The sequence below is a fragment of the Talpa europaea genome (genome assembly GCF_964194135.1).
Source record: "Talpa europaea genome assembly, chromosome: 5".
NCBI classification, from domain to species: domain Eukaryota; kingdom Metazoa; phylum Chordata; class Mammalia; order Eulipotyphla; family Talpidae; genus Talpa; species Talpa europaea.
Window position 1 is genome coordinate 27,931,928 of NC_140071.1, and position 144,179 is coordinate 28,076,106.

Consider the following 144,179-nt stretch of genomic DNA (forward strand, 5'->3'; position numbering starts at 1 on the left):
TATTAGAGTTATAGGAATCTGTTTGTATTGGCTTAATTCTAGGAAGACAAGAGCATTTGAATTAAGTGTTTACTGGAAGAAATAACATCTGTGTTAAGCCATGTGATTACCATAACGTCTAACAATCCTAACTAGTTTAGCACAAATTATTGGTTGATGTGCACTTTCCACAAATGTTAACTGTAGTTCCACTTTACACACACACACACACACACTCACTCTGAACAAAGAACTTCAAAAGGAAGGTTTTGCCAAAGATATATCTATGAATTTTCTGTAACAGGAAAAATAATGATTTGGGAATTATGTATGTGGACTATAGGCTAGAGACACTTTGTATATAGGTCCTGCTCTGTGATTTATTAGTTCTGTGACTTTGGGCAAATAACTCCTTTCTCTGCTTTGGAATCCTTATCTGACCTTGGGAGTGATGGGGACATGGGTTGATGCAATGATACCAAGGTTATAATGCAAAATTATGATTTATTTGTGTGTAAATAAATATGTCTTTAGCAATGAGGGTAATATAAGTAGTAAAACAATAAACATTATTTTAGAAGGAAAAAACTTAACACCTGAAATTTTTGAAAGCTGGGCACAAGTTGGTGAACACCTAATATCTGATTTGATCAGTAAAATAATCACTGAGAATGAATCTACCCCAAATAAGCAACTTTATCTGGTAAAAGGACAACTGCCTGAAGAAGGTGGGAATGGGCAGTATATTACTCTTGCATAGATAACAAAAGATTCTGAAATCAAGTTGGGTGGAAAAGCCCAATTTTAGAAGAAATATATGTATATATGGTGGATATGTGTGCATGTAAGTGCAAGAAATGGGGAATGATGGCTTATTCCTTAAATGTAGATTATTTTTTAAATTACCTCTACCTCTTAGCTATCCACTCAGGGGGGCGCTGTATGGCATGTGGAAAAACATAATTTTCTCAGTGTTTTTCACTGTGAATTTCCAGCACAGTGGTCTAGTAGAAAACATGCAGCCTTGAAATGTAGTCCGCATGTGCGGAAAGCAGTAAATAATATGTAAACTTGAAGTACAGTTTGCATGCACAGACACATATTTTTGTAAACTAAGCTTAAACTTGGCCCTGTACTGGCTTTGTCTATAAATCATATAAAGGCTAATAGGCTTTTCCATAGGAGCCTCTCATGGGCCACTCACGAGGCCACTGCTGTGGTGTGAGCCCAGGGGGACTGCTGCTACTAGATGCTGTTACTTTTGGTACCTGTTTATCTCCTGCCTCATAGTAAAATCTGTTCTTGCTCCTCACATATGGGCTGCATGACCTGCTTTCTTATCTGCTGCCATCATGAACCAGGCAAGCTTGTAACTGAGGCCCCACACATGGGGACGAGGATGGGATGGCATGCAGATGAACAGGAGGCCCAACAAGGGGCATACTAGTATTCTTAAACAAATACTTAGGGCCTGAGCTTTGTTAGTGTGATAATATTTGGGAAAATTTGTAAATATTCCAATGCTCCCCTTTTTAGGCACATGGAAGGATTGCATTTCTCTACTCCCTTTTAAGTTAGGCATGTCCATGTGACTTGATTTGGCAAGTGAAATGTGAGCAGAAGTGATAAGACTCACCTCTCATTTCCCCTGTTTTGGTCACTTATGAAGTACAAAGCTGAAGTGGAATCTGTAACAGACAACTTTGCCAGCTGATGGTAGACATTACTGTAAATGAGAAAAAAAAAATTGTGTTAGCCAATGAGACTTTGAGTTTTATTATTGAAGCAGAGACAAGCCCATCTTAACTAATCTAAGCAGTGTAGGAACAGGTATCTATGTGTGGGTTTATAACAGAATGCATCTCTGGGTAAGGGGGAAAAGCATCACAGTGCAGTAGCCCTGGGAACGGGTGCCATTTTCCATGCCCCCACTTACATGAAGCCGCCTTGAACTCCAGCATGCCATGAGCCAGACTTTCTAACTGGGGAGCAGCTGGGAAGAAGGAAGGAGCAAAGCAGATCTATCTTGGAGGTAGAATGAAGGAGAAAGCAGACACACTTGGAGAAGAAGCACTGGGTGAGAACCATGGGAGGTTGCTGCTCCTGGGACTCTAGCCCTTTGGCAAGCAGGCAGGATGCTGGAAGTCATTATCTTGACCTTGTGTTGGATGAGAGAGTACATTTTGAATTTTGGCTCTCTCCTAATGCTAGCTCTCTGGGTCTGCCTCGCCCCTTTTGTGTAATTTCTGTGTGTTCTTAGGATTTGTTCTGGTGCTTTCAGGCCTCAGTTGTCTGATTTGGGGCCAAGCTATTTGGCCGGGCATCCACCCATTAGAAGATGGGTAATTTTCAGTGTGATTGGGAATCTATTCGAAATCATTTCTTCTCCTCCTCTTCCCCATCTTCTTCTTTTTTCTATTCTTCCTCCTCTTCTCCCTGTTCCTTTCTCTCCCTTCCTCCACTTAGCTTTCTCTCAGCCCTTTAAACTTTACTACCAATTAAAGACTTTTGAGCACACCGAGTATGCTTTCTTTGCTTTTGTGTGCATAGATGACCAAATCCTTAGAATGGGTATAATGAGCTTTTTCTCTTAACAGTTGCTGGTACTCCTGTGTTTTGCCTGGTTTCAAATGGAAATATATTCCGAAGGAGCCAGATGAAACAACTGAAGAGCCTAGATGATGATACTTATATAAAAGAATGCTTCTGCAAAGCAAGCAAAACAAACTGACAGAGAAAAAAGAAAACTTGAAAACTCTTCCATTTGCACCAAGATCCGCCCTCCAAGCTCCTGTCTAGATTATGAGTTTAAGCTTTCTCTTTTATAATCCCCGATTCAGACAACTATAGTTCAAATGAGATCATGGACTAATAAGCTCTTCCATTATCATTTCCTACATCCCTCAACCATGTCAACTCCCTCTCTGCCTTCCTACTTTCCTAAAAAAAAAAAAAAAAAAATTAAATGATTGCATGCTTATCATATGCCAGGCACTGTACAAGTTTCTAGAAGTTCAAAGAAAGACCTGTATTTGGCCTTTTTAAGAGCTTCTATTTAGTAAATGGCAGTCTGACCTCTCTAAACAAATAACACTCATGCAAAATGATAAATGTTATACTTAAGATATTTACAAAATAACACACAGGCTCAGGAATAACATACAGGCTCAGGAATAACAGGCTCATGGGATAACTATGATTTTATAATACTCAGTCTTTGAATTTAAATCAAGTCGATCAAATCACATGCATCTGAATAAGGAAATTTGAAGTTAGTAGTTTTTCAAGCTTTGCTAAGTCATAATTTGGGAATGTCTTGAGTAGGCAGAGAGCATTATTTTGAAACAAAAAGGAAGGATTAAATACACAGAGTATTTGAAGAATGTATGAGAAATGCCTATTCCATTCTATTAAGCCAAGATGTAGACCTTTCCAGCTCACACGATCTTCTTAATACTGAAACAATTAACTATATCTGAAAAAGACAATAGTTGGAAATAATCAAATATCAAAGAAGATGCATAAACACAGCCAAATAATTTGGGCAGTAGCCAGGAACTGACAATGTTAGGAAAATATTTTTCAGAAGATTATACATTTAAAAGCCATAAACTGACTGATTAAAGGATTTTGTTACTTTGATTTTAATTGTATCATCAGTCCAAGGTAGAATTACAATAAATGTGACAAACAAGTTTGGAATGTGCTCTTTTTGTTTTTATTCAGCAAAGCATACTTTTTTTAAACATGAAATCATTCACACACAAAAAAGTGAGCAAACATACCACTGAAAGCAAGCCAAACATAGCTATGTTTCCTTGCTGATAACATATTTTGACTTTTTATTTTGGCATGTAGAGGACACAGAACTCACAAACTTACAATATATACAAAAAGATTTTAAGTGCTTATTTGGGAAAAATCTTTATTTATGGAATAAAGAATTTGGGGTTATAAAATTGTGAATGGCTTATAGTATGCAATTTACTAAATTAGTCTTCTTACAAACTAGAATAATTTCATCCTTTGACAGTTGAAAATATATATAAACTCTATTTCTGCAATCAGTGATCCACAGTTAATTTTCATCATTGGCAGGACTGGCAGAGTTGTCACTCTCTTCAGCTGGTGTGCTGTGCCCCCGCTGGCTTGGAATAGCAGGAAGAACTCTGTTTGTCCGGAGAGGTTCTCCAGATAGAACTTGGAAGAAAGAATATAATGAGATACTATCAAGGTTTACTTCTCTAAAAGTCTAATGAGGAATGTTGGTAGGAGTACTGCTTTTTCTTAAGGGTTGGAATCATTCTAAGAAGCTTATCTTGGTAGAGCTAGACAGCAGAAGACTCTCTCTATACAAGTATATTTGTGTGTGTGTGTGTGTATAAGTATATATACACATATATGTATGTGTGTATGTATATACATGTGTTTACATACACACATCGTGTGTGTATTCAGGCTTACCCCACAAAGTGAGAAATATCAAATATGCACAAATACAAGCCTGGGCCAAATTTGATCAAATTAGGTTGTGCTGTGCGTGCCTGGCAGAGCTCTCTCTGCCTTGGGTGGAGTAGTTTTAATGGCCAAGTTAGCACAAGACTTTAAATTAGCCCCAAGACATTTGTACTGTGCTTTTATGTAAACCTCAAAAGGCTCTCAGGTTTCTTTTAGGAAAGCACTGTGTACCTTTCTATTGCTTTTTCATAGAGTTGAAGTTGATCAAAGATCCTTATTTTCTATTATCTCTTTAAATTTAACAGAAAAGCAAAGTTCCTGGGCTCTGTCAAAGAAAATTCTTTCTATGACCTCTCAATCCCTACCCACAGGGATTCAAGGCTGAGTGACCCTTTCCTTAACTAGTTTTCTTTGTAACTACATTTCTGCTTAAAAACAAGACCAGGGCCTCCCTGGTGGTGCAGCGGTTGAGCACTGGCTTGCGAAGCTGCCCACAGCCTCTGCAGCGCTGGTTCGATTCCCGGCCGCTGGGCGAGGGTCCCACATGGTGCGCAGACCTCTCCTGCGGCCCGCTGGTCCCCTCAGCAGTGTATTTCATCTGTCTGCCTGTTCTGCTCCCTCCTCTGGCTCTGGTGAATTCTCTCACCCTCCCATGCTTCTGACTGTACCCAGTGCTTGTACAAATAAATAAATAAATCTTAAAAAAAAAAAATTCATTCCAAAAAAAAAAAAATAAACAAGACCAGACTTAAATTTCATTTAATGATTGAATTCACACCCTTTCAAACACTTACTTCACACAAATCAGAAAAGGCAGAGGAAATGATCTGTCATGGAAGAGATCTTCATTTCTGCTATGAACTCCTTGTGTGACTTTGGGCTGTAAAAGTTGGGGTACTAAGACCCCCATGGTTTTTTACCTAAAATTTCTAAAATTTTTATTCATCCAAACTATAGCCTGGGGGAGAATAAACACCAGATATTGATTCTGTGTAAGCAGGTGCCAAGTGTTTTACAAATACTATATCATCTAATTTAAACCTTCCAACAATTTTATTGGGCTGGTGCTACTGTTACAGGCAGTAGCAAGGCTAAGGAACTTATCTGAAATAGTTGGTGCAGTTCCTAAATCATCTAATCATCTAATCTATGAGGATGTGGAGAGTGAGTGTGTGTGCATGTGTGCAGGCATTACAAATGGGTGAGGTGACATAGAAAGAAGAGAAGGAGATTAGAATCCAGTATTACTCGTTTTATGAGGCAGTTGACTCAGTACCCTGTAGTTACGCATCTGGCTCTCCTACTTATTACTTAAGTAATGTTGGGCAAATCATGTAACTTTTCTGAACTGTTTTCTCATTTGCACAGTGGGTATAATTGGTATATCTCAGAGAACAAATGTCAGGATACATAAATTGAGAACTTGGATGTGGGCCTCAGGAGTTTACTTCATAACAAGACACCCAGTAAATACTTAGGCACACTCAAACTTGAAGACCACTAGATGAAAAGAATATATCAGAATATACTGTATATTGTGAGAAATTTTTGTGTAAAATAGGTAAGGACTTCTTACAAACAGAAATGACATATCATTGTGTCTAGACATGTAAACACTTGCAAAGGAAACTGAGGAAAATTCAAAATACTTACATTTTTGGTCTGGTAGGGGAGCTAAGTTGTTCCGGGTGAATGGAAGATCCCTGCTTTTGAGTCTATTTGGGGAGAGATGCTGAAAATTTTGTCCTGGGGACAAATACACTTATATCAATCATTTGAGACTCAACCAAGAAAAAAAATGATATAATCTAATGGCCAAGAGAATCATAAAAGTCATTAAACATCACTAAATTGAAGAAGCTAACAACAATGAAAGCGAGACAGCCTAGGTAAAAGAAATTTCAAGCTGATAGGATGAGTTGCCCTGTCTAAGCAACTCAGCTCACTTCACTAACCATGAGGCACCAGGATAGGTAAAAAGCTTAGGTCCTGACTAATGATTATGTCACAATTTCCTGGAGAGAGAAAGCAGATAGCCCACATTTGCAGTTGGAAAATAACCCAGAACAAACTATGATGCTGCTCTTTTCCTCCCTGCCTCATGGACTGACCTTTTAAATATCTTACCCTTTAGACATGCAAACAAATCAAAACCACAATGAGCTACCTTACACCAGTGAGAATGGCACATATTAAAAAATCTGGCAACAACAAGTGTTGGCGAGATGTGGAGAAAAAGGAACTCTTCTACAGTGCTGGTGAGAATGCAAACTGGTCCAACCACTTTGGAAAACTGCGTGGAGTTTCCTCAAGCTACTAAAAATAGAGCTACTATATGACCCAGCAATTCCATTTGTGAGAATCCACCCAAAGGACACAAAAACACTATTTCAAAAGGATACCTGCACCCCTACGTTTATTGCAGCGCTATTTACAATAGGTAAGATATGGAAACAACCCAAATACCCAGAAATAGACAACTGGATCAAGGAGATGTGGTACATATACACAATGGAATACTATTCAGCAATCAAAAAAAGATAAACTCGTGCCATTTGCAGCAACATGGGTGGAGCTAGAAGGGATTATGGTCAGTGAAATAAGTCAGAAGGAAAGGAAAAATATCAGATGGTTTAACTTATAGGAGAAATATAGGGGAGCCAAATAAGGGATCAGGAAAAAAAAATAAACAAAACTAGCAGGCAACTATAAATCAGAGACATTAAGTGGTGGACGGGGAGGGAGAGGGATAAAACGGGATGGGAAGAGCACGAGGGACTATGGTGATCATTTACCAGTGAATTAGTGGTGGGAATTCTGGGGGGACTATACCTGAGAGGAGAAAACAAACGTTGTACAAAAATGAACAATGATGAAATATATATATATATATATAATATTATATATTTATTTTTAAATAAATATCTTACCCTTTAAACATCTCCTCTTAACTCCCTTTGGGGAGCCTGGTTATATTCTCTTTCCCAAACCGGCTCCCTCATGCATGAGTCCTTCTAATAAGCCTTGTTAGTTCAACTACAACTAGTGCTCTCTGGTGAGATCTTTCCCTAGGGGGCAAAAGACCCACTCTTTAGGGATGAGGCCCTATAACAAAAGCAATAATAATAATTATACTTTATTGAGCTTCTACTATGTGCCATTCTCTATTTAAATAAAAAGAAAAGATATCAGAAATCATGACTTAACTAACTAGTTTAAATAAAATTTTATAAATAAGCATATTTGGCTACCCCCTCTGTAAAACTTAAAAGTTTGAAAAAAATAGCCATAATTTATCAAATCTTTGATGAGTGAGTAGGATTTATTCTAGAACAGGGGTTTCTCAATCCTGGCTACACTTAGGAATTATCTGAGGAGTTAAAAAAATATTGCTTCTCTGGCCAAACCCCAGGTAAAGTAAATGAGAATCTCTGGGAGAGATTAGATTTTCCTCAAGTTCCAGGCAATTCTAACGTGCAGGTAGGATTGAGAACCACTGGTCTAGACGACAGGAGCTAGTAAGAGTGTGAGAGATCACTATAATCTAATTTAAGCTATAAACAGTGTTATATTGATGGTTAAATTTTCAGGAATTTTATGAATTGGTTGACCTCACACTGGTGGCTTAACGAGAACCATGGTGGAAGTATTTGCACCATAGAAATCAGCAAGCACTAGCTTTTCTTCCACAGAACCCGTGTTAAACTTTCATCCACATACTACTGATTAAAAGAGCTGTTCCAAATATCTAAAATAGAAGGGACAACACAAAAGATTAACCAGGAAAGCAAATATTAAGCATTTGACTTACTGGATGAATATTTAACAAACATTAGCAGTTGTAACAGTTTTAGTCTGTGGAGTGTTTAACAAAATCCTGGACACTGGGCATGTACTCATCTAATCTTTTACCCAGTGGTGTAGTAGAAACCAGAGTCACTACAGCAATGCTTGTGGGGTTTAAGTCTTCCTTTTGGTAAGGCAGTCTTTCGAATAACAGGAGAGTATAAAAAAGCACTAGCGATTCATCTTCCATCTGCTCAGCTGACTCCTCTAGCAGATTCATAGAGGCATCCATATGAGTAGAATTGTTTGATGAAGATTAATCAAAACTTCCAGCCTGGTGAATATTTTATCTTTGTATTTTAATTCCTTTGAATTCTAAATGTCAAACAACTTCAGGAACCATTATTTATAAAGATACATTACTGACTAGAATTATAGTAGAACTCTTATCAGCTCATACCCTATCTTGCCATTTACAATTGAGCAGAAATGGAGTAAAATGGAGAAATAAGATAATGATAATTAAGATAATGTTTGTGGTGCATTTGCTATTGTCAAGTTTGGGGTAAATGCTATGGGAATAATTGCATTTAATCCTAACATCACCTTCAATTGCAAATTTGATACTGTTATCATTCCCATTTTACAAATGAGGGCTGTGGCTTGCAGGAATTCTGAAAAGTACTCAAGGTCAGATAGTGGGAAGTGAGGGAGCTTGGATTCAGCTCTGTCTGACTCCAAAACCCACAGTAATGTCCTTCTTAGGAACAAAGGCAATATTCATAGGATGGGAGAAGTGGGCAGAGAACTCTGGCAGTGATTTGGGAATTGGAAGGAGAGTTAACTTCATTCCATGCTGGTGCTTTGCTCAGTTTTGAAGGGCAGTACACAGCCCAAAGTTTTCTTATTTGCGCTGCAGGCCCCCTCAGGAAGTATTCAGCTGGTGGGGACCACTGTCTTAGAATAAAAGAGCAGGAAAGGTTTTCACAGTTAAATGAAAGAACCAGAAGTGAATGAAGGACTAGTAATAACAAATCAGTTTAGCCATCACTGAGTGCATGGTCACCTAGTGCCAGAGTCCAGGGTGTAAAGAGAAAGCAAGGTGCCTCAGGAAGGGCTTACAGTTTATGTTGGAAGAGAGTAAATTATTGTAGTAACAAAATAGTGAGAAGTGCACTAGGATCACAGAAGAAGGGTCTGAGAGGTCAAGGAGTCTTGATTCCCATAGACCTTGCTTCAATATCTGCTCTACTACTTCTGCTTTGTGACCTTAGGCAGGTTGACTTCTCTGTGCCTCCATTTCTTCATCGCTAGAATGGGATAAAAACTTCTCTCCTGCAGTGTCGTTTAAGGGGAAAAGTGAAGTTCACTCTTTGCCTGTGAGGAGACTTAACCAGGTAGAGTTTTTTCTTTTATTATGAGCAGTAAGAGAGAACCACACTCTTACAGAGGTCAGGGCTACTTTCTAATAGGAGAGTTTGAGTTGGTTCTTAAAAGATTGTAGGAGTATAGCAAACACATAATGGAGAGAAAGCAAAAATAACATGGGCAAAGATGTCGCAGAGTGAAAAGGTAAGGAACTGCTAAAGATATTGAAGGAGCTATTCAAAGGAATAGGGGAAAAAGGACTGGAGGAGGTGCAGAGGCTTGAAACTGAGAAGTGATGCAAGAGCCTGCTGTGAGAATTTTGCCCACCAAAGTACCTGGCCTAGATTCTAGAGAGGTGCGAAGTCTCTGATGGGTTTAAACAGAGGGTCCCAAGATGAGGTCTACACAGGGAGAGTGAGCTGTTACTAGGATAGTCCAGCAAATTTTGGAGAAGAAAGTTCTCTCTAGAGAGAGAAAGGAACAAGAACTTTCTTACTTTCCTTGTGATGACTTGTAAATAACCAGGCTGGTAGCAAATACCACAGAGTTTTCAGTTCCATTTTATCTAAAAGCTACTTGCAATGGATTAAGCTGATGTGGTCCAAATTCCCTCACTAGGATAAGTGCCTCATCCCCTATCTCTCTCCATCCAGCCCACTGACAGGTCTCAATAAATGTTAAGTAATAATCATTACAGCTGAATGTTCAGTGTTGCTGATATAAGCACAGGAGACTGGATGCCAGGAATTCAAATAGCAGCATTGCTAGCCTATATTATTTCTACAAACCCAGGGCAGGAATGGAAAAAATCCAAAATTAAAGAGACTATCCAAGTTCAAGCCAGTGGTGCAGTGGTGTGATTTACATCATCCAATGACTTTACTATTGTAGGATTTCACGCCAGATATGGGAGCTCAATGCAGAAATCTGCTGAGTTTCAATCTGCCTGGACTAACAATTTCTATCACTTAAGTGAATCTCCCTACAGTTCAGAAGCTTCAGTAGCTCCAAAAATATTTCAAATTAGGTTAAAAATGTCCACAAAAATAAAATGCATGTGGCAGGGAAGTCTTTTTATTTGAGGAGGGCAATGACATTTCTAAGAAAATCAGGCTGTTAGTGTGGCCAAGGTTAAATGGTTAAATTGCTTTCAGTCCTTAAAGTGCACAAAAGAAAAAAAAAAAATCTAACTTTCTTTCTGAGGCTGTATTATTTGCAGATGTAGTAACAGCAACAATCTTAAACCGGACTCCAGGGCCTGATGGGAACCGAAAATACAGAGAAAGAGGGGGATACGCAGAGGTGGGGCTCCTAGGAAAAAAATGAAATTGTTACAGGGTGGTCCCAGGAAAGGGGGAGGTTCCAGGTTCCCTGCCCCACCTGAATGAAGGGTAGAGCTGAGCAGGGAGAGAAGAAGCTACAGAGACTGAGGAAGGAAGGAAGCAGGGTGGAGAGCCAGGAGGAGACCTGGAGGAGACACATGGAGCCGAGAGACATGTGAAGAAACTGCGCTTGCCTTTTGGTCGTGGACTGGGTGACACTGATGTGGGTGAGAGACCTGTGGGGAGGTGACAATGGCGGTTTTTGTCTTGATTTTGATTTTGCTCTTTTCCTTCCAGACTTGTTTGGTTGTTTGTGACCCTTTTCTGTGGGTCCCCATGGGAAGGTGCTTTAGACTTGTGGTAGGCTTTGGGGCCTTGCTTTGGGCCAATCCCATTTGGACGGAGTTTTACCTACGAGGGGACGGCTAACGGGTGCTTGATTTAGAAACTAGATTCTTTGCTTTTCCTGTAGTTTCCTAGTTGTATTAAAGTTCCTTCCCATTAAGGGATCATGCTCAGTGAAATAAGCCAAAAAGAAAAAGAAAAATACCGGATGGTCTCACTCATAGCAGGAATCTAGAAAACTTAAATAAGGGACCAGGAAAATGAATAACTATAAGAAAGTGAAAATCAAAATCAACAAAAACTATGAACCAGAGACACTTTTTGGGGGATGGGGTGTGGGAGGGGAGGGATTGGGGTCAGAATGGGGGGGTTGCAATTGTATGGGGAATATAAAAATAAAATTTATTATAAGAACATAAAAAAAAAAGATGTTAAGTGAGAGGAACCACAAAAAAAAAAAAAAAAAAAAAAAACCCAAGGAGGGGCGGTGGGAATTGTATGGGGACTATAGCCAAGATGAAAATGCATACATTGTGCAAAAATGAAAAATGATGTAAAAAATGTATAAAATAAAAGAAAAATTTAAAAAAATAAAAAAAAATAAAATGAGAGCGCTCCTGCTTTTAAAAAAAAAAATAAAGTTCCTTCCCATTAAAGTCTCACAGGTTTTGTGTTGATGTGGCGGATGGCAGAACCTATTTAGAGCAGGCAGGTTTGCGGGGTTTGGGCTGCCCCTCTCCCTGCCCTGTAACAAAACCTGGCATGGACCCTTGTTATAAAGTCTTTTCCAATTGGCTTTAATGAATGGAACACTTACTCAGCCCTCGGTCACTGTTACTGTGATAGGATAATTTCTTTTTATCTTTGGCCCTTTTCCCCCAAATTAGTTGCTTTTGTCTCCAAAAGAATGGACACATAGAAACTCCCAAATAATTGTCACTCAAGGGTAGAAACAATTGGGATTACAATTCAGTGACAACTTTGTGACAACCAGTCATGTCTCAGTTTAGTGAAGGAAAGATTGTGCTCCTTTATGGGCCCTTCAGCCTCCACCCTTGCTCAGCAGGTAGTAGTTGTAGAAGATGGGCGTTGGCCCATGGCTCCTCAAAAATGAGGAAGAGGATGCAGGCAGGAGGGAATTGCCACTGGTTTGGTAACCACAGCTCCTTGTCCTTGCCTTGTTCCTCCTTGGTCTGCTTGTGTTTATCTTACTGAGAAACCAGGTAAAACTGACTGAAACCAGATGGAAAGAGAAGTAAGACAGGAGTTAAGTGACAGCCTCATTTTCATAGCAAAAAGCAAGCCCACCAGCACCAGGACAGGTCCCTTAAGACTGAACCTACAAGCAGAAGGGGTGTGAGTGCCGCTAATGCAGCCTACTTCTCGGAAATCTTGATGATGCAGACCCTTTAGCCTCTCCCCTCCTTAGTACTTCCTCTTAGAAGTCCCTTCTCTCCAGTTTGGGGGAGGTGGCCTTTGTGTCATTAGTCTGCCATGTCTTCAGGTTTGCCAGCATTTGATTAAACCTGATTTCCTCCCCTCCAGCTCTTGTCTGTTGAGTTTTGGCTTATGAGTGGTGAGTAGCCAAACACCCAAAAAAAACTGTAGCATTGGTAGTTGATAAGCACTCTAACAAAATGGATTTCGAGATGGGAAGAGAGAAATAGATTGCCACAGTGAAAGCTTACCCTTTTTTGGAGACCTCTGTTTGAGTTCTGAATATGTTACTAATTAGTGGTAAGACTTGGAGTAAATTGCTTAAGTTTTCTAAGTCTTGTGAATTATAACAGCAAAGAACCCCACGAGATAAAATGGCCCTTGTCTCTATATCCAGAGGTTAAGGAAACTATGGCCCAGAGAGATGACATTTCTTGCTTTATCAATCAGGGTTCATCCAGGAAAACAGAGACATTTCTAGGTCTTTGAAATAATTTTCATATAGAAAAATGGTTACACTGATGATAGAAAAGCTAAAAGGCCAGAGAGAGGACAGGGTAGAAGTAACTATCCAGAGATTAGCCATAGAAATGCAGTGAACCTGCAATGAACCTGTAATGAAAATGCAATAAACCTCTAAGATGGAGGGATAAGGGAAAAGATAATATATTACCAAAGTCCAGAAGTTAGGGGAAGCTAGAACATCACAGAATGAAGTTCTATGTAGAGGGAGCTGGGAGGACAGGGGGTTACTGCTGGAAATTTTACTGAGGAATAGTGCCTAGAACTACACTGGATTCCTTCTTTTTCCTGTTCTTCTGCTGGCGCTTCCTGTTGGCCATAACTACCTGGAAGCAACTGCAAGGAAGCCTGGGAAGTGTAGTTCTTTGTGATACAGAGTAGCAGGAGAAGACTAGATCTGAGGGCTCAGAGATAGTAGACTAGCTCACTAACTTAAATTTTATCATCTTTAAAATAAAGGTCATCCCTACCTTGTCTCTAAGTCATGGTGATTAGTGTAGGGTCTGTCACATAGTTAAAAACAAACAAATGTATGTGTGTGTACACTTTACATGTATTAACTCATTTAATTTTAACAGCAATTCATAGTCTATATGTTAGGCATTTCCCCATTTTTCTGATGAAGAAACAAAGGTTCAGAGAAATTAAGTAATAGCAAGTAAGTGACAGAGGCAGAATTTGAACCCAGGCAGTGTGGCTTTAGAATCCTTTTTTTTTTTTTAACCATTGGAGATACTGCCTCTTGATAAATTAGGATGAAAGACACCAAATACTCATTTTGTAAATGAGTGGATGACTAAGGTTCTTTCCATTTAAAACCCCTATGAACTTATATCTAAATATGAGAAGAAAAGCGATTTAACATCAGTTGCATAATCAATCAGTTTAGCAAATCTGTATAATACAAAGTTCATTGACAGATTGAAGATTCTTGGAAGTCTTATCTTAATGACTCAGTTGCTTAGATGGTTCCAAGTTGTTATTAGCATTCAAAAATATTGGTTGAAAAAAGTGCTCTGATATAGGCACATGCAGTTCAGATTCCTCCAGAGAATTCTGTTTCTCTGTTTCTGCTATTCTGCCACCCCAGGATATTTCCCATTACTTCTTTGGGTACTGAGCAAATCCTGAAACAAAGTTTACTGAATTTCCTGTATTTCAAGTAACATAGAAAGTTTTAGATGATGCACATGACAGCATCTACCAGTTCTCTATCTAATATCTGTCTCTTCCATCATAGAACACAATCCAATTTTGGAGAACAACAGTCTACAATTCCTGTTCTCCCGTGCAGATAGACCTGGTGCTGTAACTAAAGTTCTGATCAATGTAAGCAGATGTGTGATGCTAATGGGAGATGACTTCTTAATGGGAGTTATTTCAGCTAGAGGACATCCATTATCCCCTTTTTTTCCTCCCTCCTGCTCTCTCAGCCATTACCGACTGTGAAATGACCCAAAGGTGGAAGCCCTAGGCTAGGCTGTGGCACACACAAATGTGGGTCTGCTAGACTTAAGTGGCTGCTAGACTTAGGTGACCTGTTCAGCCACCATTATGGTTATCTGTAGTTCTGCATTCCTCTACAACGGTCAGAACTGTCCTGTCAGTCATATGAGACAAACCTTACAAGGTGCCTTTCATATCAATCAAGAGCAGAAAGCTTGATCTCTCTGGGAAGAGTATGCATCAAGAGGTATGACTGGGAATGCCTGGGGGGGGCTGAGGATGGATGTATAAACTTACTCCCGACTCATACAGCATGAGGTATGACTGGGAACATCCGGGGGGTTGAGGACCGATGTATGACAAGGGACCCCAGCAGCTGATCAGTGGAATACCTTGTTGATAAGATTAGGACTGTGGCCTGGGGTCTAGTTTTGATGACAACACTTGGTCATCAAGCTGATAACATGGTGAGCAGACTCGTGACCCCTAAGCCCTAGATAACATTTCTGAGTTTCACCATCCCTTTCTACTTGTCCTCCTAATGCACGTAGCTAATGCTCTATGATTATTCTATCAATAAAAACAGCCAGGATCTTGTTCTCTGCAGCATCCTGCCTTGTGCAGCCTGCTCCATGACTTGTGTGTCTTTATCAGTGTGGTGTTGCTTGACTCAACATACAGATAGAAGGAGCCTGGTGATCATGTTGACATCAAGCCCTTAGGTACTACCTACTTCAGACTTCTTTCATATGAGGGCAGTAAAATTCTAGTTGTTCAAACCATTGTTAGTTTGGGTTTTTGTCATAGGTAACAGAACCCAATCCTAGTTGCTATAGAAGAAACAGCCAAGGTTGTTCTGGGAACAGAAAAAAAAAATAAGACTTTTGGGCCTCCCTGGTGGCTCTAGAGGTTGGGATGCAACCTATGAAATGCTCCACAGCCACTGCAGCACGAGTTTGATCCCCAGCCAGGGAGCTACCCACATGGCGTAGCAGACCTCTCCTGACTCACCTGCTGCTTCCCTCAGCAGTGTATTTCAGTCAATCTGCCTGTTCTATTTTCCACTCTGTCTCCAGTGAATCCTCTCACTTCCCACACCTCTGGCCTGTATCCCAGTTCTTGTATGCATAAATAAATAAATAAGTCTTTAAAAAAAAGAAAGAAAAAAATAAAAAATAAATAAATAAAATAAATAAGACTTTAACTCATTTCAGTAGATTTTTGAAAGATAAGGTGTTATCCAGGACAGGACTAACTCCAGAGAGCAGGCTGGGTCAAGGCCCTGGAGGTCACAGAGGTAGGAAAAGATGAAAGACCAATATTTTCCCTTCCTTACTTTTCCAGAAGACAAAAGCAAAAATATTACTCATGTCATCAGCCAAATGCTTTAGTGATTTGTTGATGAATCAAAGTCCTGAGGGGAGTTTTTCTCAGACACTAGGAAATAGCCTTCATGTGCTTATCCATATTTACCCTGTGCTTAAATACAAATATATATGTATGAGGAAGTCATCCTCTACCTTAAAGGCTTTAGGCACTAGCACATGTAAATGAACTAGGAGAGGCAGACTCACACTGAATATTAAACAGGAAGGAATATTCCTCATTTTCCAAAGAAATATGGCCCTCCTCCACTTCTTAGAAACACATAACACTTTGGGGCTTTTCTCCCCCTACTTTTGACAGAAATATGGGTTCAAGAAATAAAGCATTTTTTCACTTAACCTGATTATAAGTAAACAACAGCAGAAACTCATCAATAAAGGACAACAGACACTCCATGAAGATATAATAGAGTGGTATGGACTGGCTTGAACTGGGGACAGTGGGGCCCAGAGGAACAGTCAGATCTAGCAGATTATTACCAACTGGGAACTGGGTTTACCTTTGCCAGGTCTTTCAATTGCTCGGTAGAAGCTAGAATTTTCTGATTTTTATGTAGAAGCAATTAATTCATTTGAAAATAAAACAAAATCTGGTACTAATGACTGCTTTGGAAGCTATTTTGCAGCTTCTGCTTCAGAGCTGTAGTTCCCAGACTCTGGAGGGCACCAGAATCACTATGAGCCATTTTAAAAACTAAAGTAAAAAATTTTAGTGATACATTTTTTCAAAAAGGGAGGGATATATATATATATATATGTATGTGTGTGTCATATATATGAATTTAAAAATATAAATTTTTTAGTATGACACATTTTAAAGGGGAGAGATATATGTATATAAAATATCTCTAGAGGGATAGACAAACACCAATACTGGCAACTTTATATGAGAGGCACCAGATAAGGGGGAAGAGATAGGAGGGAGAATTGTCATGTAACCCCCTTTGGTACGTGTGGAGGCTTGAACCCCAAATGTGTGAATGTGGTCCCTTTCTATATGTACATATACAAGGAATTATCATTTCCCCTACTCCCTCACCAAGATTCAGTTTAGTAGGTCTGGAGTGACGATTGAATATCTAATACAAAATCAATCACACAGACAAATTGAACTCTTGTAGATGATTTTGCCACCTACCCCTGGCTAAGGATCCTTATTCCTGTTCTAATCTGCCACTCAGCATACATATTTACTGAGAAGACAAGAAGGCACATGATTTTGCTTGATGTTTGCTCTCAGTGTGGAAAGGCAGAAAGTTTACATAGAAATCTTGAATCCAGTGGTACTTCAGGAAAGAAAGGTGATAATTATCATTTAATTTGTTCTGACCCTACCCTTTCAGCTATTCTCACTTCAGTTTCTCACTCAGGCATTTCTTTCATAGAGCCTGCCAGGAAAGAGGAAGAAGGGAGCAGGAAGCAAGGCATTACCTGCCGAAGAATTCTGTAGAAGAGGAAGAGGTGGCAACCCCGAGACCTCCTGGTGACCAGATCTGCTGGTAAGCAATCTGTCTAACAGTTTATCAGAAGAAGATACAGTCCAAGCTTTGTAGAACACCTGGTTAGAATCACCTCTCCAAGGGTTATCTAGCAATGCCTGGCAGACAGTTCTGTTATTTAATAAATCCTGCTCACTTTGGCTTTTCTGAGATCGCTGGGCTGTGTGATGCATAGTAGAGCTCAGGCTAGCATGGGAAGTGGCCCCATGGGAGGCTGTCAGGAAGTTACTGCCCAGGGTGATGGGTGGGAGGCTCTGCGTTCTGATTGGTGGAAGCCCCTTACGTGCCAGAGGCTTCTTTTCTGGCAAGAGATATTTTGAATTCTCTGAGGTCCTCTTCTTAAAGTCAACCATAGCTACTTGATCACCAGCCTGTTCTTGGCAGTTGGTATCCACGATGCTGTCAAAGGAAGTGATGATGTCATCGACTTCCGACGTGTGCTCCCCTCTCTGTAGGTCCCTGCAGTGATCCTTCTGATAGGCTCTCTGCTCTTCTTTTTTGTTTTTGCAGAAGATTTGATTGAGCATGCTGAATCGTCCCTCCTTCCTCTGGGGTCTATTGTTCTGGGAAGGAATGAGTCGGGTAGGCTCTGTTCTAAGGGAATATAAAATAATAAGGATGCTATGTGCAGATAGGAAGTAAAAGACAACACCACTAGCCAAAAAAAAAAAAAAAAAGCACCCTTAATGTGCCATCTGCTTGAGCAGGTTATCTGAGATCTTTCAAAGCCCTCTCAAGTCAAAAGTGATGTGCAAGAACTCACAACACCCTTTGCGATCCTTTTCCTTGCCATGGTCCATTTTGTGCCCACTGAGAAGATATCTTTGATTCCTTTGCTCCCTCTGGAGCTATCCTTTAAAAATTTACCCAAAGATAATGGTTTTACCAAGGCATAAAACTAAGCTGGGAATAGCTTAAATTGTTACTATTCTTGCTTCTCAAAGTCAGTTAGCATGAGTGTAAGTTTTAAGTCAAAGAGATAAAGGCCAAGGTTTGAATTTGCATTCAACTAGTAGAGCTAGGATGGAGGTTGCCGAGGTGGGGGGAACGTGGTTTTCTCCGAAGGGTTCCCAGGAGATTTATTTATTTTTTTTAAGATTTATTTTTTATTTATACAAGAGCTGGGGTACAGGATAGATGTGTGGAAGGGTGAGAGGACCCACCAGAGACAGAGCGGGGAACAGAATAGGCAATGACAAAATACACTGCTGAGTGGAGCAGCGGGTGAGACAGGAGAGGTCTGCTTGCCATGTGGGTTGCTGCGAGGCAGGCGGGGATCGAACCAGCACTGCAGAGGCTGTGGACAGTTTCACAGCGCTGCTCTCAACTGCCTGCGCCACCAGGGAGGCCCTGGTTCCCAGGATGTTTAGACAGAGCTCCCACCCCACCTTACCCACTTCAGGACGCCTGCCCATCCTGAGTTGTTTGTGTGTCCTTTGTTTCTCTTTCAGTTTTTACCAAATTTCCTATTGAAAAATACTTTTCAAAGGAGTGTACTTAAGGAAAGAAGCTTTTGTTCAGGCACAGCTGCAGAAGAGGAAGTGTGTATGCCAGAGGCTGGGTGTGGCAGCAAAAGAAAAGTGAGCAATGCCCAATAGGCATTTTTTCTAAAGAAAAAAGGTTAACAATTGTGCGGCCGGTTCTTCTTATGTGGAGAGTTTCCTTGAGGTACTATTGTGTTTTTGTTCCTTGGAAAATTCTGTGTTATATTCTTTCAAGGCCACAATTGACTTAATGTTTTCTGTGGTGTGAGTTAACAATGAAACCTGACCCCTGTGTGTGCCCTAAAAGTCATTACTCTTATAGGACTGAGATATTGTAATCTGTAATTTGCAAAACATCACTACTTATTTTGGCTGCATATAATGAATATCTTTTGTAGAGGTCACACATTGCATGATAGGATCTTTATTCTCAAGATGTATTTTTTCTTCCTTCTTTCACCTTCTAGTAGACTTTTTGAAATATCGAACACAGCTTCTGAACTCCTAATATTATCAGAGAGGAAAAGACTTTCTATATCAGGAAGCTATCAACCTTACAGTGTACATTCTTTCAAGTCCCCTATACAAAATATGCCCCTGTGCTAATGAGTGCTACTTCTATCACAGGTTGTGATGTTGGCCAGGGGGTTGCAAAGTGTGGGTAACTGAATACTGGGGTTGAGTTGCCAGCTGAACACTTTTTCATGGAACACCATTTTTATGACTTACAGATTATGGTTATTTGGTGTCAGACATTTGCAGAAATTCTCTTAAAAATGAACAAAGTAAACCTATCATTTCAAGGTAAACAATTGGTAGAATTGTTGTGATAACAAAAGCCTAGCTTTCAAGCAAAAGTTGGTACCTTGGAAAACTGGCATGTACACTGTAAGTTTGATAGCTTCCTGATATAGAAAGTGTTTTCCAATAAAATTAGTGGTGAAATGAACAAATGTGATTTTTTGATATTGTGTAATGAAGTGTGCCATTTAGAAGATATTCATAACTAAATGAACAAAACTTTTTCAAATGACCATGCAAGGTATTATAAAATAAGGCAAGACTAATGAATTTTAATACTTTAGAATACAAAAAATTCATTGATGTGGGGACAAAGTCTATACTGCAGCTAATTTTTAGAAAACTGGTTTAGCAATTTTCGGTGTAGTATCAAAGTATCTACAATTATTCGAAAGGTTATTGAAATATTTCCTTTTCTAACTGCATATCTATATAAGGAATATTGTTTTCATATAATTCAATCAACATATTGCAACAGATTAAATGCAGAAGTAGATGTGGGAATTCAGCAGTAGTCTCTGAAGTTTCTATTAATATATCAAATAGATTTGCAAAACAATGAAGAGCAATGCTGCTATTCTCCATGCAATTGTTTTTTTTTGGAAAAGACTATTTTAAAGTAAAAATATGGTATTTATGTTGACATGGAAATATAATGGATTGATTTTACTTTAAATGAATAAATATTTTCTCAAAAATTCCTCAGTTTTAATTTCTAATGTCCTAAATATAGAGAGGTGTAACTCACATGGACAAAGTTTTTTGGATCTTTTATGACTTTTTTGAGTATTAAAGGGTCTTGAGAACAAAAAGTTTGAGGACTGCTGATTTAGGCAAAAAGATTAAGAAACTATGCCATAAAGGGAAAAGGAAAGAGAGAAAAAGGAAAGAAGAGATTAAAGTTCAGTGAATTAGGCTGACTGATGGACTTAGACTTGCTACTAATATTTTACCCCATAGAGTCAAGAACATATGGCAAACGAGCCTACGTTATAGTTGGGTTAGTACAACAGCAATTAAAAAATTGCCTCTTCTAGAAAAATTTAAAAAGAAAAAGTGAGTGGCTCCTGGTGTGCTCACCTGCTCTCTTGAGAGAGGAGTTTGACACAGGCTGTGTGGCCACAGTACAGGGCGTAGGCCAGGGGTGTGCTCTCATTAATGTCACGTAGGTTGCTGTCCATGCCCAGCTCCAGCAGGGACTGCACACATTCTGCCTTCCCTGCAGCTGCAGCCCAGTGTAGAGGTGTCCTGGGGAACCACATGGGAAAAACAGCATCTGAGCACGGAATGGTACAGATTGCTTAGCTGGAAAAATCAACAGTATGCATTATATGGGGCTTAAGGATGATAGCATACATGCATTGGGGCCTGTCCTCTAGCTGTAAGAATCCTCTGGCTTTCCATTTTTTCTGGGCTTTCTGAGAATTTCCTAGAAGAGGAAGTAGGTCAAAGGGTATGAATAATTTTAAGGCTTCTTTGTAAATTAGTGCCAAACTGCTTTTCAGGAAGAGCAACTCAATTAGTCCTCCTACCAGTTATGTTCCTACATCTTCCTAAACATTGAATATTATCAACATATTTAAAAATATTTGCCAGTTTGGTTAAGCAAAATGATACTTCAGTGTTGTTTTCTTTTGTATTTTTAAAATTAACAGTGAGGTTGAACTTTTGAAATAAATGTTGCTTTGCCATATATTTCCTCTTAAAATGACCTTTAATGCCCTTTGCCCATTTTTTCAATTTCTTACAAATTTACATGAGCCCTTTACAAATTAAAGGTATCAATCTTTTGTAGGTTATGTAAACATTTTGTTTATGTAACAAAATAAATATAATTTGTTACATCACTTTTTATATTTTAGTGATTTTCCATTAAAAAACTAAAAAAATACTTAATTACATGTGCATTCTTTCTTCCATAATTTTATTCTTAGAAAGCCCTCATTAGTCAGAAGATAAACAAATATTTATCAATATTTATGATCATTATTGAAGATAAAAACCCAGAGAATGGGAGAAAATTATTTGCAAGTCATATATCCAACAAAGGACTTATACTCAGAATGTATAAAACCTTTCAAAATTGAATAATAAAAAGCACAATCCAATCAAAATTAGCAAAAAATTAAAGCAAGTACTTTATCAAAGAATATGTTTGAATGGCAAATAAGCACATGAAAAAATGCCCAATGACATTTGTCCTTAGAGAAATGCAAATTAAAACTACAACAAGATACCACTCTCTACCTATTAAAATGGGTAAAATAAGAAAGGAAACAAAACAAAAATCCTGGCAAAATCAATTGCTGCTGAAGACGTGGAGCAATATTGCTGGTGGAAATGCAAAATTGAAACAGCCACTTTAAAATCCTTCATTAGTGACTCTAAGATTAAACACGCACTTACCAAATAATAAAACTATCTCACTTCTAGATATTTATCTAGAGAAATGAGATCTTACGTTCTCCCTGTTATGTGAATGTTTATAGTGACATTATTCATAACTGCCAAATGGGAAACAATCCAATGTCCTTGAACAGATGAATGGTTAAACAAAGTTGATTCATCCATACAATGGGATACCACTCAGTAATAAAAACAAACAGCCTGCTGACTTATAGAACAACACAGGTGAATTTCAAATGCATTCTGCTAAGTGAAATGTGAATCTCAATTTCAGATTACAAAATGTACATTCTGGAAAAGGCAAAGCCATAAAGACAGAGAACTAATCAGTGGTGCCAGATCTTAGAGAGGAGAGAGTACTGGATTACAAGCCTGAGTGGCAGAGTTGATGGAACTGTTCTCAGTCGTGTTTCTGGTGATAACATGAATCTATGCACATAATGAAAGTAAATTTTACTAAATGTGTATAAAAAGGAAATCATTATTTTCTTGTGGATTTACTTGGATTAAAAAAAAAAAAAAACAACAAACCTGCTTCTGTGGTATGTGAGGTGAGGGATGCAGCCAAACTGACAGTTTTTCTAATACTTAGCTAACTTTTCTCAACACCATTTATTGATGTGGCAGAATCATATTTTGAGATCCTAAAGTATGTGTGTATTTTCCTATCCTTTCTCTTTGCTCATTAAAGGAGATTGTTGACCTTGTGCTCAACCTCAGGGGAGGAATAGAAGGACATGCAAGAGAAATAATCAGTATCTTTCTGTTTCCAAAAGCCAAATCCAGAACTAAGAGAAGACTTGGAGCAAAGCCTTTTTCAATAGTAGAGAGTACCCCCCTTAGCTATCAAGGTGGGTATGATGAGAGGGTGGTAAGAGCGTAAAGGACTACTGGACCTAAGAGCAAACCAGAAACTGGCTTCCTTGGCATAGCTGCTGGGAAGTAGAGGATGTCTCTGTGTGGTATGCAGAGAATGAGACCACAGGAGGTAAGAAGAGACACAGGACAAGACAAGATGATAGTCTATTGAACAGAATTTCCCATAAAGAGAAAGGTTATTCTTCCTGTCCCTCTGAAAAGGAACAATTCCAGGGTGGGAATGGTGTATGTAGAAGGCTTTATCTCGGCTTTGTCCTGGGGTTTGAAACCTGGGCATAAGGCATTCTTTAGATAGCTCTCATGGAAGGCTGGGGGCTGGTAAGAAAAGTGCTCATTTGGGGCTTTCAGGAAAGGGGCTTGGGCCTTATTATTTGGAGAGTAACCATGTCCACAACATGGCCAGAGTCCCCATGTGTAGATTGTGTTCTCTGTACTCTCTTCTTGTTATGCCAGGGGCAGTAATTTGAGGACACTTAATAGGACCATATATTTTTTTCAATATAGTGATCAATCACACTGCTTATTTGAATATGTGACAAATATGATTTATTCCATTCTATATGAGAGACACCTCCAGCTAATATTTTTTATGAAACAAGATGAGGCCCCAGCCAGAATATGCCCTCCTGTTGAGAGAATATATTGCCAATAAATTAAGTAGATGGAGGGTTGAACATCAATCTAGTCAGGTTTACCAACACGTGAAAATTCACTCTGGAGCACTATGTAATATTCCTTAGTGACAATGGCTGAGATGTGAACTGTTAAAATTTTCTGACCATTGACATGGAAGAGGAAGTCAAAAAGAATGGGGGAAACTTAAACTTCTAACTAATTAACACATAGAGCTTTTGTGGGTAGTTTGTAGTATCCTATTTCAAGTTAACTAAGCCAAAGTTCCTTTGTCATCTTAAGTTTTAGGATAGTCCTGCAAACATAACAAACTGGTCTAACTTATCACAGTGAGGAGTGTTGGGACCTCATGATTCAGAAGAAAAGCGTCAGAAACAAGCAGAAGGCTAATGAGGTGGTCTCTGAAGGGCAGGAGGTGATGGTTACAAATGTGCAGTATTGGCTGAGGGAACAGTAGCCAAGGAATGACTTATGAAACATATAAATTTCCCTAGAAAATTCTCAGAAATATGTAGAGAGGAGAATGTGATAAAATACTGTCCTTCCTGAGGATAAGTAAATATTAAAGTGTGACCTCATAGACTGATAAAATTTGGAATCTTTATGTAAACAAGCTACTTCTGTATTCTGTGCTCTGTTATAAATGTCACAGATATATGATGTGTTTTAATTTCCAGGAGAATGAGTGCCACCATATTTCCCCTCTACCTTTTTTTTTGTAAAAATTGCCTTTTTTTTCCTAACATTTCCTCGAAAACTTTCTTTTCACTAGGAAAAAGAAGATGGAAAGGGAAGTCATCATTATTGCAATTGCCTAAAGTACTTAGCCCCCCAAATTGTGAAAATTTCTACTACTAATACAAACATCTAGTTTTAAACTGATAAGAAAACTTGATCTTAGCCAAAGACTGAGTGACAATAAAAACTTAGTTTTAATGTGAAGGCACAGGTATTTGGAGTGCAAAAAGTGTAAAATGAAATGGAGGGCAGAATTTAAATAGGCATGAGACACTTTGGTTGAGCACGTGAACAAGAATTAGACCTCCCCATGGAGATTTTGCTTCATTGCACTTTTTTTCTTTCCTTGGTTTTATTTTCTTCTCTGAGGCCTGGGAGCATGGGGTGGTAGATCTATTTTGCAAAGTGTTTAATAATGTAAAATGGGAAATAAATTTATTCATTGCTAGTTTTAGAAGTATTTTTCAGTAGCAGACTTTTCTCCAAACTGTCTTTCTTAAATTTGTCCTTTTCTTCTCTTCTCAGATCATTTACCATTTTTACTCATGTAACTAATATATGTCTACTTAGGATCAACATCTACTCGAGACAAAGGTCTACTTTTAAATTTTTAATTAAAGTCATTACCTTTACAGTATCCAGCTTTTGAGACTTAAATGAAACCCAAGAATTTCTTTCCCCTTGTGTTATAAGAATATCAGGTACCAGGTGGGGTATCTAAAAATCATGATAAATAAGAGGCTAATTTTATACTTCAACAAAAGAGGGTTAAAAAAATCCTTATTTTCAATAATCTTGCCTGTTGTAATATTGTTCTTATATTATTATAGAATCAATGCTTAACTAAATCAAAAGTTAGATGGCATTGCCATTGAAAAGCAAGAATAGGTGGTTATGGATGAATGGTATTGTAAGTGAAAAGCTCCAGTTTGGAAGACAAGGGTACAACTCGTGATAATTTTGTTGCTAACTACCTTTATGTCAGTACATCTTTACTGATTAGGAAGAAAGGTCATATAAAACTAGTTCTAAAGACAGAGCCTCTATCTATGCCATTAAGTAGATAAATGGATAACTAGAACTTGTTGACTTTATGGCATCCAGGAATGAAGAAAAAAAAAAAGACTTACTGTTAAGAACAAAAAGAAGCTGTTCTATAGCAAGCCTTCTGAGAATAGTGAGGACGTTTAGCAAAAACTGGAAAATCTGACAATACTGTAGAGTCACAGCTTTTTTCTCCATAACAATGATTTTTCCTGTCCTGACTAAAATAGAGTCATTTTTATTGTCACAAGTGCATGTGTAAATATTACTGGCAACAAGGTTATTATCCTTATAGGATAACTCCATAACTATGCTCTTTATTTTGAAATTAATATTTGGAGAAGATGACTGGTAGTTCCCAACACTTTCTGAGTTGCCATGGATACCTGTCATCCACATCCAGAGCCTGCAGGTTGCACTCAGGGACTCTTGCCAGTTCGCTTATGATGTCGCTGAAGCCTGCTGCTGCTGCGATATGCATGCAAGTCTTTCCACTCTCATCATCATAGTTGATTATGGATGGACCTTGGTGATGGCTCAGAATGATGGAACACAGAATTCGATTTCCACTCTGGAAAACGCAATCAAAGAAAGCTCATTATGTACAACCCAGAGCTCTTTTCTATGCATGTTAAGATAAAAACACAAACTAAACAAAAAAAGAAACAGATACTCTATCAAGCCCTCCTACAAATTTCCACTTGTCTCATGTCACTGCAGGGATTTTTATCTGCCAATTTGTCTTACATAATTAGTGATCCAAGGAGGACTGGAGTTAAATACAGGTATAAATTGGCTGACATTGGAGCTAGCACATGGATGGATCCCCTAACAATAATTTGTTCACTAACTCTGTTTTGTTTCCCCTTTTACTGTGGAGGTTGACTATGCAGGCAACATCTGAGTTATTTATTTATTTATTTATTTATTTATTTATTTATTTATTTATTTGCAATTGAGAAGAAAACGGTACATATCCTCTTTCTAAAAAATTAATTTATTTTTTACATCATTGTTCATTTTTAAACAATATTTGCTCCCCTCCCTGCAGAGTTAACTTAATGTTAACAAAATAACTATGATGAGTCTTGACTGGTGGTATAATGATGAAGAAAATGATCTAGTTACGGGTAAATTGCTATATGTTACATGAAATTTAATCATCAAAAATCCTTTGTGAAAGGAAGTGTATAATAAGTAGCTAATTAAGAAATAAACCAAGTATGAGAGTGAAAGAATTTTAGGTAACGTGTAAGTTGGGGCCATCTTTCTGTAGACCTTTCCTGAGGTTTTTGTCTCATCTTTGAAGGGAGACTATACTAAATTCTTTTCAGTCACTGTCTTAGCCTTAATAACCACCAAGTTTTCTTTTGGGGGTGTCCTAAGTCTCTTCAACTTAAAATGAACAAGTAAATGTCATGTGTATTGCTGGCATTGAATATTTTTCATTGAACTAAAAAAAAAAAAAAACACCATTGCATAAGCTTTTGTAATACAAGATGACAATAAACTTCAGTAGCCAGTAAAAGAAATTGTAGTTTTATATGATACCATGGAGAGTCTAATCTTTCAGATTTTTCCTGAGATCTATGGAAGATTAAAAAACAATTCAAATAATTCATTAGCATTTCAGTTTTAACCAGAAGGGGATCCTGTATCTTCATCAGAAAGACTCCACAGGGAGACCTTGTAACTGCGTACAAGAGCTTCTGAGAGAATGAAGGTCCCTGGGAGGCATGACGAACAGGTTCAGGAAATGGAAAAGTCATGCTGTGTTTCTAGAAGCCAGGAGCTAGGCTATGTGCCAGACTCAAGAACCCTGGGCAAGAAGAGAAAACTGAATTTTTTAAAAACTACAGTTCTGATAATAGTCTCAGTGTTGTTCAACAGCCACCTCATAATACATCTTCTCATGTAAAATTTCTTCTTGGTATTCTTCCCATTGTATTATCCCTGTTTATTTATCCCAGGGTTATTGTTTAGAACCTCTGAGTCTGTTTTCACAATTTTACTATGGAACAGCATTGTTGGGCTTTGCTGCTTCTCTTCTTTCTCTTCTCTTTCTGTTTGCACCTCCAGCTGTCTGGATGTTCCATTACTCATCTTGCTGCTGGCTTCACAATGAGCCATTACACAGACAGGATGCTTCCAATATCAGGGGACAGCAGCTGACACCAATTTTGAAACCAATTTCAGGACAAAGGACTGTGGAAACTCAAAGCTCTCAACTTGGAGCCCTAGAAGTATGCTGTGTGGGTGTTAAATGCTACAACTGGTGCCAGCTGCATAATTTGTGGTGTTCCCTGTTCAAATAGCAGGGGGAGAAAACTCATATCTTCCTTTCATGCTGTCTCTCTACCTATCATGGTGATTTTTATTTGCCATTTAGTGTCTCATTCCTTGGACTGGGGATTCTCACCACCAGTGTCCACAGGTACACCTTGCAGCTCAGCACTTGCTCCATCCTGACCCTCCCTGAGTCTCAGCCCAGACTCCTGCCAGGGGACTGAGAGCCTGCCCTGGGGAGGGAGGCAGGACTGAGTCAGGCTCCATTGTCCTATCACAGATTACATTACAAAACACAATTTCAAAGATAAATACTGAAAATTTCCAGATGGTGCACAGAGGCTTATGCTCCAAACTCAAGTCACCCTTTTGAGCATGGGCTCCCTGTGTGGCTGCCTTGGTCACATGCCTGTTAAGTGGTCCTTATCTACAGTCTTCTCCCTTCCCTTTCACTTACCTTCCCTCTTTTATCCTTTTCCTCCCTCCATTCTTCGCTTAATTGTGACTTTTAAATAATTTGGATTGGGGCTTCCCCGGTGCCACAGCTGGTTGAGCATTGTGCTGTGAAGCTGTCCGCAGCCTCTGCAGCATGGGTTCGATCCCTGCCAGCTGGCGAGAATCCCACATGGCACGGCAGACGTCTCTTGTCTTGCCCGCTGCTCCCCTCAGCAGTGTATTTCTGTCGTCTGCCTGTTCTGCTCCCTCCTCTGTCTCTGGTGAATCCTCTCACCCTCCCACGCCTTTGGCCTGTACCCCAGCTCTTGTATAAAAATAAATAAATCTTTAAAAATAAATAAATAAATAATTTGGATCAATTGGGTAAGTTGTATGGCATGCCTGTGACTGAAATAGGCTACATTGAATATATTTAAGCTTTCTAGGATTCTTTCACATGATATTACTAAGCCTATTTTGTATGGATCTCTAATAGATTCAAAATAATCACGATCTCTCTCAGGAAGAAAACAGAAGTGAAAAAAGTGTCAGTAGTTCAATGAATTTGTATTGTTCATGATTTTCTGGAAGAGTAGAAGAATTCCGGTTGCCATGGTGTCTCAAAGGGCAACATGCGAGGTCATACTTCTCCCTCTTTGTGGAAGAGGGAACATTAAGCACAGATGGAAAAAATCAAAACCTGCTCCTTGAAGTCTATCTTCCGTCTGTCCTGATCTTCAGAAGAGTTATTTTTGAGTGGACATTGCTGCCCAGGATCATTGAGTCCGCCTCTTCTGGGATCCTGACCAACAGGCCTACTTAGTTCCCTGGAAGCTGGAGTATTAAACAGTTTCTCTGTGTGAAGACACTCCCACCCCTTGCCTTTTCCTCCAAAATGTCTTTCTACTGAATTTTCCTGTCACTTTATTCTGACAACAAATGCACATAGTAAATACTTTATCACCCCATAGGGTAGGGAGAAAATGGAGGCACAGAGGTATTAAGTTACTTGTCCAAGGTCACAGTCAAGATATGGCAGCACTAGGATGGACAGTCTGTCTGCAGACACAACACCACTGCCATTCTGCCTACAATAAAAACCATGGTCTAGCTATTTGATCCTATATGTTCACATGAGGGAAACAAAAGTGAAAAATGCTGTTTAGCCCAGCAACATCAGTAGCAGTGATGCGGGCCTTGCCAACTGAGACCTGCTGTAAATTAAACATGAGGTGCTTTAAAAGCATTTCTGAAGAGGGTTGTCATGGTGCAGCCTCTCAAGAATTTGAGAGCACCCCAGAGAGCACCATCTGTGAGCTGAGGCCCTGGCTCAGTGGTCTCCTGGGAATAGCACTCCCTTCTTGGCAAGCTGGGCTGAGAATCAGCCAAAGGTAGGCTCCAGGCCTGAGAGGCCAGGAAGCATCTCTGAGACCAAGAGAACCAGGAGAGAAGATATGGGATATTGCCCATTTGGACCTTGGGAAGAATGGAGAGTGAGGTTACATTTGGTGGAAATGCGGTTTAATAGAGGAAATAACAATATTGTACAAATTCTCTTCTTATGGAACTCTAGAATTCTGCATTGGGTAGCCAGATGAAGATTATAGTTTTGTTTGTTTCTGTTGTATGTGCCCACAAAGTTGCCTTCATGTGCTGAAAAATACTGGAAACTACTGAGTCTTAGCCATGTTTTCTTTAACACAGAAGGGTTAGGAGTTGGAGACATCTGTCTCATAAGAAACAATGCCAAGAAGAAAGTTGAATTAGGATATAATAAGTAACTATAGGGAGAACTGAAAAAAGGTAAATGCTAATATCCTGATTAAGTGACATTCCAAGGAGTTTTAGTGTGAGATTTAGGACTAGTTGGTTGTTGACATATGTCCGGGGAATGAGTTCGATGGTGGTTTCTTGGAGGTAACTCCAACCTCCTTCCTTCTTCTCAGAGTAGGGACCTGTTTCCATTACTTGTCCCTTGAGGGTAACTATAAAGTAGAGGCTAGGGTTTTACGTCACATGGCCCTCTAAAAGGGATGGTTAGTTTTGTAATCTGAGAACTCTAGCCCATCAGTGCTGCTGGAGCCAGATGCATTAGGCTAAAACAGCTGGAGATCTACCAGTCTATAAAGAGTGAACATTTGAGAGCTGAGGGCTTATGTGAATCAGAGAGAAAAGTGCCCAATATGCTTGCTTAGAGCCTGGACCTCCTTTGTGGTTAGCCCTCTTTGGATCCAGGTTTTCAGCTTGGCCTGACTTCAGAGGCTGCTGTACCCAAAATCTGGGACTGACTCTCCCGGAGAGCAAAAGGAAAATGGAAAAGGTGAGGGTGATGGTGCAGAGTAACCCTCAGTCACTGAGCTACTTTATTTCATAGATGTTCTAAAATTTAATATCTCTCTCTCTATATAAAACAGTCAACAACCACTTCTTTTCTTGCTGCATTAGTATGTAGAAGGGGGTCTAGCTTCTGCTTCTAGCTGTCTGGCAAGACAAAAGTCTCCAGGATATCTCTACATTGTCTTTGTTAAACCTAAGACTGGGAATTTTTCTGCTGAATTGGCACTTAGCAAAGAGTAACTATCAATAAATATTTGCTGAACAATGAACAAATAAATGGGTAAAACAATCTTTACAAACAATGGACAAAGCCAAATAGAATAGAATTTTACCCATGCTTTCTCTTTCTTTTCCTCATTATCTCTCCTTACTATGTTTCCCCCTTTATCTTTACTTATATTTATTTATTTTACTCTGAGGGGAATCTCTGTTTCTTCTTCTTCAACCCTAAGCCCTTCTTCTCTATATCCAAGCTTTGGGGAGCTGACACACCTCAGGCCACTTTAATGCAGGTTAACCTTCAGCACTCTAGTTTCCTAAGCAGGTCAGTCTGTGCTTGTAGGTTAAAGGATTTCACAAACTTGACTTTCTCTTTGTTTACTTTAGGCTTGTCTGGCTTTGTAGTCTTTCTTTTATCAAGCACTGAGTCATGTGACCCTGGTGGCTGGGTAGGTGCAGGGTGTACTTGGGCAAATAACAACCTCCTGGTGCAAATGACAACCTTCATGTCTCCACCTATGAACTGAAAGTTTGTACTAAATGACATATGTGATCACTTCCAGGTGTAACATTCTTTTTCCTTATGAACTGAACCCACTGGTATGTGATATTTACAATTACCTTTTGGCATTCTGAAAATATTTAGAACTGAAGTATATTTATAGGATTTTCATACAATTCAAATAATTAACCACAGATCTAGGTCACCAGAGGGAGAAGAAAGTTTCCGTGCTGCCCTAAGAGCTACAAAGATGGTGTGTGTGTGAGTGTTTAATTGTGTGTGTGTGTGTAATTCCCTTGACCACGTACCAAATGAACAAACTTAAAACAGTTGTTTTATATTAATGTAATTCTTTTCTTTCTGTACTCCTTTGAAAAATGCTCTAAAAGCAGCATTCTAAATAAACATTTTCAAGTTAGTGGAGAAAGGAGCCACGGGTAAAATTTGAGGGGCATCAGATACTTGTCTCTTTTATTGATCTGCCATCTTATCTAGCCTATAATTCCTATCATTAGGGAAAAAATCTGGTATTAAATGGTGTTAAGACTTAAATGGTATTAAGTCATTGCTCTTCTGGAAACCTTGGTGAAGATAAAAATGGTATTCCACAAAAAAGAATCCAAATCAGCCATTAATTCTATTGGTTTGAAATGTATAACTCCCTTGGCCTGAATTCAATGAATACCTCTTTGAGAGCCTAAGATTCACAGAGATCTCTTCTGAGTTTTAAGCCATCTAAATGAATATAGAACATTGTCCCTCAGCATACAATCTAGAAGGGCATCCCACTGATTATAACAACAGTCCCACAAGTAAGAAAGTGCTAGATGAACAATATGGAGGGAAAAATTCTGAAAGCGAGCTCAACAAAGGTAACATTTGGTTGTACCTTGATACATAAGAAGAAATAAGTAGAAATTCTGCAAGTAGAAGTGAGTGCAAAAAGAAAAATATTTCATCATAGGGAAGAGCATGACTGAATGGGGGTGGGGAGGGGCAGAATGAACCTGTATGATGTAGTGGAGGGATTATTAATTCAGTGTGACTGGGATAAAAACTATATGGGTTGAAGAAGGAAGGACAGGGAAATGGGGTGTGCTGGGGTGGGCAGTAGTTATTTACAGCATTATGTACACAAAATGTAATTCATTGACAGTTTTTGATATGAGGACAACAGTGACCATGATTGTCTTGGTGTAATAATAGCTATGTAGTACATTCCTCTGTGTCTTGTAGAAAGGGAACTTGGTCACAATGTGAAAATAGACTGGCGGAGGAAAGGCCTGAAAGTAGAAATACAGATACATAGATATTGATGGTAGAAACTTGATCTAAGGTGATGGTGGCTGCGTGAAACTGGCGGCACTTGCTCTTCCTGGTTTGTTCTCCATTTCCCCTCCTCCTGTTCTCCACTCTCTGGAATATATAAATTGCTTCAAATAGGCTCACCTGCCCTTTGGTTTCTGGCTAGGTTTGGCTAATTGAGTGGCATTTACAGGAGATGGATGTTGTAGAAAAGAGAGGTTGGAGTATTTGTCCTTTGGTTCTCTCCTTGCTGGGCTGCAGCTTGGTTGTCCCACCAAAGCCTTCATTTCGGTCCTGTGTCCTCTCCTATAGCTATAGCCTTTGCCATGTCTTAGTAACCACTCCCTCCCAGGTTCTTTTAGACCCAGAAGCCCTAAAAATCAACTGCTGTCATGTATAAACCTCTTCATGTATTTCTCCTCAGTTACTCTCACCTGAGTGGGTCTTTGACCTATATAATTGGAATTGAAAGGAGGTGACAGAGATGTGAGACTTGAGGAGGCAGAGCTGGGAGGTCTTGATAATGAACTGGACATGAAAGCCAGTAAGGTGGAAGCCTGTGGTGTGGGCCACTGGGAAAATGGGTGTGGTGAATTTACTCTGAATTGTCTGTGAGAAATTATGGGAAGATGACCAGTAAAGCTGGAAATGTGACTTAAAGTTTAAAAGAGAGTTCCAAACTTGTTACTGATATGAATTTTTTTTGAGTAGAATGATAGTTTGAATTCATAAGAACTGAAGGGTTTTCTGAGGAAGAGAGATGGAGAAAAAGATTGATGACTGAACTGCAGTGTTGAGGAGTGAAAAGGAGATGAGGTCAAGAGATACATGTGGAGACTCCTGATAACCTGATGTCATCACAGATAAGAACATGTATTTAGGGACTAAGATGCCATGGAGAGTGAATATAAGGGGGAGACAAGGCTCTGCTCAGAGTTACCCCAGATGGATGCAAGTAGAGGGCTCTCCTGGCAGAAGGGGGAGAGAGAGCAACAGCAACGGAGCCATAGGAGAGTGTTATCAGCTACCAACACATTTCTCAGCTACCTAGGAAACAGGAGCAGATGTGGAACTTAGTTTATTTGTAGGCTCAAACTTTCAAATCTTTACTGCTTTAGCTATATGAGTCAAATACAGAGGCTTTATTATGTGATCCCAGAAGGTCCAAGAGAAAAGCATAAACTTCAGTGAAAGGAAGGACAATTGGAAATAGACTCATTCATGTGGAAAAACTTTGAAAGAATACTGGTCCTGTGTATAAATCAACAAGAAGGCTAAGGAAGCTAAGTGTAATAAGGGTTTCAGCTGACATTTGGAATTACCCTTTGTCTTTTTTGAAGTGTAAAGGGCAGAACACACCACTTCTGAATTTTGCTAACCACAGGGAGGGAGAAGTTGTATGGTTCCCCTCCTACCTCTAATGTGATTCTTAACCTTTCACTGATAGTCACGCATCCTCATTGAGGAATTGAAGAAAGTTGTGGACTCCTTCCTTAGAAGTGCATGCCAACATACGCACACATACCCATACATGCACATGTAATATCACATACAATTATAGGGGTTTTAAATGGCACCTACCTTGTTAATCTTTTTACTCCTAATGCCAGATACACAATAGGTGTTCAAGAATAATTTATTCAACGATTTGAATAAACAAATGAATGAGAATTATACAAATTCATGATCAAAATGCAACTATATTAGAAAGATCTTGGCATCCATTAATATGAATGCATATTATGAATTTATCATATTTCATAAGAAGTTACTATTTTAGTGGTTTTCAGTTTCACCTGCACATTACAGTCTGGGAAGGAGAAGCTTTAAAAAATATTGATGTCTGAGTCCCAACATAGAACAATTGTCTAAAGATCTAAGAGCATGTGGTACTGGTATCAGTCTTGTTTAAAAATACTTCAGATGATTCTAATGTGCAGTTAAGACTGAGGTTAATATAACAAGTTAAAAACGGAATCATTTAGATGCAGCAATTCTACTCCTTGGTATTTATTCAAAGAACACAAAAAAACTAACTCAAAGGGATAGATGCGCTACTCTGCTCATTGCAGCACTATTTACAATAGCCAAGTAATGGAGACAACTTAAGTGCCCAAGGTCAGATGAATGGGTTAGGAAGATGTGGTATAAATGCACAATGGAGTACTTACTCACCTAGAAAAAGAGATGAAATCTTGCATGTGCTATAACATGGATGGAAATGGAAGGGATGATGCTATTATGAAATAAATCAGAAGAAGAAAGACAAACAATTCACTCATATTTGGAATATAAAGAACAAAACAAAGGAACAGACTAAACAAATAAACCCTAGAAATATGATGTTCAAGTGAGGTTAGAGGGGCAGGGTAGGGGTGGGTAGCAAAATGGGAAGCAGGCCAACTCCTCTATGGTGGAGGATTATGGGTGCTTCTGTGGTGGGTATGGTGTGGTAACATCCATCTGAAGAGGAGTGAACCTATTTCCCTAAGTCATATACTGTTGTAAACCAATGTTACCTAAAAAAAAAAAAAGTTACAAAAAAAGGTGGTGTTATCTAGTAGAGAGAAGAAATATGAAGATGTGGGTAAGGTAGCTAAGCTTTCATAGAGGAAGTCAGGTCAGGAACCATAATGAAAACAATAATGTTTTCTAATTACATAACACATTACATATCACTGTCACATCCATGAACTCATTCTATACCAAGATAAACAGATAGTTAAGACAAGCAGAAATTGGTGATTTTTTTTTAGCCCAAGTCAGGTCTATCAGTACAAACTCAGATCTTCTGAGTTGGGTCCATTGCTCTGATTTTGCCAAATTGACCCTTTAAAGATAAGCTCGGGAGTTCTTCCCTTCAAAGAATCCAGCTTAGAAAGTCTGGAGTGGGGTCTGGGAATCTATCATTTTACAATCACTGTGGATAATTCCACATCAGTGGCTCTAAACTGGGGGGGGAGTAGAAGATGGGGAAGGAGTTGGCCACAATTACCTGGGGAGATATGCACATATGTGAGCCCCATCCCAGATCTGTGGAATCGGCAGTAGGCGTGATGAGGGTAAACATGTAGAAAATGCTGATCCTGAACCCATTCTCAACTCTGCTGAGAACCCACATGCATGGGCCCCTTCCCGGTTGCCCAGGCAGGTTTCACCAGGCCATTGCTAAGGTGAGTGAACCCTGGCCAGCCAGAGGACTGGGCTGTAGGCAGACACTGGCATATGGAAGCAGGGCAGGAGATTAGATACTGAAAGTATATAGGAGGGTGTTAAGAGCAGGTGGGGATGATAAAAACAAGTTTTGCTTACTTCAGTTCTGCCAGGCCTGACCGAACTTGAAGACAAGTTAGGAGGGAACAAAACAGCAGTTTCCAAATCACTTGTGTTTTTCCCCTACCTCAGGCACACATGTCAATCCTGAAAGTGCCAGGTGCCTGTCTCTGCCTTTTGTGATACATGAAACTACTCTCGGGGCAGGGGGAGCCTCCTCTCATAAGGATCCTGGCAGCAGTTCAGCAAGGCTGCCTGTAGGTGCTGATGGAAATAACAGTGGGGGGAACGTCTGTGCTTAGGCATCAAAAGACAGAACAAGCAAGTTTGTTGGAAAGGATGCATCGTACCACTCCTCTCTGAAGGACTGAATAGATAACTTTTAGTCATTCCTTCTAAACAGAAAGCACTCCAGTAAATGCTGGCTATGATCTTTCTTTCAACTGCTTCTCAGTTTTGCTCTCTTTGGGCTATAGATCTCGGGGTTTGATTTGGATTGCTTTGGTCATGTATACCGATATAGACTCCCTTCTCTTATGCTGAGGTAGAGCATGGGCCATGATTTTCATTGTTCAGGGGTCACCTGGAATTACTCAGCTGTGGAAGATTTGGAAGAAGAGTCATGGTGCAAACACTTTGAAAGGATTTTCCTAGTAAATCTTTGAAGGTTTATCCCTGCATACTGTGAGTAAGTAGCAAATACTGACATAGAGAGAGAGAGAGGTGTGTGTGTGTGTGTGTGTGTGTAAGAATAAAGGCTCTGCCTGATATTCTTTAACTCCCCATCCAAGTATCATCTTCTCAATAATTGATGTTGCCAAATAACCTAAAGTGACAGGTTTTGTCTGAATATGAAAGGAGGGGAGTAGGGAAGAATGAATCTTATACTCGTTCTGTCATGCATATAAACTTATCAATGGTAGGGCTGGACCTTTAATAATTCCACCATTTAGATCTGACATACTCAGGTAAATGTTAACTTGTATGCCATTCAAAAAACTTGAGCCAAGTCCTCACCTGGACTGCCCAGTGGAGAGCTGTTTTAAAGTCTTTATCCACAAGGGTGGGATCTGCCCCCTTCTTCAGCAGCATTTGGGTATGTTGAGGCTGGTTGTGGAAAGCTGCCCAGTGGAGTGGTGTCATCCCCTACAAAATCACAAGCCGAGGCACACAGATGAGCACAGGCTATTAGGAAAGAAAACAGAGTTCACACTTTCTCCCTAGGCCCAAGGGATATTACCAGCTATGCAGGTTGCTGCCTGTCCATTCATTCATTCATTCATTCATTCCTTAAGCCATCATTCAGAAGATATTTATTCAGTTTCTGCTTTGTGCCAAGCAAGCAGGTGTTGAAAATACTACAAAGGAATAAGGTAAACAATTTCCTTGTCCTTAGGGAAATTAAATTGTAGTAGAGGAAGACAGGCAACGAATGTGCAAAATGGGTCAGAGGGTTTTCAGATTGCCGAATGCTGTGGAGAATGCACATAGGGTGCTCAGATAGGTAGAGATTGTTCTACATGGGCCTCCGTAAGATGGGTTGGAAACAGAGAAAACAAGCATCAAATTCATGGAAACAGGCACTGCAGACAGAAGTCATGTAGAATGTAATCTCCCACCATGAGGTAGAAGCTCTGTTCAGTGCAGTCTTCTCAGTGACTACAATGGAGACTAGAAGATGTTGAGTAATGAGAGATGGAGGGTGGGGAGAGCCATGTGAGATGAGGCTGGAGGGGGGAGGCAGAGGCTAATCCTGGGAGTTGGGATGGATAAGGCATAAGGATTTCATTAAAAGCCAATGGAAAGATAATGAAAGTTTTTAAGCAGATATTAACATGATCTGATTTATACTGTTAGGAGAAATCATTCTGGCAATGTGGAGAACAGATTTGAATGCTCTTTCAGAGCTTAAGGTCACACATTTTGGACAGCATTTAATAATAAAATGAGCTAGTCCTGGAAAAGCTCATTTTTACTGAAAGGCTTAGTATTATTTTGGAAAATACAATGAAAAGATGGTCTTTCATCCTTGTCTACTTTTCTCAATTACTTGAAATATATGACTCAAAATTAAGAGTGACTCCAAATTAATCTGGTAAAGGGAGCAAAGAACATAAGCATATTTATAATTTCTCCCTTTATAGCAATCTGTGCAGACAACATAAAGACAGGAATCACTACCTTGACCTCTCTGCTCCATCCAAGATGAGCTAAGTGGAGATGGGACTCAGTCTAGTTAGTTAGGAGTGCATAACTAATATGGCCCAGAACGAATATTCATTGATCCAGAGGCTTATGATTCTTAAATATCTCACTTAAACCTCCAAACAACCCCATGGGTTAAGTATTGCAGTGAGATAGCACAGCCAGTCTTCATTCCCTAGCCTTCTCTGCAGATTGGTGTAGCCCAGGAAATTGAATCCTGGCCACTGCATTGTGAACAGAAGGGCTCCTCCAGGCCTGCCTAGAAAACAAAATCCCTGCTGACTACAGAGGAAGGAATGCCACTGAATTGTAAAACATATGTAAAGAAATAAAGGTATAGCTAAAAATAAAAAGAAAGAAGAAAAATTGGGGGGAAAAAAGATGGTAGAACAATGTGATAAAAAAGCTGAGGACTCTGGCTGACAAAGTAGAACAGGACCACCCTGGTAAGCTAGCACTGGAGTATGACGTGAGAAAGAAATGAACTTTTATTGTGTTAGGCCACTGGGGTTTTGAGTTTGCTACAGCAGGTTGTCAACTCAGACAGGTACCACTGTCCTTTTTGTTTTATAGAAGAGGAAGCGAGGCTCTAGAGAAGTTCCTTTGTCTGTGACTAAACAAACAATTTAAACAAGGATTTGAGGTTTGTGGGACACTGGGTTTAGAATGTTAATTCCCCTCAACAAGTTCCATATTTCAACTGATTAAATTATGGCCTGCTTGGGCCTCCCCGGTGGCGCAGCGGTTGAGCGCTGGGTTGCGAAGCTGCCCGCAGCCTCTGCGGCGCCGGTTCGATCCCCGGCTGCTCCCCGGCCACCGGAGGAGGGTCCCACATGGCGCGCAGACCTCTCCTGCCGCCCGCTGCTCCCCTCAGCAGTGTACTTCGGTCCTTCTGCCTGCTCTGCTCCCCGCTCTGGCTCTGGTGAATTCTCTCACCCTCCCGCGCTTCTGACTGTACCCAGTGCATGTATAAACAAAAACAAACAAACAAATAAATAAATAAACAAACATGCCTCTATTTAAAAAAAAAAAAAAAATTAAAAAAAAAAATAAATTATGGCCTGCTTGGATGTTTCCAGGCTCAGTTCATATAACACTGAGCCTCCAGAGATACACTGGAGGGCTCTGAGAATATTTCAAGAAATTGGTTCCTGACAGGAAAGAATGCTGTCTAAAAGCAGAATTCTAGTTCTTATTTTGAATGCTAAATATTTACTTGGGATTCAGAACAGCTTAATGCATTTCAATAGGTTGTCTTCACTTTTAATTTGGACTGCTGGAATTAGAAATCTAAACTCAAGGAATCAGATTCCTTTTATTCTGTATGGACTCCCCCTTTCTCCATGCTGGATCCCATTTGTTTCAGTCATTGGCTTCATTATGAAGCACTGCCAGAATCCAGGGTTAAAAACATCAAAGACTATTTTGAAGCCACTGGACTATAAGCTTTTTGAAGTCACAGGAAGGCAGGGTCCTTGCTTGTGTATCTGAATTCCTGGAGTCTAGGTTCTCACTGAGTGTTTTGCTTTTGTAAAATCTGACTTTGCTCTTAAAAATCAGACACACGAGAAAGATAGAACCTGATTTCTCATTTGTGGAAAATGAACTTGTCTGATATGATATTGTTTGTCTATTTAGCTTTTCAACAACCAGTTCTTAGTTCCACTGATTTTTTATAGTCATTATTCACTATTTCATGTGTTTCTACTCTTATTTTTATTATTTCTTTTCTTCTACTAACTGTTGGACTTGTTTGTTCTTTTTAAGTTACTTTAGGGATAGTATTAGATTGTTTGAGATTTTTCTTAAGGGGATTTTTCTTAGTTCCCTTAAGACTACTTTTGGTACATCTCATAGATTCTGGTAGACCCCACCATCATTTTCTTTTCTCTCAAGGCTGATTTCCTTTTTCATCTAACTGTTAAGCAGCATGTTGTTTATCTCCACATATTTATAGTTTTCCCTGTTGTTGATTTCTAACTTTATGGCAATATGGTCAGAGAGAGAACTAGGTATAATTTCAGTGACTATAGTTTGACAATTGATTTGTGTTCCAACATGTGGTCTATCCTTGACAATGTTCCATATGCACTTGAAAAAAATGAGTATGCAGCAGTTTGTGGGTATTCTATAGATGTCTGTTAGACCTATTTGGTTTAGCTCCTCATTTAAGGCTATTATTTTCTTACCTATTTGTCTTCTGGATCTGTCCATTCTTGTAAGTAGGATCGTAAAGTCCCCTGGTATTATTGTATAGTTGCCAACATTTCTCTGAAGTTCTGTTATTGTTTTATGTATCTTGGTGCCCCATCATTTGGTACATATATTTTTATGAGTGTTATTTCTTTTTGTTGTATTAGATCCTCAATCATAATGTTGTGTTTGTTTCGATCTCTTAATAACTTTCATAATTGGAAGCCTATCTAAGGGACAGAAGTATAATTGTCCTTGATCTTTTTATTTCTCATTTGCTTTTACAAATGTCTTCCAGCCTTTAACGGTAAGTCTATGCTTGTTTTTATTGGTTAGACAGGTCTTTGGTAAACAGCAGAAGTTTGGACCGTATTGAAACTCATTCAGTCACTCCATGTTCTTTCACTGGTGAAATAAGGCCATTTACGTTTAAGGTGATTATTGAGACAGAAGTGCTCATTGACATTTTGTTATGTTTTTGTTTTTTAGTGTTTTGGGTTTGTCTTGTCTTTTTATTTTTTGAGGTCTTCCTGTTATTTTTGTTCAGGTTCTATTTCCGTTGCCTTATGTGCTACTCCTATTGATTTTTGTTTGAGGGTTCTGCTAAGGTTAGCATATGATAGGTTTTTTATTTGTGTGACCCATTTGATGGTCTGTTCTCTGACTAGTTTTGCTGGGCCACATTGTTATTCTCCTTCTCTTTTTCCATGTTAAGTGATTTAGATGTCTGTTACCTTTATGTTAGTTGTTCTGATGCTTTAAAATAACCCCTTTAAATTTTCTTTTGTGTGCAACTTGGTGTTGGTAACTTTTTAGTTTTTGATTTTCAGTGAAAATCCTTGCTCTTCCTTCTGTCTTGAATTTTAATCTTGCTAGATAGACGTTTCTGGGCTGGATGTCTTTCCCTTTAAGTACTTTAAGGATCTCCTTATTATAATAAAACACTTTATAATAAAGCTGTTGGAAGCCGGTGATAAGGACAGAATATTAAAAAAATCAAGGGAAAAATGGGTAACCTGGAAAAGTATGCCAATCAGGCTGTTAGCAGATTTTTGGTAGAAACATTACAAACATGAATGTTTGGTACTGTTCTGTCTGGAACTCTTTGGGCCTTTTAGATCATATCTAGTTTGTTTCCCAGATTGAGATCATTTTCAGCAATTATTTCTTTAAATAACATTTCTATGAATTTCTCTTCTTCTGGGACCCCCATGGTATATATGTCATCTTTATCACAAAGTTCTCTTGCACTACTTTCATTTTTGTTCTTTTTTTCTCTACATTTTTCTATTTGCATGTCCTCCAACATTGTGTTTTCAAGTTCATTACTTGTCTTCACTGCTTCTACTTGTTTGCTGTTGATCCTCAATTGTATTTCTTAATTTTGCTCTAGTGTTTCTTACCTCTATTATTTCGAATTGTGGTTCCCTCATATTTCCTTTATCTTTATTCTGTTGCTCTTTTATATCCTCCACTGTGCTTTGAGTCCATAAGCATTTTTATAACTGCTACCTTGAACTTCTCTTCAGCATGTTCTGCAGTTATTCTGGATTGAGACTCATCTCAGGTTTTTTCTTTTAAATTTATTCTAGCATTATGGTATGTTCTGCCTTCTCACTTTCAACTTTTATGGGATGTAATGAGGATAGACTACTAGACTGCTATCTTTGCACTCACTGAAGTAACAAACAACTGGCACCAGTGTGGTATAGTAAGTATAAAAAAGGACCACAGCAGTAGGGCATGAAATGATCAGGAATTCAAACTTCCTGCTGTGCCTTGGGGATCCACAGTGATCCCCTCCTCTAGGCCAGCTCAGCCTTAGTGTCTCTTATAGTCTCATGTCCACTCTACTCTAGATGATTTTTGAATAATAGATGCAGTGCTGGATACAGTATTCTCTTTTCTTTTCCAGCATGGAGTCTTATCCTGGGGTGTTTGCTTCTGCTATTAACAGGTGCTTGAATTCTAGTTTATTTACATGTTCATTTATTTTTTTAAAAGATTTATTTATTTATACAAAAACTGGGGTACAGTCAGAGGCGTGGTAGGGTGAGAGAATTCACCAGAGACAGCAGGGACTGACTGAAGAACTGCTGAGGGGAGCAGCAGGCAAGAGAGGTCTGCCGCACCATGTGGGTTTCTCCCTGACTGGCCGGGAATTGAACCCATGCTGCAGTGGCTGCAGACAGCTTCACATTGCGGTGCTCAACCTGCTGCACCACGAAGGAGGCCCTACATGCTCATTTATTGTTTTGGTTTCAGTATTGGGGTGGCGGGTGGTAGGTGTTTTGAATATCCCAGCCTTGGCTTCAAGTGGTACCCTCTTTCATGAGATATAAGTGATCCAATCTGTTTCTCCCCATTAATTTAGGCTCCAGCTATTGTATACTGAGAGCTTCAGGCTCCAGTCAGTAATCCTTGCTTTGCTCTCCCATGTTTATAGCTCTTCAACAATGCACCCTCTGTCATGGTTACCAAATCACATACGCCCTTATCCAGTGCAGTTTTCAGGACTCCCCAGTACTGGCATGTGTCTGAGTCAACAACTGTTGGGGGCTCTGCACAGTAGCCGCCTCTCCCTCTTCTGGGTTGTACTGTACTGGTATCACTATACATGGAGTTAACTTAAAGATTTTCTTACAACCTTCCTCTAGACTATTGCTCCTAGAGTGTGCTGTGGTCATGTTTCCCCTGAAGGTTTTTGGGGACTTTGGTCTATAATCTTCCCCTCAAAGTTTTTTGGGCTTTGTTCTACTGTAATCTAGTGATGAGTATATGGAGGAATAGAGGCTTTACTTGGCCACCATCTTGCCAGATTTCACCCCACTGAATCTTTACAACAATTTCAAGGAGTTGGTAAATTTTAGGCACATTTTACAGGAGAAGAAATAAAAACAGACAGGTTAAGTAATTTGCCAAAGGCCACTGACTAGGTACATGGCAGAGGTGGGATTCAAATCCAGGTCTCTGCAACTCTGGATGCTAGAAAATTCTTTACTTTGTGATTTTAGCTAGAGTCAGGGTCTTCTCAGTTTCTAGAATAGTGGTTTTTACTACTATAAGGATTGGAAACTTATATTGTTAATGTGTCATTAATATTGCCTCTGGACTCCTTCTAGAGCACAGCCGGTAAGCACATAGGCACTTATGTATGAATATATATATTTTTTCCATATATAAACATACACACATATATATCCTCCATATACTCATCACTACATTACAGTAGAACTATATATATATATATATATTTATTTATTTATTTATTTATTTATTTATTTTCCCCCTCTCTCCTTCTTAGCTCAGAATTTGGAGCACTGTTAGAAATAGGTGGTGACTGGCCTTCCTGGTAGCCTAGGGTTGTGTCTCAGCAATATCATGGCTATAGCCTGAGTTCAATCCTGGGCCAGGGAGGTGACCAACATGGCACAGTAGACCTCTCCTGTCTTGCCCGCTGCTCCCCTCAGCAGCATATTTTAGTAAACCTGCCTGTTCTGCTCCCCATTCTGGCTCCGGTGAATTCTCTTACCTGCTCCCCTCACCGCCCCCCCACCCCGCACCTCTGTCCTACATACCAGTTCTTCTATGCAAAAATACTTTTTTTTTAAAAATGCTTGTAAGCTCCCATTAAAAAGGAAAAAGAAATAGGTGGTGATCTCCTGAATGGCTTCAAATCAAGATTTGAATTATTCCATTAAAAATTACACATAGATACATGCACACACACACAGAATTTATTTATATTGTAAGATGTTTTAAACATTCAGTCAAGGGAAATTTGCTGTTACTATTTTTTTTCAATTGGACTGATGAGAAATAAAAATAAATTCCCTTAGAGTGAGTGATATGAAAAATGAAACTTTCAAAGTCAGCTCAAGGGAAGCTCTTGGTATTGCACAACGTTCTTTGTTTGGGAACTTATTTCTACAACTGACTCCTTCCTTCAGCTTATGTCGAGCCGACAGCATGGTACTTGTGTTATGTTAAGAGTTGGGTGACCATTTAAGAGGCAAACTTCAAACTTGTCAGTTGGTATCTGCACTGAGCAATGACAATGATTACAGAGTTAACATTACACAGTTAGGTTATAATGCAATTAAAGGCAGAGGCTGCAGCTTATCCATTCTGGTATGCCCTGTGCACCTAGCACATAGTAGGTGTACAAGATATTGGCACAGGAAGAATTAATCAGTGAATTGCAGGTTGTCAAGAATCCCTTGAACTCATGTCTGTCAAAGGCAAGAGAGACCACTATGTCTAAACTGAATAACAGCTGCTTCCTGGAGTTTCACTGAGAACTCAGTTGTGCCTGCAAATCACCTAGGAGCTGGAAATCAAGGAGCCTCTTGCAAACCTGTTGCAACACATACCCAGATGGCCCTGGTGACAGTAGAACTACATTTTTTGAAAAATAAAAAGGATTGGCTAAAAGAGTGAAGAATAATTCCTATTCAGTTAATAGCACAACTCTTTAGAATGTTAGGAAGAGAACTGTTTTAGTTTACTTAGCAGTCATTTTGAGATTGCTGATAGAATTATAACTATTGGGTGCATAACAAGCTGCTTTGGGACCATGCTTTTATATAGATGAGTAATGAGTAATTCTGTGCTTTGAGTCTGTGCCACCAAAATTTCAGCTGAGGGCTTACAAGACCTATCAGGTTTTCAGAGCTTCCCTTTTGCCCTACCCACCCTCCCCACCAAAAAACCCCACTGTATCTTTTGTGTTTCCTGAACTGGAAATCTGATTAAATACTTAGCAGTGGTATTTCAGAACTGCACTTTTAGACTGACTCTAGCAGACAAAGGCACACAGAAAATGTGTGATGTGGCTGGGTGCTTGCTGCATCCCTTGTCTTTGTGCACAGGGGTGGGGTAGGGGGGATGGGACAGAATTATAGCAGGTGGTTGAGAGGTTAGCAAAAACAATTCTAGATGCTTCAAAAGTCCAGCTTGGCTCTGGTTGACATTTAATAATTTTCATACTATTAATCTCCCAACCACAAATAACCATGACTCACAAAAGTTATAGAGGTCTCCTACAGAGAAAACTGGAATAAACGATGCACTTAAAAAACAAAACCAGATGGTTAGATGTATATAATGAAAGCCATTTTCTTTCATTTTTTTATTTAGAATAAAAACTTATTATATCAGAAAGATTAGTAAATTAATTCATAGTCTTTGTTTTAGAGTTCTTTAATCTGGGTAAACAGTGAGTATCACAATAGTCAAAGATCATAATTGAATACTAAAGATTATCTAAGGTCAAATCTTAGAACAATAGGAATGTCTACTAATAATGATATTCTTTAAACATTCTCACTTTATCTCTATAACAATGACAAAAATATGTCTGCAAAGTAACATTTTTTTTATAATAGAGATTTTTATAATTTAAATGAGACATTAAAAAGAAAAATAATGTAAGATAACTTAGGGTTATGAAAACATAGGAGAAAATTCTAACAAGAATCAACTTAGATAAAAAGCCTTTACAATAGAGACTAAGTTGATAATACTAATTTTTCAACAAAACAGAATATCTATATTCTTCTACACTAAATTGTGAACTATTAGAGCAGGGATCAAACTGACATGAAACATGGTATGTACTTAATAAATATTTGTGAAGGAATAAAATGACTATTTTCCTGTTCTAGGTATATTACCATGGGAACCTCTGTAATTATTCACTCATTGTCAAAATGTTTTGCAAAGATCTTTTTTGGATTTATTACTAGAGCAAGGGTTCTATCCATGGGTAGAAAGCAGGCTTTGTATGAGCTTAGATTAATTCATAATTCAATTATGAATATAGGCAAAACACCAGAATAGTGTTAACAACATCTGTGACTTTGCCAGTAATATAAATTATAGAGCTCTTCTATCACATTGGTTATGGAAAACATCTCATAATAATCTTTACATGTGTCATTACCTTTAAAATGGAAGTAATTATTGGTCCCACCCCTAAATCTTTTCTAATGCATTAATAAAAAAACTTTCATATTACTAATATAAACTTGTTCTCTAAAACATTTTGATAATTATATAATTGCTTTCTTTTGTATTCCTCTGTGTTTTGTCTTATGTAATTTCAAATATTTTTCTGAGAAGGGGTCCATAGTCTTCACCAGCACACAAGAACTGTACACATCATAAAAAAGGTAAGGACTCTTGTTCTATAGTCTGTAGTATATACTTTTGAAGACCCAAAGTGATATAAAATCTTGCTTTATAACATAAGATTTTAAAATAGATTTTGGAAATAATTAGATGTCACCTAGAGACAAGTCTGGTAAAAAGAAAATAAAGAGTAATTGAGAGTTAGATCAACAAAACAGAGAAAGGACCATAAAATTAAATAATGATTTTTCTTCTTAAACTTAATTATTTATCTGTTTTATATGTACTTAATAATTTAATGATTTATCAAATATATATAGCCATTTATGTTTATATCAGGGTGCTCTACAATGTACAAGTTGCTGAGCTAGACTCTAATGGTACAAAGATGAAAAAGACATGGTATGTCTCTAGAAACTTAAGGAGTGTTGGGGGAGAGAAGGAAGTAGATTCTTAAATAGTAACGACTCTGCTTCATTTTTTAAAGGTGCTTGTTTTCAGGATAAAAATGCTGGCAAATTTAAATTTTTTTTTTTACTTTTTTTTAGCTAATTTTTCAATTTCATCTTTGTAGTGTACAATTTCTGCCTGTGGTTATATTTTAGAGATATTATAGTGGATTTAGCACTAAGGATTATATCCAAAAGTTCACATCTGTTTTTTTAACTTGGATTTATTTTATCAGAGTGTTGTCATAATAGAAATTTAGATTATTGGGCTACTCACAAAAATCTACCTACATCAGAAAAAGCATCTTATAAAGGTTCAATGATAAATCCTGAACACCAAGCATAAGAATGCTTCTTTGGATAAATGCATTTAAAGTTCTAATTCAGATACCAACAGCTAATAGGCCCCTTTGATGGGGGTGCTCTTCTCGTTAAACTAAAATGAAGCAGGAGAGTTTAGATTCCAGGAGTTTAGCAACTTGTTAACTCCCTATAGTTGCAAGAGACACACCTCTAAGTCATTGAGTCCCCTGAGGTCCAGAAGAACAAAGGCACAAAGGACAATCTGACCTAGTGTTAAACTCTGCAATGTTGATAGCTTCTAAATGAGTCACTTTATAATTTAGCAGTGTGGTTAATGAAACAGTAAAAACAGATTATTGAAACACAACAAAGAGTTCAGAAATGGAACCACATTTTAACAAAATAACCTTGTAACAAACTGAAAGAAAATTTAGCATAATATGATTATGGCTCTGGGAGTAGGGGAGGCCCTTTTTAAGATGATACCAAAGGCAAAAGCAGTAGTGGGCAAAAAGGACTATTTTAATTATAGCATGTTTCAAATTTTCTTTATGAGAAAAGACATCATGAAAAGTTCTAAAATAAGCAACAACTTAAACAAAATATTTAAATCCCAACAACAAAGAGTTAATGTTCAGAATATAAATTCCTATGAATCAATAAGAAAATGACCAGTGACCCAAGAGATGAATGGACAAGAGAATGTAAACAGATAAGTCAGAAAAGATATAAAAATATCCGCGTTCCTATGAGACAATGCTCACTGGTTATCAGGGAAATGCAAATTTTAAAAAAAGAAAACCTAACAATAGGAATATAATAATGAATATTTTTACTTTACTGGAGGAACTTTAAACTGATAGAGCTGTATTGGAAAATAATGAGGCATAGGTATTAAAAATTACTACTACGCAATAATTCTTCTATAAAAATGCTTGTATAAAGTACAAGGGGGTTTGCACACACACATTCTACCTAAAGTAGCGTTTGTGGTGGTAAGAAACTGGAGACAACCTAAATATCAATGAGAATAACTGAATGAATGCAGGTATTTTCATAGTATGCAACATTTTAAAGTCATTAAAGGGAATGAGCCAGACAGGTCTATACATATCAACATGAACAGAACGGTATGATATACATATTCTTGAGTGAAAAAGCCAAATTGAAGAACAGCATATATAATACCCCATAGGATCTGTGAATATATATAAAAGATTGGGAAACCTGGTGGATGAAGTAATCAAGGCGTTCCTGCTATAACTTGTAATATTTAAATTTTTAAAAAGCAATGTGTTCATGTATTAATTATACAGGTAAAAACAAAGAGTACAAAACATTGTTTTAAGTCATTGAACTCAGAAAAGGACAGCCTCCAAGTGATACTCACCTCTCTAATATAAAGCAGTATCAGGTTTGTTTTATTTGAGCAGTTAGTATAGAATGGTTTCAGAAGCTGATTTTTCCCCTTTCTCCCTCCTTCTTTCTAGACTTTAATCTCAGTTTGCAATCTGAACTATCTTTTACTGAAGTTAGATTTATACCGATTGATCCTTTAACCTTTAACCATTATTGTGATAAGTTTGGGAGTCCTTCCGCTTTTCTTGGAAAATAATTTCATTCAGCCCACGTAAGGATATGTCTTGCTCTTTCCCTTATCGTTAGGAAACGATAATGCTTTACCAGCACTAATTTACCCTTTCCCTCACTTCTTTTGCCTTTGCTGCTTTTTGTTTCCTGTTACTTAGCAGATGCAGGGTGTGTGTGTGCCTGTGCTTTGTTATCCCCTCTCATATACGATGGAGGCTGCATTGTACTTGAGCTCACTGAAAAAGTGATTGAGGGAGAAGGAGGATAGGTTATAACTTGTTTAAAGTTCTGAGAGGCCAAGATGCAGTAAGTTCATGAGAATGAAAAAGAAAGTGTGGCCTTTGTTCTATTTCAGAATTTTCCAAAGGCAAAGAGTTCCTAGCCTTTGCAAATTCATATGAATTGGCCTACACTGGCAATGACAATGATATATATATATATGTATGTATATGTATATAATCTGTATCTATGTGTATATATTATATATGTATGTACATGTATGTATGTATTCATATGTATGAAAATACAGGTAAGCATCAGCAGGTGACTTTAGATGGATTTTAGGCATACTGAGACTTTGGGTAGCAAGAGTTCTTTTTGATCCCTGCTCTTAGCACTTAAAACTCAGGGAGTCAGAATGTTGGTGTAAGAGCAGGGGACACCTCTTCTCAGAGAGGGCACTTTGCTTGAGAAGGAACCAGAGATTTTTCTAATACTGAACACAAATTCAAAAAGTGTCACAATTACAGTTAGGAAGCTCTGCATCCGCTTTCATTGTCTCTATCAACCAGGGGCCTCCCAGGGTGTGGAAAAATAGGGAACTATCACTCTGCTGAGAGAGGATGGTTCAGCTGAGGGGTGGACAGAGTGAAGGTCTACAAGAGGGATTTTGCTTTAGTGTGTGAGTGACTGAATTTGTCGCCTTTCTAAGAAGTCCTAGTTAAGGGGAGTAAGAATAGGAGTTGGAAGTGGAGGAAATTGTCGGTAACTCGTCCAAGTCTAGAAGTTCTTGATCAGCTGCCATAAAAAGCAATCATTCACCCTCCCTGTGTTTGCACCGTGCAGAGAGTGATGGGAGTGTGCTGCTCATTTCAAGTTCTCCTTTTTTAAAGCAGAAGTTAAAAAACAGTACAGTCCTCTCTTCTCTGGGGTTTTGCTTTAAACCTCTGAAGAAGTTGTGACCATATAGTTTGGGAAGGGTCCAATCTCAGATCCAGGCAAGGTCTTTCAGTGTGGCATTAAGGCCAAGGCAGCAGGAAGGAAAGAGAGGGGCTGAGTCCTGCGGAAAGTTATCGGGGGCTTCTGTCCACTCCATTGTCTCTGGCCAGCTGGCTTCCTTGAAAAGCGTACAATTTGGCATTTTTGGACATAAGAACTTTTGACGTTAGCAGACTTTCTTAAAGTTATCAGACATTCTTAGTGACATACAGCCAAATCAAGCACATATTTATGAAAAAAATTCCATCAAGAACTAGTTTTTGAAAATCAGGTTAAGAAACTTGCTAGAGAAATCAGACTGGCTCATGAAAATCAGCCCTACTTTTTAAGAGGGGTAAGTAGATTCAAGGCCCTGAACTACTGGGCGCAGTTCTGGCTTGTGTCTTTATATGCCTTCCCTTCCTCAGGATCTTTTCTCCTCAGCGTGGTGCTGTCTTGGGAGCCTCCAACAGGAATATCTTTGCTACACATAGGAGAGGGCAGTTATGATAACTGATATTAATAATGTAGCCTCTGATCAGGGGGCCAGTAATTATTGTCTATCTGTTATCTGTCACTCAAACAGACAGCATCTGCCACCATAGCTTGCTATTTAAGTTTCTGAGACTGAGAAGATGGGAAAGAGCAATATTCATTTCTCAATGTCCCTAGGGAAATTACAAAACTTCAGTGGTATGATTAAGTACTTAATGCAATAAATTCTTCCCTATTAGAAGTTACACCCACGGGTGGGGATAAATTTCTGCCTGAGGATCATAGTGGAGACATAGACCTCCTTCTAAGGATAGGAACACAAAAATGTGCCACATCTCCTCCGTGTGTATTTATGAAAGGAACAGAGCCCTTCCTTGGGCCCTAGCACGCACAACAATCAACTGCTCCCAGTGAGGGCAGGCTTACCTCATTGTCCTGGTGATTAATCTCGCTGAGATTTGACTGCTGCACGAGGACTGTTAGGAGCCTGTAAAAACAAACCAAAAAAACAAACACAAATGAAAACAAACCAAAACAAATAAACAAAGCCGGAGAAGTTGCTAAAAAGAACGGAATTTATAAAAGAACACGACATTAGAAACACAGCCATTTGAGGGCCAACAAATGAAGAGGGGCCCTCTCCATTTCTCTAGGGAAAAGATTCAGGGAAAAGCAGCCAGTGTGACAGGTAAGAAGGCCTGGAGGAAATACTCTATCTCTTCTCCCACCTTCTCTCTATCTTAGTGCTTCTGGAGGGGCCCAAGAGAATGGAGAAAGTGAATTGTTAGGTCCATTTTATTCACCAGACTGACGTCCCTATGTGTGTTTTATAAGGACTAAAGTCCTTCAGTGCTTATTCTTGATTCATTTTATGTAACTTGTAGGCTGCTTTCAAACTGCTTCACTATTAGGAATACTTCATGCCTTTCAAATGTGTAGATTATCCCCAGGAGGCAGTCAGCATTTACACCTTTGGTCATTCTCTGTAAAACATACATGAGATGAACATGATCCCTTCTAGCTCCATCCATGTTGCTGCAAATGTCATGTGTTTATCTTTTTTGATTGCTGAGTAATATTCCATTGTGTATATATACCACATCTTCTTGATGGAGCTAGAAGGGATCATGCTCAGCAAAATAAGTCAGAAAGAAAAAGAAAAATACAGGATGGTCTCACTCATAGCAGAAATTTAGAAAACCTAAATAAGGGACCAGGAAAAAGACTAAATAATACAAAGTAAAAATCAAAATCAACAAGCAACTATAAACCAGAGACACACTACGGGATGGCTGGGGGGGGGAAGGGCGGGCAGAGGAAGGATTAGGGTCAAAATAAGGGGGGTGCAATTGATTGGGGAATATAACCAAAATGAAAATGCATACATTGTGCAAAAATGAAAAATGATGTAAGAATTATATAAAATATTTTTAAAAATAAACAAACAAAAAACCCATATGTGAGATGGCACTAATCAGTTGTAAAACAACCATCAGTGTCAACTTCAAATTCTTATCCTACTTGGGTCCCACCCTTGGCTGACTGAATTCAGTGCTCCATCCATGGGAGAGAGGCAGTTAAGGATGGGGTAGTGTCAGTAGCCCAGACTCTGGAACCACAGGGGTCATATCCTAGGCCCAACACTGACCAGCTCTATGACCTCAGACAAGTTACTTACCTTCTCTGTGCCTAAGCATTCTTATTTGGAAAATGGGAGTAATAAAAAGTGCCCGCCTTATAGCTTAGTATGAGGATTAAGGGAATTAATATGCATATAACATTTAAAGCATGCCTGGAACACAGTGTTATTTGTAGACTACAGCAAGCAGCCTCTCTCCATTATCTATTCTGAATATTAGAATTTCTCCATCTGGTAGGAAGATGCTAAAAAATAATTTCACTTTGGTTGCCCTGTTGTTTTTTTAATCTTTGTAATTATATTTTACTGCTATATGTATTTTCCCTTAAAGCTATTTTGGAAGAGGGGGGTATGGGGTCAGGAAAGGTACTGGTGATTCTTCTTTCTTTCTTTCTCTCTCTCTCTCTCTCTCTCTCATCTGATGACAATACATGACTTGAGGCACCACCTTGCTTGCCGGCCTATTGCACATTGTCTTGATGATCTAGCCTGGACTAGAAACTAGATGTGTGCTTTTTCCAGCACGGTGCTTCCATGTTATTCCATGGTTCAGAGGTATCTGCCAGATACTTGCTCAACCTTAATTACCAGACTTGCAGACCTATTTGTTTTCTCAGAGCTCTTGTTTTGTGCTAAGGTGATCCACGAATATTCTACCACAACCTCCCCAGTCCAAACTCTATCTTGCTCTCAGATCTCCAGGCAGCAGTATAATTCCTGCCCACCCAGGTACCAGCATAACAACACAGACCCCCAGTAGTGCGTTTCCAGCCAGACAGCATGGTGAGGGAAGCACACACAGATGCAGGGGCCATCCTACCTCTAGGGCAATCCCTGCTTCATTACTAACTAGCCAGAGACTTCCATCAAGTGATGAAACTCTTATGCCTATTTTTTTTGTCTGTAAAATAAAGTAATAATAACACCAACTTTTTGCAGATTTGCTATGACTTTAATGAGTGGATGCATATAAAACACTTAGAATGGTCTTCATATTTCATAATGTGTTCTATAAAATGATTTTTTGAAAGATTCCTACCCTTTACGTTTTGGGTTTCCCTGATCATCATTAAATGACTGGCTGAGAGAAATCAACTAGATATATCCTGGAGGGTGGAGTTTTGCCTTGAATTTCTCTGTTTTTCTGGCCTCTTGGATGCATAGGCCTGAAGCTGGCTTATCCCAGTGATGGGTCAGAAAAAGGAGCCTCAAGCCAGCAGCCTGCACTCCTGTTCCTGACACTGTCTTGATGTGAGAGAAGGATCTTGTGAAATGGAGACATGCAGGTTAGAACACATCACCTTATAACTATAGGACAGGAACCAATAGAAATGATTTCCTTCCTCCCTTTGGCTATAGTAAAGAACAGTTAAAAGAGGCAGAATGTCTGGTACTCTGGCAGGAAAAAAAAAAATCTGCTGGTAACCATGGAGACCATCAAAAAGACCTTCAGAAAGCCCCGTGGCCGCTTTCAGAGGAAATCGCTGCTTGCCTTGCTATGCGAGCATGCAGAGCATTGTACAAACACAACTTCATTCTCTTTGTAGCTTTGTCTTAATGATCATGCCCCCTCTTTCACATGGATGCCCTTTGAATGTCTCAGTCAGGGAAGCAAGAAAAGCCATGGGGAACTGAAAGAGAAAACTTGGGCCTGCTGAGAAGCTAAGGGATCAAAGCAGGAAGGGGAATTCTGAAATGAAATCTGTGTGTCTTTGTTTTTGTCCATCTAACTTGCCTTCATGTTCATAATTATAAATCACTTATCCCTGCATCAGTTTAGAGTCCGCACTGAGTTGTAGCTTAGCTAAGGGTGTGTACTGGAACGGACTGGTTTGCTAGCAAGTTGTTTATATCAGAGAACGAAAATTCCTTGGGAAGCAAAGGCCTAATTCAAGTCTTCCCTTGGTTTGCATATAAGCAGGTTCAGTTTGAGGTTTCACTCTGAATAATCTCTGCCAAGCACTAAATAGAAGGGGCTTGCTGTTTGGAAATTTAAGGGTTAGTGGATTTTACAATGAGTATGAATACCTGAGTACAGGACTAGAAAGGGGCTTGTACTTTCGCTTATATTTAGGTGGGGGGGAGGGGGAGACAGATCAAGTGCTTTAACAAAGGTGGAGAAGGGAGTTTCAGGGGAGTTGAAAGGTTGAGCCTGATATTGTTTGGGTTGTAAAGTCTAGCAATGCTCTACGTCCCTGGGTCAATATAGATTGAAGTGCTTTTTCAATATAAGTAGGATTGCCGATAATCTTTATAGCAAATGCGTGCATGTATATGCTTGTATATGAGAAAAAAATATATATATTTTGTGGACCTTGATGTGTGCAGGTATGTGAGAAGGCCAAGATGAGAGCTGGTGTGGAGGAAGGAATAAGTTTTTCTTTGGTACTGATCTATTTTCCATCATCATTATGATCTCGATGATGATTATCACCACCTACACTTACTGAATACTGACAATAGACAGTGTTTCATGCTTTCCACACCTTTTACTTCTGCCATATCACCTAAGAGTTAAGCGCTATCTTATCCCTATTTTCTAGAAAAGAAAGGCAGTTGAGCCTTGACACGGTGTCTTGTCCAAGATAATATAGTTAGTAAGAGATGGAGCAGAATCAAATTCAGACCTCTGAGCTGGCACTTCTCGCCACCCTTTCCCTCAAACTACAGAGGATTTTAGGTCCTCTGTAGAGCTTCAAACACATATGGTAAACCAATATAACACATGAAGAGATCAGGCAAAGAGGAAACAAGGGTAGGATGAAGAAGCTCTAATAACAGACTTACATGTATGCCAGAGGTGGGATACTGGGCTGTGAGTTTTCTAGATACACAGAGAAACAATCCTGTTACAGGGTTCACAATGTGAAAGTGAAAATTAATTTCTTAGGGAAAGCAAAGCAGTCCCTCTTCTACTAGAAATTTTTCTTGTGTTTTTTCATAAAGGATTTTTTGGATGCTGTAATGAATGAAATATTTCCTGACAATGAGACAATAAGGAGTTTTTGTAAGGCTGTTTTGTTTTGTTTTGTTTTGTTTTACAAGGCCCCTCAGTGTAGGCCAAGGGCTTAAAGACAAAATGTGGCCACTAAAATAAGCTCTACATTGTCCACAACAGTGAGTCCTGGGCGCACAGCAGAACTTGGGGTAGGCTTCTTATCTTCACATGACTTAGGCAATTAATTTCCTTCTTAGTGCTGTAGTTTCTCATCTGTAAGATGGGGACAGAAATACTACCAACCACAGAGAGGTGTGGTAAAGAGTAGATGAGATAGCTCATGGGACGCACTTGAGACAGTCTCAGAACATAGTAAATAAACATTGGTGCTTATCACCATCATCATGACTTAATGTTAGGTGTGGATCTTATGCTTTAATGTCAGTCAGGCTAGCCTGAAGCTGCACACATTTAGGAAAATTAAGTAAACAGGCTTGCATGGCCTAAAGGAAGGTCATTCCCTTCTGCATTCAGGTTGTAGGATTAGACAGTATGGTAAGGCAGACCAAGAAGATCAAGCTTTTTTCCCCTCAGAAATCAATTCTGAGTTAATGCTGACATTTAACAAATGGGCAACTGAAGCTGCACTTCTCGATTATAAAGCATGGCTTGGTTAATTTCTGTTTGAATCATTTAATGCAGATGTTATTAAACTCTGCCATGGCCATAACATATCTTATAAAGCAATGAAAAAAATATCTAGTTTTAAGCAATGCAATACTATAGGGAATTCTTTAACACAAGCTGGTTTTGAAATGTTCTCTAGTTAAGGAAGCCAGTTGATTTACTACATGAGTTAAGGTTTAACTCATTCACTTTTGGAGAACATTTACCAGTAATGATAATTTTGATTTTAGGTAGTTCATATTAACCTTTGGGTCATATTAGTTACAGCAATTAGCATTACTTTAACGCATATTTATCTTCTAGATTTGGTTAAGTATCCCGTTGAGGACAAGAAAACTGTATCATCAACACACAGAAGGATGTTTGTTTTCCTAATTTTGGCTCTTTCAAGGGTGATGTCTGGGTCATTAGGTACAATTTCAAAGAAGGTGAAGCCACAACTCTGTTTTATCTCCTTTTTACTGATATAATGTAGATCCCAGAGAGTCTAGGGGTGTTGCTAGCACAAATAATAAGAAATAGACTAATAAGTTCACAAAAGAGGAAGTACTCTTGGACTGGTTTTCAATTTATTATTCTGGTGCTTTCAGATGATGAGCCTTATCAACTGATCAAATTGACCTTGAGTGTGATTTTCACTGACAGCACTCAGTTCATCCCTCAGGCACCATGGGTTGATGGCATAGAGTTTTAATAGAAATTCATGCCTCCTTTTCTTGTACTGAAGTCATTGCTGGGAGGTAGATTCTTGGTCAGGAACTATATTCCTCAGTGCTGCTTATACAGTGGCCAAATGCCTAGTTCTTGTCAAAGGAATGTGAGCAGAAGTGGATTATGTCATTGCAGACTGAGATTTTAAAGAAATGAGTGGGCTTCTTTATCCTCTTTCCCCAGGTACAGGCTGACTAAAGAGGATCCTGCGATTCTAGTGGATGAAGGAGACAAGATGGAAGAAACTTTAGTGCCTGAATTACCACATGGAGGAGAGTCACACCCAGTAATGCATTGAGCTACTGCATGTTTAAGAAATAAACTTCTTAAAAAGTGTGTTAAAATATTGAATCATTGGGTTTTATTTATTATAGCAGCTATAATCACCATAACTGAAGTAAGCATTTATCTTTCAGAATCAAGTAGATTTTGAAATGAGGACTCTGAGTGAAGTAGGTAAAAGCAATTAAGCAGAATAAATCAAAGAAGACTAATCTTAAAAGGTATATTTTAAACTTACTTTCTAAATACCGCTCTTGGGAAAAGAACTAAATAGTTTTTGTGGGTTGTCTAGAACAATGTAATTTTTGTCCTAATCATCAAAAGGGAGTCAATCCCTTTATGATGTCTAATGATCAGTAGCTCTAGATGTGCTGTTTCTTCTTAAGTCTTCTAGTTTTATTGGATTTTGGGTTAATCTAGTTTTCTATTATGCCTGGATATAATCCAATGATAATAAGAGGCAAGCCTTGGCTAGGCATTATCCTGGATTTTCCCAAGCTCTTTCATTTTAGTGGAAACCAGATTGAAGTGAAGAAATCCTGTTTCTTCTCAATCTGGAAGAGGACTTGGTCTCAGCCCTCCTGGAGTTTTAGTTTTAGTTTTGGACACTGAGCATAGAGAATGAAATCCCTAGAATGCATCCCGGGTGGTGGTGTCTTGTACATACCCCTGAGGAACACCTAATTCCTTTCAGAGGCATGTTAGGTGCAACATAGGTTAAGAAAGCACCCAGAGTATTGCTGACTCCATAGTGGGAGCAGCTGTTATTAGCTGCTCTGAGGGACTTTCAAAAGAATGGAGACCTAGGCCATTCAGACACAGGATTGGGGAAAAACTCGATCTGGGAAAAACTTTCTCCTCTGTTGCTCAATTGACGTACAAAAATGTGACCTTCTCAATCATCCAACTTATGTGAGCTATTTCTTCACATGGTTTCCAGCAGCACACACTCCCAGTTTCCCCTCTAACCCACTGGTCTCAGTCTCAGTCTCCTTTGCTTGGTCTTTTGCCAGCTTCCAACCCATAAATGTTGAGATGACTCTGAGTTCAGACATTATCCTTTCTAACCAACCATTGCTCTTTTATCCTGTTTGATTTTCTTCATGGTACTCATAATGATGTCAAATTATCCTATTTACTTATTTATTACTAATGTGCCACTTAAATCTAGCATGTAAGATTTAAATCTAGTGAACAGTGATGTAAAAAATTTAAAAAAATCTGCACACCCCCACCAAAAAAAAAAAAAAAAAAAGATTTAAATCTAGCATGTAAGCTCTGTGAGGACAGAAACTCTGTCTTGCTTACTGTGGAATTGCAGGAGTCTCGCTGACTGACTTATTGAGTGAAGGAATACATGGATTCAGGGTATGACAAATAGCATTTCTTCTTAAATCACAGACTAAGAGAAAAGGGGCTTATCAAAGTAGAAGAAGGAAGAGATCGGAATTTAAGACTATTCTGGGATATTTTGATTTACTGAACTGTGGTCTGCTGCAACTTCAAAAGGAAAAAAAAAAAAAAAGATGGGCTTTGTTTTTATTAGCCACAGTAGGTGGGATTAGATGACTGTCTAATCCAAGTTGGGTCCCTCCCAACTTAAGCGTCTTGTGAGCCAGGCTACTTACCTCACATCGGGCTCAGCAGTGGCAGCGTGCAGTGGCAGGCGGCCATTTTTATCTGGGATATTGTGCTTGGCACCATTTCTGAGTAGGCTAACACAGCCTTCCAGCCAACCCTGAAATACAAGCGCAACCGCATCGTTATATAATACAACCTCACATAACATAGGCCACCAAACTTTCTTTGGTTTTCTTTCCCTTTCTTTGGTTTAGCTAACATGTTTTATTTGACTTGAAGTGGTTTGAGACCACAACTCCAACTTAGACACCTCGGCTGAGGGTTGAAAGTCTTAAGGTGTGATTTCTCAAATTTTTTGGAGGTCCTTTAGCAGTCATATGCAGGCTGACTCCTGAACTCTTTCCTGTCTCCCTCTCCCAATTTCTAGGTCACTCACTGGTAGTCCACTTTTACATTCAGTTCCCAAGGCCAACTGAGGCATATGACAGGTGATAATTAGGCAATTCTCACCTTTTATTCTATGGGTTTAACCACAATCATTCTTGTCAATAGTCTGACCTGGCTGTTATGGTAAATTCCAAAAATCAGGTATCATTCTTGAAACTATGCCTCAGGATATTTCTGATAAATGGGTCTTGGTCCTCTTTTCTGAATTCATTTACATGTTATCCACAAGGACAACATCTTGCTTATTCTGGTCAGCTCTACTCCCAGTGACTAGAATCCTAACCCGAGTCCTACCTCTAATGACTGAGGCCCTGCCACCTTATTAATTGATCTTTGTGATGTGTAATATGGGGATAGTGCTAGCACGCTAATAAGGGTCCCCCACTGCTGTGTTTTAGCTATCTGTGAATTACCTAAGAAGATTCTTGTAAATTCCCGGCTATCTACTAATTTTCCAGATTGAGATGTGATATTGCTTGTCCCCTCCTTGTCCAGCACTTATAGCATTTCCCCTCTGTCTTTGCTGTTTCAAAAGGGCAGATATAATTGCAGTCTAGCTGCCCTTTATGCTCCATTCTACTTTAAGGAACTGACCCAATCTACTGATAACCAAGTTTGGTTCCCATGCTAAGGAGAATGCCTCCTACGTCATCCGGAATTACTCAAGTTTCTCACCCAATTTTAACTAGACTTATCAATAGATGAAATTGTTATCATGAAGAATAATATATTAACTCTGTTTTGTTCCTGTCTTTCCCCACTTCTATAGAGTTAAGCCTGTGGATTATTCAGTAAGATAAGAAAGATGGCCGAAGATGTTCCCTTGCAATATCAGAATGAATAAAAATTAAAATGTCACTAAATTCATGCAGAAGATAATTTTAAAGAAAGGTGTTGGTTCTGAAAACTTGGAAAGAAAATCTTTCAATAAAAGCACATCAAAATTAATAGGTTATAATATTGAATGTAATTTTGTAGAATTGACTACTAATACCTAAGTCATGAGTAAAAACAAGTAGTTTCAGTCCTGATTCATATTTTACTAATGCATTAAATATGGCTTTAATGTATTAAGTATGCTGATATCTAAATCATCAAGTTCTCTGGTTAAAAGGGAAAAGTATGACCAGGGAACCAAAAGAAAGGCATACTGACCACATTTTAAAGTTGCTGAAGTTTTACACTTATTGAAAAACAGATCTTCTAATGGGGAAATGTTTGAAACATTTTTATCATTTTGCAACTTTTACTGGAACTATGTTTGGATGTGGTAATTTTTTTTTTTCCAGAAAAAAATCAGAAAGCCACTGAGTACATCTGAAGCCCCTGGCCACTGTTCAAAACCGAAAAATAGATTTGTACCTAAATGTGCTGGGTGATGCCAAATATTTCTTCTTCAATTGTAATAAATTTCGGGTATTATTTTTACTACAGTTTACAAATGAAAAAATATGCACAAAGAGGTAAAGCGAGGTGTCTTAGGTCACACATCTATGGTCAGTTTATTTGCACTCTAAGTTGGGAAATTAACTGAGAGTTAATTTCCAAGTGCCCATTTTATGCAAACTTTTAACACCGAGATTCAAACATTGCCAAAAGGAAGAAGAGGGCTCTATAGTGCAATTACCAGGATACCACCCCCTCCTCGAAAAGACTCAGGAGAGAAAGGAAGGCATCCTGCCTTGGTTGTGACATGGAGGTGGCACGTTATTAAGAGGGTGGCACCATGTGCTGTCACACAGGCCCTCCTTCCTTGGGCAGTGGCTTAGAATGCAATTCCTAGAAAGAGTTGTCTGTAGAGCTGACACCACTCTAGGCTCGATTTTCATTATGACCTAAAGGAGAACCTCTTCCTGCTTCCCCATCTGTTTCAAGAAATTTGAAATTTTGAATTCTAGAATTTTGAAAAGAGTGCAGCTTGGTTTCACTCTGTTCTGTAGGCTAGCGGCAGTCAACTTTACTCAACTTTACTCACCATTTCTACCCTTTCTCTGAAGGTAGGAGACTTTATTTAGTCCTTATAGATCGGTGGTTTGCAAACTTGAGTAGGCACAAAAATTGCTGGGAGGTTTGTACAACATGCAATCACCTCTCCTCCTTCTTCTGCCCCTGCAGTACTCCCAGAGTCTGACTTGAGGACCACGTCTACAGACAGCTGCACTTGAAATATGTACCCCCACATTTTGGAAAAGACTTCTAGAGTTCATGTGTGAATTCTAGAGAAAAAGGTTGCCAATACAAAATGAAAATGTACTTTCTAAAGAAAATCTATAAGAATTGGGTGATGTGTCGTTACAACTATCTTCTAGATTGTGAGAGAAAGATTCAGTGTTTGGGGAAGGGAAGTGCTCTGTGTCAGAAGGCAACTTCAGGCCACTGTGAGGTTGGCCCAGGTAACTCCACTGCTGTTAGTGGTCAGTAACAACAAATGCAAGAAACCGCAACAAACTGCAAAGGGGCTGATGGTGGAGACTTTCAGTTTTCACTGGAGTGGAAAGAAAATGATGCCCCTCGTATGGTGCTAAGGAGGACATATTTGACATGGATTCAAGGTATCCTTGGGGTCTTCCAGCAGGAATGCAGGGAGGATTTGAAAGGAGAAAGCTTGAAGAGTTTTTGGTAAGGTTTAACCAAGCTTGCTTTAATGCTGGGAAATGCCAAACTGAAATCTCTTATTATCAAGACCGTTTGATTAAAGGTTGAGTCCTATGTTTAGTGGTACCCCTGAAGAGCCTGGTACTTCTCCCCTACTCCCTACCCCCACATCATGCCGGTTTTAAACATTCCCCACATTATTCATCCTTTAGCTTTCACTCAACTAATCCTACCCCACAGATGTTAACTGCAATTTCAAGTGCAACCACCCACTGAGGGGTATTCTTGGAGTAGTATTCTTAGAAGGAGTACAAATGAGTCCAGAAATGCCCCAAGGGAAATTCTGGTTCATTTAACATGAAATTTTATTTTTCTAGTGATGTTATCTCTATCATAGAAGATGGTTAGGAAGGTCCAAAATGACTCAAATCCAGGAAACCAATTCTAAATGGTCAGATAAATGATAGAGATGATTGAAGCAAAGCTTCAGTTTCTATTTCTTCATTTTTTTTATTTATAGAGGCATGTTTTTATTTATTTATTTGTTTGTTTGTTTGTTTGTTTTGTTTATACATGCACTGGGTACAGTCAGAAGCGCGGGAGGGTGAGAGAATTCACCAGAGCCAGAGCGGGGAGCAGAGCAGGCAGAAGGACCGAAGTACACTGTTGAGGGGAGCAGCGGGCGGCAGGAGAGGTCTGCACGCCATATGGGACCCTCCTGCGGTGGCCGGGGAGCAGCCGGGGATCGAACCGGTGCCGCAGAGGTCGCCGGCAGCCTCGCAACCCAGCGCTCAACCGCTGCGCCACCGGGGAGGCCCTTCAGTTTCTATTTCCATTGACCAGTTACAGAAATCCAAGAACACTCTTGTGCAAGTGGGACCCCATCATGACACATTGAACCCATCTCATTCCTTCGCAACAATGACAGAAACAAACTGTACCAGATAGGTTGCCAGACATAGACTTGTGCGGCCGTAAGTGTCCTGCATGTTAATATTGGCCCCCATCTTCAAGAGTAGCTTCACTGTGTCCACCTGACGTCCAGAAACTGCATGCATCAAGGGTGTACATCCTGGAATGAGACATTTCAACAGCCTTTAAAAATGTTTGACTTGGGAAATTTATGAGCATACTGTTCATTAAGTTCTTAGAAGACAAATAAACCATCCTCAACACAAACCCAGCTGTTGAAGATGGTTGTTGCTATGTTTATATAAACTATATATTTTCTTCTGATTTTATTCAGTCTTCTGCAATTTTGCAATAGTTGCTTGATGAAAACATTTTGTGCAAAGTTGCTGGTACTTGAGAGTCAGCATCATTTGGAACATAACAGGCAGGTTTGTCCTAACATTGCTTGGACAGTGCATAATCTGAATGAGCTTTTGAAAAGCAACTCAATCCAGGAAGACAGGTCCAGACTGCTTATACTGGAGCTGATGGGTGATAAAGGGCAGGAATAATAGTCTAGCCTTAGGTTGTAGAAGTTCTTGCTGAGAGGGGCCGCCTTTACTGAAATACCTTTCTGTTTTTAGAATCAATATAGGTCAAGACATTTGGCTATTTTCTTCCAAAATAAAAATAGAAATGAAATTACACATTCTGATTAATTTTGCAGGACTGTTGGAACAAGCCAGCCTGGTGAAGCAGAACCTAGGTGTTTCATGCTTCTTGAAATAAGGAAGTTAAACCACCGACACAATCCCTTGCCCACTTGAGACTTGTTTAGATGTCTTTTAATTGGAGGTGCACATTGAAGCTGTGGTTCTCCAGGTGAACTATGACAGTGATCCCTAAGAATGGATAAATTAATTCTATAGGTGCTGTTCACACTGAAAGATTAAGGCTGCCAACCCAGTTTTTCTCTCTAATCTCTCTCCTCAAATACTTTAAAACATTTGCATTGGGTAAAAATTGCTATGAAGTGATCTTCAAGAGTGGCTCAATCAGAGTCTTTCTCTCTCTCTCTGTACCCCTCAGCCCCACCCCCCATGGATGTTGAGTTGTTCCAACCCACTTAATTGCATATGCACCCTTGCCAAAGATCCCCTGGGCACATTGGTGTTATTATATTGCTGATTTCTCTGCTTTCCATTGATTCATGAGTCTGTCTATAATAGACACAATCTTGATTTCTGCAGTTGTGTAGTAAGTCTTGGGTAGACTGAATTCTCCCACTTTATCTTTCTTTTTCAAGATTGTTTTAACCATGCTTTCCCCTTGAATCCCTATATACAGTTTGATAATCTTGTCTATATCTACAAAAATGTGCTGTAGGTTTGACAGAAATTTCATTAAACCTGTATATGAATTTGGGGAGCTTTGCATGCTTACTATATTAAGTTTTCTAATGAAAGAACATGGCATGTCTCTCCATTTATTTAGATCTTTGATTTCTTTCGTGAGCATTCTGTGGTTTTCAGTATATAAATCCTCTAGATATTTAATTATTTTATACCTAAGTATTTTTAAATGAGCAATTTTAAATGGCACTGTGGTTTTGATTTTGGTGTCAATGTGTTCATTTCTAGTATAGAAATACATTATTTTTTGGTCTGTATTGATCTTGATTAGCTCAGTTGGAGTTTTCTGAGTAGGTTTCTTAGGATTTTATAAGTAGACAATCAAGCTGTGCAAAAAAAAGAAATTACTTTTTCCTTTTTAATATATATGCTTTTTATTTCCTTTTCTTGACTTTGTGCACTGGCTAGAATTGCCAACTCCATGCTGCATATGAGTAAGAGGGGACATCTTCGATTTGTTCAGGATCTTAGGGGCAAAGTCTTATACCATTAAGTAAAACATTAGCTATAGGATTTTTGTAGATACTCTGTCAAATTGAGGACGTTCCCCTCTCTTACCTTTTTCAGGGTTTTTAATCATGGCTGTGTGTTAGTTCTGTCAAATGCTTTCCTCCTTCAGTGACACGATTGTGTGAGTTTTCTTCTGTAGATGATTAATATAATGGATTATACTGATTGATTTTCAAATATTGAGCCAGATTTACATTCCTATAACAGCCCCCACTTGGTCATGGTATATAATTCTTTTTATGTGTTACTGTGTTCTGTATGTTAATATTTTTTAAGGATTTTTGTATTTATATTGATGAGGTGTATCAGTTTATAAGTTAATTTTTTTATCATCTTTGTTTGGTTTTGCTATCAGGGTAATACAAGCTTCAAAAACATAACTGAGAAGAGTTTCTTCCTCTTATGTTTTTTAGAAGAAGCTGTGTAGAACTGATAATAGTTATTATTAAGAGTCTGTAGAAATTTCTGGTAAGACAATTAAGGCCTGAAAATTTCTTTTCTGGGAATTTAAAAATTATAAATTTAAATTCCTTAAGATTTATAGGACTATTCAAATAATCTATTTCCTATTGGATGAATTGTGCTATTTAATATTTTTTGAGGAACTGATCCATTTCATTTAAAGAGTCAAATTTATATGAGTAAAGTTGTTTGTCATATTTATTTATTACAGGGTCTGTAGTGATAGTTTTGATTTTATTCCTGTTAGTGGTAACTTGTGTCATCTTTGATATTCTCTTTGTCAGTATTAGTAGAGGTTTGTTAATTTTTTTTCACTTGCACAGAATTTTTAATTGAAAGCATTAAAACAACTACTCAATAAACTGAAAATTTTGATAACTTTTATTATCATTTATGAGGCATTCATTGTTTTTGTAGACCTGAAAGAAACTTTGCATAATTATGTTTTCTGTTCTCCATTTTAAAGGAAGATTATGAAGAAGAGACCTAAAATACATGTAAATCTAAAGCCAACTGAGTTAGAAGTGAAATACAAAGAGACAAAATCTATACACAGCTGTGTCATAAGAGCATAGGTGTTTTTAGCTAATATTTTGCGTATGAAAACAATTTAGTTCTCACATGAAACAAAAGCAAGGGTAATAGTAAAGCTGAATCATGAAAACCCCAATCAATTATTTTTATCATGATTCTTAGCTTTTCTTTCCCTTGGTTTCTTGTGTTCTGGGCCTGAGTCTTGAACAGGTAATTGCTTTAAGAGGTGCCATGGATAAATGAGCCATAGTTCAGCAAAAACAAAAAAGCAAACCCAGCCATTATTACATAGGCAATCTACCTGAACTGTTGAGCTGTATACCTGTAGGTATATGCAGAAACTATTGCAGAAAAAAGAAAAAAATCCTAAAACATATGTTTAGCTACCTCTGTGTCTTATAATCCATTTGCATGGGCAGTGAGTTCAGCTGATCCAGCATGACTGGCTGAGAAGGCCATTGGCAGAAGGCAGGTGGTGGGCAGTGGAGCAAAAGCAGCTGGACTCAGGAAATGCAGTAGCAGGTGTCTACTCTTGCACGTGGTATTGTGGGCCTGTAGAGCAGGCAGGTTTGTTAATTTTATTGATTTCTTTCAAAGAATCAATTCCTTGTTTTATTGAGTTTTCTCTGTTGTTTTTCTGTCTTCATTTAATTGATTTCTACTCTTCCCTTCATTTTTTATTTCCTTCTGTTTGATTTGGGTTTATTATTTTTCTCTTCTTTCTCTAGGTACTTAAGGTGAGAATTAAGATTGTTCACTGATGATCTCTCTTTTCTAATGAATGCGTTGCTTTACGGTGTCCTGCGCATTTTGGTATGCTGTGTCGTTGTTTTCATCTACAGTCAGTCCACACAAGCCAGGATTGAACACAATCAGTGTGGTATGCTGTATTGTTGTTTTCATCTACAGTCAGTCCATACAAGGCAGGACTGAACACAACAGTCTGGTACTTGCATTTATCACACAACTAGGGTTTAACCTTTGGTTATCCTAAATTTCAACATCTAGTCCCAAGGCAGAGTACAAGTGAGCCTGCTTTAAAAACAAAGAAAAAACTACCATGGCTAAATTAGGGAACAACCACTCACTTTATAAAAAAAATTGTCATAAGGGACAATTTGGGACAGGTAAGCTGGTTTAAAATCATTAACGACTTCCCAGAAATATTGAGACAGAGAAACAATGATAGAACTTTTGTTATAGTAACATTGGTCACTGAAACTCTGTTCTTTATTTTTTAAAAACTTATTTCTTGCAGTTGTTACATTTGGTTCATTTCTGTTGTTCTATTTTTAAGTACGTTGATCCCTTCCTTTGTTTCTTCATTCTGTGGCTGAACAATGAATTTTTAACTGTGATTATTGTATTTTTCAGTTCCAAAATTTTCCATTTAGTTCTCATCAAGAGCTCTATATTATTTCTTTGCAGAAGCTTTCTATCTTTTCATTATTTTCAAGCATATTTGTAATCACTCATTTTCTTCATGACTGCTTAAAAATCTTTGTCAGATAATTCTAATATCTATCATCTCAATGTTGGCATCTATTACCTTTTTCTTCATTCAGTTTGACATATTCCCGTTTCTGGGTCTGACAAGTGACTTCCTATTAAAACTTCCTATAGAAGTTAAATTTCCAAATAACACAATATTTGGAGTATTCTGTTATGAGTCTCCTAACCTTACTTAAATCCTTTATTTTAGCTTATTTCCTGTGACACTGCTTCAAAGGGGAAGTGAGAGGGTGCCACCTCATTATTTCAAAGTGGGGTTAGAATTAGAATTTCATGTTTCTTACTTAACTTCCACTGATATCCGAGCAGAAAGATCCTTTATTATGGCTGGGTAGGTGGTGAAAGTTCCTAATTCTCAACAAGACCTCCTCTGACACCAGCCCAAAAGATAGGGGCAGGGAACCTCATTATCACCAGGTAGAGTGAAGGTCTAAGCTTCCCACTTAATCCTTGTTGGAATGGATGGGACTTAGGCCATAGGATTTTTGTGTGTGTGTGTGGTATTTGGCTGGAATAGAATCATTATTGTCTAAAAGATTTTTGTCTTTCCAGGCTATTCTTGTCTTGGTCCTTGTCTAGAGAGCTCAGACTTTTGTTGGGGCTTTTATGATCCATGCCTGTTGGCATTACTGTATTGCTGACCTTTTCAGCTACAAGTCTGGGATATATAAGGCTAAAAAAGGAAAACCAAGCAACTCACCATTGTGTCATTCCTTGGGTCCCAAGTTCCTAACCAGTTTGCCATTTTCTCTTTACCTTCCAGAGTTTCCAAGTGTTTGTTTTATATACAGTGGCCAGTATTTTTAGTTGTATTTAGAATAAGGAATAGAGAAAAAAATCACATCTACTCCATTTCCTCAGAAACAAAACCTTGCTATCTGGCTTTAATGATGATACTTTCCCACCATTTATTGCTACCAAAAGTACCCTCTTTCCATACCCCTTTTCTAACTAATTGATTCATCTACTTGAGTCTTTTATACAAAGAAGTTGGAAACAAACTCTAATCAATCCGCTTCATTATAAGAGATAATAAAAAAGAATTTAAAGACTTGTGGCTAAGACTCTTACTTATGGAAATACTGAGGGACCTGCACATGGTCTTAGATAGGATGTTTTTTATGCTTTACTATCAAAGTAGCCTGTCAGATAGTATATTGACATTGTTCACCTCTGACGGTCACTCTAAAAGGACAGAACAAAACATTCTTCAGTACTCAAAATGAATAAGCTCACCTTCACTGTCACAGCATTCTAGGATGGAAGGGTCTTCCCGAATCACTGAAGTCAGAGCATTGACATCTCCATTAGATGCTGCCTGGTATACCATGGTCAGATCAACTTCCTCAGATGAATCACCTTCATGAATCAAATAGACCCACAATGTGTGGAGTGAGTTTGCTGAAAGAATAACAACACCCAAAGCATCACCCACACAAATGATTCATAAAAACTTCTTTGGTAAATCCAGGCAAAAGAATGAATCATAACGATCACATGCACGCTCACCACTTCTGAAGAAAGGTGGTCCCTTGTGGGCCATGTTGTAACACCACCATATATTGGGAAGGAGACTGAGCAATTAGATGGTCAGATCTCATAGATCTGAGATTCTATGATTCTTTCAGGCATTTAGGCTACTTGAAATCAGTAAGTTCCGAAGTAAATGCAACCTTCATGTTGGCTATAGGGTCCTCTTTTTTGACCTGAAATGTGTTACTTTTCCTTTCAATGACTCCGTTTATCCACCTTTGAAAGAGACATTGTGCTCCTTACTCTCTGTCCTACAGATGCATTCTCTATCCATTTCTGCCCTGCTCCTGAGGGCTGCCCCTTGCTGACTGTATTGCCCCTGCCCTTCAACTTGCCCATGGGAGACATTGGCAAAAGAAAGGTGGGGAGGAGAGTGAGATGGGCACTTCTTCCTGCCTTCTCCTAATGCAGTGTGCAGCACCAGTTGCTTCTCTCCCACCTGAGGTTCCTTCTCTCAAGGACCAGCTTTCAATGTGGCCCCTTTAAGGAATGAATATCTTTCTCTCAACCCTGCCTCATCTCTATATATAGTCCCTTCACAAAAGCCCCTTTATTTGAATGATGTAGGGTTTCATGACATAGTGTTTCCAGCTCTGTTGAGTTGTATGCCACTCATGAATTTGGTAGCTACCTGTATTATACCGTTGTACTGCTAAAGGTGACAACAGAACTGAAGACAAGCTCTGCTCACAGGAAGACCCCTAATGAGATCTTGTGCATAGATAATTCCCCCCACAGACAGTCATTGTTCAGGGAAAACATACATGCAAAGAGATTTTTTTAAAGGTTGTTTTTCTACTAGTGTGGACATTATGCCAGAGATACGTATTTAAAATTCTAATTGATTTTTAGACAGTAGTCCAAACCCTATGGCTTGATTTTTCTACCTCAGTATTTCTGGGAAGTCACACATGATATTTTAAACAAGTTGACCTGTCCCAGGAAGAGCTTAATTATTAAAAAATATTCACTGATGACAACAAACTGTTTTGTAAAGTAAATGGTTGTTTCCTAATTTACCGATGGTATGTTGTTGTTGTTGAAGCAGATTTACCTGTACAATGGCCTGAGGGCTGTAAGTGGCAGATGAGGGGTGACAGGGTCAAATGTTACCCCTGTGGTAAGTACAAGGACCCTGGAGCCATATAACTTGGGTTCAAGTCTGGCTTATACTAGCTGGCTGTGTGAATTTGGACCCCCCACTGGGCCTTAGTTTCCTTGTCTTTAAAATGGAGATGATGATGATGTTTATGATAATCATCTACCTCATAAGGTCTCTGTGAAGAATAAATGTATTAATTTTTAAATGTATGTGCTTTTAGAGCAGGGCATACCATGTAGTAAATGCTGTACATACTTTGCTACTACTACTGTTACTCTGTGTGAGCATGTGTGTTTAGAGGAATTAAAAATCTGGGACATTTAGAGAAAAAAGTCTCCCTGATGATTAAAGAATCTAAACTTTGCATCGAACGTTGATTCTCCATTGGGAGCCCTCTTAGGACTTTAGATATTTTATTAAAATTGCTTACTATAAGTAGGGCCCAGACTTAAGGGCAACGATGGGCCTAATATCTGGTGGTGTCATCTCGGAAGGGAGATCCTGGTGGTGGGTTGAGTTACTCTGTGTTTATAACCTGTTCATATCTTATATAACATGTTTATATAACGTATAAATGTATTCATAGCTTGTTATCACTAAGTGCAATAAAATCTATAAAGTGTGGTCTGATCACACTGTTGATAAGTTGAGAGAAACAATGATCCCCACAAACACTTGCCAGAAGGATTCCAATAACTTTGCATTTAATAAGGATAAACATTGGAGAGTATACAGTCTATAAATACCCAGATGAACAAATTAGAGGGTGGTTGAATCTATAATTTTTGTTGTTCAGCATCCTTTCACCATAACCTTATAACTTTAACCTGAATATTTTCTGGGAGACATCCTGTCCACTTTCAACCCATGGTCAATAGAGTGGAGATGATTAAATCCCTTGTCAGTGGTCCTTGGCGGTGGGAGTAGGGGGGGTAAGACATATGATCCAGAATTAAGCCCCTCAGCATTTGCATTATCCTGGTACAGAAATTGGTTCAGGGATATGACCCAATCAGCACAAAAGTGATAATACTCTGGTTGGGATTGCTGGGAGCAATACACTTTCTTTGTTCTATCACCCAGAAAACTGGGAACTACTGGGGGATAGCTTGTGGGTGGAGAGCCTATCTAAGAGTGATGACAACACAAGGAAAAGCACAGAATTGGGCTAAAAGAAATAATTGAGACCTAATGAAATCAACTAAACTCCTGAATTATACCACACTGTAAGCCAGCATCATCTCTACTACATTTACATGTGCAAAAAAGTTCCTTTTCTTGCTTGAGTCAGATTTCATGTGTTTATCTTTTTGATCACTTAATTAGAAAGATTCTAACCAATAAAAGATTTTAGCAGTGGCACATTACAAAAGAACTTAGGCTTTAGCAGCAAAGTTATTCTATAGTAATTAACTGTGTAATAATTAATTAATAGGAATTCTAGCTATATTGATAATAGGCTAGTAATCAGATTGAGGGACGTAATAGGTTTTTTCATTTTTAACTGGTGAGTGTCATGTTGAGTTCTCCTGTCCATAGATTCAGTGGACTAGATGATGATTTGAGAACAGTCAGAGAAAAGTGATTAAATGGGGTGTGAAAAGACTTCATATTTGTTGCATGAGAAGCAGTTGAGGAAATAGATGTGTTCACACCATAGATTATTCTTGTGAAGTCATGATAGTAGCCTTATGGTATCTGGATTATCTATTTTTTAGTTAAAAAATTATGGTAAATATATATGTAATAAAATTTACCACTTCAACAATTTTTATTTTTCTATATTTTTTACATCATTGTTCATTTTTATACAATATTTGCTTCCCCCCATCCCCTCAGGTGTAGTACCCAGAGTTTCCTTCACCAATGCACCCGTGCACCATCACCTCAGTTCCCTGTCCTCCTACTTCCCTCTCTCTGATCACCCTTCCTCCTCCTCCCCTGCAGTATGTCTCTGATTTATAATTGTCCGTTTTTGCTTTGTTGTGTTTTGTACTATTATTATTTTTTTACACTGATGTCTTATTTGGTTCTCCTATCCTGGTATAAGTGAAACCATCCAATATTTTTCTTTTTCTTTCTGGCTTATTTCACTGAGAATAATTCCTTCTAGTTCCATCCCCATTGCTGCAAATGGCATGAGTTTATCTTTTTTGATTGCTGAATAATATTCCATTGTGTATATATATACACACCACATCTTCTTGATCCAGTCATATATTTTGGGGCATTTGGGTTGTTTCCAGGTTTTACCTATTGTAAATAGTGCTGCAATAAACATAGGTATACAGGTGTTCTTTTGAATCAATGTTTTTGTGTCCTTTGGGTAGATCCCTAGGAGTGGAATTGCCGGGTCATATGGTAGCTCCAATTTTAGTAGACTGAGGAACCTCCACACAGCTTTCTGTAGTGGTTGGACCAGTTTGCACTCCCACCAGCAATCTAGGAGAGTTCCTTTTTCATCACATCCTCGCCAACATTTGTTGTTGCTTGTTTTTTTGATATGTGCCACTCTTACTGGTGTAAGGTAGTATCTCAATGTGGTTTTAATTTGCATTTCCCTGATTATAAAGGATGTTGAACATTTTTTCATATGCCTGTTGGCCATTTGCATTTCCTCTTTGGAGAAATATCTTTTAAGTTCTTCTGCCCATTTTTTGACCAGATTGTTTATTTTGTTTTTGTTGAGCCATGTGAGATCTTTGTGTGTCTTTGTGATCAGTCCCTTATCAGTTGACTGGAGTGCAAAGATTTTTTCCCAATCAGTGGGGTGTCTCTTTGTTTTGGTTAATGTTTCTTTCACTGTGCAGAAGCTTTTCAGTTTGATGCAGTCCCAGGTGTTTATCTTTTCCTTGACTTTCTTTGCTTTGGGTGATGAGTCTTTAAAGATGTTATTGCAATGTATGTCTTATAGTGTTTTACCTATATTTCTTCTATATATTTTATGGTATCAGGTCTTACTTCAGTTCTTTTATACATTTTGAGTTTATTTTTGTGCACGGTGAAAGGCAGTGGTCTAGTATCATTTTTTGCATGTCATGGTCCAGTTTTTGCAGCACCATTTATTGAACAAACTGTCTGTGTTCCATTGTATATTCTTTGCTCCTTTGTCAAAGATCAGTTGTCCATATAAGTGTGGTTTTATTTCTGGGCTCTCTATTTGGTTCCATTTGTCTGTGTGTCTGTTTTTGTTCCAATATCAAACTGTTTTAATTATTATGACTTTGCAGTATAGCTTGAAGTTTGGAAATGTGATACCTCCTTTCTCCTGTGTTTTCATCATAGGGCTTTGGCTATTCGTGTTTTTTTTTGTGGTTCCGTATGAATTTCATCAGTATTTTGTTCTATTTCTTTGAAGAATGTCATTGAGATTTTTTTTTATTTATACAAGAACCAGGGTACAAGTCAGACGTGCAGGAGGGTGAGAGAATTCACCAGAGACAGAGCAGGGAGCAGAATAGGCAGACGAACCAAAGACACAGCTGAGGGGAGCAGCAGGTGAGGCAGGAGAGGTCTGCCACACCATGTGCGTTTCTCCCTGTCCAGCCGGGAACTGAACCTGCGCTGCAGAGGCTGTGGACAGATTCACAGTGCGGTGCTCAACCCACTGTGCCACCGGGGAGGACTGTCATTGAGATTTTTATTGGAATAGCATTGAATCTGTATATTGCTATTGGTAGGTTGGACATTTTAATAATGTTAATTCTTGCATTCATGAGCAGGGGATGTCTTTCCATTTATATGTGTATTCTGTTTTTTTTTTAACAGTGTTTTATAATTTTCTTTGTATAGGTCTTTCACCTCTTTTGTTAAGTTTATTCCCAAGTATTTGATTTTTTTTTGTTTCAATTATAAAAGGAATGGTTTTCTTGATTTCTTCTTCTTCAGATTGATTGTTTGTGTATAGGAAGTCTACTCATTTTTGTGTGTTGATTTTGTATCCTGCTACTTTACTGAACTGGTCGATTATTTTGAATAGTTTTTCTGTGGAGTTTTTAGGGTTCTCTATGTATATTATCATATTGTCTGCAAATAGTGATAGTTTTACTTCTTCTTTCCCTATGTGATTCCTTGTATGTCTTTCTCTTGTCTCATTGCCCTGGCTAGGACCTCCAGTATTATATTGAAGAGCAGTCGTGAGAGAGGACATACTTGTCTTGTTCCTGATCTTAAAGGAAAGGCCTCAGCTTTCCACTATTGAGAATAATATTAGCTGTGGGTTTGTTGTATATGGCTTTTATCACTTCAACCATTTTTAAAGGTATAGTTCAGTGTCCTTATGTACATTCACATTGTTGTGCAACCATTACTAAGAATCATCCCCAGAACTCTTTTCCTCTTCCAAAACTCAAACTCTGTACCCATTAAACACTAACTCCTATTCACCTTCCCCCAGCTCCTGAAAATGACCATTCCACATTTTGATTTTATTAATTTGATAATCTAGGAATTTCATATATGCAGAATCAACAATATCTGTGTTTTTGTGATTAACTTATTTCATATAGAATACTGCCCTCAAGGTTCATTTACATTGTAGCATGGTTAGAATTTTCTTCTTTTTTAAGGTTGAATTAATATTCCATTTTATGTATTGCCCCATTTTATCAATCAATTCATCCATCGATGTACACTGGGTTGTTTATACCTTTTTACAACTGTTAATAATGTTGCCATGAACATGGGTATACAAATGTCTCTTTGAGAACCTGCTCTCAATTATTTTGGGAATAAACTTAGTAGAATTTTGAGATCATTTAAAATTTTATTTTTAATTGTTTGAGAACATATTGTTTTCCCCCAGTAAACTGACCTGTTTTATTTTCCCACCACAGTACACAATGTTTCCATTCCCCCCACATCCTCACCAACACTTATTTCATTTATGTTTCATGTGTTGTCTGTTTTAATAATAGCCTAAAGAGTTTAAAGTGATATCTTGTGGCTTTGATTTGCCTTTCCCTACAATTGATAATGCTAAGCATATTTGCATGTGCTCATTGATAATTTTATATCTTCTTTGGAGCAATGTGCATTTGTCATTTTAAATCAGATTATTTTTGTTAAGTTTAGGAGTTCTTCACATATTCTGGATTTTAATATTTTAGTAGATACGTGATTTGCAAATATTTTCTATTCTGTGTGATGTCTTTTCATTCTGTTTATAGTGTGCTTTGATGTACAAAAGTTTTTAAGTTAATGTTGTTCAGTTTATCTATTTTTCCTGTTGCTTTCCATGCTTTTGTCATTATACCCAAGAAATTATTGTTAAGTTCAATGTCATGGAGCTTTCTCCTCATGTTTTCTTATAGTTTAGGCTTATATTTGTATAGTTGAATATAGTTTACAGGTTTTATGTTTGGATTTTTTATCTATTTTGAGTTAATTTTTATATATGGTATTATGGTAAGGTTCTAACTTCATTCTTTTGAATGTGACCATTCAGTTGTTTCAGGACTATTTGTTCATAAGATAATTCTTTCCCATTGAATCGTCTTGTCATCCATTTTGAAAATTAGTTAACCATAGATGTTTGAGACTATTTCTAGATTCTCAGTTCTATCCCATGGATCTAGATATTTGTCTTTATGTCAGTACTACTCTAATTTGACCACTGTATCTTTGTAATAAGTTTTTGAAACCAGGAATTGTTAGACCTCCAAGTTTGTTCTTCTTTTGTTTTGGCCAATTGGGGTCATTAAAGAGCCTACATGAGCTTTAGGATGGATTTTTATATTTTTGCAAAATCATCATTGGGATTTTGATAGGGATTACATTGAATCTGTATATGTCTTTGGGCAGTATTGACATCTAACAATATTGTCATCTAATCCATGTCTTTCATTATGTCCTATCTATTGATGTCTGATTTTTTTTTTAACAATGTTTTGTAGTTTTCATGTATATGTCTTTTGCCTTCCCCATTAAGCTTATTTTTAAGTATTTTATTCTTTTTAATACTATTATAAATAAAATTGCTTTTCAAATAACTTTTAAATGGGAAATTTTATAGTTAAAGTGTTTTGTGAAACTCTAGCAGTTAGATATAGCAGTGGGTGAGGAGGGTATTTTGTTTGTAGAGCACTGTAAAACAAGTTCTTGGTTACTTAAAGGAGGCAGTGAGCTTCCTGAATTGCAGAGGACCAGTCTCAGCTAGTTGGCCACCAGGAAGTGTGTTGTACAAGAAATTCAGACAACTGAAGGACAGGGAAGGGAGGAAGGGAAGATGTGTTAGGCAGAACACAATGTACTTCAAAGTTATTCTAGTCCTGAGATACCATACTTAACCACAGAGTGATTAGGAAATAGGAAATGAAGGAGTTTCCATCCAGATTGTGTAGAAATAGCCAGTTTGAGCTGTGTTTAATGTAAATGATTAAACCTTAAGACTATATAAAGAGAAGAGGGGCGGAGCAACATGGCGGCGAGGAGACGCTGCGAGTAAGATCTCCCATTAAAAAAAGTTAATAGGGAGGAAAAGCGGCAGGTCCCAGAGAGAACTGGGACACGGAAGATAAACGGACGACTCCAGCAAACTGCCCGAAGAAGAAAGTTGCCATAAAAGAGGACGAGAAGGGAGGGAAGCGCAGAACCCTGCTCCCCTCCCCCGCCCACAGAGGCGGCACTCTCCGACCGGCAGAGACGAGGGAAACAACAAACCAAAACGCCCAACAAGAAAAACGGATGCAGCAAGCGGGACTGTGAGTGGAAAGGAACTATTTCAGCCACCACACCCCGTGAACGGGAGCTGAGGCGAACCCTGCAGGATCCACCGCGGAGGTGAGCTCCACGCGCCATTAAAGAGAGCCCCGCCCACCAGGAGGAGACCAGCACCAGCACACAGCCCCGGCCGCCCGGTAAGCTTGCGCGAAAGCGGCGCTCGGATTGCAGCTGCCCAGGTCCCCGCGCCTGCGACCTAGGCTTGCTGGGAGATGGCGGAGGCCCTCCCTGAGTGAGCAGGAACAAGGCGCCCAGGCAGGGGAGCGGGATTCAAAAGGCGCCATTCCCGCGCCACTGATCTGGGCTACAGCCCGCGTCCTGGAACTGAGGGCTTTGGAACTGAGACCCGGGCGGAGGCCCTCCCTGAGTGAGCAGGAACAAGGCGCCCAGGCAGGGGAGCGGGACTCAAAAGGCGCCATTCCCGCGCCACTGATCTGGGCTACAGCCCGCGTCCTGGAACTGAGGGCTTTGGAACTGAGACCCGGGCGGAGGCCCTCCCTGAGTGAGCAGGAACAAGGCGCCAGGGCAGGGGAGCGGGATTCAAAAGGCGCCATTCCCGCGCCACTGATCTGGGCTACAGCCCGCGTCCTGGAACTGAGGGCTTTGGAACTGAGACCCGGGGCACGAAATTAGGGGCGTGGGTTCCCCACGACGGTGGGGCACAAGGCAGACACAGCACCCCAAAGCCGTTGAGGTGTACCCTACCATCCCCGCTCTGCTCCCTGTCCCACGGGGTGGAAAATCAGCTCCCCAAGGGCTCTAGGAGAGATCTCTGGTGCCACCTAGCGACTTGACCCCAGCACAGGCTACTGAAGGAGCTAGTGGCCAGCTGGGGAGTTAGCCCACACCGGGCCCCTTCTGAACAAGTAGTCTGAGCCCACAGGGAGAGCGAGCACCCACAGCCGGGGCAGACCAGGCGCGCAGAAGAGTGTGCCTGAGACCAGAAGCGCAGGGAGTGTGTCCCACATCACCATTTTAGAACAGGGACATTTCTTCAGTAAAGACTACCTGCAGAAAGCTTCCTCAGGAGCCAGAGGTGAGCGGGGAAGTTCGCCCACGCCAGACCCCCTCTGGCCTGCAGTCCAAGCCCAGAGGGGAGCAGGAACCCACCGCCGGGGCAGACCAGGCGCACAGGGGAGTGTGTCCCCACATCGGCATTTTAGAACAGGGACCTTTCTCCAGTAAAGGCTGCTTGAAACTGACAGATGACTCCTGGAAGAACCAGAGGGGAACAGAGAAGCCCACCCAAGATGCCGGCAAGTCCCAACAACACAGTGTCCCAACGCATACGGCAAATTAGAAAACAGACAGTAGGGAGGAGAAGAACCACACGCAACCTAGCAACTCTCCAGAGAAAAAGCACACCACAAAAAGAAAGCCAGCCCCCAGATTGCAACGACAATAACTTGGAAGAATTTCTGAGCCTTCCAGAAAGAGAATTTAAAATTGCCGTGATTAAAAAACTGACAGAAGTCATAAAGGAAAACAATGATAAGGGAAAAATAATCAATGATCAGAAGAATGCAATTGAGTCCCTAGAGAGGGAAAACAATGGTCAGAAGAAAGAAATTGAGTCCCTAAAGAGGGAAGTAAAAGAAATGCAGGAGATCAAAGAATTAATGGAAGAACTAAAGAATTCTGGGAAAAGCAATGAAAGCAGAATAGATGAAATGGAAGAACGAATAAGTAATCTTGAAGACACAGAAATAAAAAGAACCAAAACAGAAAAGGAAAGAGAAGTACGAAGGAAAAAGAATGAAGAAAGACTTCGGGAACTATCTGACTCCATGAGGAAAGGAAATATAAGAGTTATAGGAATACCAGAAGGAGAGGAGAGAGATGTAGGAACAGAGAAAATATTCAAAGAGATAATTGAAGAGAACTTCCCAAATGTGAAGAAGGAGCTGAAAATTGATATACAAGAAGCAAGAAGAACACCAAACTTCCACGACGAAAGGAAAAATACAGCAAGACACATAATAGTAAAGCTCCCAAGAATCCAGGACAAGGAAAAAATAATGAAGCTGGCAAGAGGGAAGAAACAGATAACATTCAAAGGAAAACCAATCAGGCTGACATCAGACTTCTCCGAAGAAACACTACGGGCAAGGAGAGAGTGGAGGGACATAGTCAACAGACTCCAAGAAAACAGATGCCAACCAAGAATACTCTATCCCGCAAAGCTCTCCTTCCTCTTTGAAGAAAGAATATGGACCTTCCCAGACAAACAGAAACTCCGGAATTTCATTGCAACTAAACCCCCACTCCAAAAAATACTACAAGGAGTCCTAAAGCCAGAACCTCAGAGCGACGAATAACAATGAAAGAAGGCCAAAAAAAAAAAAAAAAGTTATTAAAAGAATAAATAAATAAAATCAAAGGAAAGACAAACACAATGGCAAATACAGATGTTAACATATCAATATTAACTCTAAATGTAAATGGACTAAACTCTTCAATAAAAAGACACAGAGTTGCAGCCTGGATTAAGAAACAAAACCCAACCTTTTGCTGTCTCCAGGAAACACATTTAGCTACAAAAGATAAAAATAGGCTCAAAGTTAAAGGATGGAAAACAATCCTACAAGCAAATGGACCAAAAAAGAAAGCAGGAACAGCTATACTTATATCAGATAAAACAGATTTCAAACTCAAAAAGATAAAAAGAGACCCCAGTGGTCACTACATTATGATCAAGGGGACAATACTTCAAGAAGAAATAACACTCATTAACATATACTCACCAAACGAAGGAGCACCAAAATATATCAGACAACTGTTGTCCTCTCTGAAAACAGACATCAGAGAAAACACATACGTAGTGGGAGACTTCAACACACCACTATCAACAATGGATAGATCAACAAGACAAAAAATAAGTAAAGAAACCAAAGCTCTAAATAAAGACCTAGAGCAATTGGGCTTAATAGACATCTATAGAACACTAAACCCCAAAAAAACGGAGTACACATTTTTCTCAAGCGCACACGGATCATTCTCCAGGATCGATCACATACTGGGGCACAAGACAAACATCAACAGATACACCAAGATTGAAATCATATCAACCATCTTTTCTGACCATGAAGGCATCAAACTAGAAATAAACCATAAAAAGAAGGCAAGGAACTTTCCTACCTCATGGAGATTAAAAACCACACTACTGGAAGACCATTGGACTAAGGAGGAGATCAAAGAAGAAATTAAAAAATTTTTTGAATTGAACGACAAGGAGGACACCAATATCTTAAATGTATGGGATGCAGCAAAAGCAGTAATAAGAGGAAAATATATAGCAATAGAAGCTCACATCAAGAAACAAGAAAGAACGCAAAGAAACAACCTAATCTCGAAGCTCAAAGATCTAGAAAAAGAACAACAAAAAAACCCCAAAACCAGTAGAAGAAAAGAAATAATAAAAACCAAAGCAGAAATAAATGAAATTGAAACTAAAAAAACAATCCAAAAGATCAATGAAACCAAGAGCTGGTTCTTTGAAAAAATCAATAAAATAGACAAACCCCTAGCCAGGCTCACAAAGGAAAAAAGGGAGAAAGCACAAATAAACAGGATCATCAATGAAAGGAGAAATCACAACGGACACAGCAGATATCAAAAGAATAATCAGTAACTACTATGAACAGTTATATGGAAACAAGTTTAACAATCTAGAGGAGATGGACAAATTCCTACAACTCTACAATCACCCAAAGCTAGATAAAGAAGAAATAGAACACCTAAACAGACCAATTACAATTAGCGAAATTGAAATGGTAATCAAAAACCTCCCCAAAAACAAAAGCCCAGGACCTGATGGATTTACAAATGAATTCTACCAAACATTCAGAGACGAATTAGTGCCTATCCTTCACAAACTCTTCCAAAAAATTGAGAAGGAAGGGACAATACCAAACACGTTCTATGAAGCCAACATTACACTAATACCAAAACCAAACAAGGACAACACAAAAAAGGAAAACTACAGGCCAATCTCCCTAATGAACACTGATGCAAAAATCCTGAATAAAATTTTAGCTATCAGAATCCAACAATGTATCCATAAGATAATTCACCACGACCAAGTTGGATTCATTCCAGGGGCACAAGGATGGTTTAACATCTGAAAATCAATCAACGTTATCCAACACATCAACAAAAAGAAATATAAAAACCATATGATAATATCAATAGATGCTGAGAAAGCTTTCGACAAAGTGCAACACCCATTCATGATAAAAGCCCTTGAAATTCTTGGGATACAAGGAACATACCTCAACATCATAAAGGCCATCTATGACAAGCCAACAGCCAGTATCATTCTCAATGGTGAAAAGCTGAAAGCAATTCCATTAAGATCTGGAACAAGACAAGGATGTCCACTCTCACCATTGCTTTTCAATATAATACTGGAAGTCCTAGCCAGGGCAATAAGACAAGAGAAAGACATCCAAGGAATCCAAATAGGAAAAGAAGAAGTCAAACTATCACTATTTGCAGACGATATGATATTATACATAGAGAACCCCAAAAACTCCACAGAAAAGCTAATTCAACTCATCAATCAGTTCAGTAAAGTGGCAGGATACAAAATCAACACGCAAAAGTCAGTAGCCTTCCTATACACAAACAATAAATCTGAAGAAGAAGAAATCAAAAAGACCATCCCTTTTGTTATTGAAACAAAAAAAATCAAATATTTGGGAATAAATCTAACAAAAGAGGTAAAGGACCTATACAAAGAAAACTATAAAACACTGTTAAAAGAAATAGAAGAAGACACAAAGAAATGGAGAGACATCCCCTGCTCATGGATTGGAAGAATAAACATTATTAAAATGGCCATCCTTCCAAAAGCAATATACAGATTCAATGCTATTCCAATCAAAATTTCAATGTCATTCTTCAAAGAAATAGAACAATTATTGATGAAATTCATATGGAATCACAAAAAACCCCGAATAGCCAAAGCTCTCCTGAAAAAAAAAGAAGGGAATGGAGGCATCAGACTCCCAGACTTCAAACTATACTACAAAGCCATAATCATCAAAACCGCATGGTATTGGAACAAGAACAGACATACAGACCAATGGAATCGAATAGAAAATCCAGAAATAAACCCACAGGTTTATGGTCAACTAATCTTTGACAAAGGAGCAAAGACTATGCATTGGAGCAAAGAAAGTTTGTTCAATAAATGGTGCTGGGAAAACTGGGTCGCTACATGCAAAAGAATGAAGCTTGACCACCACCTCACACCATACACAAAAATCAACTCAAAATGGATTAAAGAACTAGACATAAGACCTGAAACCATAAAATATATAGAAGGAAATATAGGCGAAACACTACGTGATTTGCACATCAAAGACATCTTTACAGACACATCACCCAAAGCAGTGATAGTGAAGGCAAAGATAAACAGCTGGGACTATATCAAATTAAAGAGCTTTTGCACAGCAAAAGAGACAATAACAAAAACAAAGAGAAACCCCACCAACTGGGAGAACATTTTTGCACCCAACACTAATGATAAAGGACTGATCACAAAAATCTGCAAAGAGCTGATGAGTCTCAACAACAACAAAGAAAATAATCCAGTCAAAAAATGGGCAGAAGAGCTTAAAAGAAACTTCTCTGAAGAGGAAATGCAAATGGCCAACAGGCATATGAAAAAATGTTCAACATCACTTGTCATCAGGGAAATGCAAATCAAAACTACCATGAGATACCATCTTACACCAGTGAGAATGGCACATATTAAAAAAACTAGCAACAACAAATGTTGGCGAGGGTGTGGAGAAAAAGGAACTCTTCTGCACTGTTGGTGGGAGTGCAAACTGGTCCAACCACTGTGGAAAGCTGTGTGGAGATTTCTGGACCTACTAAACATAGAGCTTCCATATGACCCAGCAATTCCACTCCTAGGTATTTACCCAAAGGACACAGAAACATCAATTCCAAAGAACACCTGCACCCCTATGTTTATAGCAGCACTGTTTACAATAGCTAAGCTTTGGAAACAACCCAAATGCCCAAAAATAGATGACTGGATCAAGAAGATGGGGTACATATATACCATGGAATATTACTCAGCATTCAAAAAAGATAAACACATGCAATTTGCTGCAACATGGATGGCGCTGGAAGGGATCATGCTCAGCGAAATAAGCCAAAAAGAAAAAGAAAAATACCGGATGGTCTCACTCATAGCAGGAATCTAGAAAACTTAAATAAGGGACCAGGAAAATTAATAACTATAAGAAAGTGAAAATCAAAATCAACAAAAAACTATGAACCAGAGACACTTTTAGGGGGGCGGGGGCGGGAGGGGAGGGATTGGGGTCAGAATGGGGGGCTGCAATTGTATGGGGAATATAACAATAAAATTTATTAAAAAAAAAAAAAAAAAAAAAAAGACTATATAAAGAATTTCTGTAGAAATGTGGAGGGTGATGCAATAGGTACTGGAGAATGACTAATGGTCCTTATTGTTTTCAACAGGTAGGGGGAGAGGGACTTCTCATTACCACCAAATGGGGATGGAGATCTAACCTCCCCACCACTGGCCTTTGATGGAGTAGTAGCAAAGTTTGAAATTAAACAGTGTTAAGATTTTTTTTTCCCCTATGGAAAGTCACAAAACTGTTTAAGATATATAATTCATAAATTTTTCTTTCTCTCCTTTCTTCTTTACTTATCTATTTACCATCCTTATTATCACATTATCATCATCTATCATCTATTTTTTTCCAGTTTTTTTCATCTATCTTTTTTTTTTTTTTGCAGTTTAAGGGAGGAGCAGTGTTTCAATAGCAGTGTTTTTCCTGCCTAACTAAATAAGTTACACATACATACTTATGTATGAGTGCATAAAGAGAAATTCTAGAATGCATACAAAGGAGAGACTGAAAGTAGAAAAAAATGGAAAAGAAACATTAAGAGATAGGAAGAAAGAAGCATGTAGAGAGATATAGGTTATATTTTATTAAAAATATATATGTATATATATGAAATATGTTAAAAACTGGAAGGACTTTCATCAAAATCAATAGAGATAATGTCTTGGCTATTCTTCAGAATTTTCCAAATTCTCCATAATACATAATTTTCATAATCATCAAAGTAAACCAAATTTTTTCCCCTTAAAACACGAGGAGAAGCTTTACATTAATTCCCTACTACTGAAAAAGGTTAGACAGAATCTAATCTGTCTTTGACTGAGAAAACAAGTCCTTGATATTTGACAAAGTTCTGGTAAAAAAAATTATATGTACTTTCTAATTCTGACCTTTATAAATATCCTAGTAGATTAAAAAGGTATATATTTATATATTTTAAATTAATTTTTACTTAAAAATTGGAAGGATGGATATTCTTGAACTCATGTATTTCCCTCATTTTCCTTGGTTAATAACCTGCACAAGTTTTTGGATGTGTCATTAATTATCTACCCAATCCCTTCTCCCTAGTAGCTCTTTAATACTAGGATTTCAGACATACAGAAATGTTTTGGATTACCAGATATGGGCTCCTTTTCTAGAATTTCACACAGTGGAGTTCCTTGAGAAAGTCCTTGACTGCATCCATTATCCAGAGGTCAGTTTGACTTTGTTCTACTTAAACTGTGATCATTTTGTGAAAGGGTCAGGTCGATATCAGGATAGATTAGGTATTGCAGTTTCAAGAATATAGACCAGAATGGTCTTGAGAAGCTTTCTTTGGTTCATTAAAATTCTGAGGAGCCTTGGTGACTGAATCCACCTTAAAGTAATTCATGAAGTTGGAATTCATTTTTGGCAACTACAGAAGGCTCTGCAGATCTCTCTTAGACTGACTGCCTCTGAAGAACTGAACTTGAACTTTATTTTTTTCATTCAGTTATTCAATACCCACCATGGACTAGTGAAATTGTGGATACAAAGGTTGTAGAGTCTCTATCCCTAAGAAGACATGCCTTAGTGGGAAGACAGGTATGTAATTTATGATTGAGATATACTAGGAATATTATGACAGAACAGAGAGAGTCACTTAAACAACACTTTCTTGTGGATTCTCTTAATCCAGATCTCTCTCTACTACTATAGGATTATCCTGAGTGCTTTGAGATAGGGATATCACATTTTGGGGGTAGCTTAAAATGATCTGTCCAGAAGGACATTTCCTCTATAAGGAGGGTGCCAAGCCTTTTCTGTCTCCCTTTGGCTCCATGTGACAATATTGCCACCCACTGGTGATGAAGAGACTCTGTAGGCCTTGACCCGGGCCCTGAGCCAGAATGGTAGTGGTTCCATTAGGTAGAATTAAAACCCAGTCTGGAACACTGCCATACAGGAACATATTTAAGGTCACTGATATAGTTTACTGGCATTGAAAAAAATCAGTATTATGTGACTCTTGCCATGTATATTACATGACGTGTAGCATGCATACATGGAGGTAATATAGAAAAAATGATAAGAGCATAGACCCAACCTACAGAGTATGAATCCTGGCACTAACATCTATTTGCTAGCTGTGTGACCTTGAGTGAGTTGCTTTACCTCTCTTTCCCCATTCATTACCTGTCAATTGAGATAAGAATAGTATTTACCTTTTAAGGCTGCTCTGAGAATTATATGAGTTAATCCATACGAAGTGCTAGAGCAATGACTGGCACAGAGGAGGCATTCAAAGTGTGTAATTATTATCAATATTACTACTCTGACATACATAGGAACCTCTGTATTCTTACCCCTTAATGAGACCCTTTGCCTTACTCAGCTTGCTGTAAAGATTTTGTGAGTTGAAATATTTTATTTCTCCTGTTTTCTCCTATAGTCCCTCAGGGTGTATTGGCTGGTTTTCTGAGTGTGTTATAAAGTGCCAGTCATATGGGAGGAAGTGAAAGTTTTTTCTTTTAAAGAGAAAAATAGCTCTACGCTTTTTGCATGTACTAGCTGAGAGAACACATCCTCAAAGCGATCTTCATGCCATGGCAGTGGAAAAGAAGGGATTTCATTTTGTGGGGAGGAAGTCTTGCAACACATTATCTCAATGGTAAGTATCTGGCCACAGTCAGCTCTTTCTTCATAACCAGATTTGTGATGTAACACGTGTTGCATTTGTTTAAATCTCAGCATTATTGTGTTTGTAAGGGTAATTGTTCTGAAATTCACGGAATGAATGCCATTCCATGTTTAGTTAGCCTCTCCTGGATGGGGGGTGGGGCAGGGTGCCTGGGAAATGGTAGCTGCTTTCTTAAGAGGCTCATCTGTATTGAAATTCAGTAATGATGCCTCTCTAGAATGTACTTCTATAGTATGCACTTTCACTTTAACAATACTAATTCTTAGAAAATAAAATCTCAGTCTTTAATGCATAGGGCCATTAGTATGTGTGCAATAAATGAATGGATTGATTGACTTAGTATACACACTCAGTGGGTTTCTCTCTCATTGGAGTCTTGTGGAAATCTCTTTAATGTTAAAATATTATGTCAAGTTCTTTGGTAATTAGGCAGGTATAAATTTTAAATAATTTTAATGAAGGATTATGCTAGCCCAGGCTTTGAAAATTTATTTATTTATTTTAAAGATTTCTTTTTTTAAAAAATTTATTTATACAATAGCTGGGGCACAGGCCAGAGGTGCGGTGGGTGAGAGGATTCACCAGAGACAGAGAATGGAACAGAACAGGCAGACTGACACTGCTGGGGGGAGCAGTGGGCAAGACAGGAGAGGTCTGCTGTGCCATGTGGGTATCTCCCTGGTCGGCTGGGAATTGAACCCATGCTGCAGAGGCTGCAGACAGCTTCATGGTGCTGCGCTCAACCCTCTGTGCCACCGGGGAGGCCACAGCCTTTAGAAATTTAAAAGTAAATCAAGAGTTTTTATTTTGATGATAGTTCCTCTGATCTCCTTCTGGAGCAAACATATTGTTCCACTCCCTCTTTCACTTTCAGGAAATGACAGGTGTTTGAATCAGGTATTTATCATTTTAACTGATCTTGCACATGGCTGAAAATGGGTAGTATCCCAACCATAGGCCATATAAAGAAGAGAAGGCAAGTTCCTGAGGAACAAGAAAAGGAGTTAATAGGTTCAAACAACTGTAAGGTTAGGAGGCAAAGTAGTGCTCTACGGAATTAGGACAATGGCCTCATGTTTGTGGCTGAAATTTTGGGGCAGTGGTTGTTGGTGGGTCAGGACTAGCTGAACAGGCTAGTGAAACAAATCCTAAATTTTCTATCCTGTGATCTTTCTATGGATTGAAATACATGATAGAACCTAAAGAAAATGGCTGAAATTTTCTGAGTTCCAATGTGAATTTGGCTAAGTCTAAGGCCATTTTTTTGCTTATTTATTAAGTGAATCTCCATTCTACACAACCCCATTCTAGCCCCAAATTCCCTTTCTGCAATGAAGGCCAAGGTCAAGAGTGATATTAGGATATAACAACTGGCCATCAGAATGGAGGTAGGTCTAACACTGGGTAGCATGTCTTTTTAGCTGTTAGACTACAGGTAGTGTGTGTGCTCCTGGGGAATAGTCAGAGCAATGAAGATGGGGCAAATCACACTGATTTGAGGAGAAAGAGGTATTTTGACATAACTACAAATGAGTAGCAGCTCTGAGCATAGTGTTCACATTACAGATATGTATTTGTTCTTCATAAAAATAAGATTTGTATATTATATATAATTTTCATCTTTGCTTTTTCACTTAACATTGAATGGTTGGAAGAGGTAAGGAGGAGTTTCACTGCACACTTGTTTTAGACTTTGAAAGTATGTGAATATATTATCATTCCTAAAATAAAAACAAAAAGAAACAAAAAATGAGATTACAAAATAAAAGGGACTGAAGGAAGCCTCTTGTATCAAGTATTAAAACATGAAACTATTAAAATTTTTAAAAGTAAGGTTATCCCTAGAATAGCACAGAGAGCCTAGATACCTGCCAGCCACCAGCATGAAAAGGGAAGCTAACAGGTAGGCTGACTTTTGCGCGAAGTAGAGTTTCATTTAGAGGGTAAGTCTTAGAGGCTAGAACACCAGAAAGAGGGGACAGGGAAAGTGAAAGCATTCTATGATCTGTGAGCTTTTCTGGAGAATTGATTTCTTTCTGTTATAGTTTTCCTGCTCAGACAAGTTATGGCCTTTCCAATTTCCAAGTGAAAAAGGGATACTATGCCATATAAAATTGCAGAGGGGTAGAGAGCTTGAGGGGTTTAGTGTTCACTTGACTTGGGAAGACCCGTGGTCCTTGTGACCTTAGGTCAGTCATTTATAAGAACCAGTGGCACTTACTAAGTGATTACTATAGGTCAGGCACAGTTTCAAGGGCTTTGCATGTATTGCTCAATTAAATCTTTATAACAAACCTATGAGGATTGTTATAACAATCGTATAACCACCACTAGTGCTTACTGAGTGATTAAAATGGGCAGGCATGATTCCAGGGGCTTTGCATGTATTCATTAACTTAATCTGTGTAAACAATTCTTTGCAGCAGCAGCATCTTCATCTACAAGGTTCTTTCATGAGGTACAGTGATGTCAAATAGCTGGGTCACACAGTAAGTGGCAGTACTGGGACTTCAACTGCTCAGTTTGGCTCCAGTGATCATTACAGTTCACAACACCATACCACCACTAATCCTTCTGTTTTCATTTCACATACAAAAAATGAGGGGGTTATATTACACATTCTCAGTTTTCTTCCAATTCTAAGTTATCACGATTTTAAGGCAAAACACATCCAGGATCCATCCTTGAATTGGTTATTGTAACCACCTGAAGCTAGACACTGACAAGCTCATCTCACCACGTTCAGTGGCCCATGTTGAGTCAACTTAGTTGTGGCAAAAAACTAGAACTCTGAACATGCCCACCTTAAGATTCTCAGAGTTGGTCTCTTTAAGATGTCCCACTCTGGTACATACATTATTTTTATCTGAGGACAATGAAGGCCCTAGAAGATTAAGGGGGTCTTGCCCTTCCTTTAACCCTTTTGCCTGGCGCCACTCACAGTATGGTATTTCTGAATGACAATCTTGTCTACAGAATTATGGTCATCAAAGGTAACAAAAGCAAAGCCTTTCTTGCTACTGCCTTGATCAGTTGGGATTTTAATCACTTCCATTTTCCTATTCTGCTCAAAATAATCTCTTAAGTGATGTTCTTCAGTGTCTCTTTTAATATCGCCAATAAAAATATGTTTAGTGGCTTTTCTTTTGGGCACCATTAAAATATCTGTTCCTCCAAATGGTTGCATCAAAGGGAAAATCTCAGAGATCAGTACCCAACACAGTGGCCTAATAATGCTAAGGAAATATGGAATTCATGAGTAGAGATGAGAGGAAAAGTTTAGTGTGGTGACCCAGCTGACCTTTAGAGACAAGGGGCAGAGTTGGAGGTTTGTCTTTTGAAGTTAATCTGGCTAAATTGTGGGACACACCAGGGTTAATTCAGGAGATCTGACTGATCAGGTGGGCCTTCATTCCCTCTGGATCCTCTTGGGAGGTACACTCAGGGAACAGGCCCCCATTCTCCAGGACAGGAGGGCTGTGATGGAGGATACTGAGGATGACAACATTCCTCTAACACTCAATCCACTGAATCACTGCAGTTTTTGACTCTCTAAGGCTGTGCATGGTAACTGGATGAGATCAGAGAGTGATATTCCTCTAGCTAGGGTCACAAGACTGAATAGACTGATCTGTCACAACCTGTCCCAGGAGTTGGTTGATGGAGGGAAGTTCCTGTGTGCTGAAAGGGAAGCACAAAGGAGCTTCTCCTCCGCTTCCTATGGGAGAGACTGCCTGTGCACATACTTGCCTAGACTTGGTCGTGAGTGGGCAAAAATACTGGAATAAGAATTCTTCTCCCATCTCCCTTTTTTCTGGTCCTCTTTTTTGACCATGAAAGGAAGCAGGCTGGGCATTTCCCCAGAGACATATCTGCTTCTAAACTTGTTTACCAGCCAGTCTCCTTTTATCTGGACCATCAAACTGAAAACCAATCACAACACTTCTGGGTTTCATTCCAGCTGCCCACTTAGGGTCTGGAACCTAAAATAATTAACTGACCTCAAATCATTCCCCCCTTTTCTTGTATCCTTTGTCTGCTTTTTCTCTGCCCTCTTTGCCCTTTGAAAATGTGCTTATTCTTTCTTTAGAGTAATCAGTTTGTCACACCAGAATTTTAACTTTTGCAAATTGCAAAGTATAAATCTATGTACTCTAAATTCTTTTTGTTTTGTTTTATCTTGGATGAAAAGCTGGAAATTAAAGCCAGCACATCTGCGTGTGGGAGCTTAAAAATCCACAACACAATGGGATAGCAGCTTGATTGTGAAAATATGGGCAATAATTTTATTTCTTGTTGATGTCTTATTTCTTCATTAAAATTCATGGTTGAAAAGTACTGTAGTAGGACGAACATGGGTTTTAAAGTCAAGAAGCTTTAGGCTTGAGTCTCAGCTTGGTCATTTTTATCTGTGGTTGGGTCAGTCACAATCCTTTTGAATTTCCATTGATAAAAGGGAGAAGGGCTAACAGTGAGAATGGTGAGAATTAAGCAAGGGAGCCTACGTACAATCATTGGCACAGAGCCTGGCCCTGCTAAGTGTTCAAGTGAATGATAAGTTCTTATCATTCAGCACACTAAGATAAGAACACCATTTCTTATCTATGTAAAGTGCCTACACAGAGTCTGCCCTTTCTCCCCCACCTCCCAAATGCCAAATTTCCTTCTAGCTTAAACGAGAGTGGATTTTATCAAAAAGCCAAGTCATGAGGCAGCATGCTTTCTTGAGAGGGGTCTTGAAATATGATCTCTTTCTGTGCCACGCAGCTGGCTGAGAGGTGGCCCTCAAGATACACCCATGTCCCAACTCCTGCCACCTGAGGCTATTACCTAAGAACGGGAATATCACCTTATGTATCACATGAGGGAGGATATTGAGAGAAGTAGTTTATTCTGAATTTCATGAGTGCTTCCGAAATGTAATCACACATATTGTTACAAGAGGCAGAGTGAATTCTGGGACAGACACACAGTGGAGGGACACACACAGAGGAGAAGGCTATGTCAGAGTCCACAGCAGCCAGAAGAGGTGAAAAAGGATAATTTCCTAGAGCCTCCAGGAAGGGGATGACCCCTGCTGACATCTTGATTTCCTAACTCTGGCATTCCAAACTGTGAGAATACAATTCTGTTGCTTTAAGCCACACAGCTTGTGATAGGTTGTTCTGGCCGTTAATGCACTCTGTTAACCTGGACTGGAAGTCTGAGCCCATCCTCTCATTTTCTCATCAACTTTGCCAGAGAAACAAATGGTGGGGTGGGGGCACCCCCCCCCTCCACAGGTGCCTGTGAATACACTGCTTGTCAAATTGTAACAGGAAAAGAGGAAGTTCCTGGATCCCTGCCTTTACAGTGGCAGAGACAGAACGGTGAACAGAACAGGCAGATTGACTGAAATACACTGCTGAGGGGAGCAGCGGGCGAGACAGGAGAGGTTACAAAATATATTCCTCACAGAACCTGGGCAGGGCCATGCGTGGAAATCACCCCTCTTGCTCCCATTTTCTCTCTGAGATCTGGGACTCCTTCGGTCACAGCAAAACTTTTCTTTTCACAATTAGAGACAAAGCTTAAAATATAAATATCTTCAGTTACATAATATTTTAGCTTCAGTAGGGAGTGTTCTGTAGTAAATGATTTTACTACAGGTCCTTTCTTGCGTGTGGGCTCTGAAAGGGAAGCCAGCCAGGAAGAGCACGTGGGATCAGAAGAGATGTTGCTATGGTGAAAGCAAAATGTACAAAGCAGAGTAGTGGAGAGCACTGCAGAGCCAGGCTTCCTTCCTTACAGTTTCACAAAGCAAGCATGGTCCTGGCCCCCTTGGTCAGTCAGGTAATCTCATCTTTAAGCCTCCCAGCAACACTGTGAACAAATACAATCCATCTTTATTAGAAGAGGCGATCAATCAGTTTGTCCAAGTTCAAGTATCTGGGAAGGGGGCTGACACAGGACTGGAGCAACAACTGTCCATCTGTCCCCTATCCCCTAGCAGAGGGATGCCTTGCTACTTCTAGGTAAAGAGAAATACAGAAAAATTCAGTTGGAAGGATTCAGGTTTACCAAATCCATCATGCCTGTGTCCTAAAGGTCATCATGCATCATATTTTTCAAGTGCACCATAGTAACTATTTTCTGGGAAATCATGAGCCAGAGTTGTTTGAGCCCTACCCTCACTCCACAGTAGCTGTAAACACCAAAGAATGCTTGTGAAAAGGAAGCTTCCTAGTATGTTGCTGTCTGCACAAGGAACACCTGGGTCTCAGGCCCCTTATTACTAACCAGCTTTGTGTCATTATTATTAAAAGGTTGCACATTTTAACCTTTGTGTTCTTCACTTTTTAAAAAAAGATTTATTTATGCACACAAGGACTGGGGTGTATGCCAGAGGTGTGGGGGGTGAGAGGATTCACCAGAGACAGGGTGGGGAACAGAACAGGCAGACTGACTGAAATACACAGCTGAGGGGAGCAGCAAGTGAGACAGGAGAGGTCTGCTGTGCCATGTGGGTCACCTCCCTGGTTGGGGATTGAACTCATATTGCAGTGGTGGCGATAGCTTGATAGCAATGTCTTTAACCCCTGCACCACAAGGGAGGCCCACTGTGCTTCACTTTTGTTGCTGAGATATTAGGGGATTGGACAGGGTCAGAAGTTCACAGTCTTTGCTGTTCATGGGAAGTTCTTGTCAAGCTGTACCCCACACCAGTCCACTTGGGGTGAGACTCAGGCAGCAGCAGTTTCATAAACTGTCCAGGCAATTCTTATGGGCAGGCAAATAGATTACAAGACTTCTCAGATCTTTCTAGATGTTATCTCTTTGTCAACATCTGCATATAAAGCAAGTGGTCATTACAGCTTTGATTCTCTAGACAGTCTGAATTCATGAAAAATCCTCTGCAAAAGGCCCACACTTAACTTTTCAAGAGGAAGGCACTTACTACACTGTGATTTTCCTTACAGTGTTTACAATCTATATAATGGTCTAAATCTATTATGGTCTTTCATGGATTTAAGAGAGTGGAAGGATTAATGAGACTAGAGCTATTTAGGTATCAGTTAATCATTATTCTAGAGGTTGGAAAAAATACTGGAGTTCTGAAAAAAATAATGTAATTTAGTCAACCATCATTAACTATACCCTCGTTTATTCTGAAGACTGCTGAATTCAACCTGAAGATTAGAGAGATGAATTTTTTTTTTTTTGCATTTGGGTAACTCATCTCCATGGTAAGAATAATAGTAGTAACTATAACAATATAAAAGCAGCCACAACTTGAAAGTACTGTTTGTACATCAGGCAACATGCCAGGTGCTTTTTATATCTCATTTTAGATTCTCACAACAATACTGCTAGCCAAGCATTGTTTCCTCCATTTTATTGCTAAAGAAACTAAGGTCCAGAGAGGTTAGGTAACAGGCTAAGGTCACACAGCTGAGAAGCAGTCGATCTGCCGTTTGACTTATGTTTGCACATGTGATTTCTGCCATGCATCTCTAGAGAGAAAGGATTGAGAAACAGAGACGAAGATAGCAGGAAAAGGGTTAACTTACATGGGGGGTGGGGAGGAGAGTCAGGTCTAGAGTGAAGGTATTACCCAGTTGAAAGGTGTTATAAAAAATAAATTCTATAAATTAATATTTTAATTATGTTTTAGGCTCAATCCTGTTAGGAGACACAATATTGGAACAGATGAATTCATTATGAAGGGCTAGCTCTTTGGCAGCCAGTTCCAACTCCCTCAAATTAGTTTTGAAAAATCAACCCATTGTGCTCCTTTTTGGACTGCATAGCTCAGTATGTCATTTTTTAGCCAATATGAGGTCTTTGGATCAAAGCAGACTTTTACGTTTGCTAATTGTCATTCATGATACAAAATGTACAAAGAGGAGAGCGTGGTACAAAGAAGAGAGAACTGCAACAATTGCCTTTTCTATGGTGTTCATAAATGCAGTGTGAGCTAGCACATTCTGAAGGTACACATACATACACACACACCCCCCCTTCAAAATGAGTTAAGACCTGAATATCAAGCTCTATCTGTACATATACATAGCTGCTGAGAAATCTAAATATATATTATTTGTGAAATCACTGAGCTGAATATAAATAATTCACCCATAAAACCAGATGTAGTTTGAGATAGAGTAAACACACTATGGCCTAGAGCAGGTAAAGGAAAAAGAAGCAATACGTTTTCTAATGAGGTTTTCACAAACCACCATTTTCCACACTGTAGCCAAAACAAATAAATGATCAAAAAAAAAAAAAAACCCTTACGATCCTGAAGGATATAAAAAATTATAAAAAGTGGATATTTTTAAAAAATTCTAAAAATGCTAAATTTGCAGAATGGAAAATTTCTGTACATACATAGAAAATATATATAATTACACATAGGCATTACATATACATGTATATGCACATTTCATATGCAAAATGTACACACTGACTATATGGCTAAATAGTTTTTTTATGAGGATGGGTCAATCCCACAGCAGGTTTTCACATGGAAAATTACCTTGACTTTGGAAATTATGAGTAAGAAAGATATATCCTGTCCTTGCAAATAATAGCACAGTGATAAGTCATTACACAACCTCAGATGAGATAATATATCAACTATAGCTTAAATGTGGGCAACACCTATTCCTGAAGGGAATCAAGAGATCTGAAACTATAGTAATGAAGTATTGGATTAATAGAATGAAAAGAAACACAATTTGTTCTTTTAAATTACTTATTCTATTTTTTTAAGATTTGAAAATAAAACTAATGAGAATAAAGATGTTACTATGTGAAATAGCTGATGTGCTTGAAATCCAATTTAAAAAAAATTTGAAGTAGGAGCACTTTAATAAGATAAACAGACCACAAGCTTATTTTTCCCTTCCAAATGCTCATCAAATTAGATGTGAACATTTGGAGCAGGTTTGTTTTCTATGTAAAATCTCTCTCTCTCTCTCCTTCCCTCTCTCTCTCTCTCTCTCTCTCTCTCTCTCTCTCTCTCTCTCACACACACACACACACCCTCTTCCTTTACAACTGCAAATTCCTTCTATTGGACTAAAGATGCAAAAAACCAAAAGATGTGTTAAAGCAGCATTTTTACCTTTTTGCTGATCAAACACAGATGGAGTGCTGAAATCCATGGTTGCCTGTCTCATCATTTACCATCAGAATGGCAAAAAGCATCCAGATCTCTAGAGAGGAGAAAACACCATCTCACACGTTACAGTCAATACAACAGTCAGATACAGCATCGTTTGCCAAGATCTCTGAGAATTAAATGTGCATTAGAGCTGCAGGTTGTTGTCAAGGCAAATGATGGAAATAGGTAAAATGTTATTCCTGTAATACCTGCCAGGAAAAGAGTTGCTTCCGATGGCCTCATTCATCAGCTATACTTGTGTAAGTATTACACACCGTCCATTCCCAAATAAATAAACAAAAAAGACTCAAACTATAAAAAGCAGTATTTGGGGGTGGGGGGTGTCACCTGCCTTGGATCTGGGCCAGGAAAACACTGGAGACCACGGAGCTTCAGCAGCTGGAATGTTGCTTTAAACCAAAAGAAATCTCAATGGATGAGTGAGGATTCACAGGGCCAGACAGAGCATGTGCAAAGCTGCCAATGCAGTTTGCATTCGGCTGTGCTCTTGGTGGAGTGAGAACTGCATTTGGATCATGTGAGCAGAGTGCCATCTCAATGGAATAGGATGTAAATATTGTAGCAGGAGGCTGCTGGCCATGTGCTATATGGAGTAATTATTCACTTTCACTGTTCATTCTATCCCCCTTCACCTCTGTTCTCCAAATGACAGGGAGGATGGGAGAAGGAACTGGTATTTGAAAGGCTTCAGATATCTGTGATGATAAAATTAAATAGTCTACAATCACAACGGGTTTATTCCAGTTATTATATGTGCTGGCAAAGGCCTGAAATAATCCAAATGTACATTATTGAGGAGTAGTTGAATAAAAGGTAGTAAATGTGTACTCTAGCTATAAAAACTGGAGGTAAATCTAATGTTTACCTGGTGGGATATCTCTAATCTATATATAAATAAAAAAAGTTACATATTCATTTTCCCACTGTTTTAGAAAGCGGTAACCAACCACCTCATAAATAAATACGTTTGTATTAGTTCATAGGAACACCGAGGAAGATACAAACTGTCAATATTGTTTACCTCAAGATTGCAAGTAAAGCAGGAGATATCTAATTTGTTCTTTATCTACCTCTGCATTTTTAGGCTTATTATAACAAGTGTCTATTTTTTATTTGTAATTAAAAATCTGATGAAATAATTTCAAAGGAAACTAACAAAGCTCTACATTCAAGAAACAATCATATTTTTGGATAGGCCAGTCATAGAGTAGATGATTTTAAAAATGCTGTTGATATTAATAAGAACTATTTAAAAAACTTAATATGTGAATATGGAAATAAAAGCAGAAATCACTTTTCTTCATATAAGATCATAATTTGCTTTGATAAAGACTGATATAATTTGTAATTTGCGCTCTTTAATAAACAAACACCTTTCTTATCTCTTGCCTTGCATATTCTCAGTGCCTCATCATTTTATTTCCTTTCAACATATTATCTGGCCTCAGTTTGCTGTGACAGTACTATTACTCATTTACCTTCTCTACATCAGACCTTCTCCTCCAAATGTTCTGTGTTCATTTTATTGAAAACATAGGCAAAACCTACTTCTTGTAAATCATTACCTAACATGTGTTCCATAGGTAAATTTCTTAGATTTTCCAACTCTGGCTTTTTTGCATTAACCTTGAAAGCGAAACTGAGGGCTTGAGAGAGGACTGAGGAAGAAACTTTGACTTACACAGGTAGATACTCAGCTAAGGAGAGATGGTTCAAGCTCACCCAACTGACTGCAATAAATGGCCACTTAGTGGCAAAGAGAAAAATAAAGGATTCAGAGTAGCTTCCTTTGTATTCATTTATTCATTAATTCATCAATTGCTATGGCAAGGTTACCATGCTCCAATTATTTCTTTCTTTAAATTTTTGTTTATTTATGCGTACAAGAACTGGGGTATAGGCCAGAGGTGTGAGGGGTGAGAGGATTCACCAGAGACAGGTTGGGGAGCAGAATAGGCAGGCTGACTGAAATACACTGCTGAGGGGAGCAGCAGGCGAGAAGGGAGAGGTCGGCTGTGTCATGTGAGTTAGATCCCTGGCTGGGGATCAAACTCAGGTGCTGCAGTGGCTGGCTATCGCTTGATAGTACTGAGACTTTAACCCCTGCACCACAAGGGAGGCCCACTCCAATCATTTCTCTAAGTACTGATGATGCAGCCCTGAACAAATCAAAAAAGATCTCCATACTCAATCAACTCTTACACTGTTGGGTGTGATTTCTCCTCTGGCCATGTTGGAATAATAAGAACTGGATGAACTGATTTACCCTCTACCTTAAATAGCTAGAAAACTGAGCAAAATATCTAAAACAACCAATAGCAAGTGCAGGTCAGTGATCCTTGAGAGAAAAGAAACCAATGTGCTGAGTCTGATGAATCCCCAGCTGACTGTCTGGGGAGTTTGCAGGCTGAAGTACAGAGGTGGGGGGGGGTTTGTGAGGGTGGAGTTGGCTCAGTGGTGGCTCTCCTCAAAAGATCCTAATCCTCAGAACCTATGACTGTGACTTTACTTGAAAAAGGAGTCCTTGCATATGTAATTAAATTAAGGATTTAGAGTTGAAATCTTCCTGGATATCTAGGTGGACTTAAGTCAATGTCAGATGTCATTATAATTGACACATGAAAGAAGTGGAATCCATGTGACTAGAGATTAGGTTGATGCAGCCATCAGCCAAGGTACACTTAGAGTTACTGGAAACTAGGAGAGGCAAGGAATAGAATGTCCCCTAGGCCTCTCGAGGGAATGTGACACCTTGATTTTGAACTTCCAGTGTCCAGAATTGTGAATGAGTATATATTTCTGTTTTCAGTCACCACATCTGTGGGAATTTGTTATAGCATCTTTAAGAAACTAATACAGAAAAGGAACTCTCAAAATAAATGCAGCTTTTATAATTGCGACATTTCTGTTTCCATTTATATCATTACCAAAACCAAATTCAAGTTTAGACAATTTCATGTTCATAAATGGAGTGCTTGGGGGCTCATTGTGAAGAAAGCTAGAGTGGAAAGGTCATGAACTTGAGCTAGTTTCTTTTTAGGTGGATGAGTTGTGCAAATAATTTAACTTCTTGAGTCTTGGTGTCTTGATCTGTGGCATGGGAATTTTACTCCCTATTTCTTCTGACAGTTCTAATTGTTTAGTCTGCTTCCTGGGCTGTAGATATGGAGATAATTTTTTCTATATATCCAAATCCAAGTAGAAAATAGTTGGTTGGTTTTTTTTTTGAGTGCATTTTGGATGGGGTCTGTATTCAGACATAGGCACACATTTTTCATATAGCTCATGTGCCTGTGGTTCATTAACTCTTACATATATTAGAGGAGTAGAAAAGAGGAGAAAGTCTTTCTATATGACTGTGCAAAATTTGGTGTCTTTTCTCCTTGAGGATTTAGAGCATCATTAGTGCACCTCATTCTATTCACAAAAACTTCCTGGAGAAACAGATTTGAACAACTATTTAAGAGCAACTATTAGCCTGATAAGTTAGGTTTGAATCTCAGTCTCAAAACTTGACACTGTTTAAGTTATGCCTTATTTTCTTCATCTGTTAAATCAGAATACTAGTGCCATCCTTAGGAGATTTTTGAATGAAGTAAAGGGATTTAAATATGTCAAGCACTTAGGGCAATGTCTTACATGTAGTAATTTTTATATACATTTACTTCCATCAGTTATCCCATCTTGTTTGCAAATTGAGCTTCTTCTCTCAAGATAGCTTTCCTTAGCCCAGGTTTCCTTTTTGTTTCTAATATGAAACAAAACAAAATAAAACAAAATGGTGATGTTTCTTTGCCCGGTCTACTCTTCCTTTTGCAACATAATTTTTTTGGGGAAAAAGCCTACCTGTGCTTTTTCCTTCCTGACCACCTAATCTCTCCTTAATCATTGGAAATTCATCTCTTTAACTGCTGAGTGCAGGTGCTATTGTGCAGCTACTTGGATCGAACTTGTTCTGAAGGACCAGTTAGGATCCACTTCACCCAGAGCTATGCTTAGGTTTGTTTTTTTAAAATACATTTTATTTTATATAATTCTTACATCATTTTTCATTTTTGCACAATGTATGCATTTTCATTTTGGTTATATTCCCCATTTTGGTTATATTTATTTTGGTTAATTCCTTATTTTGACCCTAATCCCTCCCTCTTCTCCCCCCACTCCCCCATAGTGTGTCTGTCTCTGGTTTATAGTTGCTTGTTGATTTTGATTTTTTCTTTATTACAATTACTCTTTTTCCTGATCCCTTATTTAGGTTTTCTAAATTCCTGCTATGAGTGAGACCATCCAGTATTTTTCTTTTTCTTTCTGGCTTATTTCGCTGAGTATGATCCCTTTCAACTCCATCCATGTGGAGAAAAAGGAACTCTCCTGCACTGCTGGTGGGAGTGCAAGCTGGTCCAACCACTATGGAAAGCTGTGTGGAGATTCCTCAACCTACTAAAGATAGAACTTCCATATAATCCAGCAATTCCACTCCTAGGTATTTACCCAAAGGACACAGAAACATTAATTCAAAAGGGGACCTATACCCCTATGTTTATAGCAGTGCTATTTACAATAGCTAAGGTATGGAAACAACCCAAATGCCCCAAAATAGACGACTGGATCAAGAAGATGTGGTTCATATACACAATGGAATATTACTTAGCAATCAAAAAAGATAAACTCATGCAATTTACACTTAGGTTTTTAATGGCTGGAAATGTTGATTGGCAACACCTGCTATGAAAACGATACAGAATTAAATAATATTTTTACAACTCTCCAGGCTTCTACCTCTTATGCATCCAGTATTACTTTTGGGGTGTATGTGGGGGCCTAGGCAGTTTAGTTTAGGCAATGTGGCATGGTAGAAAGAATGGTGAACTTGATGTCCAAAAACATGAGTTCAAGTTCTCACTCTGCTTTACCCATGGTAGATGCTTAGTCAATATTTGTTTAACTGCAATGAATTATTCAGAAAATTACTCAGAATTCTTGTCTTCTTATTTTCATGCCAATGAACTAACTATCTAGGTTGGGTCTGACTGCAGAGTCTGGGTGGAGATTGGGTGTTTGGGTTTGTAATACTCAGGCCTCTAAGTGCAGGGGGAAGTAAACCCAGGGGCTTAGAAAGCATTTTATCTCTGAAAGAAGATTAAAGCAGGGAAATGAAGGGTTGAGGAAGTCAGCCACAGGACCGAGATCTGACCATTTAAAAAAAGAAATGGGACTCAGATGAAATTCTATCCTGCTTGAAGGAAGTATTTTCCTTGTGTCTCCCCTCTTCTCTTTTCCTACTAATTTAGTCTACCTATCATCTATTTCTTCTCTATCGAGCTCTGCCTCTAGACACAGAACACAAGGAATATGGATATATTGTATTTATCCTCTCAGGAGAAGTTTTACTCTCGGGAGAATCTTAGTCTTTGAAATCCTTCAATCACATGTCTCGAAAAATAGGCCCAATGTTTAGAGATTTATAAACCATATTACAGCAAAAAACTATCTCAACCATCATTTTACAAATAGACCAGAGAGTTGATACTAAACCAATAATTATCGGAAAGAATAATTTTATTTGTAGGAAGAAAAATAAGGAAGTTTGGCTTGTTGCTTGGCTGGTTGAGATGACACTCCCATTGTATGAATGCAGCAATTTAATAACATCAAGGGACTGGGGATTTCCTTTACAGCAGTCCAAAAGGATGTTTTCACATATGCTTGTGTCAGATAACAGTTTTAAAATACTGAGTGATACTCAGCAATCCCCCTTTTAATAATCTTTTTGTAAGACAATACTTGAAAAAATAAAACAAAGCTATTTTTTTCCCTCCTGAAAATGGTGTTGGAGCAAATAGTTTTATGTTACACTTACAAAACAGAAAATTAAAATTTTAGTCAAACCACTGTGTATTTTATTTGGTCCACATTATACAAAGCAATGTGTTCGATTTGCTTTGGATCCTAAAGTAACCATTTCTTTGGTATCAGGTAGCCCCAGCCTAGACATGTCTTGGTGAATGTCTCAGTGGTTCTTTGGTTTATTTATGTGATTTGTGTTGGAGAAATTTGCTGTAGGAGTGATACATGCAGCAATATATCAGCCTTCAGGCAAGTTTAGTTTGCTGGAATACTTCACCTATCTGCAGGATTTACATTTCCATGGTTTGTATTCTGACATTTCCCCCCTTTTACCCTCAGGGAAAGAAATTCTATTGAAATACAACTTGAGAAGTGGGGATGGGGTAGACATCTCGATTTGCAGCATGAAATTTTTGGCATGACTAGGATTAGGCAGATAAAACAATAATTTTCAAGAGCTAAATTTAAATTAATCTCTGAATCTCTGATCAGACAATAGGCTTAATTTTCTTCATCCAGTTAAACAAGCAAATTCTATGGGCCTAGGAACATAATTGTCATTTTATTATAATGTTTTCTTTGCTATAATTCAAGATACAAAGAATATGTGTGGAAAGGTTTTAGTTATTTGCTTGATTAACTGAGATGAAAGAAGCAATTTTGATTATTAGGCTCCTAATGATATTTGATAGGTATATGAAATGACTATAGTGATCTCTGAATGTCCTGAAAGAGATAGACTCCACAAGACAAAATCTGCCAACAGTACTGTTCACAAAATTTTGCTTGCATGGGACTGTTACAGGGCAACCCCAATGTGAGATGGACTGGCCTGACTGTGGGTCCTCACCCACAGGTTTAAAAGAGACTTATAAGGAGCTCAACTGTATGTACACACAATAAGGGTAATAAAGGGTTTATTTTCAAAAAAGGGAGAAATTAAAGAAATGAATACTCAGGGAGAAAGAGAGAGCGATAAATTGGTGAATGCATCCTACCAGTTCTGCTGAGCTGGAACCCCAACAGGAAGCTGAAAGCCAGTGAAAAACCAAGGACCCCCCAAGACCCACATGTCTTTGGTTATATAACAAGTCTGGTTGCTAACTCCACCCTCAGTTCCCAGCAACCCACCCTTCAGTGTTGATGACATTATGGGATTTGTAGTCCTTTCCTTGGTGTCTTGGATCTCTTTGCTCTGGGGTGGGGGTGGGGTCCATAAAACCTATTTGTGGAGTTCGTTCAGGACATCCTTTCCCCCCAATAGGACCAACTACTGTATATTAAATTCTGTGCCTACCATGTACAAATAGGGATCCAAATCAGAATACTTAAGATTTCCGCTTAGTGCAAAATCACAGAGCTGAGTTAGAATGGCATATTAAAGGAGATCATTTATTCACAACTGACCAAGAAGAATATATTGGATGGTCACTGAGTGTCTGGGCCATGTTTGGTGTCATCCACTCACAATGCCTATATGCCTCATAACTGAGATGCCTAATCTCCAACCCACTGCATACCAACTACCCAATAATCAGAATAATCAGAAAAGTATTTTCTCTTTAAAAAAACTCAATGCTTGTTGTTTTATATTTTGTTTTGTTTTGTATGGGCAGGTATAAATTAAGTATATATTTTGTGCTTCCTGCCCATCTTTTTTCCATGGATGTTTCATTTTTCTTTTCATCCACCTCTTCTGCTGACTCATGAGTCTCACATTACAACCTCCCTAGACAACTTTCTAGAACAAGTCTAGTATGCTGAGAACCTTTCCTGCACCTTGATCAATTATATTTACCCTTTAAGGCCAGTGCCCATAAATCAGGTGGTCATCATTATTCTCAGATCCAGATCTGTGGATACAATATCCTAATCCTCTCAAATAAGTATACAGATTCACAGAGCTTTAGAGTAGAAAGGGCCTTAGAAAGCATCCAGTCCAAGAATACCATGATCCTACAATGGAGAAGACCGAGGCCAAAAGAGGAAGCACTGGCCCATTCTAGTGTTTTCTCCACTGCTTCTCTTACCATGTGAACGGAAGTCAGTAAGAGTTTATTATCAAGGGTGCCTTTTGAGGATGTTACCTTAGTCAAGGACCTGCATTTTTGAGAGATAGACAATGTGAGGAGGCAGGTCACAATTTACTATACTTTCAACACCCAGGTCTGTCTACCACTAGGTGTGAGTCAGCCTTATAAGGCTTGTTTGCTCCATTTGGGCCTCTAAGTGTATGCTCTGAAGAGTAAATCCAACTCTTTACCTGCCCTCCATTCACCTCCCACTAATATCCATAATCCCCATCTATTATGCTGCTCTCAGTATTTCACTCAAAATACTCATGGATAAGTTCACAATTAGCATATAATCTGTATTCAGTTTACTATGAAGCAGAAATGAATTAAAGCTTGGAGAGGTTAAGTCATTTGCCCAAGATTAAGGTTTTGAACAGAGATTGCCATAAATTTAAAAAAATTGAGTAGCAACTATATATAAGATATCTGGACATTTAACACGTTTAGCAACACAGTAATAGTTTACACTGGGAATCTTTTTTTTTTTTTTTTTTTGCCAGGGATCCCTCTGGCAGTCCAGCAAAACCTATGGACTCCTTATCAGAATGAATACATAAAATAAAAAAAGCACAGACCTGCAAAGGAAACCTAACAACATAGCAATAAAACAAAAAATATGTTAAATATTGTATTACAGTATTACATAATCTTCTGTATTAAGACAACACAGCAAGATCTAGTGGTAGGTTTGGTACTTGCAGTAAATTTTTGTAACTTTAATTCAGGCGCTTTTTATACACTTGACAACTGCTGAGGATTTTTTACAAAGCTTTTAATATGTGTTATATCTACCCATATTTACCTCTTTGCTATTAAAACCGATAATTAAAAATTGTGGACTTCTAGTGAGTCTGAACCTGGGACACGACGGGGAGGGAAATCAGACATGGGGGACTGTCATGTCCAGCATGCAGTAAATCTTTATTGTCTTAGTGCTCATTATATACTATTTTAATTGCAGCAGGTGTAACATCAAAGCATGCCATATAATGATAACATGTATGAGTGATTAATCTATTTTCTTACTATTATCTATTTACTTCAGACAGTAGGGTACCAGGTGGTTAGTTCTCACACACATAATCTTATCGCCCCCTAGCCAGAGCCTGGGAAGTTCGCTTATTATTTTTGTTATTCTCAAACTGTGGAGATGTACGCAGGTCACTTCCAGGCTCTCAACACCAAGTCCTGTCACCCAGAGTTTTTCCTCAGAGATGCATGTGTGTTCACATGCCTTAAAGACTTGGGTCAAGGCCCTTCTGCTCACAGCGCAGGGTCTCTCCATTTTGTTATTCTCAGACTGTGGAGATGTAGAAGCCTGACTCCACAGAGGTCACTTTCCAGGCTCTCAACACCAAGTCCTGTCACTCAGAGGTTTTCCTCCAAGACACATGTGTTTTCACATGCCTTAGGGACTTGGGTCAAGGCCCTTCTGCTCACTACACGGGGTGGCTGCCTCCAACAAAAAATTATATTAATTTAAAAATGAGTCTGGTATACAATAACATTAATGATAAAATACACTTTCCCTCCAAAAATATAAGAAGTATTATTTTATATTTTTGAAAACAGGTGATATTTCACTAAATACCCATACCTGCTTCTACATTCAATATATTATAACATTATGTCTAGAAAATGAGACTGAAAAAATAATTTCTTGATATAATTATGAAAAATGGGATTGGGCATCAACAATATTTTGAGACATCTTTAAGAAACATGATATGAATATATTTGTGTTTTCTGTTGGTGACAAAGACACATTACATCTAATGCCACTATGATTTGTGGCTTTGGCTGAAGGGAATGCCATATTCAGTTAGAAATTAGAGAAAATAAAGATACATTTCTACAAACTTTATGAGGGTATGTAGAACTCAAGCTAAGATCTCAAGTGGCTTAAAGAAAGGAACAATTTACCTGTGGACTGGAGACCCCTAGAAAGCAGATATTATAATTACATTTTTCTTTTTTTTTTAATTGTGGGGAAAAGTTACACTACGGAATTTCGCTTTTTAGCTACTTTCAGTGTACAGTTCAGTAGAAGTACACTGTTGTGCTTGGAAAGTAGCCTTCAGTTATAATGTGATGGGAAAGGTCTGTTTGACTTGGAGACAGGTCATCACACATAAATATCACCATTCTGAGAATCAGTGACATGGAGAGGAGCAGTGGGCATTGAGTGGACATAAGCCCAAACTACTTCTCATATCTACAGCAATCCCAGAGAGTGTGGATTGCATGGATTTTTATTGTGCTATGTATTTCTGTGTACTAGTTTTCCTCATTCTTCTGTAATAAATAGGTTCTCTTATGGTTCACTAAACAGATATTCATGCTATGTGATCATATCTATTGAGACAGAATTCCTGCATCTCAGAGAGATAATTTTGAAAGATTGTGTAGTCTTGCTTTGCCAATGTTTCTTCATGAAAAAAAAATTGTAAAACCATAGTTTTGAATATGAGGAAGTGAATTTGGATAGATTTCAATACTTGTGAATAACTATTAAACTATGTTGAATTCCAAGCATGAGGTTTCTGTTACAGTTTTTTACTTTTTTGTTCTAGGTTACTAAGAGTAACTTATGTAACTCTAATGAGGCATTAAAATTCATTTCATTACAGGATGCAGAATGAACAGAAACCGCATTCTGAATTAAACTAGACTGTTTATAATTACTGATACCTAATTCACTTTCTGGTACTCAGAGCTGTGGTTTTTGCAATTGCTTTTTCAAGGAGAAACAGTGGTGTTTCTGGACTACCAGCAACATATGGTATCAAGATGTGGTTTTAATTTGCATTTTCCTCAAGACTATAAAATTGAACTCTGCTAACAAGGAAGGGGGTATTGGGTAGACAAACCCTGGTGTCTGCTATACTTAAATTTTCTGAGTTTCATTTTGTGCATTCATTATCTGCAACATGAGGAATATTATCTACCTTGTACTATTGTCATCAATATTAACTGCAATAATCCACAGATTATATCTCCAAAAATTCTTCTCACTTTTTTCAAAATCTGGGTATTTCACAGACACACACTAGTGAACAGCATGTGCTACCAAGTGCATACAGCCAAGTGGGTGGAATAGCCTCTCTTCCTCTACGCAACCTCTACGCTACTGGCTTCCATTTCTTTGTTCACTCAGCACCATACACCATAATAAGAGCTTTACAGATATTCTGTCTAATCCTATCAACAAAAACATAGTCTCTTCATTCAGTCAACATATATTTGGGTGCCTGCTATCTCATTTCACAAACAATAGAATTGAGGGTTAGTGAGATTGAATAACACACTCAAAGTGACATAGCTAGAAACTGTTCAAGTTAGACTCGTGCTTAGTTCTTTTTCAGCTGCTTGCAGTTTATGACTTTCTTTTCTGAAGGTCTTCTCTGTATTTGATTCCACTAAACTAAACCCATCAAAATGGGGGAGAACAGAAGGAAGTTGCATGATGTAAACTCAAAATCTGAGGTTTGAAGGAGAGAAGAGTCTCCCGTTTGATGGCCCACACCCGTCATCACACGTCCCTGAAACCTTGGGTTAGTTCTGCTTTGCTCCAGCAGGGGGCAGAGCGGTATCAGTCAGCATTTACCTTCTCCTAAAGAAACTGAACTGGTGAGAATGACTCTTGGTAAAATGAAAATCAGACTCATCACTTTTTGGTCCAACTGCAGGAACGACAATTGACCCTTTTCAGCTACTCTCGTGCATGAAGTGAGTGATGAAATAAACTTCATTTGAATTAACCTTTTTAATTTTGAAAAGTACTTTCATGTATTTTATACACGTTCGTTACACAAATAATGAAATGCTTAGGGCAGATATTTTCATCTATCATTATCAGTTTTATTGTTTCATTCATGTAATTGTCATGGGCTCTCTAAAGCAGTGGGTATGAGTTATATATCTCTAGGCATCATCTATCAGTGTTTGGTGAATTATGTGACTGTTCAGTGTTTGCTGAGTGACTTAGTGAATGACTTGAGAATGTGATCTAAGTTTGATTTCTGACTTGGTCATTTTTTTTTTATTAGGTAGACTCTTCATCAGTTATTTGCTCTGCTTTTCCCACCGGACCACCAATTTCTATCCAGGCATATAGCTCTGCACAAAGCATCTAGAGCAGACAGCAGGTTTACTCTTGAATTCCAAATGCCTTGAGCATTTCACTTCCTTGTCTGTTTGCGCTCACTTATTTCCTCCTTCTTCTCTTCTTTTCCCTGAATCACGCCCATTCTACAGGATCCCTTTTTTCACAGTAACTCCTCCAGCCCACATTAATCTCCCACCTGAGAATGCTTGTTGGTCTTAAGAAGCAGTGCAAGTCTCAGGTAGGTAAGAGCCTGGTCTGTAGTGTCATACAGCAATAAATCATGTTCTGGAAAGTCATTTCAACTTTAGGTACTTTGATTTCCTTTCCCTTGAAATGGGAGTAATAACAGTACACAGCTCATAAAGCATTTAGCACAGTGCCTGGAACAGAGTGAATACTCAATCTACAGTAGCTATTATTATCACCACTATTATCATGAATAGGTCACTTGGTATTTCTTTTATTGCTTAGTTTGGGTTATGCTTCATCCTCCCAGGTAGACAGGCAGCTGCTTCTACCCAGGGGACGTATTTCAAGTTTATTTGTGAATCTTGTGTTGCCTTGTGTACTCTCAGGACAGATAGGTATACCACCACTTTTTATTTCTTGATAAGTCTTACCTAGTATTAAAAAATAAAGCTGATTCTCAAGTTAGCAGAGACACATAGGCACTGGCAAGGAACACTATTACCACATGCTAAGAATCTCTACAAACTTTTCCAATCATTAGACACTGCCCATTCAAAATTCAGTGTCATCTATATGACCAAAATAAACAGGACAGAAATTATTATTATTAGGACAGAAATTATTTCTTAGACAATTTGGGCATCATCTATAGGATAAAGAAAAGATGAAAAAGATGTGTGATAATGACACAATAATATCCATGAAGAAAAAGACACCTGTAAAGTTTATTATTTAGAGAGGACAATGAGTTTGAGTTGGTACCTGACCTCCCAATATCTGCTCCCTACACCCCAACTCCAGGATTCCGTGATGTCATTGATGACTAGTGGCCCAGGTCCAGGATTCTGCTGCTTTTCTCCTTTACTTTTCATGATTCCCAAAGGAGGCATTAAACTACTTTCTCTTTCCCTGCCAGGGTGGATGTGGTTGCAAAGCTCTTCTTAGTTCCAAATAAAGATTATTGTACCCGAGGCCCCAGGAGATGTGGCTCTGTTTCTCAAACCTTTTGTACGTGTGCTGGGAAACCCTCAGGTGAAATGTCACCTCTCTAGAGTCAGTGGATCTTTCACAACAACAGAGCCTGATCTCACATTAGGTCTGAGTCTTACCCTGGGGTCCTTCTGCTGGCCATGAGAAAGCAGTTCTTTAGGATAAGAAACCCTGAATTTTGTCTTTGAAAGCAATATATAGAGACAGTTGTACTCAAGTTAACATATAAAATGATGAGAGAAGACTAGGCTAGCAGTAGTGACACAAGTCTCCCCCTAATGGTGGATTCACAATTAGACTCAGGTCTTGACCAAAAAAAAAATCACTTTGGGGAATACCTGTAATGTCAAACTGTTGATTTATTTTCAGCACAAAATCAGAAATCAGTGGAGATTACTAAATCCAGTAGAGCAAACTCACTGGAAGACTTGCTCCTCACCCATAAGTACCCCACCATTCCACCTTGCTCTAGTCTAGTCTAATTCAAGAGTCAGATTACTGAGGCACCATGGCGAGAGATATCACATAAATACCAAAAATGAAAGGATTGAATCAGACACTCAAGTGTGCTCAATAGAATGAGCATCTGACTATACTTGGCTTTGTAGCCTGCTGGCCTGAGGTTTCATGAAGTGCCCTGGCTCCCTGCAGAGATTTAGTGCCTCACCTATGTCTGTTTTGTTGCCTTAGCTGGTGCTTTTTCTCTACCACGGGGACAACTTGAGAGCATGGGCTTCAGGTGCTGCAGCTAAATCTAGAGAAGTTGAGAGAGCTTCTTATGAACAAAAAAGGAAGGCCTGGTGCTTGTCACTCGAAAGGACACAACAAGAGAACTAAAAACCAACCGTGCATGTAACAACCCTTAACCCTCTTTTGGCTCATTTTCTGATCAAACGAAACTAAAAACCACACACAATAAAATAACATTTGAAGTATATACTACTTCAGGGGAGAAATAGATGAAGAGTTTAACAAATTTAAAGAAAATAAATGAGAAATAGATGGCGCTAGTTCGAAAATTCTGATGACACAACAGTAGAGAAACTGGTCTGGCAACTTCTGAGGAGGACTCTGTAGTTACTTAAGGGCTGTGCTCTGAAGGGGCCTTGTCCATCCCCAAGATGCAACACATCCCTGCAGCCAGTGGGGGTCAGAGGTGCTCTATGACTTAGAGAAGTTTAGGCTGAATCAAAGTCCATTATTTGGCACCTTTAATTCCAAGACCTACAAATCCTGCTAATGCGAACCCAGGTCAAACTCCCTTGGAGTTTGCGCTTTTCTCCAGGAAGAGCAGATCCGTGAAAACACGGGAGGAAGCAGAGCTCCAATATTTCACCACAATGGTTGGTTTTGACTTCAAGACACCTTGTTTATTTTATATTTTCTTTCATGTGTTCTCTTTCTATCCCACTTGCTTCCAGCTAGACCCCTCTGTTGGTCATGCACACAAGGAGGTTTTCTCTATGCATGTGAACACTGATGCAAGGACTCTAGTTTATTTCCCCAACCTTACGTCCTTGGAGTACAGAACATTCTTTTTCAGTCAGTGACTATTTGAAGATAATGCTTAGGTGGGTGGATAGGTTTACTAGTTTACAGGTATACAGAGGCATCTGGGATGGAGGTGCTCTTACAGGCTTGTGAGAGCCAATGTGTACATATCTTCTACCAGTTAGTTAAGTGATGTCATGTTGGCAGCTTGGCAGTAGCCGTGGTGGGAGTATCTAAACCATGGAAATGGGTAAATGTTGCAAATCAGGACTTTTTCTTGGTTAAATGCATGAGCACACCAATGACCCCAGGGTAAATCTAAGAACAAATCACTTAGTGCCATCCATGATCAGACCAGAAGGCATATATACATATATACATGATAAATATTAAAAATAATAAATTTATATATATTTACATATAATAGAGAAAAATGAACAACATCAGTTATTAGCCGTAATCCTGGTCAGACCCTGATCAGTCAAAAGGATCTTCCAGTATGAACCATTCCAGAAACTATAGTAAACAATACCTAAAGAGGTATTTCCTTTATAGTGCTGGAAAGAAATTAAATAACATTTTCCTATATAACTTAAAACTTCTGAAATACAGTGCTTAGTGGCCCATGAGCCATTTAGCCTCTTTTCCCTTCCTAACTTTCAGCCTGTGGGAAAATGTGAGTCTCTTTAGAAAGTTCATAACATTCATTTTATTGTTTGTATAACATGAAAACCTGGATGAAAACAGTGGTCACCTTTCTCTTTTGTGGCACACCAGGAGTCACTGAACAATCACTCATGCAGCATATTTGTTTATATGACTCATAGATTTAAATCCACAAAGTGGTTTGTTTTTTTTAGGGAGACACACTTTCACAGCCACAGATTAGCTTCATAGTAGCCAATCCATCAAAATTGCTGGAAGAAACACATTCAAAGGGTCTGCTACACTCTAAAGCTTATAGCATTTTCTATAAAAGAAATGTGTGCAGGCTATTAGCTCAAAGTCTATATTTTAATCATTGTAATCATATGTTTACAATAGAGTATTGGTTTGGTGGGGTTCTGGTGACTCAAGGAAGATCGCCAAGTGGAAGGAAGTAAGTCAGCGTAAGGAGGTGTGGGAGCTGGTTTCTCACTGCTAGAGAAGGGAATATTGAATATAGAAAGGGAGAAAGTGGAAATGAACCAAGTGGTATAGGATTAGAAGTGGAAGTTTTGTTATTAACTTAAGGGTTTTCAACATGCAGTGTTTAATACAGACATAAGTGTCATGGACTTTGCCTTGTGTGTATGCAAGCACAACTGTATCTTCATATATATACATGAGAATACACATACATATATATACATAAACCCATATATTTTCTACATTTGTCCCTTAGAGAGCTCCAATAACAAAGAGTTTAACTGAGGCTAGATCTTGGCTTCTAAAAACTATCCTTCATGAAAAGGAAACAGGGTTCTTTGCAAAAGTGGTCGAGATGGGACTGGAATAGGAAAAATGTAAGACAAGTTTACAATATCTCATTATTTAAAAATAAGCAAGTAATCAAGGAGTGATGGAGATTACTCCCAAAGCTCAAAGGGGTTCCAGCTGGCCCAATCTGGGATGATGTGAATATCAAAGTTATCATATGATCAAATTCTATCCCATTGACTAACATAGGATACATTAGTCTACCCTAATAAAAATAAGTAAACAAACATATAAATGGAAAGAGAATAATCTTCCCTACAGTATAATGCCAGCTAGTAAATGTTGAAGGAATCATGGAATTAAAAAATGTAATTTGAGACCCAGAGTGATAATTATTTTAGGCAAAAAAGATCAATAAACACTAAAACTAGTGGGTGAAAGTTGGATGAAGAATATCTTTCCACAAAATATTTATTCATTGCAAAGGAAAAAAGGGAACCCTGGTAGACACCATACTACTCAAGAAATCAAAGTCGATATGATAAATTGAGATTGTCATATTATGGGATGCAACAAAAAGATAACATCGCATCTGTGATATTCCTGACAAAAATGCATAATCTTCCTCCTAAATAGGAGGAAGTAGCAAACAAATCCAAAGTGAGCGAATTCCTTGAAGCAAATCTCATGTGCATTTACATGCAATATACTCATGTATTGATTCTGTTTCTCTGGAGAGGGAAGCAATTTTGGATTCAGAAGCTTACATTCAGCTTGCTAATTTTAAGTCTTTGTTCAAAAGTCACATTCTCAGAGAGGCCTATTCTGATCACTATCAGAAATGAAAATTAATTCTCTCTCCATTCCATATCCTTGATCCTCTGACCCCACTCTGTTTTTTCCCATAGCAATGTTACCTTTTATATACTGTGTTACTATTTTTTGTGTTTATTTCCCTCTTCTAGTATATAAACTTCATAATGGGAAAAAACTGAGACAGAAATTTATGTGCAGGAGTTTTAATGTGTGTGTGTGTGAGTTGCTCTCAGGAATAGCAGAACTGAAGGATTGAGTCCTTTGCTGGATCAGGCAGAGAGCTGCAGAGCTGCAGAGGTCTCAGTTCTGTCACAGAGGTCTCTGCCCTGAAGCTGGGACAGCACATCAGAAATCCTGAATTGAGACAAAGGAAGCTGCACCACGATGGTGCCTCCATAACAACGGACCACTAGATGCAGGTTGCCCCAGGGAAAGGGCATTGCCTTAAATGACACAGCTCCCTTGGGCAGAGGGGATTCCTGGGAGCACTGAGCAGTAGGTGTCAGCCAGCAACACGCCTGGCAGCTGGGGGAAGGAGCAGTGTAGTCCCAAATAGGCAATGTGGCAGTGCACACAGGCAGCAGTCACTAGAAGATCTTTATCAATCTTTGTGTCCCCAGCTCCTAGAACAGAAACCAGAATTGTTGACAGGATGGGGTATGAATAAATGAATGAGTAAATGTATGAATTAATGAATTCTTTTCCAAAAAGGTCAGCATGCACAGACAGGATATGCTCATTGTTCTCAGCTGACAAGAATGTAAAAATAGAAATTAAATGTGATCACAAAAATCTTTAAGACAGGTAAGCATCATTAAAAACAAAAAGCAGCAGGGCCTCCCCTGGTGGCGCAGCAGTTGAGCGCTGGGCTGTGAGGCTGCCCACAGCCTCTGCAGCTCTGGTTCGTTCCCCGGCCACCGGCAAGGGTCCCACCAAAAAAACAAAAAACAAAAAACAAAAAACAAAAAGCAGCAAATGGGAGAAGAGGATGGGGCTGTTAGAAGGTGTCAGGTTGGATACAGCAGCGAATCAATTGAAATTACAGCAAAGTTTCCAACTCTTACATACAGATGTCCAGCAAGTCATTTAAGAACCAGGGAGTGCTAAGCCTGAGGGGACTCCAAGTTAAAGAAAGCATCCTGCTAACACAAGGAACAACTGGCTCCCCTGACAGAACTTTTAAAGCCCTTTCTCATATCTGTTGACTTAACATAGACCAAGGAATTCTTTGAAAGACAACATGGCTATAAATCAGTAAGTCCTGTAATATGCATTCCAGGGTCTTTGGGGAAAAGGCTGCACACAAAGACACCCTTTTAGGAATACTGTGGCAAGTAGCCCTGGTGGTCTTGGGTTAGACTCTGGGGCCGGGAATGGAAAGCATCTAAAAGAAGGGAACAGGCAAGTACCAGCAAGAACAGCAGGGCATGTTTCTAATAAATCACAGACACCCAGCATCCAGAAAGGTGTCTAGAGGATCAGTAGCACTCAAGGATTATCTATTGAATTGTTAACTAAATAATAGTCAGGTGCCTTGGTTCTGGAGCTGGCACTTTCGGTCACTGGCTATATGACCTTGAGAAAATCCCTCTACTTCTCTGAGCCTTGGTGAACTGGTGTAAGATGTTGGGCTCAACAAAACTGGAATCTTTCCAAGTGAATGGCCCATGAGACCCCGAATCTAAAAAGAATTAGAAGAGGTGCCAGAGAAAAGCATAAAAAGCTTGCAATGCAGAGAGAGCACTCAGCTTCCTGAGCTAACACATCAACTTCCTCTTTGAGCAGGTGGACTACATTTTGAGCTGGTGGGTCGCTGCCTAATAATTTGGCCCACCAGACTGATCAAAGGTGCCGCATCTAGACAAAAGGCGTTATATTCTGACAAATGATTACTGCACAATTTCTTTGAAGGGAGATGGTCAGGGATTCCGCATTCACAATTGGTAAAAGCCCTGCCTGAGAGCACCGGGAGTGTCATTAGCATGCTAGAACTCACACCCCTGGGTGGAGATTAAAGATGTTAATGAGACATGTTGTGTAAGAAGCAGCAGGTAACTCGTCTGCACATGTCCCAGTGTAGCCCAACCCAGACCTGCTATGACACTGCCCCTCTCTGCCCGACCCTGACAGTCCCACCCCTTAAAAACTCCTTCCTCGCTCCTTTCAGGAGCCAGCCTAGAAATTTTCTTTTCCTGTCCTGCCTTCCTTGAACATAAGCTTGTCTGGATGCCTTCTTATTACTTTATAAGGTCTAGAAGCTCTGAAAGAAACCCCAGATTGGTAACAAGATGGTCAGACCTCAGGGAAGTGAAAATTCCTGCTGTGGCTTCTGTTCCTCCCCTCCCCATCCCCCCCCACCCAGTGGCACTTTCAGGTGGGAGCAGGGGGCTGTCATGTTCACCTCTCTAGGAGAAAGGCTTCTCCACAGCTGCTTAAAACAGGACAGATCTGCCTGAAATACAACAGATGCCCCATCCAGGCAGTTTGATGCCTAGTTGAGGGGGCACAGGCAAATGTACTCTGACAATGGAACTTCCATTATTTGTGGGGCAGCCCATCTCCTAAAGGGTCCTGAAGCACACAGTATTAATTTTAGTCAAGTGTCTGCTCAATTCCATCAACGGCCCAAAGCGGTGGGAAGGAAGACAGGATTTCACTAAGAATACCAGAGTTCAAATTTTAGTTTTCCTAGCATTTGCAAACTTGGCAAGTGAGTGGATCTCCCTGGATCTGTAACATGGGAATGATTGTACCAACATCACAGGTAAGATCAGATAGTAGATTTGTGAAAGTAGCACATTTGTTTCCCCTCTATTCCACTCTCTCTCCTTTTCTGCCTTCTTCTCTCCTTGCACACATGCACGCCAGCTAGCTGGCTGGGGCAGCGTATAAGCAAGGCTGAGTTTACTGCTCGTCTAGAATCAGAGTCCTGCTTACCTGCCCTGGCCAAGTCTATTCTGAACAATCAACTTGCAAATTGTGTGCTCACACCTCCTCGCCACAGAGTGAAGACAGTTTGCCCCTGGCCAGTGTTGCTCTGGACAAATACTATTTACTAGGCAAGGATGCCAAGCATTTTAAATTCCTGACTCATCAGGAAGAGGAATTTGGCAAAAGGGGAGACGGGGGTGGAAAATTAATGGGATGAAACTAAGGGAGGCAAGAATGCAATTATGAGAGTCAGAGTGTGCCATCCTGGGGAGAGACGAAGAGGGGAGAAAACGGCCCTTCTCCTTAGAAGCATTGACACGATGACCCCAATCGTCCCTTCGTAAGAATGCAGAAGAGAGCGCTTAGATAGAAGTGTGTTTTCCTTCTCTCTCATGGAGTGGCCGAACCAGGGGTTCCAAATCCACGGGCTGGGATCCCCGTAGACTACTGACATCCCTGAAAGGGGTCCTCAAAATTGACATTTGCACTAAGCAGTATGTGTGCACCGTGCATCTACATGTTCGTGTGTTTATACAGAGGAAAAGACATTTTAACTCTCAGATCATTCTTCAGTGAACCGGAGCATCACCCCTGGCAGATGGAGAAATGGTTCTGGAAATTGAAAGGGGAGGAGTGGAATGGAAGTGGAGAATAAATCAGGCAAAAGGTAACTTTATGGTGAAAGATGAAAACTAGACTTTCGGCAGTGATGCCATGTAGTATATACAGAGACTGATTTGTAATGCTCTATACTTGAAACCCACATAATGTTAAAATCATTGTTATTTCAATGCAATTTTTTAAAGGGGGGGAAGTGAAAGTGGCATCAATTTAGCCCTAACTATGGGTCAGAAAATTTACATATAATATATACACACACACACACACATATATGTGTGTGTGTGTGTATATATATATTCATTCTTCTCACCTACTTCCCCTCCATTTTATGGATGAGCAAATTGAGGCTCAGAGAAATTAAGAACTTAAGCTGACACCTCAATTAGCAAATGCTGGGGATAACATATCCCACGTCTGTGTGGCTCTGGAGCTCACGCTCATTTTTGTACTTTGGCCCCTCACTGACTACACACTAGTCTTTCCATTCACCCTGACTGACCAAATTCCATCTTGATTCTCAGGAAAATTGGATATGTCAGGTTCAAATTTAATCTCAGCGCTCTATAAATTATAGTCAGAGGGGCAGAAACAAATGTGTCTAGAAGATTTGCAGGGTGATAAATGAGACATAAGCTCTGATAATTTGACTTGAGTGGAAAGATGCTAGGTCTGTATGTGAGTATATGTGTGTATATGTGAGAGAGAACAAGAGACAAGAGGGATTCAGAACGTTAATAAAAGCATCAGCTAAGGCTACTGGTCCTGAAAACCTGGGCTCAATGAGAAAGCAGCTCCAGATATTATTTTAATGAACAGAGACGCTGAACTGGAAAGAATTTGTTTCTCGGGTTCAGGAAAACTTTACACATCTCTCAGATACTGTTTTATTCTAAAGAAATACTGTACATAACTTATTATTTGTCAGGAATAGATTTTGAAGAAGGTGCTTGAAACAGAAACACAGACAAAAACAAGACTATGTGTTAACTGGTTGTCAAAAATTCTGTCACCAGTGCTTTGCAGGAAACAGACCCTGTCTTTTCCACAGGAGCAGTGCTCAATATTTGCCAGCTCGGGGCTTACAATGACTTTGTAGAGCATAAAGACTGAGTCATGAGATGTAACTGTGTGTTCATTTGTTTGTCTGTTTACTGTTGTCTCTCCCACTAGACAGTATATTCCAGGATAGATGTTGTATATGTTCTACTCAACTCTAGATCCCTGCAATCTCCTGGCACATGGTAGGTGAGAAATGTTTTTTTTAAGTGAATGAATAGATGAATTAAAATTAGGAGAGAATCATGAAAGTTTTAAGGAGCAGTAGGAGTTTTAAGGAGCAGTCAGCACTGTAGCTACAGCAGAGGACTTAGTACGAAAGGTGGGGAATGTGTTCAATGGGTTGGCAGAAAGGGTGGTCATTTGTGGCCTGGAAGACCTGTTTCAGCTGAGAAATGAGTGGGGATGGCAGATTAGAGGAGGTTGAGGACTGGGCACTGAAGAAGAGGGAATAATAAATGTTGGCTACATTTCTGAGATGTTTGGATGAGAATGGGAGGAAAGACATTTGATGACAATTAGAGGAGCATCTGGTTGAAGGGTGGTTGTTTCAGGCCCGGAGACACTCCCCTATAATTATCAGTTGAGGGAAAGTAGCCCAGAGAGAGGAAGAATTTGGGCGCATGCCAGAGAGAGGTAAAAAGAACAAAGTGTGGTCCAGGACAGAGTCGACCTCTGAAGAGGGAGATCACGGCCTTACAAATGAAAGGAAAGGAAAAATGGATAAGCATGGATTTGAGTATAGTGAAGGGAGGAGGAAGTTGAAGAATATCCTTTCTGATCACCTTGATTTTTCTTGGTGTGGTAAGAGGGTGAGTGTAATGGAAGGGAAGGTCATAGAAGGGAGGGTACCTGAAGACTGAGCTGGGGCTTGGAGATAGTGTGGGAGCTCACACAGACAAATGTATGGACAGATTGACACTGGAGACCATGATGCTGCAGCAGCCTTCCAAGTCATGGCACAAAGAGCAGTCAAGTTAGGCTGCTATGTTGCTGATTAATTTGGGGGTTTTGCTGGGCAGGAGTAGTAGAAGGACTGTGGGGCAAGGGAGCTGAGAAATCTGTGAGAGAGAAGAATTCAGACTGGAGCAGGGTGATGGCTAGGCACCCACAGGGGAAGCGGATTCATGGTCCCCATGAAGCAGAACAGCAAGTACAGCAAGATGAGGTGATGAGTGGGGTAGGTCAGAGGTTCCTGAGGGAAGCTCCAGGTGATGACTGAGCTCAGAGTGTTGCCATACAAGTGAGTAGCTAAAGGTTAGTAGACTTCCTGGCCATAAGGAGATTCAGGGATTGCAAGACCAATGATTCAGCTAGTCGTATCATTTCTTGCATAAACTTCGTACTTGTGGTTTTAAACTTAGGTAGGTGACAAGCAAAATACGGTGAGATTTGTATGTGAAAAAAATTCAAATTTAATTCCCATAAAGGCAGACAAATATTAGTAATTCCTTCCATCATACATGTCACAAAGCCTAACGAATTGATTATTTGAATGAAAGTTGAACAAAAACTTCACACATATGGAAGTATTGACACATATGGAAGTTTTGTGGTATGAAGGAAAAATGTCTGGGCTCAGAATTATGTGTCCAATTATTTCTTGAGTCTAGTCTCCATTACCAAATGGATCACCATGGTCCAACATAGTAGTTCTTATCTATTCTTATCGTCTTGGCTTTGGGAAGAATAGCATTTGGCTTTGTTCGCCATCCACTCCCAGACTTCTCAACCTTGCCTTTAGAAATGCCACATTTGGGTTCCTCTACTCAGTCTCTAGCTATCCTTCCCTATTGCTCCTTTTTTCCTAAACAACATGGGGCTAATTTCCAGCTCTAGCTCTCTCTCTCTTTCCATGCTTTCTCCCTTAATATTCTTTTTCAGTTGCATAGTTTCAGCTATTACCTTCTTGCAGATGAATTTGTTTTTTATCTTCAGCTCTGATTTTTGTCCCCTACTCCAGTCTAAATTTCCAGATGCCCACTGGACATCTGTGCCAGCCATCAAATTCATCAAATTCACATCAAGCCAGAGCACAAATGTTTCCATATTCTCCCAAGTGTCCTGTATTTCTGTCCACCGGACTGCCATTCAAGACTTTTCTTCTTTGCAAGTAACAATTACTCTAAAAGAATCATGAGATCTTAAGGTGTTTGATCTGGAAGGGATGAAGATGTAGTATCTCACTGTGACTAAGTGCAGGTGTAGCCTCTGGATTTGAGTAGAGGATCTGAATTTGAATGCTGACTTAATCTCTTGCTTTCTGAGCCACCTTTGTAAAGTTATTTAACTTCTCTGTACCTCAGTCCCACATTGGTAAAATAGAGATAATACCCTAAAAGGTTATTGTTAGTATCAATTAGATGATGTTTGTGAGGTTCTTAGTAGAGGGCCTAACTCTTACTAAATGCTCAATGAATGACATTTCTTTTCAGGGGTTTTACCATTTTTGGTAAAACTAAGGGCTAGGGAAATAAAGTGATTAAGTAAAAGTGAGAAAGTTGGGGCTAGAAACCAATCTGATGATTTCAAGACCATTGTGTCTTTCTAAATCTGTAAGGTCCTTTATTAATAAGCTGAGGGAGTAATGATTGGAAACAGTCAGAAGACTGTCATTGGAGAAGTTTGTTTTTAGATTTTAAGTTACTGATGGGAAAAGGGATCTTGTCTCTTTAACCTGTCAAGTCGTAATTACTTATACTAACTGAAACTTGGAAAAAGAGAATAAATAAAAGATATACAGAGTCTCCAAATGCAATTTAAATAACAGCTTCAACCATTTCCTTGATTACTGTTTATCAATTTATTGAGGGAACTGCATCCAATGTGGAAACAGAACATGAAAAATAGGAAAATGTTTGAATCATAGGTTTCTAAGTTTCAAAACAGAATCATAATATCATAAGAAACTTTATCTTAAAAGAAACCTTGAAAGAACTTTTGAAAAATAGAAATGGAATGAGAACACTGTGGTAAATAAAAATAGACAAATTAAATTCATATCTATTGTTATCAATGTCTAAAAGCTCCATGTTTGGGAGGAAATTCTTTTCTGCTTCCTAATGCTGCTTTTCATATTTGCTTCTCTTGTTAACTTTATTAAACCCAACAGGAAATAATTTCTGCATCACAACTAATTTGTTTTGACGTGTCTCAAGAGAGCTATTTTTTTTCTTTTAAATGGTGCCTGCTGCTTTCTATCAAACCATGCCCCAATTGAAGGGGCATCTGTTATTGGAATGCCTTTTCAAAAATAACAGTGGAGTCTGAAAGTCTGGAAGGTTTACAATAAAATCTTCTATTTGAAGCCTACATTTTGTGATGGGATGCTTGGGTATATTTTATATTTTAAGTCTTTCCAGACTTTTGAGAAAGTCACCACGTGGGATCATGTTTCTTTAGCTGAATTTCATCGATTAAATATGGTCCACTGAAGGTTGAATAAGGGGCATCCCTTATGGGAGGCATGAAGTAAAAAGTACGTTCTAAAGGAATCTAAAACTCGTAAAGCTGGGGTGCAAGTTGAGTTCCACGATTTTTAAAGGAAACTTCTTACTTCTATCTAGAGTTTTCCGGTGACATCTGTTTTGCGTGGACTTAAGCCAATTTGATCATCTAGGAAATATCTAATGTTCTTTTGATGTACATTAATACTGTAATAGCACCCAATAGGGAGCAGCAGTAAGTTTGGGAGGACTTTCTGATCCCTTATTCACAACCTTGCTATCTGAGAATATGGTCTGTGTAAATGGAAGTGAGTTTTGGTAGATGTATTAATATTTATCATTAAGCATGAAAAACAAATGCAAAGATATTTTGAAGGTAGAATGGGTAGCCTTGTAAGAGGGCCATGTTCTTCATGAAGTTAAAAGATGCAGGGCAAGTGGGACTCAAGACCTGAACTGGACATGCCAGCTCTTTTCTCCCAACTTATTATTTATTTCTTATTCTAAACAACAAATCCACTGGGGTAGATTTTAAGCACTATTTGAAGCACTAAGAAATTATTTCTGAAAGGTATTGATGTTTGGAATTGCCAATTACTATTAACTGTCCCTGGTGGGTAATGTGTACCTGGGGTACTTTGATTGTTAACTAGTTTGCTGCTAAGTTGCTAATTGGAGTTGTACACACACGTTGTTTATAGTCAAATACAGCATTAGTTTCCCAATCTCCCAAGCTAGATATCAAAGGCATGTTTGTCATGGCAGCTGCTTTGCCCACCAACAGATTCTGATAAGTTTAACTGAGAAATCATCTCTCAAATTTGACTTCTCTTATTTCCAGACTTAGTGGCTAGTTTCAATTCGTACCAGGAACTCTTCGAAAAACAGTAACAGCCTCCTAACTGCTTCTCTTAAATTTCTCTTCCCAGGATTCATTGTCTACTTGAGTCATTGCTCAAAAAGAAAGTCTGATCCTATCAGATCCTGGCAAAAAAATCTTTTGATGACCTTCATGGCCTGCCACACAATATCCGATCTCTTTAGCTAACCTCAAGCCACTTACCCATATGGACCCCTATGCTCCAGTTTTCCCAAACTTTTCACAATTTGTCAAGTATTGTGACCTGCTTTATCCTTCAAATCACTGGGAGATGCAGGTCCTTTGTGGTTTTGTTCGCTGGCAAACACTGTTTCTTATTTTAAAGCCTCCTTATATTGCCTGTTCTGTGAAGGGGACAGGTCATAATTTGTTCATTTCTTTGTACTTCCACAGCCTGTTCTGTTTATATTCACCCATAATAGTTGCTGTGTTGTGTAAATCAGGATTGTCATATACCATACAAGATGACCTATTTCATTTTAATTTCAGATAATTTTTGTCAGAGTAGGTCACATGCAATATTTGGAACATATTTATATTTTATTATCTGATATCTATCTGGATTTCAAATTTAACTAAAGATCCAGATTTTTATCTGCTAAGTCTGGCAAGCCTAGCTATGCTGTAATTCAGCTGTTTACAAGTCTGTCACTTACTCTTCTCTGTGAACTCCTTAAATTTACTTGTACCCAAGTTAGCAACTAAACTTCAGGTCTAGCACCATCTTCTATTCAATAAATGTTTCTTGGATAGAAGACAAAAGGAAAAAAGAAAGATCAAATGAGAAATAAATGTCATGGCTTGTCTTTTCCCACTTGAGAAAAATTTAAAACGCATTGGGTTACTCAGTAGGTCTAGGTTATAATGTACCCTATTCCTAATAGTATTTTGGAAACTAAGAATTGTTCTAAAACAAGGGCTGAAAAAAGGACAGGGTGAATGGCTACTTTCTAGTGTAAAAGACAAAAGTTATGTCTAACATAGAAGTAACAATAATGAAAATGAAATAATGTTAGTTATTGTGAATCTGTATCAATGTGCTTTCAGGACATTCCCTTCAAATCTTTATGAAACCCTATGAGGCAGGTACTTGTGAGCCTAGAGCTTATTCATTTTCCAGTTTCACGCTGTATGCTCTGGTTGCAAACACTGTTCCATTTCTTTTCTAAAGACCCCTAGGGGAAACTGTTCAAAGCCCCACCTTGTGAAGGAAAAATAATGCATGAAGTTGCTGGGTTTCTGTGAGGGATTTGGACTCAGTTCTGTTACTTCTTGGGGAAGTATTCTTTGCCTGTAAGGGCTTCTCAGATTTCCACCAGTCTTGTGAGGTCATAAAACTGCCTTGATGAAAAGTTTGTTTTAAGGCCTTATGACTCTGGGGATATAAAGAAATCTTAGAAGAAGGAAAAGGAGATAAAAACCTGCAAGATTCTGTATGGGATGGACCATACAATGCCCCCCACTTCTCATTTCCTCTAGTTGAGCCCATGGTGGGAGATCATTCAAAAAGCCAACAACTTGGGTAACAGCCCTTAAATCGACATTGTTTGGATATGAATGGATCCAATTGGCTTTAAATGTTTTGTTCCCCATATAATTCCTATTTTAGGCAGATTGGTTACTATAGAGACTGGAGCAGCCTTTATTATGGTTGGTCAAGAGAGGACATGTTGGGCCTCCCCGGTGGCACAGCAGTTGAGCGCTGGGTTGCGAAGCTGCCTGCAGCCTCTGCAGCACTGGTTCGATCCCCGGCTGCTCCCCAGCGCCCGGACGAGGGTCCCACATGGCATGCAGACCTCTCCTGCTGTGCCCACTGCTCCCCTCAGCAGTGTACTTCATCACTCTGCCTGTTCTGCTCCCCGCTCTGGCTCTCCTGAATTCTCTCACCCTCCCGCACTTCTGACTGTACCCACTGCTTGTATAAATAAATTAAATAAATAAATAAATAAATAGATCTTTAAAAAAAAAGAGAGAGAGAGGACATGTTGACTAATGGTTAAAGCAGAGGTCTAAGGTCCAAGGTCCTAGTCTTTACCCAACTACAGAGGCACAAAAGGTTGTTGCTGACCAGCTAAATAACCAACTGGAAAATGGGAAGTAACTACCTATCACAGCATCAACCATAGAGCTGGGATGTGGGCAATAGTATCTTGGGGTATTTAGAAAAAGTGTGTGTGTAAGATATAACAGCTAAATTTTACAAAACTTCATAAATGATTTATCTCTATTTTTAAGAAAGAATTATTGTATTATTTAGCATCCCTCTATGTGTATTTTAATTTTTTTCATAGCTTCTTCTTATGAAGAATTTTGGACACAGAGAAATTGAGATGCCAATATGTAAAGAACCCCCAAATACTCACTACCTGGTTTCAATTATCAATATCCTGTCACTGTTGTTTCATTTCGTTCATCTTTTCTCCCCTTTTCTTGACTATGTTAGAGCAAGTACTAGACAACATGTCATTTTACCTGTAAAGTATGGTATTTTTACTTTCTCAAACGCACTTATACTTTTTTCAATGACCACAATACACTATTATCACACCCAACAGAATTAACAATTCCTTGTTATTCTCTCATACCTAATCCACCTAATCCAATTTTCCTAGGTTGTCTCAAAACTATCCTTTTTATCCTTAGTTTGTTCCAATTGGGATTCATATGATTCCAGCATTACATTTATTTATGCCCCTCAAGTGTCTTTTAATTTACAACAATTCCTCTTGTCTCTTCTTATTTTATTCAAATAGTTTAAAAGCTGCAAGACAAGCAATGAATACCATTTTACCTTGGTTATACACATTTGCTTCCCTCTCTCTTTTCTTTCCCTCTCCCTTGTTTGCAAGTGGCTTATCATCATCATCATCATCATCATCATCATTTTGCTGACCCACCTGAGTGTTAGCTGCAAACATGCATTTCATCCTGAAATATTTCAGTGCATTTCCCCTACAAACAGTGCATTGTCTTACAAACTCACATTATACTATAAAATTAAGGACATGTAACACCAAAATACTGTCATCTATTATTCATTCAATATTTAAATTTCCACAATGGTTCTAATAATGCCCTTTGTAGCTTTAACAAAAATCCAGCAGTAAGTCCAAGTCAAATGTTGCATTTAATTGTCTCCTAAATTTTATTTTATCTAGTATACTCCCCAGCCATTTCTGTCTTTCATGACATTGACAGTTTTTGACATGTCTTGCTTAGTTGGGCACAATGACCCTCAATTTGCTTTGCCTGAAAGTTTCTACTTTTAATTCTTAAAAGAAGTAATGAAACAACTCTGGGCTAGTATATTTTGCTACAATTTAGAGCTAAGTGTCCACATATTAAGGTTGAGTCTTGTTCCTGCTCTTACTGTTTTTTTTTAATATTTTATATAATTCTTACATCATTTTTCATTTTTGCACAATGTATGCATTTTCATTTTGATTATGTTCCCCATACAATTGCACCCCACCTTATTTTGACCCTAATCCTTCCTCTTTCCATTTTGCAATTCTTATTCACTATTTGACTTTTGAAGATGTTTGTCCTCTGAGGCATTTATGTCTTGCTTTTTTTTTTTTTTCCTGTTCCTACATGGAATAAGACTAAAGTTTATTTTCAGGGGCTTCTGCATGGTGATATAGATGCTTGTGAAGCATTTATTCCTGGTCTTGTTCTTGAGATTTTACTTTGTTTCAGTTCAGAGGACAGCAGAAAATGTGTCCCAATCTAGTACGGAAGAGACTGGAGGTGGGGGGCAGACATTACCATCTCTCTGTGAAACAGCCTAACCTCTCCCACCTGGAAATTTGGAGCTTCCCATACTTCCCACACTGTGGGAACAGAAGGCACATCAGTCCTATGTGGACTTCCAGCCAGCAGTACTGTCTGTGTCTGCATATGTCCTCTGGTCCCTGGTGTAAACCATCCCAGCCAAGAGAACTGGCTCATGTTGGTCCCTGGTAACTGCATATGGCATGTGTAGATGAACTACTGAGGAGCCTATTGTGTATTTTCTGACCAGATGTCCTAGATCTGCTTAGCAGATACTGAACTAGGATTCCCTAAAAAAGTGTGAGAGGTTGGCAGTAGGGAATTCCCTGGTTAGGTCTGCTATCTCCATGGGGGTCTTTGTATTGATGCCAGCAGCTTCTTCCCTTCCATGGGTGTGGACTCTGTTGGATGCTGTATCCCACCATTAAGGAGACTACTGTGGCTGTGTTGGAGGAGTGCAGATGGTGGTGTCTCAAGCTCAGTTCTTCTATAACTCCATTTGCTTTTTGCCCACAGAACTGTACCTCACTTAACAGGCCATTGAGTGGAATGATAGAAAAGGAGAAAGGGATAGGAAAAAAATGGTCTCTAGTTGCATAAACAGTGAATGATTTTAATCACTAGGAAATACTACCTTCCCATTGATTCTTTCTCAGGCATCATCTAATACCAGAATCTAATAAAAAACTAAGCAGGTAGGACTTTGCTCCCACAAAGGAAAACTGGGTACTTGCCATGGGACCTAAAGGGGAAGGAATCTTCACTGTTAATATTTTTCAGGGTCTCACAGGTAAAGGAAAAAGAACAATACACACAGGACAATAGTGACCTGCTACCTAAACATAGTGACCTGGAGTGAAATCATCATTATAATAGTCATCACTGACCATTATAATAATTATCATGGGTGCCATACAATGGTTATTCTCTTTAATTCTCCCAGCACAGTGTCAAGTAGAGGTCGCAGTTCCCATTTAAAAGTCAAGGGTGCTGCTAGCACTAAGAGATATTGAGGATCTTGTCCACCATCATTCAGGTGGTTGGCAGTGGGCAAAGAATCTGAATCCATTTTCCTTGAGGGGCTTTAATCTGCTGACTTGACAAGCGTCACAGTAAATTTTCTTTAATATCAGTCCACTATCTCCAACTTCATTATATCATAAGAGGTATTAAAATCAAAAGGCTTCTTCAGAGTGTAGGGTACTCACTCAGTCCAGGATTACTGATAGAGATATAAGTAGGAAAAAATATATATCTCTATATAATGTTGGAGTGTATGTGTGTATGTGTATGCATGTGTATATGTGTGTGTGTGAATTCAGCATCATGTTAACATGTAATAAGGAGCCAGTAAATGGTATAAACCTATGCATAAAGCATAGGCATGCAGGTATGTGATACGGGCATATATCTTGTGCTAGTGAGCCTAGATAATGGGATGGGGTGGAAAAAGTGAAACAAAGCAATAATTTTTTAAGCATAAATACTTTCCCCATAAAATTCACTTTCTAGAGCCAGTTCTGTTGAATAACTCAGCACAGGTGACTTGAAGGTTATAGGCACAGAGTCAGAAGTCGGAATTGCAAGGGAGGTAACATAAATAAGCAAGAGGGATGCTCACAAGTGAGAGGCTAAGTGAACGAGGAGTAGGCCAGGCTTTGCCTCATGGCTCCCAGCCCAGCAGAGTTTGGGTTGTTGGCTTGTATATTTGAGGAGGGAGCCTGAAGATGGACTAAAGGTCTGGCCAAATCAGAGACTAAATCCCTCAAATGTCATGGGAAATGAATTTTTAGAGTTGGGAGCCTGGGAGATTTGTTTAGAGGGATTAATTTCCTAGAGGAAAAGAATCTCCAGGGCTATCTTCATCTATTATGTTAGACTGTGTCTTTCTGATATTATGTTCTTATGCTCTAATCTTTGTGGTTAAATGATTTAAAATTCATTAGCATCTTGGAGCAATGGTTTTACCTATATGGTTATCATCTGCATGTTATTGCTGGAGACACTGAGGCAGTTAGAAATCCATAGCAAATTGGAATCTCTCCATTTTCCATTCCCTTTCTAAATATGGCACTGCAGGAAGTCAAAGCATGAAATTATGGAAAGAGGTCTGGATTCAGGGGACTATTCAAATCCCAGATTCTCCATTTATAAGCCGTGTGACCTTGGTCAAATTTCTCAGACTCTCTGATTGTCAATATACTCAACTATAACATGCAAAAAAGATGGTGACTACTTCACAGGCTTGTGAGAATTAAACAATATAATGTATGCCAAATCCCCTAGTCCTGTTCCTAGCACATGGTGAGAGTTAACTTCCTGCCTCTTTCTCTACCCCTTCATGTGCATTTATTCCTTTTTTCATTTACTATAACTCATTCAAATACTTTAGAAAGGGCAGTATTTCCTTTTTCTTCCTTCTCAAAAGACTATGTAAGTCTACCATTTCCAGAATCTAGATAATTATCTAGATTCTTGATAACAATGTTTATGAGAATTGTGCCAAGGAATGGAATATTCCCATCCTAGCAAAACACTTGCTGCTGCTCAGAAAAAGAGATAAACAGCTCAGCTCAGGGATATGCAGGACATAGAAGGTCAATGGCACTAGCAGAAGCCTAGTCATTTCCCTGCCAGAAAGAACCAAGGGGCTCAAAGTTAAAAGAATAGGATATGTTTCCCAGACATCTGTTTCTCTTGGGGTTTGAAGAGTTGATCTGAAAGCCTAATTGCTGGAGGCAACTCAAAAGAAATTTAATCAATGGAGGCTGAAACAAATCTGTAGACAAGCTGGCCTAAATGAGAGTCTCTCCACTAGAGTTCTGTAATTGCCTGAGTTGGATTCCCATCAGACAAGATACCACCAATGAAACAGTGGAAAGCTTTTTATGTTTGGAGTGAATAGGGATCCAGTGTAGGAAAATCATTAGAAAATTAAGGGAGATGGGTACAATAGTTAAAATTTTATTGTAGACCTTGAGTGATTTTTTTCCTATTCTGAAGTGTTTCCCTCAAGAAACCAATAAAAACTTTGCGAGAGGAGATGACTGGTGGAGTGGAGGGGCCATAAGAAAGCAGAGATGTATGATGTGTTCTGAATTAGAGCTATATGTTTGATGATGTAAATCTGGAACTCTGTGGTTTTGAGATCTAACCCTCTTAAAGTAATCTCTCTCTTTTTCTCTCTCTCAGTTTGTGTGTGGTAAGTAAGCAGCCTTGAAGGTTATACCAAAGGAGGGGGTATAAAAACTTTAAAGCAGAGTCCATGAATGATTGTGTAAAACTGACAGGTGGTCACTGAACAAGACCTTCACCTGAATGTGTCAGTATTGGTGGGAAGGTACAGAGTATTAGAATCAGAGACCTATTAAGATCCCAAATCTTCAATTATAAACAATGACTTTAGGCAAGATTCTTAGTCTCTCCTGAGGTCTGATCTCTAAAATGTAAAAAATAATCCCTACCTCATTGGATCATTTCCAGATATAAACAAGATAACAAGATATTAGGAGCTTTGTCTTATTCAAAGAACTAGACCCAAAACTTTGGGGAAAAAAATCTTAGTGTCTCTCTCAATACCACAAATCACTCTCCTAACATTCCCTTTTGATCAATCAGCAAATACCAAATATCCAGCATACATTTTGCCTCCCACCCATCCTGCCAGTCTATCTAAACTCAAAGTGAATATCAAATAAACGTTCCTGTTCTAAAATGAAGTGATGGGGCGATAGCAGGAGGTGGGTGGTAGGGTTGGACCTGACTCAAGCTGAGGCATAGGTGAGATTGGGCTTTGGCATTCTGCTTCTTACAAGTATGAACAGGTTTCATCTTGGGACAGACACTGTTTATAGTCTACTCAAGACCATTTGCTCCATATCTTACTCTCTGATTTTGTAATAGGTTGATTTGTCTTGTTATTGGGAAGGTGGGGCCCCTCCCCTAATCTCAGGAAAGTGAGTCATGGTTACTCTAGCCCTACTCTCCTTTGTCAGTGACTTGTTTAAGTAAAGTAAATTATCCAGTTCTGCTTCTGACAATCAGATGTAAGAACTCTGCTTGGAACTTTGCTTATAAAAGACACATCTGTAGTCTCTCTCTCTCTCTCTCTCTCTCTCTCTCTCTCTCTCTCTCTCTCTCTCTCTCTCGTGTGTGCGTGTGCACACACACACACACTCTTCAGCTTTTCTTTCTCTTTTTATAAGGATACTAGTCCTGTAGTATTAAGGCACAATTCTTACAACCTCATTAACTTCATTACTCCTTATAATCTCTATCTCCAAATACAGTCCCATTGAGGAACAGGGCTTCAATGTAAGATTTCAGGAGGGAGACAGTTTAGTCGTTAAAAACCAGCTTTAGCAGTGATAGTGAAGGCAAAGATAAACAGCTGGGACTACATCAAATTAAAGAGCTTCTGCACAGCAGGAGAGACAATAACAAAAAAAAAAAAAAAGAGAGAGAAACCCCACCGACTGGGAGAACATTTTTGCACACAACACTAATGATAAAGGACTGATCACAAAAATCTACAAAGAGCTGATGAGACTCAACAAAAACAAAGAAAATAATCCAGTCAAAAAATGGGCAGAAGAACTAAAAAGAAACTTCTCCAAAGAGGAAATGCAAATGGCCAACAGGCATATGAAAAAATGTTCAACATCACTTGTCATCAGGGAAATGCAAATCAAAACTACCATGAGATACCATCTTACACCAGTGAGCATGGCACATATTAAAAAAACTAGCAACAACAAATGTTTGCGAGGTTGTGGAGAAAAAGGAACTCTCCTGCACTGCTGGTGGGAGTGCAAACTGGTGCAACCACTATGGAGAGCTGTGTGGAGATTTCTTGACCTACTAAACATAGAGCTTCCATATGATCCAGCAATTCCACTCCTAGGTATTTACCCAAATGACACAGAAACAGTAATTCCAAAGGGCACCTGCATCCCTATGTTTATAGCCTCACTATTTACAATAGCTAAGCTATGGAAACAACCCAAATGCCCAAAAATAGATGACTGGATCAAGAAGATGTGGTACATATACACCATGGAATATTACTCAGCAACCAAAAAAGATAAACACATGCAGTTTGAAGCAACATGGATGGAGCTAGAAGGGATCATGCTCAGTGAAATAAGTCAGAAAGAAAAAGAAAAATACTGGATGGTCTCACTCATAGCAGGAATTTAGAAAACCTAAATAAGGGACCAGGAAAAAGACTAATTAATACAAAGTAAAAATCAAAATCAACAAGCAACTATAAACCAGAGACACACTATGGGGTGGGGGGTGGTGAAGAGGAGAGGAACGACTAGGGTCAAAATAAGGGGGGGGTGCAATTGTATGGGGAATATGACCAAAATGATAATGCATACATTGTGCAAAAATGAAAAATGATGTAAGAATTATATAAAATAAAATATTAAAAAAAACAGTGATTAATCAAAAAAAAAAAAGAAAAACAAAAACCAGCTTTATGATGGAAGGCATTTAGGGCCCTGGGTGACTTCTTAATAGCAGAAGTATACAATCTCCTTCACTGCCCACCCCTCTCTGGACTGTTCTGTCTCAGCCAGGTTTCTTTTTGTTGTTGTTTAACTTCATTTTCATTTATAATTTATTAATGTAATTCAAATATACAATGGAGAAAGACATGCCTGATCTGATGTAATATGTTTCTGAGAATTATAGCTCACTAGTTAATCAAGTCACTAATTTATTTTTGTTACTTAATTGTAGATTTTATTTTTCTGAGCAGTTCTATGTGGTACTATCATATTTCATTTTAATTTCATTTTCTTTTGAGTTAACACTGTAAAAGATTCAGAGGTATAGGGTCATGTCTCTTCGTATGTGTATTACCACATTATGATCACCACCAAGGCTCCCATAGTCTCAACTGCAGTCTTTTGGGTCCCCTCCACACTTTATTCTCCATCTTCATTCTCCCCCTTCAGTAATGTCAATTCTTCAGGCAGATTTTTAGGATTTGTTTTTCGTTTGGTTTTGTCCAATCCTTTGTTCTAGTTCTCTATATTCCACATATAAATTAAACTACCTGATATTTGTCATTTACCTTTTGACTTACTTCACTTAGCATAATCCCCTCCAGTTCCATTCATGTTTTCATAAATGACAAGAGTTCGTTTTTTTTTTTATAGCTGAGTAATATTTCTCTGTGTGTATGTGTGTGTGTATCACATTTTCTCAATTCACACTCATTTGTTCTTGGACACTCAGGTTGTTCCCATAATTTTCCCTTTGTAATAGTGCTGCAACGAACACAGGAGTACATATATTCCTTCAAATTAGTGTATTTGTCTTCTTCAGATAGATTACCTAGGAGTGGGATAGCTGGATATGGTAGATCTATTTTTATTAATTTGAGAAATCTCCATAGGGGCTGGACCTATCTATATTCCCACCAACAGTGTCTGAAGAATGCTTTTTCTCTGTATCCTTGTCATCACTTGCTGTGGCTAGTCTTATTGATATGGATCATTATCACAGGTGTGAGATAGTAACTGATTGTGGTTCTGATTTGTATTTCTCTGATAAATGATGATGAGCATTTTTCCTTGTGCCTGTTGGCCATTTTCATATCTTCCTTGGAGAAGTGTCTAGTTAGCTATTCTGCCTATTTTTATCCCATTAGGTTTTTTGTTGAGATGAATGAGCTCTTTGTAGATCTTGGATTAATTAACCCTTGTCATATGTATGTCATGCACACATTTTCTCTCATTTAGCAGAGTGCCTTTTTATTTTAATGATATGTTATTTTGCTGTATCACTAGCAATTTCAAACTTAAAATTAAGCTTTTGAATTCTGTGAATGATATGCTGTGCTGAGAATCTCCAAGACCACCCTGAGGCTGATAACTTACTAAGACTCACAAGACTCAGAAATATTATGCTTGTAGTTGTAGTTCATTAAAGTAAAAGATACAGATTAAATCAGCAAAGTGGAATGTGTATGAGGTGAAGTCCAGGAGAAATAGGGTCAAATTTCCAGTTAAGTTGCACAGAGACGTGTTATATTCCTCAGCGATGATATGTGATAATACATGTGAGGTGTTTCCAATTAACAAAGCTCCCCTTACTACTGGTATTGTGGGTTGTCAAACAGTATTTAAAGTAGGATCACTACTAACAAGGCTATTGTAAGGCCAAAAACAGTGAGAGCCTGAACTCTGGTTATGGAGGTGGAAAGAAGAGACTTACTAGAGATAATCCAGAAACAGAATCCATAGGACTGAACTCCAAGAATTTGGTGAATAAAGGCATGTCAGAGAGAGAAATGGAGAAGAGTTGGGAGTCACACATATTCCAAGATTTAGAGTACAGCGTGACTTGTGGTACTTCTAGAGGAAATATGGAAAATGGAAAATAGGCACAGGAGACTATTTGAAGAGGCATTGGAGATTGAGTGGATCAGAGGTAATCAATTAGATTTGGAAATGGTTGAATATAAAATATCAATAAAAAACCCAAATAATGTCCATCAGGGCATTTGAAAAATGAATCCGTAGTTTTGAGAAAGATTGTAGGCTTGAACCCTTGACACGGATGCTCTGAGAAAAACAGGCCATTGTTAAGGATGAGGATGTAGAGGGAAAAAAGAGGTTGACTTGAGTAGGAAGTCTGGGATGCTATGATTTAAGTAGCAGGCAAGGAATAGGCATCAAATAAAGCTAGAGAAACAGAGGCTAATCAGGTTCAAAGCTACAGAAGCAAAGGGAATTGACCAGTGTGACACCCTTGGAAGCGAACATGACACAGGGAGAGACTGCTAATCCTGATTGGCATTCAAGAAAGGTAATGCATTGAGGGGGGCATTGGCCATATTTCAGGGATTCGGAAACAAATACTGGGAGATTAGAGGACAGATTCTGTTTCTCCCTTGCCTCAGGAGAAGCAGAAACTCTTGTGGATTGGGGTAGTTGGGTGGGAGGAACATGGATATAACACAGGAATAGGTAACCAGGAACAAAATGTTGACTGCATGGACACTCCAAAGCTTTCAAGACAGCTTAGAAAAGTAAGTACCACAAAGACCTCTGAGCTTGCTTTATTTTCTCATGACGTTGGAGCAACTACTGTGATAAGGTCTCCTTTAAATGTTGGTGATACTATGAACATCCCCCAGAGATTATGGGAAAATGATCCTACAATCAATTATCATCTGGGCACTCTTCACTCATCATGGAATTTGGCGGGTCTTTGGGTGCTGGGCTCCAGCTCAGGATCTCTATTTTTCAGATTAGAGAGTCATTACAACTCTGTTTACTTTAGAAAAGATTAATGGCTCCCCCTCCTCATTTCTCAGGAACAGACTTTCGTCTGTCTACAGTGAGTCATTAAATATATCAGCTCAACCACTGGCTACAAGATTACAGATATAAAATCATCTAATTCTGACAAAAAACAGCTGCAGCTTTTCCTATTATTTTGAGTCTATAAGCACAAATAGGGAACGTGACCGGTAATGGTTGTACCCTAATCCACAAGCTTCCTAAGTCCTTCCAATTTATCACCTTTACAAAGATGTCTCCTAATTAATTCACGTCAAATCAATTTAATAAAATTCAGCCAACTCTCACCAATTACTCCTATGAGTACTGTAGAAAATGAAAGCTGAACAATAAGGAATATTTATTCTTAGGAAGCTTAAAGTCTACCAGTGGTGAGTTAAACAAAACCCAAAAGGAAGTAAGACTGATTGTGGTAAATACCGTGGTAGAGATGTTTGAAAAAAAGGCACAGAGAGGTAAGATTAGTCTCCAGGTGAGGCTTTCTGGAGGTATCAGAGCTGATCTTGAAGGACTTTGGCTTGAATATGTGTGTGTGTGTGTGTGTGTGCTTGTATATATAAGGTGTACAGGGGTTAACTAGAAGGAAAGTAATATACTACAGGAAATGGCACTTTAAGTAAACACACAGAGGCAAAGAGTTACAGTGTATGGATCATGTGTGGGAAAATCATTGCTGGGGACAATTTTAGGCCCAGACATTCATAAGTTTTGATGTGTATTAGATCTACCGGGGCAACTTGTGAAAAATTCATCAGTCCTAGCCTCACCCTTAGATTTTATAAGCTAGGCTGCTGGGACTTGGCAATGTTAAAACTAAACTAGTGTAGGCTGCTCATTAATTCGTAGTTGAACCAGTTTTCAGGAAAGGAAAACTATTATTATTTTTTGGAGGGAGTTAGGGTAAAATATTAGTGAAAGGAATTATAAGAAAGAAGATGAGAGAAGTGAGTTGGACCCAAATTATGGGTAAAGTGGATGAAGAGCTAAGAAATTGGAAAATTTCTATTGGTATAGAGCCACTGAAGGTTTCAAAAGGAAAAGCAACATTGTCAAAATAATCAGAGATGTGATCTAAAACAAAAATGTACAGTTCAGTCTGCTTACTGAAAACAGAATAACACTGGTTTACAGTGCCATGTGTTCCTAGCCAGCTAGGCCCGCTTTCCCTCATCTGAAGCACATTCCTCTTTTTTTTTTTTTTTTTTTTTTTTTTTTGTGGGACCCTCGCTGGCTGCTGGGAATAAACCGGCACTGCAGAGGCTGCGGGCAGCCTCACAGCCCAGTGCTCAACCGCTGCGCCACCAGGGGAGTCCCTGTAGCACATTCCTCTTTAAGCCCATGCAGGCAGGCTTTCTTCCTCACCCCCCCACCCCCGACATCAATGATACCTTATCTTTAAGAAAATATCACTTCATCAAGCATCTGCCAAAAATAGCTCTTTAAACCCCTAAGATACAGAATCAGAGAGAAGAACACTGAGCCCCCTCTAGCTCCTAGCTCAAGGAAAATATACGCCAATCCTCCCTCCCTACGGCATGCATATCACCCCCCTGGTAGGATGAGCAGCCCCAAGGCTCTACCTGAGGAGAAAGGGAGAGTATACCTAGGTTACCACTGTGCTTCAACAATGTCCAGAAAAACAAATCATTAGTTAGGTTTATAGCTGCTGGGCTTCTCAACAATTTCATGAGTAGATGCAGAGCCAGAGAATCAAAACCGTTTTGTTCCTGGAGGTCTGGGGCCCATAAGTTGGCCTTCTGGGCCTATTTACAGCTACCTTGCTTATTGCAGGCTGCGGGGAGGGAAGGGAATGGTACATGAAGCTTGACCTTCCCTTAGCTTAACAGTCATCTACACCAGGTAATGCTGGCCTTAGGAGAACAACTACCTGCTTCCTCACACCTTCTCCTGTGAAAAATTGCCTCAACCATTATTCCATAATGTGTTCTTCTTTTTGTCTTCTAGAGGGTAACTGGAAGATGAAGCAAAGATACCCTAAATGGAAACATTCCTTATAGGAGAAGGCCCAAGCTTATAATTAAAATGTTGCCAATACTATTGGATGCCAGAGAAACTATCACCTTGGAATGAGATTGGGCTAAAATAACCCACAATGAAGAAACCTTTTAAAAGAAGTAACTATGCCATGTGTAAATACACCTGTATTTTGTGTGAAGGGTAAAAGGACAGAGGGAACATATCTTTAGTTTATACTGCATTCAAACACAGTGTTTCTCCACTAATGGTAATTTGGCAGTTTTGCACTATGCAGAATTACCCCTCATTGCAGGATACCCTGCATCCCTAAATGCCAGCAGCATTCCTAGGTCAGTATAAAGCTAAAAAGGAAGTCCTGAGAACCACTGTTCTAATGTTTCAGAGTGCATAAATTATTTCTTTTAATCAGCATTAGGAACAAAAATACCAGTAACATCTCACTCTTCCAGTGGTGATCTTAGGGTTAAAATGGATTGCTGGCTTTTCTCCATGACTAGTAAGGGGTACTATTGCCTGTTAAATTCCAATAGACTGACTCTGAGGTCAGTTCCTTTTTTAAAATATTGTGCTGCTTTTCAATGGAGGAAGAACTCAAACTTGATTTCTATCAATGAATAAATACATGCAACTGATTTTTTTGTTGTTGTTATTTATATTTCTAGTATTGTTCCAAGGAACAGAGATCTTGTTCAACAGAGGACACATTTTTTGATGAAAGCTTAGGGAAGCAGGTTGGCTTACTTAACCAGGAGATAATGGAGCGCCTAGGGACAATAAAGGAGGGAGGGGATTAAGAGAGAGAGAGAGGTACTGCGATCTGGTGAGACCTTGAGTTATTCGACATGACTCATCTACACATTGTCATTCCTGGGTCCCAAACCCTTCAGTATATTGTGTTACTCATGAAATACTGAGTAAATTTTTTGGCATAAAATGGCAAAGGAGTCAGTGTTACATCTGAGGGAAAGAAGTTGATGCAGAGACAGCACAAGTGGACCCAGGAGTTGGAGGCAGGAAGGCTCATAAGAGTGTAAGTTCCCCTTGAGAAGCTGCAGAAATTAAGGGTAAGTGCTGAGATTTTCACAGATCTGGAACTGGTGAATATAAACACAAATCTGCGACTGTGGGAACATTAGAGTACATCTCAAATGTAGTCAATTTAAGTGAAGACTGAAACATCACTGGATTCTAGAACACTTTCCAGGCATTATAGGAAGGAAAACCTATTTGTGTCAGAGATAGATGAACCTGAAAGTTTCCCAAAGGCAATCTCAGATCTGTCTTCTTATTTCAGAAAATTCATACACTATTTGAAGTGACTGATCATTTGCTTCTCAGCCTGGTGTGGGCCATAAAAGGAATCTGCAGAAGAGTTAAAATTGGTGAGTGTGAGATGATGAAGACCTAGAAAATATAACCTGAAGTCAGATTCAGCTTTCATGAACTGAAACTTTCATAAGCCAGAAGAAACCAACCATTCCAGGTTATTCTTTGTAATAAACACAGGATGGTTATATAACTCTGGATTTCATGAAAACAACAAAATGACAGAGAATGACTGACTCCACATAAGGAATAAGGACTGAATGTTAGCATACTTTTGATCTAATTATAATCACTATCCCTGGGAGTCTCACATAAACATTCAGTGTGTTCTCAATATGAACTTGTATTCCTATGAGCATACCTGTCTGTTCTTGTTTTTTTGTTGGTCTTCTTTGGTCTGCTGCTTTCTTGTATTCAAGACTTATTACTGCTTGGAAGGTGTTAGTGTTCCTTATCTTTGCATATGCATTCATTTTTATATAAGAATCAAGAGGCTCTGCTTTCTGGGTGCCCACCCAGCCCTGTCCTGGGAATCTCACTGACATCGGTGCTTGAGTGCTGCCCCCTAGGGGTTTTCTGAGGCACTGCCCTGCTGCCCTAGGGAGGATGCTCATCTACTGTAGGCTAATGGGCACCTCCAAGGCTCCCCGTGTTGCAAGCAGTTCAGAAAGGGAAATAAAAGAAAAATGGTTACAAAAGCTGAATTTGTAACCATTTTCTACTCTGTGCTTCCACAGGACGTCTCTTAATTTCCCTGAACCTTAATTTCAAGGTCCCAACCCTTTTGCCCCAAGGCTGGCTTGGGCCTAAAATGTCCCAGACACAATTAGTCAGTGGTTGACTCTCATTCAAATAATAATAATAAAAAATCAGAAGGGCATTGTGTTCTTTGAGGATGAACTTGATAGGCATGAAATCTCAAAAGAAATCCTGAAGGCATGAAGCCTGGGATCCTCAGAGGGCCTCTCCCAAATCGCTGGACCGAGCCGGCCTGTCACAGCCAGCACAGAAGGAGAGACAATCTACCCAGCTTTCATTCTTCCTTCAGTGGCTCTGGATGTCTCCTGCAATCTGCCTGTGTAGAAGCCATTGTTTTATAAGAAAATGCCACAGGAAAGGAGCATAACTTCTGTTCAAGTAGTCAATTCTTCGAGTCCCAGAATTTTAAGAGGTTCAGAAAATATCCCAGATAACCATAGTAACACTGTTCAGGGCAAGTGTAAGGCCCACCAAACAGGTCTATCTGAGTAAGGGACACTTAACATAATGTAATCAGAGTCCCAAAATTCCCTGAAAAAAGCCACACCCTAACATAAACATTTTTATCCAAATAAACCCTCAATATTTGCAAGTGGGTCCTTCCTGGACCTCAAAGTTTAGATTTGAAATTTGCATGGCATGGCAGACTACCCAAGGCAATTAGGCCTTTTGGCAAATATAAAGTTTTTCTGTTAAATGTCTATAGCTGCCAACCATTAGAAGTAGAGGAGACTGGGGGAACCTTCACGTTCCTTTCCCCACAACCTTGTAACAAGAGTCATATCATAATGAAAACAGGATTTTGACAGTATTCTGATAACACCTAGACATTTATTCACAAGAAGTTTCAAAAATAGTCCAGCCTGTTCTGTAGTTGGGAAGTCTAACTCCTTATCCTTGGGCCCGCTCTGTTCAGCATTTCCCACAAAAGACTTAACTGAATTTGAGGCAAGTCTATTCTGACAGCTGGTGTGGCCAACTTTGTACTGGTTCAGACACCGGTTGCCCTGAAAATGGTGGAATGTAGGACAATTTCCACCCTGTAAGTGGTGGAATGTAGGAAGACAGCTTGTTCGACTGGCCAGGTGCACATATCTCATTCAGGTGAGAGTGATCATTCCTGTATGATACTAACAACCAAACACCTGTCTTAAGTAATACTCATTTCACCAACTAAAAACATTTTAATGCTGCCTATGCTAATCAGTATAGGTTTAGTTAATTATATTTACAGTGCTAAGTGACTATCTTAGAAGATGTTGATTCTAGGTAAGGCACTTTTCTGTTGGTTAAACACCTCTGAAGCATAGATCCCCCAAATAGGGTATTTTAAATACCAGCTAAGTTCTTAGTGGGTAGATTTGAGTTAACTTTCCTATACAACTATTTAATACATCACAATGTTCACACTGAAGTATTTTAAAGTAAAATGCCACACAGACTGTCTAACATATGGAAACAGTGAAAAGGCAACATGTTAAGCTAGAGTTGAAAGTAAGAGAAACAGTCCTGAGTAGCCGACTTTCTTCTTTGTCTTCAAAAGCATGAATCCTGCCTCAGTAGGTACTGAGTCCCATGTGAGGACAGGCTTTCTTTGTTGGAAATTGACTTATTTTACAAGAAATAAGCCTTGATTGAGATCTTTCTAAAACTTTTTGTTTTGAGGACTAGAATTTCACTGGCCCAGAAATATCCAGAACATATCACACAACTGTATTCAGAGCTTTCAGAACCTTAGAAAGAGAATTTGAGGCAAGAGTCACAGACACAAGTTTGTTCTTCTATCCAATTCTGCATCTCCACTCTTCTCTGTTGCTGTTGAAAAGCAACTAAAAAAATAAACCTCTAATAAAGAAACACCTAAAGACAAAGAAGCATATTTCAAACGTGCTATCAAAATTTCATTAATAGAAAAATGGTAGGAAATAACTGGCATATCCCAGCTGCAAGGTAAACTTTACCAGTATTTTAGACATTCTCCCTAAAGTATAAAACCCCAGTTCTTGCTACCGCCCCAAATCCTTCATAGAACAACATACAATATAAATTTAAAACACATAGTGGTAGTATGGTAACATATCTAAAAAGGTGTGAGCCTATATTCCTAAATCATATACAGTGTTGTAAACAAACATTAGCTCAATAAAAAAATGTTAAAAAAAAAAACCCACATAGGCACATACATGTTTATACACTCATATATAAACAACTGTGACTTATGGATACTTTGATACAAGGTTTAACATTAAAACCAGGCAACTGAAACTTTAAAATAAATTCACTTTACAGTTTAAAGGGGGGGGAATAGGGGGGTTATAACTAAATACATTGACTTTTTTTCCTTTTTTAAATTTTATGTATTTTTTACATCATTTTTCATTTTTATACAATGTATGCATTTTCATCTTGGTTATAGTCCCCGTAAAATTCCCACCACCCTTGTTTTGATTCTACTCCCTACCCCACCTACCCCCACCCCATAGTATGTCTCTGGTTTATAGTTACCTGTTGATTTTGATTTTTAGTTTATTATAATTAGTCTTTTTTCTAATCCCTTATTTGGGTTTTCTAAATTCCTGCTATGAGTGAGACCATCCGGTATTTTTCTTTTTCCTTCTGACTTATTTCACTGAGCATGATCCCTTCCAGCTCCATCCATGTTGCTGCAAATTGCATGAGTTTATCTTTTTTGATTGCTAAGTAATATTCCATGCTGTATATGTACCACATCTTCTTGATCCAGTCATCTATTTTGGGGCATTTGGGTTGTTTCCATAGCTTACCTATTGTAAATAGTGCTACAATAAATATAGGGGTGCAGGTGTCCTTTTGAATTAATGTTTTTGTGTCCTTTGGGCAGAAACCTAGGAGTGGAATTGCTGGATCATATGGAAGCTCCATGTTTAGCAGATTGAGGAATCTCCACACAGCTCTCCATAGTGGTTGTAGCAGTGTAGGAGAGTTCCTTTTCCTCCACATCTTCACCAACATTTGTTGTTACTAGTTTTTTTTAAATATGTGCCATTCTCACTGGTGTAAGATGGTATCTTTTTGTAGTTTTGATTTGTAAATACATTGACATTAAATCTTGAGAGTTTTAATGTCCTTTTCAAGATGATGTTAGGGCATGACTGTGGGGTACCCTGAGACCCCCAAACTTGCACACTGTAAAGGGATCCCACCATCCATGCATACAGACAAAACAGAGTCTTAGAAAAAGAACTTTAATAGAATTAATGTATAGAGAGAGAAAAGAGAAGAAAGAATATTCCAATACCCCAAGTTACCTATCCCCTTATGGATAAATGGGTTTATTCCTACCCAAATGGGTTGGCCCCGAGCAGGGCCACTGAGTCCTGAAATTTTGCCACAAGTATAAGACAATTTTTAGCAGGGAACCATAGGAAAGGGGGTGAAGGGGCCAGGCAAGTCTGGGATGGAAGGAGCAAAATCAAAGTACAAATCAAGATAAGGATGCCATTGTCAGCCTCCCCTCTGGCACCCACTTGTCTCTCCCAAGTGTCTCTATATGTCTCTCTTCCACATATCTCCTCCAAATCCCCCAAGTCCCTGGTACAAGTTCAAAGCTGAGAAGCAAGGGTCTTCTTTTCCACATGTCTTCCCATGAGACCACTTGCCTTCCATGTTATACAGCTTCACCTGGGGACTCAGCTCTGCCCTCATTAAATGGGGAACATAATACCTCCCCTTTTTATGTAGATACCTTGGTAGCAATGGCAACTAGGAAAACCCTGAACTCCTTCCACAGACACGTCAGGTATACTGCTACATATACAACAATTTTCTCTGGGGGGGGGGTATGGGGGAAAACAACTAAAAACTTGTAGAAAGACTTGAGAAGGAAATAATTTTGAAGATGCTGAGACACAAAACTCACTATAACCCCAGCCCTCAGCATGGTGACCTGTAATCAGGAGAGAACTAAAAACTCCAAGCTAGCACCTGCACCTAGCTTTGAAAACCAATGGGGTTCTTGGCCATGAGGCCATGAGGCTGTAGCAAACTGAGAAAAGGCTCCAGTGTTTAGACTCACCTGCCTCGGAGCCCAGTATAGAAGCAGACTTTTAGTGAAAGTTTTTTTGATCATAAAGTGTTGGCCAGGGCAGGCATCTGGTTTAACACACACTTCAACTGGCCTGCTGGGATACTTTCCAGGATGCACTGTTAGGCACCATCTTGGTGCTGCCCTCTGCTCTGCTCCAGCCCTTAATGTTTCTTAAAACTACGTTCCCCCTCAATGCTCTCACGACCACCTCCTATGCTATGCTATCTCTGCTGCCCAAGGATACCCTTAGAAATCCTGGTTTTGGTGACCAGGGGGGCTTTGTGTTCCTGAATCTCATGGAACTGTAGCCAGCAGACACAGCTCTTGGCTGTCTATCACTCCCAAGGCAGAGGGCAGATGGAAACACACAGCCAGTTTGTCAGAAAGAGGCCCCTTTGCTAGTCTAGGAGCTCTATCCCAGGGGCAGTCTTCAGGAAGGCAGACATCTAGGGGCTCTGGAGCTGCTCTCAGAGAATGGATGAATATGATGTCACTCATAGTGAGATACAGAACTATTCAGAAGACCAAAATGTATTTCTCATGCATATTTGGTCTTCATCCACAGTCCCTGTCTCACAGTGCCCTTAGAAATTTCTGAAAAGTTGAGTGTTTAAGGTGTCTCTTGTTATGTTAATGAAGGTAACCTTAGGTAAACACTCCTGGGAGGGGATGGTTGCCAGGAAACCAATAAGACTAGAGGGTGAGGCTTTCAGCTCTACTCCTTGGTTTCCTGGGTAGGGAAAAGGGGCTAGAAGTGGAGTTCAGTTCCCTCAAGTCTGTGTAGTGAAGCCTTCGTAAAGCCCAGGAGGAAGGGGCTTTGGAAAGTTTTCAAGTTGGGGAACCAGAGAACTACTGTGTGATATCCCCAGTTCCAGGAGAGAAACTCCTTTGTCCCAGGACCTCACCTTCTGTTTTTCTTTATCTGGCTATTGATTCATATCCTTTAATATCCTTTGTAATAAACTGGTATAATAAATTGGTGATTGAGTAAATGGGTTTCCTGAATTTGCATTCTAGCAAATTAATCAAACCTGATGAGGGGTCATGAAGCCTCTGGTTGATAGCCAGTCAGTCAGAAGCACAGATTATCTGGTCTTTGGGCATCTAAATTCTGAGAAGGGGGTCATTGCCAATTATTAACATCTTAGCATGGCTTTTTTCCTGATGAACTTTTTCTAGCAATTCTTTATGGAAAGGCTATATTAGTAGGGGAGATAGTAGAAATAGAGGAGCTGAGTCAGCTTTCTCAGGAAGTAAAGAATTGCGTGGGAGGCCTTGGGAAGAGGCCAGAAGTGGGATTCTGGGTGGTCTGGAGCCAAAAGGTACAATACTAAGACAAAGAAAAAGGACACAATGGGGCCCTGAAAAAAGGTCCTACTCGCCCACCCAATGAGGACTGGCCCTATCTACCCGCCATCAACTCAGCCACAGTTGATATCACGCACACGATCTCAGATGTCATTTCTGAGGATATTTTTCCAGTATAAGTATTCGCTTGACAGACCCAGATAAGTGGATTATTCACCTGGAGGAAGGCTGACTTGAGTTTCGAAAGGGCGGATGAGTAACTCTAAGAGGGGACCCGTCAAAGGAGACAGGCCCAGACAGTCTCCAAAAGAAGAAACAAAGCCGCCTCCCACCTCTTTCTGCAGCATCCCGTCCTCTTCCTCTGTTTCTCAACTTCTTTTCCCATTGTTCTGACTCATAAGTGTCAGCCTCTGGAGGGACTCCCCATCTTTCACCCTTTAGAGATCTCATTGTGAGTGTTTTCTTCTCATCCTCGTCCTCTTAGTGTTGGGCACCCATCCAGACACGATCCACTTTTCCAAAGGCGCCCCCTGAGGTGCAGCTTCCTGGCAGGCACCTTCCACAGGCAAAAATGATTTGCCTCTGAGGATTGATGCGCCAGACGGACAATCTGAGGTTTATGGTTTTCCAGCAAGGGGTTTCGCAAAGCCTTGCCAATTCCCCCTTTGCCATTGGCCAATTCCCTTTCACTGGCTCTCTCTGCCTGTCATCTGCTTTGTCAGCCAAATCCCTTTTCATTTTTTCTCAGCTTCGTCTTGGACTCAGGCCTAGTAAGGCCTGTCAAGAAGATTCCTGACGTATGAAGTTTATGTCTCTTCCACCACCATCCTGAGAGGCACTGCTTGTTTTTCCCCCTGTGATGTTTCAGAGGAGTGCTTTCTCATGTCTTAAGTAGAGCATATTTGACCAATTAGCACACAGAATTATTTTCAAATGAGATTTTAAATCAAAAGACATAATGTAGCAGTGGAAATAAAGTCCTCAGGAGAAATTTGAGGGAAGGAGAAACAAGCTAAAATTGAGAATGTCTTTGTTCAAAGCAGAAATCTTTAGGGAAACTCAAAACTTACACCAAAATGGTGTAGTTACTTTGAAATCAGGACGCCTTAATTCTTGTCTAAATTCACTTATTATCCAAGTCCTTTTGAATTTTCTGGGCCTGTCCCAAACTCATTTGCCTTCTTCTTAATAAGTCACTCATTAGTTCTCAGTCTGATCTCTTGGTGTTAATAAAGTACACTGCTCACACAAAATCTGCTGTGTCCACCTGAATGACTAGATAAATTCAGTTCTCTTCCCATGGAATTATCCTGGTGTCTACTTGGCTTTTGTTAGTTTAATTTCATATTTATTGAGGCTTGCTTGGTACCAAACACATTACATGCATAATCTCATTTAATTTTCATAAGCACCCTATGAGACAGGTATCATTATTGCCCCCCCTTTGAGGAATAGTTTATTCGAAAACAAGCCGAAAAAGTTTAAGCCATTTGCTCAATGACTCACAGCTATTATTAAGTAAAAGAAACGGAATTTTAATTCAGGTATGTCTGACAACAGAGACCAGGCTCTGAACCGCTATGGTCTTACTCTCTCCTTTGTTGAATAATTTAACATTTAAATTACTTTGCTGTTTCGAGATAGATATGCTTACCAACCCAGTTGACCTTGGGAAATACAACTCTCAAGCCCACTTCTATCCAGATCAACAGGAAAACCAATCTTTTTTAGAGGAGCCCATTGAGGCAGGGACTAACACTTCCCCAGTTTCAGGTACTGGTGTTTCTATGGAAACTGAAGGCAGTTGAAGCCCAGAAGGGCTGCAGAGTCAAGAATGCTTTTCAATGGCAGTGTGGCTGGGTAATGCTTCTGGCCTGTATAAATCACTATAGATCCATTTTCAGGCAATGTTTCTTCAGGAGGAATAGATGATCCCTCACCTCCCACCTTTTGATGCGCCACTCCATCAAGAGGGCTCCACATCAACCATGGTTTGACTTCCAGTGATACTATCACACATTCAGTCACAATTACACACAGAGGTTCCAGTCTTCCCTCCTAAAGGACACGTTCCTCTAATGCTCTCTTTCCATCAGCTGGCTCAAGAGCTCAGGCCTTGCCTCCTGTCTGACCATCTTCCCTCAAATATGACTCAGGGGCTTCCATGCCTTTCTTGTCCCTGGTCTGTACAATAGCAATATTTATCCACTGACTCTTAGTTCATCTCAACATATTTCAATAACTTTGAATTTCAAAAACTAGGTGTTGGGGCTTTAATCCTTCCCCTCACAGAAGATTCCCAGATTCTCAGGCAAATTTGCATCTACCACTCAGAAAATTCAAGGAGTGCTTTTTAACAGTGTTCAAAAACCAAACCAAACGGAACCAACCAAACAAAACCAAAACTCCTCAAGCTTTACCTCATCCTGCTATGATCATAATTCAATTCTCAGGGACAGCTGAACTACTTTACCAACCCTTTGCTTTTGCCACTTAGCTCTTAGATTAATTTTG

General features: G+C 39.1%; 1 protein-coding gene across 1 annotated transcript; it reads right to left on the reverse strand.

The window, feature by feature from the left end:
• Window positions 1-4,057: 4,057 nt before the first annotated feature.
• ANKRD55 (ankyrin repeat domain 55) lies at window positions 4,058-94,242 on the reverse strand (the record flags this gene model as incomplete). The annotated part of the gene is made up of 11 exons (XM_084234165.1): window positions 4,058-4,179; window positions 6,091-6,183; window positions 17,480-18,141; window positions 20,913-21,080; window positions 25,919-26,103; window positions 36,907-37,035; window positions 50,880-50,940; window positions 58,339-58,448; window positions 62,275-62,405; window positions 67,891-68,013; window positions 94,185-94,242. 11 exons carry the CDS (start codon window positions 94,240-94,242, stop codon window positions 4,058-4,060), a joined length of 1,842 nt encoding a protein of 613 aa, XP_084090291.1.
• Window positions 94,243-144,179: the final 49,937 nt, after the last annotated feature.